General features: G+C 44.1%; 2 protein-coding genes and 1 non-coding gene across 3 annotated transcripts; 2 read left to right on the top strand and 1 right to left on the bottom strand.

Annotated features, from left to right (window-relative positions):
* Positions 1-69,290: 69,290 nt before the first annotated feature.
* TRNAS-UGA (transfer RNA serine (anticodon UGA)) lies at positions 69,291-69,372 on the top strand. Its single transcript has one exon. It is a non-coding gene; the product is annotated as a tRNA-Ser (tRNA).
* Positions 69,373-72,808: 3,436 nt separating this feature from the next.
* Positions 72,809-75,729, bottom strand: MED7 (mediator complex subunit 7). Its single transcript, XM_073567883.1, has 2 exons — positions 75,555-75,729; positions 72,809-73,809 (listed from the first exon to the last, which is right to left on the bottom strand). The coding sequence occupies exon 2, from the start codon at positions 73,795-73,797 to the stop codon at positions 73,114-73,116; it is 684 nt and encodes a 227-aa protein (XP_073423984.1). The 5' UTR covers positions 73,798-73,809; positions 75,555-75,729; the 3' UTR covers positions 72,809-73,113.
* Positions 75,730-81,666: 5,937 nt separating this feature from the next.
* ITK (IL2 inducible T cell kinase) lies at positions 81,667-131,292 on the top strand. Its single transcript, XM_073567882.1, has 17 exons — positions 81,667-81,951; positions 97,041-97,145; positions 97,758-97,839; positions 98,598-98,726; positions 104,436-104,470; positions 106,035-106,180; positions 107,273-107,338; positions 108,725-108,779; positions 111,333-111,412; positions 112,856-112,989; positions 113,101-113,175; positions 114,347-114,518; positions 114,714-114,930; positions 116,849-116,913; positions 121,140-121,258; positions 127,832-127,989; positions 129,513-131,292. Exons 1-17 carry the CDS (start codon positions 81,805-81,807, stop codon positions 129,582-129,584), a joined length of 1,857 nt encoding a protein of 618 aa, XP_073423983.1. The 5' UTR covers positions 81,667-81,804; the 3' UTR covers positions 129,585-131,292.
* Positions 131,293-144,179: the final 12,887 nt, after the last annotated feature.

Genomic DNA, 144,179 nt, shown 5'->3' with positions numbered 1-144,179 from the left:
TCCATAGACAGTGAGCTGCTTATCACAGGAGGGGGTGTTGCAGGACCAGGAGGTATGTGCTCTGAGTCACAGCAATACTAAGCTCCTGGTGATAAAGCAACCATTAAAGGCAAACAACAGGATGGAGTTTGATAAGGGAGGCATCACTCAAATCTGTGTTTTCACCCCTACAGCAGGCTGTCTCCAGCTTACATAGTAAAAACCTTCCGACAGATTCCCATTAATATTGATTATCAAACTCAGAAGCTTTGATTGTAAAAATGTTAATTTCAATGTTACACCTTACAGGAGAAAAATGGGATGACATAATTATTGGACGCAATGTCGAAAACAAAGATGTCCTCGAAAACAACAAGATTTCTATTTCTGGTCCCGGATATGTAATCATCAATAATGAACCAGAAGAGGACGTGACCATCATCTCTGACAGTAAGTTCTCAGGCTTTTCTAACATATGCTTAATAGAAAAACCGCAGCCTAATAAAAAATCTCTAAAAGGAGATAACTGGTTGTTTGATCCTTCTGTTTTCATACTTTACAATTTAGCCGTTATAAAACCTGTAAAATGTTGATATTCTTTAACAAATGTAGAAGCTTTTATTTTAGTAATGTTAATTTGAATGTTACACCTTACAGGAGAACATTTGGATAATATGAATATTGGAAATGACGAAGCTGCTCATGGACCCACTGCCGAAAACACCGACATCTCTACGTCTGGACCCGATCATGTAATCATCAACATGCCAGATTAGACTGTGGTCGCCGCCTCGGTCAGTAAGTTCCTTTTTCTTCATGTTGATACAAATATCTAAAGGGCTGTCACATTGCAGAAGGATCAACTTTATTCTCATATGCACAAGGAAAGTCTAGAAGCAATGGAATGAAACTGAATGGGAGGAGACACAGATTAGATATTAGAAAAAACTTTTTGATAGTTAGAGTGATCAATGAGTGGAACAAGCTGCCACGAGAAGTGGTGAGTTCTCCTTCAATAGAAGTCTTCAAACAGAGGCTGGACAGATATCTGACTGGGATGATTTAGCGAATCCTGCTTTGAGCAGGGGGTTGGACCAGATGGCCCAGGAGGTCCCTTCCAACTCTACGATTCTATGATTCTATGACTCTATGATAAGAAGAATGCTTACTAACATAAATATAATCTGTTCTAATCTCCACAACTTGCATAAATTAAAAATCTGTAATTTTAAGCAATATATTATTGAACTGCAGTTCAAGCAATTTCTTAAAATTTCCTGGCCCTCAATCTCAGACCGACAGAGTAGAATCAATGTTCATTAATGAACAACTAATTATTTATACACTATCATTTACAAAACAAGAGGGCAGAGAACTTATTCCGCCTCCTCCTCTGACTCCTCCTTTGTCTACTCCTCCGCCTCCTCAAAATTTTGAGAAACACCTTGGCCTGGACAAAGACATAGAGAAATATAAAGTCATCATGAAGTTTGTTTTTCAGGAACTTCTGGCCTATGCCAACAAAAAACAAATGTAAAGTTTTAGAGCTTTATAAATATGTTTTATGATCTATGTTATGTATTAGTATTAACAGGCAATAGGCTAAATAGTTAGTAATTGGGCATTAATGGCCTAAATATCGATGCATTATTTTTTTATGCAAGCTATATCATCAGTCTGTGAGCCAAGATTTGCTGGACTACAGGAGAATGGATGTTGTCATTCTCAAATCACAAATACAATAAAGAATAATATAAATAATTTTTAATAAATCACAATACATAACAATATTGGATGAGTATATAACTACAAATAAAAAACACAAACTACAGTGGGTGGTCATGGCAAAAGCAAACAGATGAATATTTAATAATGATCACATTTTATACATAGCAATACTGACTTAAAGTGCAAATGTAAAAAATCAAAAGAGCTGATGGCAGAATAAAAAGTGCTCTATATCCAATGTACTACCAGATGCCATAAGCAAATACTTGTACAAATGCTAAGCCTTAGTAATACAGAAAACCAATAATAAAAACTCAAGTCAGTACTAAGTACATTTAAGCATGCTATAGTACCAAAACTGCCACTGCACCACTTAACCCTGACACTTGTTTCACCATCAATCACAACTTTTTCAAGGGATTGTAGGAATGAGGTGCAGTGCTGTATATACAATGAGGGAGGGATTGCTAGTAAACTGTAATCTAAACATAGAATATCCAAAAATAATAGGCAGGGTGCTATTCATATCACAGCACTGATAGGATGTAGAACATACCTGAACATAGGCATTAAATAATACCCATTATGCATTACATAGTAGAGTATTATAATCTATAGATAAAGGATGACATGTAAACATCTTCTGTTGCTCCTCTCATTATAATCTGTCTGCATGTACATGTATTAATCTTTACTCTTTTGCTAATTTTGTGACATTTATATTGCAGGTGAGGCAGAGCAGGGTCTCGCTGTGAACCCACAATGAACATGGGATCCAGCTGGAGACGACAACTTTACATCAGCAAAAAGAGGCAGATTCCGGTCTCGGTCTCTGTTCTCTACCATTGGATACATTACTGGACTTACCGCAGCTAGAGGCACTCACTGAACAAATGGGTGTCCTACTGCACAATGAGGCAGATTCCAGGCTCGGTCTCTGTTCTCCACCACTGGATACAACATTACTGGACTTTCTGCAGCTAGACACTCTCACTGAACAAGTGGGTGTCCTACTGCACAACGAGGCAGATTCCGGGCTCGGTCTCTGTTCTCCACCATTTGATATGACATTACTGGACTTTCCGCAGCTAGACACACTCACTGAACAAATGGGTGTCCTACTGCACAATGAGGCAGATTCCAGGCTCGGTCTCTGTTCTCCACCACTGGATACAACATTACTGGACTTTCTGCAGCTAGACACTCTCACTGAACAAGTGGGTGTCCTACTGCACAACGAGGCAGATTCCGGGCTCGGTCTCTGTTCTCAACCATTGAGTACGACGTTACTGGACTTTCTGCAGCTAGACACACTCAAAAAACAAGTGAGTTTCCTACTGCAGAATGAGACAGATTCCGGACTCGGTCTCTGTTTTCTACCACTGGATATTTTTACAGGACATTCCGCAGCTAGACGCACTTATGAATAAGGTGAGAAACTTGCTGCGTAATAGACAGATTCCGGGCTCGGTCTCTGTTCTCATCAGTGCATAAAATATTTCATGGGCTTTCTGCAGCTAGAGATAATCATAATCTCATAATTATCTGCTGCACAATGAGGCAGATTCCGGGCTCGGTCTCTGTTCTCATCAATGAACATCTACAGCTTAAGGGACGTGCAGCCTTTCAGCCATGGTTCCCTAGAAGTTTCCTCCACTGGAGGTTTTTCCTCTCCTGAGTGCTGAAGGTCCACTCTTCGTGAGTCAACTAAGCAGATTCCGATCTCGGTCTCTGTTCTCCACCATTGGATATGACATTACTGGACTTTCCGCAGCTAGACACACTCACTGAACAAGTGGGTTTCCTACTGCACAATGAGGCAGATTCCGGGCACGGTCTCTGTTCTCCACCACTGGATACAACATTACTGGACTTTCCACAGCTAGACACACTTACTGAACAAGTGGATGTCCTACTGCAGAATTAGACAGATTCCAGGCTTGGTCTGTGTTCTCTACCACTGGATATATTTACTGGACATTCCACAGCTAGACGCACTTATGGATAAAGTGAGAAACGTGCTGCGTACAAGACAAATTCCGGGCTCGGTCTCTGTTCTCATCAGTGGATAAAATATTTTATGGGCTTTCTGCAGCTCATCATCATTATTATTACACAAAAGCGGGACTAACTCCTAGCCGCGGTCTACGGACCAAACATTGGGCATGGGCAGGGCCTTGGGGGCAGTTCCCAAGTGCGCTCAACCATGTGAAACAGCTGATGCTCAGGAACATTGAGGGATAGCGCTATCGGAGAGCTCTACCCGTTCATTTCCTTTAGGAATAGAGCTATGGGATTGCTCTACCCGTTCACTTTCTTCATGGATAGCGCTATCGGATAGCTCTACCCGAACAGTATTAACGACAGAGCTTTTTCATACACAAGGTAGGAGTGGCAGGAGAGGTACACCAGGTATTTATGTTTGCTATTAGTCTGCACATATGCCAGTCTGGTGCATGGTTACACCCTATTGTGAGGTCAGTCTGATGCGTGGTTACACCCCATTGCGTGGTTCATAATCACAGCGCGCGCCCAGGTTGAATGAAGTTAATAAAGAAGTCAGTTAAAAGTATGTAGCAGTGTATCTGAGCTTCTATGGATCTTTACAATACATCAGAAATTCAGAATATATACAATAATGTGAGGCGGGAATATTTTATGTAGTATAGAATCATAGAATCATAGAATCATAGAATCATAGAATCGTAGAGTTGGAAGGGACCTCCTGGGCCATCTGGTCCAACCCCCTGCTCAAAGCAGGATTCGCTAAATCATCCCAGTCAGATGTCTGTCCAGCCTCTGTTTGAAGACTTCCATTGAAGGAGAACTCACCACTTCTCGTGGCAGCCTGTTCCACTCATTGATCACTCTAACTGTCAAAAAGTTTTTTCTAATATCTAATCTGTGTCTCTTCCCATTCAGTTTCATCCCATTGCTTCTAGTCTTTCCTTGTGCAAATGAGAATAAAGTTGATCCTTCTACAATGTGACAGCCCTTTAGATATTTGTAGACAGCTATCAAGTCTCCTCTCAGTCTTCTCTTTTGCAAACTAAACATTCCCAAATCCTGCAACCTTTCCTCATAAGACAGGGTTTGCAGACCGGTCACCATTCTGGTCGCTCTTTTCTGAACTTGCTCCAGTTTGTTGATGTCTTTTTTAAAATGTGGTGCCCAAAACTGGACACAATATTCCAGATGAGGTCTGACCAAAGAGGAGTAGAGGGAAATAATGACTTCACGTGATCTAGACTGTATGCTTCTGTTAATACATCCTAGAATTGCATTTGCCTTTTTTGCTGCTGCATCACACTGTTGACTCATATTCAGTCTGTGATCTATTAGTATACCCAAGTCTTTTTCACATGTGCTGTCACTTAGCCCTATTCCTCCCATTCTATATATGCTTTTTTCATTTTTATTGCCCAGATGTAGTACTTTGCATTTCTCCCTGTTAAAAACCATTCTGTTAGTTGCTGCCCACTTCTCCAGTTTATTTAAATCTTTTTGAATCCTCTCTCTCTCTTCTCTAGTATTAGCTATCCCTCCTAGCTTTGTGTCATCAGCAAATTTAATCAGTTTACCCTCAATTCCTTCATCTAAATCGTTGATAAAGATGTTGAACAATACAGGGCCCAGGACAGAGCCCTGTGGTACCCCACTTGAGACATTCTTCCAACTGGATGTGCAGCCATTTACGACCACTCTTTGGGTCCGATCACTAAGCCAGTTATGAATCCACCTAACAGTTGCCTTGTCCATTCCATACTTAGTCATTTTTTCAATAAGGATTGTATGAGAGACTTTGTCAAATGCTTTGCTGAAGTCAAGATATACTATATCTACAGCATTTCCTTGATCCACCCAATCAGTGATACCGTCATAGAAGGAAATTAAGTTAGTCTGACATGACTTATTAGTTACAAACCCATGCTGACTCTGTTTAATCACTTCATTCTTATCCAGGTATTGACATACATGTTGTTTAATAATTTGTTCAAAGATCTTTCCTGGTATAGAAGTCAGACTCACCGGCCTATAGTTGCCTGGGTCCACCTTCTTCCCCTTTTTGAAGATAGGAACAACATTTGCTCTTCTCCAGTCTTCTGGCACTTCTCCTGTTCTCCAAGAATTTTCAAAGATTATGGAGAGGGGTTCAAAAATTTCTTCTGCTATCTCCTTCAGTACTCTGGGGTGTAATTCATCTGGACCTGGAGACTTGAATTCATTTAGGTTAGCTAAGTGTTTCCTCACTATCTTTCTGTTTATAGATATCCTGGATTCTTCTATTCCCTTAATAGGACAGTGAATAACAGTTGATGTTGCATTTCCTTTCTGAGAGAAAACAGATGCAAAATAGGAATTTAAAAGTTCAGCCTTCTCAACATCCTGTCTTACCATTTCATCATTTTCATCCTGTAAAAATCCTATAGCATCTTTGACTTTTCTTTTACTTTTGACATATCCCCAAAATCCTTTATTATTGCTTTTGACATCTCTTGCAAGCCTCAGTTCATTTTCAGCTTTAGCTAATCTGATTTGTGCCCTGCAGGTACTGCAGACAGCATTATATTCTTCTTTAGATATGCCTCCCTCTTTCCATTTTATAAACATTTTTTTCTTCCTTTTTAGCATGTGCTTAAGTTCTGTGTTCATCCATCCTGGTTTCCTTAAATGCTTCCTATTCTTCCCTCTTTTCGGAATTGTTAACAACTGTGCTTTGAGAATTTCATTTTTCAAGATTTCCCATCCTTCCTGGACATTTTTGTCTTTAAGGATATCCAGCCATTGGATCCCTCCAATTCTCTTTCTGAATCCCTTAAAATCTGCCTTTCTGAAATCTAACCTTGACGTCTGAGTCTTCACAGGTCTTCCACCTCTAGTAATCCAAAATTCTAAAATAGCATGGTCGCTACCTCCTAGGGTCCCAGCCACTTTTACCTCCTCAACCATTTCCTCCCTGTTTATAAGGATTAGATCCAAGGTAGCAGTTCCCCTTGTTTTCTCCCTTACCTTTTGGAAGATAAAGTTGTCAGCAAGAGAGGATAAGAATTTCCTTGACCTGTTAGTTTTGCCTGAGAGAGCTTCCCAACAAATGTCTGGATAGTTGAAATCTCCCATGACAACTATGTCATATTTTTTGGAGAACTTGGCCATCTGATGCATAAAGAGTTCATCTATATCTTCGGCTTGCACAGGTGGCCTGTAGTAAATGCCTACAATGGTGTCCTTTCCATTGTTCTGTCCTTGTATTCTTACCCAAACAGTTTCCACAGAACTCCCAGTCTCTGAAGCTTCAATCTCTGTGCAGATATACGCGTTTCGAACATACAATGCGACACCCCCTCCTCGTTTATCAAGTCTGTTTCTTGCAAATAAGTTGTATCCTTCTAGTCTTGTATTCCAATCATGTGTATTGTCCCACCAAGTTTCAGTGATTCCAATTACATCATATTTCTGTTCCTGTGTTAGTAGTTCCAATTCTCCTTGTTTGTTGCCCATGCTTTGTGCATTAGTATAGAAACATTTTAGTTTGTGATTGGTTTCTCTTTCTCCAATATTTTTATTAATTAGATTCTTTCGTCTTTGTTCTTCCTTTCCACTTCTAATAGCAGAGTTCTCAATAGCATTTGTCAGGTGTATGGCTTTTTCTGGTCTTTTGCTTCCCTTCCCATGTTGTTCTAGTTTAAAGCTCTCCTTACAAGTGTAGCAAGGCGACTTCCAAATACATGCTTTCCAGTCTTCGTAAGGTGCACCCCATCTCTAGCAAGTAGTCCATCGTATAAGTAGTTCACTCCGTGATCCAGAAATCCAAATCGTTGCTGACGGCACCATCGACGTAGCCAGTTGTTCACCTGCAGAATCTTATTCCACCTCCTTGTTCCATGGCCATCCACTGGGAGGATGGAAGAGAAGACCACCTGCGCTCCCAGTTCTTTCACTTTCTTGCCTAAGTCTTCAAAGTCTCTGCAGATGGTTTCCAGGTCGTTTCTTGCGGTGTCATTTGTCCCCACATGTAGTAGCAGGAATGGGTAGTCATCTGTAGGTCTGAAGAGTCCTGATATCCTGTCAGACACATCTTTAATTTTTGCACCTGGAAGACAGCACATTTCTCTTGTAGTTATATCCGGTCTGCAGATAGCGGCCTCTGTTCCTCTCAGCAGGGAATCCCCCATGACCACCACTCTCCGTTTCTTCTTCACAACATTTTTCTTTCTCCATCCAGGAGGACTCTGAGGGCGTACAAGGTTGCTGTTTGTTGGCAAAGTCTTATCCTGATGTATTTCTTCATCGTTTTCCTGCGTGAGAGCCTGGTACTGGTTCCTGAGCAGTATGGGTGCTGACTGCCTCCTGATCCTCCTGCTTCTCTGGGTCACATGTCTCCATTCCTCTGTTTCTTCAGGTGCACTTCGAATTTCTTCTCTTTCTGTAACATGAAGAGATAATTCTGCTCTGTCCAAGAACTCTTCACCTTCCTTAATGATCTTCAACGTAGCTAACCTCTCTTCGAGATTTTGCAACTTTTCCTCCAACAGGGACACAAGCTTGCATTTGTGGCATGTGAAGTTTGGCTTTTCCACTGGTAAATCTGTGAACATGTAGCAAGAAATGCAGCTCACCAAATGGCTCCTGGCCTCTTCCATCTTGAGATTTCTTAAAAACGATGAAAGATGAGCCAATTTCCTCTTTTCAGCTGCAACGGCCAAAACCCAGTGATCGTTGAGCTCGCGGAGACTCTTCACTTATCCCAGAAGGCACTGGGAATATGCAAATGATCTCCTCAAGACTCTTCCCCTGGTTTTCCGATTTCCTCTTTTCAGCTGCAACGGCCAAAACCCAGTGATCGTTGAGCTCGCGGAGACTCTTCACTTATCCCAGAAGGCACTGGGAATATGCAAATGATCTCCTCAAGACTCTTCCCCTGGTTTTCCGATTTCCTCTTTTCAGCTGCAACGGCCAAAACCCAGTGATCGTTGAGCTCGCGGAGACTCTTCACTTATCCCAGAAGGCACTGGGAATATGCAAATGATCTCCTCAAGACTCTTCCCCTGGTTTTCCGATTTCCTCTTTTCAGCTGCAACGGCCAAAACCCAGTGATCGTTGAGCTCGCGGAGACTCTTCACGTATCCCAGAAGGCACTGGGAATATGCAAATGATCTCCTCAAGACTCTTCCCCTGGTTAGTTAAACATATGGCAGCTTATATTTCTGTTTTCTGACAAACTTATCTAATGCAAATGTAATGTTCATCTTTAATCGTGCCCATCATCTTTAGCCTGTTTTATAATGGAGATGGGATTTCCAGCTTGACCAGGACTTTAATATCACAGTATATGTTACCGTCTTGATGCACATGATGACATAAGAATGTTATGACTTGCGTCACCCAAGGTCTAGTTATTGTCTCTGAGGAGGCATGCCACTGGCAATAGGCACTGTAATGGTATGGCTCACAGAGGCCTGATTGAGCTGAATGTTCCAATCCAGGGTGAAATAGACAGAAGATGGTTGCAACAAGAGATGGCAAAAGAAACTTTTGCCCTCTATGGTTTAACAAAACGGTGGATGTCGCCATATTGCTCAATTTACAAGGAGAAAATTGAAAAAAAAAATCTGCATTCTGGTGAATACGAATTTTTGCAGAATAGGAGTTGAATTGTCTCATCTCTATTAAATAGTCTATAACCTCTCTCTGAAATCTGACATACTATCCCGTCCATGTGCCTTGGGCTTGTCTGACCATGGACGGGATAGTATGTCATCACGATCGGCCGCACACACAGGTGGTGTGCGGCTGATTGCAGCCGGGTTTCAGATGATTCTCACAGCTGACACCCGGCACTAAGTGCCAAGAGGGGTCACAGACCGCTCCCGGCTAGTGATGAGCGAGCACTAAAATGCTCGGGTGCTCGTTACTCAGGTCGAGCAAATTGGAATACTCGGGTACTCAGTCAGAACAACGAGCCCAATGTAAGTCTAAGGGTGACCCAAGAATTTTTACTGCGATCCCCCCGGGGGTACTTTTAAGGTCTAAAAACGTCTGAAAATGATGGAAACACTGCTCAAATGACACGAGGACATCATGGGGATCGCCCCTGGAAGCATTTCTGACTCTAGTTCACAGCTTTAAACAATGTTGTCAGAGTTTCATGCCAGTTTTACCGGCACACCAAAAAACATACCAAAACGAAACCAAAATGGATTTTGCTGGGAGATATGTTAAGGTACATCCTTTCCAGGTTAAAGACTTGTATATAAGGCAAAATAATTAACCCAACCAAAATATTCCTCCCACACTTGGGCTATGTTCAGAAGCAGGGTTTTTGAAGCATTTTTCAACTTTAACATTGCTTTCAACCAATACAAATGCATTTACTTTGAAATGTCATTGTAACATTTAACAACCCTAGCTAACCATGTGGTGTGTGACACATAAGCAGACACATCATGTTTCCTTGCACGCTTGACCCCCTCCCATCCCACCTCATCCCTAACCTCGCCACAGTCTTCATCCCTACTCTAACACACCTCTTCAACCTCTCACTTACAAATGGTGTGTTCCCCCCATCTTTCAAACATGCCTCGATCACACCATCCTCAAAAAGACCTCCCTTGACCCATCCTCTGTGTCTTGCTATCGCCCGATATCTCTTCTCCCTTATGCCTCAAAATTACTGGAACAGCATGTCCATCTTGAACTGTTCTCCCACCTCTCCTCCTGCTCCCTCTTTGACCGTTTACAATCAGGCTTCAGACTGCATCACTCAACTGAAACTGCCCTAACTAAAGTCACCAACGACCTACTAACCACCAAGAGCAAGCAACACTATTCTGTCCTCCTTCTCCAGGACCTGTCTTCTGCCTTCGTCACTGTGAACCATTCCCTCCTGCTCCAGAATCTCTCATCTCTGGGCATCACAGGCTTGGCCCTATCCTGGATCTCATCATATCTAACAGACCACACATTCAGTGTCTCCCTCTCCCACACCATCTCCTCACTTCACTCCCTGTCTCTCGGTTTTCCTGAAGGCTCAGTTCTAGGACCCCTACTCTTTTCCATCTATACCTTTGGCTTGGGACAGCTCATAGAATCCCACGGTTTGCAGTATCATCTCTATGCTGATGACATGCAGATCTACCTAGCTGGACCTGACCTGACTTCCTTACTGCCCAAAATCCCACAATGTCTGTCCGCTATTTCAGCTTACTTCTCTGCTCGCTTTCTAAAACTGAACATGGAAAAAACAGAATTCATAATCTTTCTCCCATCTCACTCTACCCCTCAACCAGACCTATCCATCAATGTCAATGGCTGTTCACTTTCCCCAGTCCCGCATGCTCAGTGCCTCAGGGTGATCCTCGACTCTGCCCTCTCTTTCTAGCCACATATCCAATCCCTAGCCTCCTCCTGCCGTCTCAAACTCAAAAATATTTCCCGGATCCGTGCATTCCTTGACCACGAAACCACAAAAACACTAGTGCATGCCCTTATCTCCCGCCTCGACTACTGCAACCTCCTACTCTCTGGCCTCACCTCCAGCATTTTGGCACCACTCCAATCCATCCTACATTCTGCTTCCATACTAATCCACTTGCCTCCCCATTATTCCCCAGCCTATCCCCTATGCCAAGCCCTTCATTGGCTTCCTATCATCCAGAGGCTCCAGTTCAAAACCCTAACTATGACATACAAAGCAATCCACAACCTGTCTCCTCCATACATCTGTGACATGGTCTCCTGGTACTTACCCACACGCAACCTTCGATCCTCTTAAGATCTCCTTCTCTACTCCCCTCTTATCTCTTCTTCCAACATCCGCATACAAGACTTCTCCCGTGCTTCCCCCATACTCTGGAATTCTCTACCCCAACACATCAGACTCTCGCCTACCATGGAAACCTTCAAAAACAACCTGAAGACCCACCTCTTCCGACAAGCCTATAACCTGCAGTGATCCTCAGTCTACTGAACCGCCGCACGACCAGCTCTACCGTCTCCTATTGTATCCTCACCCATCCCCTGTAGACTGAGAGCCCTTGCAGGCAGGGTCCTCTCTCCTTCTGTACTTACGTGTGTCTTGTATTGCTCATGTGTATTGTACTTGTCTATATTTGCCTCTTTTCACATGTAAAGCGCCATGGAATAAATGTCGCTATAAAAATGTATAGTAATAATAATTTATGAAGGAGGGACTTTTAAAGTCACAGAGCCCATTTTTACCAGGGCATCAGGTGGCATTAATCTTCTTAAAGGGCCATTATTAAACAGTGGGTTTCCTAAACTGTTATTGCCTATAAAGTGAGTGGATGGGCTGCCAAGAATTACGATGTACCACAATACCCCTTTCACGAAAGGTACAGGAGGGCTTCCAGAAAAAATGTTGCATTGAATGCAAGGCCTGCCTTGCCCCAAAGTTACATGCACCCCAATAAGCTTTTCAAGCCACGTACGGCCTGTACGGCAGCGTGCTCCTGGTGTACTGCATCACCAGGGGCGTAACTACCACGGTCGCAGTGGTCGCCATGATATCTACCAACTGTGCCGATTCTTGCGGGATAGTCCCGTTTTTGACCCCCCGCATCCCGCAAAGAGCCGCCATGCCCCCGAATGCACCCCATCCTCGCCCTCCCAGATAGACCCACCGCAGCCCCCCATAGCCTGCAATGAAGTCCTTTTCTGTGTGCACAGGACCTGTGATGAGGTCACAGGAGGGGAGGAGTCAGGGGTCACATGATCAGGAGCCTCGGTGCCTGCAGGACTCTGCTGTGCTGGTTGTCATGGTGCTGAAACAGGTAACGTTTCTGTGTGGGGTCAGGAGGGGTTTACAGGGTGGACGTAGCAGAGTTGTGTGTATGAGGTGTACAGAGCGAAGATGTGTGTGTATGGGGTGTGCAGAGCAGGGCTGTGTGTGTACAGAGCGGAGCCGTGTGTGTATGAGGCGTGCAGAGCGGAGCCATGTGTACGAGGTGCGTGGAGCCGTGTTTGTACAAGGTGTGCAGAGCGGAGTTGCGTGTGTACAAGGTGTACGGAGTGGAGATGTATGTGTATTTTGGCATGGGGGGGCTCCATTTGAAAGTTTGCACCGGGGCCCATAACTTTGTAGTTACGCCACTGCATGTCACACTTGAGGAACCCACAGAAGTGGGTCACCCTCCCAGGGCTGTGGGGTACTCGGTACCGGGCCGGTCTCTCAGAGGGGAATGTCACAGCAGCAGTGACCCGGTCCGTGGCCCTGGGCGCCCATGTAAAAGGGACTTAAGTGATGGAATAAAGTTTATGAGTGAATGATTCGTGATGCCACCTGTGGTGTTCGGCAATGAAGATGTTAAGTCCTCTGGGACAGATGGTGGGGTGCAGCGATGATGGTGTAGCCCTCCACAGGCAGGGCTGTAGTCCCAGGGCAGAGTAGATGAAGAGGGTAGGTGTTGAGGAAGAGGGTGTAGTGTTTGGCACAGAGATGTAGCAGTGCTGGAGAGTTTGCAGGAAGAAGGCAAGGACACAACAGGGTGCAGTTTCTTTACCTTTACTTTGCTTGGCAAATGCAGTCCAGGGTCCAGATTTCAGATGGCACAGGAACTGGCTAGCCTGGAAGCAACTTAGGAATCTCTCTAGGCAGATGGGTTGTGTAGTCTCCTTCCTAGCGCTTATTTTTAGGTACTTGCAGTACTGTGTTACACTGAAGTTCCACTTGCTTATTCTCTTTAGAACTCCCTCATATGGCAGACAGCTGTAGCCTTCCTCTTCTGGCTCACACGTCACTGTTGTGCCTCTGAGTCTTAGGTGGGAATAGAGCATTTACAGCTTCCTATTCCTCCAGTTTCTGTTGCAGGACCATCAGTGTCCGTACAGCCTGGGAGACCGGGCTCCAGATCATGCGCTATAGCTGGGAATGAGCCTGAACTCTCTGCTCAATCTCCCAGCTCTTCTCCTCACATTCACACACGTTGCCCTCCTCACACAAACTCCTAATTTCCCCTTCCTGGCCCCCAGAGAGCAGCTCTTCCTCCAGTTTTGGGTTCAGAGCTCCCTCTGCTGGCCCGGAGTGGGAGCTGTGTTGTGTGCTGTGGTTGACTGCCAGAGAGATCCTTTATTGCTTCCAAGCATGACATCACACTCCCTAGGAGGAAGGCAATGCCACTGTGGCGACCATACTCCTGGGGGTGCCACATTCCCCCCTAGTGCAATTCAGTACTCCCGGACTGAAGGGAAAACATGTAAACATATAAACAATTATAAATATATCAAGATTTCCAAAAAAAATGAAAAAATACAAAAACCAAAGCTCAAAAATAGTCCTGATGATGATTAGTCCATGCGTCAATGTCCATGGTCCAATTCCTGAGCAATTGGTAACTATATACAAGATAGTTTTGACCACACATAGTCCTGTGGCCCAGTTGTCCATTGAAACCAAATAAAATATCCAAAAAGTCTTACAGATTCTCTGTAGGCACAAAACTTGAACGTTGCATATTTACAGATTAACAATTACAAAAAACTTATCTATATGCAGAACCTTAGGGGTGGAATACCTTGGGTACAACGGACAGACCTACATAGCACTGGTGTTGTTGGGGACCTTACTGGATGCCTTGTGTTAACTACTACTAGTGTAGTGTGTGTTGGACTGGCTACACTTCTGGTGGTTCTGCGTAGCACATGGATACTAGATTTCCTAGGACCACTTCTACTCACTGTGGGCATGACAGATTCACTACTGGCAGGGTGAGAATTCTCTTGTTCCACTGCTGGTGTGGCATCCGCTGGTTTTCAGGGTGGTCTTGAGTCACTTCTTCTTGCACTACCAGTTGAGGAAAGATCAAAACTGGCACCACTATGGCTTGATTCTCTCTAGTCCAATTTGCAGGGAATTCTCCGAGTATAGTACTGACCTTTTCTTCTTCTTCTTCCTCTATGGGCTGAAGGTTGTTTTGCTCTTCCATTCTGTCCTTTAGTTGGTCAGGGCACAATTTCAGATGATCACTCGATACTGCTGATGAGGTTTCTCCTCCATCCTTACTGATAAGGCAAACTTTGGTGTTGTCAAAGTTTGATGGTAGGATGGTGTAGGGTTCAGCTTCTCACTTGTCATCCAATTTGTGCATCCTTCTTTTCCTCTTTAGGACTTGCTCTCCTGGTGACAAGGGAACTGCAGGTGCATGCTGATTAAAATTAAAATATACTCAAGGAAAAAGTGCAGTACCAAGATGTTAATTCAGTATGAATAAGCACACATGGAATAAAAGGGACACTCGGCAAAATAAGATAAAAACAACGGAAACACCAAGAAAATGTCCAAATTTTATTTATTAATAATTATCATATATATGAGTTAATAAAATATATAAAATAGAATAAGGGGGTCAATGCCATAAATAAGGCACTACCGGGGACCAAAATTTGTAATAATATAAGGATACATATATGAGGGGCGATCCAAAAGTAATGATAATTGGTTATTTCTATTGCACACAGAAATTAAAATAAAATGTTTTCTTCTCTCTTAGGTACCCACTAGTCCAGGAAAAAAAAAATCACTTAAATAGGCAACGATTCCCGGGAGCTACATTCATTTGAATATGAACTGCCAAGGAGTGAACATCAAAATGGAAAAAAACGAGCTCAGAGCTGTCATCAAATACCTCTGCTTGAAAAAAATGTCCACCAAAGACATACACAGCGACTTGGTGGAAACTTTGGGGGACTCTTCTCCTCCATATTCCACAGTTGCACGCTGGGCCAAGGAATTTAAGCTGGGAAGAACATCGACGGAAGATGAATATCGCGAAGGACGCCCATCCACATCCCTCAATGAAGAAAACGTGAAAAAAGTTGAAGAAGTTGTGTTGGCAGATCGAAGAGTGACTATCAGGCATGTAGCTGAGGTCACAGGGATCTCATATGGCAGTATTCAAAGAATCCTTGCAAAAGAATTGCATATGAGAAAGGTCTCCGTGCGTTGGGTGCCAAAAATGTTAACCGACGAGCAAAAGAAGAAACGAGTTGACATTTCAATAGCAAATCTCGAAAAGTTCCAAGCAGACAAGGAGAATTTTTTGTCACGTTTTTTGACCATGGATGAGACCTGGATCCACCACTTTGATCCCGAAACTAAACAATCAATGACATGGAAACGAACTGACGCCGAAGAAATTCAAAGTGTCAAGCTCAGCAGGGAAGGTTATGGCGTCCGTTTTTTGGGACGCTGAAGGAATTATTATGGTGGACTATTTGGAGAAAGGAGCCACTATTACGGGCTCCTACTACGCAGAACAAATAAGAAGATTGCGGGAGGCTATCAAGGAGAAAAGGCGCGGCAAACTGCGGGCTGGAGTGCTGTTTCACCAAGATAACGCACCGGCTCACAAAGCTGCAGTTGCCATGGCTACCATTCAAGAAGCGGCCTTTGAACTGGTGGATCATCCCCCCTATTCGCCAGATCTAGCCCCCAGTGACTTCTTTCTCTTTCCTCGGCTCAAGGAACACCTCCGGGGCAAGAAATTTGACGACAATAGCGACGTGATAACCGCTGTTGAGGAGTTTTTTGAGGGTCAAGATCAAGAATTTTTTTCGAAGGGAATTCTAAGTTTAGAAAAGAGATGGACTAAATGTATAGACTTGTTAGGAGACTATGTAGAAAAATAAAAAATTTTTTTGACTATATTCATTGTGTTTATTATTGATTATCACTACTTTTGGATCGCCCCTCGTATAGACAGGTACAATATATGAAAAAGTAATTAATAATAAATATAAATATATAAAGTAACCGTGCTACAATGTACTACCAAATTGGTATTAATAAAGTGCATAATATGAAAAATAGTGCAGCAAAGAAGTTGTGCAACATAATATATATAAAATTATATATATACATGAATAAATAGTGCCGCAAAACATATGAAACATATGAGAGCAATCTGTAGTTCGATGCTCACTAATAATAAAGTGACACACAGTGAAAAAAATGCCCCAAATCAAAAAGGTGGAAATAAACAATCAACGCTGTGTGCTGTACCTCTATACTGCAGGGGTCCCCGGGATGTGCCAGCCCTGACTCGCGTTTCGGCGTACCTTCATCAGGGGGTACGCCGAAACGCGCGTCGGGGCTGGCACAGCACATCCCGGGGACCCCTGCAGTATAGAGGTACAGCACACAGCGTTGATTGTTTATTTCCACCTTTTTGATTTTGGTCATTTTTTTTCACTGTGTGTCACTTTATTATTAGTGAGCATCGAACTACAGATTGCTCTTATATGTTTCATATGTTTTGCGGCATTATTTATTCATGTATATATATAATTTTATCACAAAGGTTATGTCACTGTCAGGTGACCCAATAACCAAGAGTGTCACTCATTTCATAAAATACATATTTTATTAAACATTAATTGACAAACAACCATAAAACCATTGCCTCAAACCAACACTTATAGGAAGGAGAAACAGCAAAAGGATACAATTCCAATTATATAATGTGTAAAAATTTAAAGAAAATGACTACAGTATCCTGAATATAATATGCCCAACAATATACTTAGTATTTATTGATTAATTGATTCCCCCAGGAAGAAGCACGGGTGAAACACGCGTTGGGGTGCGGGGAAGCAGCATCCTACGCTATGCCTAACTCCACTGTGCACACCGCTCAGGTAATATGTATTTGGCGATTCATTCATCACATTTATTTTCATGCTTTGGGTCATTTTAACCTGCATACATGAGAGGCTGTGGTAGTGCTGTAGCAGCAATGGCTGCATATATTGCATATTGTGGGTGATTAGAATCCACATATGTGTAAGGCTATGGTGGTGTAGCAGCAGCAATAGCTAATTAATGAATAGTTATTTAATGGTGTGAATTGTGTGTTAGATTCTATTCAAATTAAGGCAGCAAATTTCATTCACATCTATGCAGGTTTTTGCATGCAATTTTCTACAGCTATTTAGCTCTGTTGTATCTAATTAAAGATACTAAGTATATTGTGGGGCATAATATATGTGTAAAGCTCTGGTGGTGTAGCAGCAGCAACAGCTGATTAATGAATAGTCATTCAATGGTGTGAATTATGTGTTAGATTCTAATCAAATTAAGGCAGTAAATTTTGTTCACATCTATGCAGGTTTTTGCATGCAATTTTCTGCAGCCATGTGTGTGGCTATGGCAGTGTAGCAGCAGCAACAGCTGATTAATGAATAGTCATTCAATGGTGTGAATTATGTGTTAGATTCTAATCAAATTAAGGCAGTAAATTTTATTCACATCTATACAGGTTTTTGCATGCAATTTTCTGCAGCCATGTGTGTGGCTATGGCAGTGTAGCAGCAGCAACAGCTGATTAATGAATAGTCATTCAATGGTGTGAATTATGTGTTAGATTCTATTCAAATTAAGCCAGTAAATTTTATTCACATCTATGCAGGTTTTTCGCATGCAATTTTCTATAGTTTGATTAAAAATGTATCTAATCAATAAATACTAAGCATATTGTTGGGCATATTATATTATTCAGGATACTGTAGTCATTTTCTTTAAATTTTGACACATTATATAATTGGAATTGTATCCTTTTGATGTTTCTCCTTCCTATAAGTGTTGGTTTGAGGCTATGGTTTTATGGTTGTATGTCAATTAATGTTTAATAAAATATGTATTTTATGAAATGAGTGACACTCTTGGTTATTGGGTCACCTGACAGTGACATAACCTTTGTGATATATTTGTGCATTGAGAGTGTAGCCCGCTCCTTTGAAGGATAATGGGCTTGGGTATTGTGCTTACCATATATATAATTTTATATATATTTTGTTGCACAACTTCTTTGCTGCACTATTTCTCATATTATGCACTTTATTAATACCAATTTTGTAGTACATTGTAGCACGGTTACTTTATATATTTATATTTATTATTAATTACTTTTTCATATATTGTACCTGTCTATATATGTATCCTTATATTATTACAAATTTTGGTCCCCGGTAGTGCCTTATTTATGGCATTGACCCCCTTATTCTATTTTATATATTTTATTAACTCATATATATGATAATTATTAATAAATAAAATTTGGACATTTTCTTGGTGTTTCCGTTGTTTTTAGGTGCATGCTGATTGTAGTTCTTTTTTTGTTTTTGTCTTACCTGAGCTAGACTCTTTTCTACACACTCTTGTACTCTTTGGTATTGCTGCTGCCGTTCTGTATCCCAGTCAGCATCTGGTGATGTCACCTCAGGGGTAAGGACTCCCATATCCAAATCAATAGGCAACTTGCCAGGTTTCACTCTCATTAGGTAGGCTGGAGTGCAGTTGGTGGAATTCACAGGAATGTGATTGTAGAGGTCAACCAGATATGGCAACTTCTCTGGCCACAGATTCCTCTCTTCCAAAGGCAAGGTCTTCAGTAGATCGATCACCACCTGATTCATCTTTTCACACATGCCATTGGTCTGTGGATGGCACGGTGTTGTCCTGATCTTCTTGCAACTGTACAAGTTACAGAATTCCTGGAACACTTCTGCCTCAAAGGCTGGACCTTGATCTGTAAGCACTCGCTCGGGATATCCGTATGGTCGACAAAAGTGCTGTTGGAATGCTCTGGCTGCTGTCCTGGCTGTTTGATCCTTGACAGGCACGACTACCAGGAATCTCGAGTAGTGGTCATCGATGGTAAGAGCATAAACGTAGCCTGAACTGCTTGGAACCAGCTTCACATGGTCCAGGGCGACCAACTCGAGTGGTTGTTTGGTTATTATTGGCTGCAAAGGAGCTCGTTGGCTGTTACGGTCCTTCCTGCGCAGGTTGCATTGTCCACACTCCCGGCACCAATTTTCAATGGCCTTCCTCATACCAGCCCAGTAGAATCTCTCCCGGGCTTCCAACTTCTTCCATACGAAGTTTCCAGCTCCATTGTGGTACGTTTCCAAGACCATTGATGCCTCCTTCTTTGGGACTACCACCTGCCAGACCAGCTCATGAGTGTGGGCATTGATACTCCTCCGACACAGTTTTCCCTCATAGATGAACAGCCGGCTTCTTTCCTTCCACAACTGCTGGGTTTCTTCAGGAGCATCTGGATCTGGGCGTGAGTCAGCTTGTGACAGTAGCTCCTTTACCAGGCAGACTGCGGGGTCGCTATCCTGGGTTTCTGCCCAGTCATGATGAGGCAAGGGATTTAGGGTGGCCTCTTTCATGACAGACCGTCGGTTTCTCACTCCTTGGGCACGTTGGGCCGCAATTGGCGGTGGAAGGCAGGTAACTCTATATCTTTGAGTGCCTCAGGGTCTTCTCCTGCATCTGGCAGATTGGGCATTCTGGACAGCGCATCAGCATTGGCATTCTTGTGCCCCGCTTGGTACTTGATGGTAAATTCATAGTTAGACAGCCGGGCTATCCATCGCTGCTCCAGTGCGCCTAGTTTTGAGTTTCCAAGTAAGTCAACGGGTTGTTGTCCGTGAAGATGGTAAACTTGGCTGAAGCTAGGTAATGCTTGAATTGTTCAGTCACAGCCCAGACTATGGTGAGGAACTCCAGTTTGAAGGAACTGTAGTTGTCAGGGTTCCTTTCAGTGGGAAGAAGTTTCCTGCTGGCGTAGGAGATCACTCTTTCTTTGCCATTCTGTACCTGTGACAGTACTGCTCCCAGTCCCACGTTGCTGGCATCAGTATAGAGAACAAATGGTCATAATCTGGGTAAGCCAGAACTTCATCTCCTGTGAGAGCCATCTTCAGTCGAGTGAAGGACCTCTCCAGTTCCTCATTCCATTCAAATGTAAGACTATTCTTCCTGGCTTTCTTGGGCTGGCCCATCAGAAGATTTTGCATAGGTGTGGCTATCTCAGTGAAGCCTTTGATGAACCTTCGGTAGTAGCCTACCAACCTGAGGAATTGACGTACCTCATGGAGGTTGCTGGGCTTCTGCCAGTCTCGGATGACAGTGACTTTGTCAGGATCTGGTGCCACACCTTCTGCACTCACTACATGACCGAGTTACTGTACCTTGGGCTTCAGGATGTGGCATTTGGATGGCTTCACTTTCAAGCCAAAGTTGGACAAGGCTTCAAACACCCCAGCCAGGTGCTTCAGATGGAATTCATAAGTCTTGGAGAAAACAACGACATCATCAAGGTACAAAAGGACTGTCTCGACGTTCTTATGTCCAAGACAGCACTCCATTAGCCGTTGAAATGTCCCTGGGGCGGTGCAGAGCCCGAACGGCATGTAGTTGAACTCGCAGAGACCCATTGTGGTGGTAAATGCTGTTTTCTCCTTGTCTGCCTCTGCCACGGGAACCTGCCAACACCCACTAGTGAGATCTAAGGTAGAAAAATAGTTAGCAGTTTTAAGTGCAGCTAATGACTCTTCAATTCTGGGTAATGGGTAGGCATCCTTATGTGTAATGCTGTTAATTTTTCTGTAATCAACACACATTCTCACGGTACCATCTTTCTTTTTCACAAAGACTATTGGGGCTGCCCAGGGGCTACAACTGTTTCTGATCACCCCAGCCTCCTTCATTTCCCGCAACATTCTCTTGGCACAGTGGTATTGTGTTGGGGGTATAGGCAGGTACCTTTCTTTAATGGGTGGATGATCTCCAGTGGGGATATGGTGTTGAACCCCTTTTGCCTTCCCAAAGTCTAGAGGGTGTTTACTGAATACCCGCTCATACTCCTGAGTCACACGGTAAACCCCACTCTTTTGGTAGGAAGGGGTGGAGTCAGTTCCCACCTGCAGCTGCTGACACCACTCCTCCAGCTGCTTTACAGAGCCATTGTCCTTCACCTGGTCGGATGAGACCAAGGGCTCTGCTGCCCGTATTGCATTGTTACTGACAGTAAGCAGCTTAGCAACTGTGGCATACCGAGGTATTGTGGCCTCCTCCTCCCCACAATTCAAGAGGTGTACAGGTACTCTCCCTTTGCGGACATCAACTACCCCTCTGGCTGTCAGGACAGTGGGCCAGCTATCAGAGTACACTGGCTCTACCAATGCTTGGTAAACTTTTCCTCTGAGGCCTATGGCTGCCCGACACCAAATTAACATTTAACATCTGGGGGGCATCGCATTGGGGAAAGAATCCCTCACTCTGACGCTGCCAATTTCTCCGCCAGACAGTTCTACCTGCTGTCTTTGCATCAGGGCCTTGATTTCCTTCTGCAGGACTCGTTGTTCACTGGAACCAGCAGTCTCAGCCACCTGTTGCAACAAAACAATAACCTCGGCAAGACAATTTTCAATCACATTAGTACCTAGGGTCATCATTGGGTTACATTCTCATCGATGAATGTCTACAACTATCAGACCTCGAGATTTTAACTCTACTCACCCCACCTTAATGGTAATCTCTTTACATCCTACTTGTGGCAAAGACTGACCATTGCTGAAAACTACTGTCAGTTCATCACTTGGGCCACGGGTAAGTTCATCAGAGTCAGCCCAATACCGCTTGTAAAGGACATATGGCATAGTTGTCACCTGAGAGCCAGTGTCCAGCAAAGCGTTCATGGGGATGCCATCAATCACCACTGGGAGGACCGGTCGCCCTCCAACATACTGGGCTCGCCAGTTCTTTGGGCCTTGTGGTCCTACTCCTGGGGGTTGGCCCTCTGCCCCAGGGGTTGGTCATTTAAATAACAGAACCTTGCAATGTGGCCTGCCTTGTGGCAGTGATGACAGATGGGACGTCCGTCCAGGTCATAGCGATCGTTGTCTCTCCCTCGGCGTGGCGGGATCCTCTTCTTCCGTAGCCATGGGACATCCTCTGGACTGGAGGCCAGCTGGATCTTCTCCTTGGATGACACCTGCAGGGACTGCACAGATTTAGCAAGTGCAGTCATATTTTTGGTCAGCTCCTGGACCTGAAGAGGCAGTTCGGCAGAAGGGTCTTTGTCCAGAGTCTGTGCATCAGCCTCCACAGGGCTGAGAGGGAAAGATGCTGCTTCTTGATGGTATGTGATCGCTGGGTGCCTAGGGGGCGCTGGACGGCTGACATTTGGTTCATGCAGCACCCGAATAGTCCTGTCCTCGAAGTCTGCAAAGTCTAGGTCAGGGTTTTGTAGGGCTATGATGCGCAGCTGTGCTCTGTGGGTACTAGATAGGAGTCCCTCAATAAACTGCTTCTTTAACAGTCTATCTCCATCTTTCACACTGTCAGGATCAATCTGCTTTATGGCTCGCAGCGCCTCCTGCAGGTTAAGAGCATAGTCCCGTATACTGTCCTGCGCTCTCTGCTTATACCCAAAGAATCTCATCTTTATTTCAGCTGCAGTTCGTGTGTCAAAGGTGCCTTTTAGCTTAGCCAGGATTTTGTAACAGTCTCATTATCAGTGCCCTGCCAGGCTTTTACTTCTCTTTGCACTGCATCAGTTAGCTGCCCAATAGGGATGTTCACCTTCTGGTTTTCAGACAGAGGATAAACCTCAAACAAACTGCACAGTCTCTCTTTAAATTCACTCAGGGTATGTGACTCCCCTGAGTACTGCGGTTGCCAGGCTGCTCCCGGTATATAGGGCATGGACAGCGGCATTATGGGGACTGCTGCAGTGGGTGCTGATTCTTGTGGCGTTGTGGAGGCAGTGCTGGCTGCTGGATGCAGCGGCGCTATGGGAGCCGCAGCTGCGCTGGACCCTACAGCTTGGGGCACTGTGGGGTTTGCAGTGGTGTCCGCCGCTGTGTCTGCTCTTGCTTCAGACATTCTCTCCCCCCTAGTTAATGTTTGCCAGGCCCTGGGTTTCGCTGGCTTACCGCTTACCGCTCCACCAGCTGGACGATTGGGGGGACACCAGGACTGCAGGCCTCAGCTTCTCACTTCTCGCGCGCTCGCCTTTTCCCACGCGGCACTTCAGTTTTCGCTCTCTCCGACTGGCTCCGCCCACAACGGCCCACCCCTTTTGTTTCCCGCGCGCGCCAAGCAGCGGGGTTATGGCGGCTATGGCGCCAACAGTCTGTGGCACACAACACAGTCTCTGGCACACAGGACCCGGGGACACCGGGCTCCGTAAATCCTGTTCGTGACGCCAAAATGGGTCACCCTCCCAGGGCTGTGGGGTACTCGGTACTGGGCCGGTCTCTCAGAGGAGAATGTCACAGCAGCGGTGACCCAGTCCGTGGCCCTGGGCGCCCATGTAAAAGGGAATTAAGTGATGGAATAAAGTTTATGAGTGAATGATTCATGTGGTGTTCGGCAATGAAGATGTTAAGCCGACGACCTCTGGGGCAGATGGTGTGGTGCAGCAATGATGGTGTAGCCCTCCACAGGCAGGGCTGTAGTCCCAGGGCAGAGTAGATGAAGAGGGTAGGTGTTGAGGAAGAGAGTGTAGTGTTTGGCACAGAGATGTAGCAGTGCTGGAGAGTTTGCAAGAAGAAGGCAAGGACACAACAAGGTGCAGTTTCTTTACCTTTACTTTGCTTGGCAAATGCAGTCCTGGGTCCAGATTTCAGATGGCACAGGAACTGGCTAGCCTGGAAGCAACTTAGGAATCTCTCTAGGCAGATGGGTTGTGTAGTCTCCTTCCTAGCGCTTGGTTTTAGGTACTTGCAGTACTGTGTTACACTGAAGTTCCACTTGCTTATTCTCTTTAGAACTCCCTCATATGGCAGACAGCTGTAGCCTTCCTCTTCTGGCTCACACGTCGCTGTTGTGCCTCAGAGTCTTATGTGGGAATAGAGCATTTACAGCTTCCTATTCCTCCAGTTTCTGTTGCAGGACCATCAGTGTCCGTACAGCCTTGGAGACCAGGCTCCAGATCATGCGTTATAGCTGGGAATGAGCCTGAACTCTCTGCTCAATCTCCCAGCTCTTCTCCTCACGTCCACACATGTTGCCCTCCTCACATGAACTCCTAATTTCCCCTTCCTGGCCCCCAGAGAGCAGCTCTTCCCCCAGTTTTGGGTTCAGAGCTCCCTCTGCTGGCCCGGAGTGGGAGCTGTGCTGTGTGCTGTGGTTAACTGCCAGAGAGATCCTTTATTGCTTCCAAGCATGACATCACACTCCCTAGGAGGAAGGCAATGCCACTGTGGCGACCATACTACTGGGGCGCCACAGAAGGAACTGTATTCCCTCTCCAATGGACCCAAGTTCAACAGACCCAAGTTCAATGGACTCAAGACCAACGGATCTGGATACTTTGGCACGGTCAGGAGACAGTGCATCTCGCTTCTACACAGCAGAGCCAGAGACTTTGTTCACGGACTGCGACGCCGTCAGGAACTGTTCCAACCACTCCCCAATAAAAACTAGAAACGATAAGTCATTACTTTCACTTTTTCCCTTCTTGTTGTGTTTATTGTATAGTTCACTATTTGCCTTAACACCTCCCTGCGCGAAGGTTTCCTTGAATTCATATTCAGTGATTGCTTAAGTAAGCTTTTGTTAACCCCTTCTCTGCCTCCTTCTGTTTGCTGCATCTGATGAACCTTAACACCTACACTCCCCATAATTTAGGGCACTACATGATTCTAAGGCCGGGGTCAGACTTGCGAGCAACTCGGACGAGTCTCGAACGTCAATACCCGGCACTGCCGCCGGCACTCGGATCCGAGCGTGCGGCTGCATGAATTTCTATGCAGCTGAGTGCTCTGATCTGAGTGTCGAAGGCAGTGGCGGGTATTGACGTGCGAGACTCGTGCGAGTTTCTCGCAAGTCTGACCCCGGCCTAAGAATGGATACGGATGGACCTGTGGTGTTCTCTCCATCCCGCATCAATGGAAGGACTGGGGACGCATTGTCCAGACATTCGCTGCACTCCCCATGCCTCTGGAGTGGCTATTTTGTAGATAAAGATGTGACACTTATCTCAGTCACATTAAGTATAGTGACTACAGATGAGCACATTTACTTGAATGGAATTGAATTCTACTCAAATATACAAAAAATCCACAAATTGTTTGTAAATTCGCCACTCGTTGTCTGGTCCTCAGAGCCTCCTCTTGTTTCACCATATCTCCTGTTCACTCGAGGTCACGACAAGAAGTCCCAGCCTAGAGTAAACCGGTCACAGATGAGACCGCGGAAAGAAGAGAACTAGACATCCATCGTCTGTTATGTTTTCTCATTGTGCCGCCCATCATTGGAAAAGAAAAACATATTAGCTGCTGAAAAAGAGCATACATGTCAACTGTCCTGAATTTGCCGAGACTGTCCTCATTTTTCTACATTGCTTGAGTCCAAAAAAGAGATGGGATTTACACAACGCCTACCTAAAAATTGGCTTTTGGATTGTGGTGCTCCTTGGTGGGACCAGAAATGGTGGGAATAGAGCGTTTCTTTATGGCCAACACTAATGTTGGTTGCTATGGAAGAGGCTCCTATTTTCTTTATAGGTTCATTTCAGTTAAAGATCATTATGATGAGACAATTAATATCAACCAAATGTCAATATGGAACTGAGCGTCCTGTACTACCAGTTCTTGAAGGAAAAACCCTTAGAATATTTTATTCTGTTATTCTAAGATTTCGGAGCTGCAAAAAATCTCGTTTACTATAACCTGTCACGTTATATGGGCACATTGATTTTTCATTCTCCCGGTAACATCTGTTCTGAGAGAACAATATTCACTCCCTGGATAAAGAGGCCGGTGTAAAGCCTGCAATATTTGTGCTGTGATACTACAAGGCCATTATTCTGCTCCTAGTAATTCTCATGTCTCCGGAGTTCCTCGCCCTGCTTATTGCTGAAGGATTCTGAAGAATGCATCAACAAAAGCAACCTGTCCGAGTCAATTACAACTTCAATGTTGTCATAAACGCATCAACGAAGCAGCCGGAAGCTTTGATCTTGGAAAATCTGAGATATCGAACAATAAGCAAGAGTCGTCTAATATTGTTCTTAAAGAGACAGAACAAACAATTTAACTCAGTGGGGCCATTGTTTCAGAGACAACGTAAGACAGAAGACCTCATTTCATTTCTCCAATAAAGCTGAGACAATGGAAGATGAATAGTGATTTGTTGCCATGGGCCACAAGAGACAAGGAAATTTGTGTTGGGTGCACACAGGAAAAAGGAGTTTCTACATTCTGCTTAGAATGTACTTAATTACTGTATCTCCAGAAATCCCCAAAACAATGGATGGAGCACAAGTGGACACTGTGCCATTCTAGTGGAGCTTTTCATTCTCCAGACCTGTCCCAGTGGTTGGAGCCATTCCTAAGCAATCAATAAGTTATCGCCTATACCATAGAAACATTTTATACAGGAGACAAGTAAGAGTTGACTTTTTGGACTGTCCATGTAAAATGTGTGGCAACCACAGATGCCTCATAAATGTCTTGTCTTCAATGCCCCCAGATTACCTGCCACTAACACTGCCAACGAACTACTGGCCATAGAGAACTATGAACTAATGTCCAAACTTGCTAAGTGTGCCACAATGTCTAAGATGAGACCACCTGAACTCCAAGAGAGATGTCTCCAAAATCAACGCTTCCAGAAGTTTTCTTGTGTGTGATGCCAGATTGCATTTTCAGACGAAGACCTAACGTGCAGGTTTAGGGTTTTTTAGGTGGTCTGGTTTTTAGTTGAAGATGTGTCATAGCTATTCTGTGGCTCAGATACCTCCAGAGTCATATTTTTCAAAGAGTCCTAACCCAAGTACATTGTACTGTCTGACATAGACCTAATGAGTTAAAACTTGGCACATCACAAAGAGTTTTGGTCAATGGTCCAGTGCCATAAGGGAACCTTTTCAATCTCAGTGCCAAAATAATTTCCTTTACAGGAGGGTTTTTTTTAAAAAAAAATAAGCCATTAGAATATTATTCTAGGGGTCTGACCTCTAGGATCACACCAATATTCTGATAAGAAGAACAATATATTTTGGTGCAGCACCCACCTTTTAATTCTTCCAGTAAAGCCCTCCATACATTTTACTCAAAGATAGCTGTTGGCCAAATGAGGGTTCAGACAGAAGCTATCTTGACCAGCACAAACATACACAGTGCTCACCCAACCAAGCTCTCATGGGTTCTCTATAAGAAAGCCACTGCTAGATATTTCAGGTGGTGGCTTATATCAGGCAAAATAAAAGGATCGCCAGTCCAAAAGTGGACATGCCAGGTCTTTAAATGCTCTGACAATCATCTATTGGAGGCCAACATTAACATTACATCGGCAGCCGAATCTTTCTATACCAGTGGGTTTGGCCAATGTTTGTTTGAAGCGTATGGGGTTCTTAAGTCCTGCTTACCATGAGGATCTAGAGAGCAAGACCTTTATTGATAGTACATCAAAGGGAACCTGATAACTTCTCGATCCCCGAGCAGCAGGTATCAGACACTGGCTGTATGATTTTAGCCAGGTATGTTTGACTCTGAAACACTGGCGCGTTTCTAAAAATAGCATACTTTAAAAAGCAGGAGACTAGTCATAAAAACCGGATTCCAGAAAATTTGTCCCCGCCCACTGCTCTTGAGTGACAGGTCTCTCCTTATGTGCACGTATAGGGGGAGACCAGCCTGTCACTGGCAGTGGGTGGGGAAAATTTGCCGGGGACTTGCCTCTCTGACTAGTCTCGGTCCCTGGTGGCTTTTAAAGTCTGTTTTCTCTGCAACGCCGCAGCGTTTCAGAGTCACACATACCTGGCTGAAATCACACGACTAGTGCCTGGATCCATGCTGCACATGGTTTATATATCAGATGTCAGGTTGCCTTTAATGGCCTATCCTAAGGATATTATTGAAAAAAAATTGAGAACCCCTTTGGGGCTCAGATCATGCAGACAGCAAAATATTTTTTTTTTGTGGCTCAAATTATAGAAAATGATACATTTTGGGCAAGTTTTTCAATTTGTCACCCATACAGAAAAACACATTTCCTTTTACAAATTGTATCACTTTAATTTAGCTTAATAATGGAAAATAAAAAAATATATATATATAAAAAAAAAATCTGTGTGATTATTTCCAGAATATTTCTTGGATGTGACAGAATCCATGTATCACAGTAATGAAGTCTTCCCATCCTTCCCAGATGGTTAATAGGGCTTTAAAGCCATTATACTAAACTTACGTCTAGAGATATTGCAAAGCAAATCCTATCTTAATCTTTGATCTTGAAGTGATCGATATAACTCCTAAGATCTAGGGTGGATTAATGGCATTAAATTAAAATAAGCGACCATTTACAGCCCTCGATGGCGGATCATTAGGCCACATAGGAGAAAATGCAAATATACAATATGGCTCCAGAGACCGATTCAAAAAGTTTTGGTTCATTTCAAGCTCATTAATTTAATCGAGATTAGAAATATTGATTTTCTGCATGAGACAACGCTTCATTGTCTTTTCCAGAGGAAAACAATTATCATTTGAGGGTGGTCCGCCAGAAAATGGAATCTTTGGTGGTTCATAGAACACATTTAATGATTCCTAACAAAACAGTTGGTGACTTCTTTTAGTACCGTAGATCATTCGTTGAGGTCAACCCTGTTTTATTGAAGACATTATATAGTAGCTAATTAATTTACAGATATGGAAATGAATAGATATTCAACCAATCAGAAATAAACTTTTAAAGAGTATCCGTCGCTTTAATTCTCATTTCATAAATCAATCATACACATAAAAATAAGTAACGTTGTAATAGTTCTTATCAGAGAAATCTATTTTGTTCTCCTCCTGTGCTAATTATTTATTCTCAATCACTGGTAAAATCTATATGCAGTGTTGACAGATTTTGCCATTATTGAGATAGGAGATGACAGTTAGTGCTTATAATATTCTATGGAGGGGTAGGACCTAGAGACAGACACAGACATTCCAGGGATGAGCTAGAGTCAGACACAGACATTCTAGGGAGGAACTAGAGGCAGACACAGACATTCTAGGGAGAAGCTAGAGGCAGACACAGACATTCTAGGGAGGAACTAGAGGCAGACAGAGATTTTAGGGAGAAGCTAGATGTGACACAGACATTCTAGGGAGGAGCTAGAGTCAGACACAGACATTCCAGGGAGGAGCTAGAGTCAGACACAGACATTCTAGGGAGGAGCTAGAGGCAGACACAGACATTCTAGGGAGAAGCTAGAGGCAGACACAGACATTCTAGCGAGGAACTAGAGGCAGACAGACATTTTAGGGAGAAGCTAGAGGAGACACAGACATTCTAGGGAGGAGCTAGAGGCAGACACAGACATTCTAATGAGGAACTAGAGGCAGACAGACATTTTAGGGAGAAGCTAGAGGAGACACAGACATTCTAGAGAGGAGCTAGAGGCAGACACAGACATTCTAGGGAGAAGTTAGAGGCAGACACAGACATTCTAGGGAGAAGTTAGAGGCAGACACAGACATTCTAGGGAGAAGCTAGAGGCAGACACAGACATTCTAGGGAGAAGCTAGAGACAGACACAGACATTTTAGGGAGGAGATAGAAGCAGACACAGCCATTCTAGGGAGGAGGTTAGAGGCAAACACAGACATTCTAGGGAGGAGCTAGAGGCGGATACAGCCATTCTAGAGAGAAGCTAGAGGTGGACACAGACATTCTAGGGAGGAGCTAGAAGCAGACATAGACATTCCTAAGGAGGAGCTAGAGGCAGATATAGCCATTCTAGGGAGGAGCTAGAGGCAAAGACATTCTAGGGAGAAGCTAGAGGCAGACACAGACATTCTAGGGAGGAGCTAGAGGCAGGCACAGACATTCTAGGGAGGAGCTAGAGGTTGACACAGACATTCTAGGAAGGAGCTAGAGGCAGACAGACAATCTAGGGGAAGCTAGAGGCAACACAGACATTCTAGGGAGAAGCTAGAGGTGGATACAGCCATTCTAGAGAGGAGCTAGAGGCAAATACAGACATTTTAGGGAGGAGCTAGAGGCAGACACAGACATTCTAGGGAGAAGCTAGAGACAGACACAGACATTTTAGGGAGGAGCTAGAGGCAAACACAGACATTCTAGGGAGGAGCTAGAGGCAAAGACATTCTAGGGAGAAGCTAGAGGCAGACAGACATTCTAGGGAGGAGCTAGAGGCAGACACAGACATTCTAGGGAGGAGCTAGAGGTGGACACAGACATTCTAGGAAGGAGCTAGAGGCAGACACAGACAATCTAGGGAAAGCTAGAGGTGGACACAGACATTCTAGGAAGGAGCTAGAGGCAGACACAGACAATCTAGGGAAAGCTAGAGGCAACACAGCCATTCTAGAGAGGAGCTAGATGCAAATACAGACATTTTAGGGAGGAGCTAGAGGCAGACACAGACATTCTAGAGAGGAGCTAGAGGCAGACACAGACATTCTAGGGAGGAGCTAGAGGCAGAAGCAGACATTCTAGGGAGGAGCTAGAGGAAAACAGACATTGTAGGGAGCTAGAGGCAGACACAGACATTGTGCAGCAAGTTCTCCTGTGCATTTTAACCCCTTAATGACCGCCAATATGTATTTTAACTGACGTGAGATATAAGAGAATAGCATCCCCATACAGGTGACCATCCAGCATCTGTCAGCTGTACACTATAGCTGACAACTTGCTGCATCAGCCACGATCACTGTTTGACCCGTCCAAATCATTTTAACCCCTTAGATGCTGCTGTTAATAGTGACAACATCATATAAATGGTTAACAGAGTGTGGGGGCTTCCTCTTTATCCCCATCGGCACCCTGAGATCATGATTGTGTGGTCCTGATGTTTGCCATGGCAATTCACGACCAAATAGTGGCCTTAGAGTCTGACGGCTGTTGTAACCTGTTCAGAAGTTAGCGGCATTTAGGTGGTAAAAATACACTTTTTCATTTGTCATGCCACTTTGCTTTAATTCCTGAAAATGACCTGAAGGGTTAATAAACTACCTGACAGCAGTTTTCAATATCTCAGGGGGTGCAGTTTTTAAAATGGCATAACTTTTGGGGATTTTCCAATATATAGGACCCCCAAAGTCACTTCAAACCTGGATAGGTCCCTAAAAAAAATTTTTTGTAAATTTCCTTGATAAAATGAAAAATTACTGCTACATTTTTAAACCTCCTATAATGCTAACAAAATAAAAGAACATTTTACATATGGTGCTGATGTAAAGCTGACATGTGGGAAATATTATTTATGAATGTTTTTGTGTGGTATGACAATCTGGATTTAAGGGATAAGCATTAAAAGTTTGAAAATTTGCAATTTTTTTTAACATTTTTCTCAAATTTCTGATTTTTTATAAATAAAAACAAAATATATTGACCTAAATTTACCGTTATCATAAAGTACAATGTGTCACAAAAAAACAGTCTCAAAATCATTGGGATTTGTTGAAGCATTCCAGAGTTATTACCACATAAAGTGAGACTGGTCAGATTTCAAAAATTTGGTTCCGTCACTAAGGGGTTAAATCTAGGGGGAAAAATGTAATTTCATGAGAACTTGCATGAGAATGTCGATGTCTGTCTCTAACTCCTCCATCCCCTCTCCATAAAATGTTATGAGCACCAACTGTCATCTCTTATCTCAGTAATAGGAAATTCTTTCTTCTCTGAATACAGATTTTACCCCTGAATTGAAAGTTAAAGATCAATACAGGAGGAGAAAGAAGCATTTTTTATACACAAAGTTGCTAATTTTATGTATTACTGAGTTATCAAATAAAAATTAAAATAACAGCTACTCTTTAAACATTTCAGAAGTAGTATGCAAATTGAAAAAAAACATCTGATTGGTTGTTAAGACTATTGGTTTGATTTAGATCCTTCTTTATCAGGGATTCTGACTGTGTGTGGGCTCTATGTAAATTTTCACAGACCTCTACAGAGTAATATTTTGTAAAGCAGAGGAGGGAGATGAGGGGGATGTGACTGCAGTTTCTTAATCTTTTCAGTCTTAAGAGACAATGAATACTGCACAAGTCAAAATTTTTAATGGTCTGCATAGATGCATCTACAAGAAACAGGAGCAGTGGCTGAACAGGGGGTGGGTGTGTGGTCGACCAATATTTAATGGGGTAGTCCAGGACTTTAACATTGTTGGCCTATGCTTAGGACAGGTCATCAATGTCTGATCAGTGGGGGTACGACACCTGGCACCCTTACCCATCAACTGTTACCGGTCAACCGTATAGTGGCAGCGGTCGGGTACTGCACATCTGCTTCCTATTCAATTGTGCTGTGTAGCTCCACAAATGAGCAGTTCCGGCAGTTGCCGACACTAGGAGCAGCTGATCTGTGGGGTCCCAGGTGTCGCACCCCCACTGATCAGACATTGCTGACTTATCCTAAAGATAGGCCATCGATGTTAAAGTACCAGACCTTTAAAGGTCTATTTAATTGCTATAAACATATATGGCCTAACCTCAACTCAGGCAATCAATATGAGAAAAGTAGGGTCCAACACTCTGCTCCCTCCCTCTGACCAGCTGGCTAAAAAGGCAAACTCAACTACAGCGTCTATTTATTTCTTTACAAAGCACAGCTTTGACTTTTGGTAGTGCCTGTGCCTGATAGAGCTTGTGCCTTATAGTACCTGTGTCTGTTAGTGCCTGTGACTGGTAGTGCCTGTGACTGGTAGTGCCTGTGTCTGGTAGTGCTTGTGCCTGGTAGTGTCTGTGCCTGGTAGTGCCTGTGCCTGGTAGTGCCTGTGCCTGGTAGTGCCTGTGTCTGGTAGTGCCTGTGCCTGGTAGCGCATGTGTCTGGTAGTGCCTGTGCTTGGTAGCGCATGTGTCTGGTAGTGTCTGTGCCTGGTAGTGCCTGTGCCTGGTAGTGCCTGTGTCTGGTAGTGCCTGTGCCTGGTAGTGCCTGTGTCTGGTAGTGCCTGTGCCTGGTAGTGCCTGTGTCTGGTAGTGCCTGTGCCTGGTAGTGCATGTGTCTGGTAGTGCATGTGCCTGGTAGTGCCTGTGCCTGGTAGTGCCTGTGTCTGGTAGTGCCTGTGCCTGGTAGTGCCTGTGTCTGGTAGTGCCTGTGCCTGGTAGTGCATGTGTCTGGTAGTGCCTGTGCCTGGTAGTGCCTGTGTCTGGTAGTGCCTGTGCCTGGTAGTGCATGTGTCTGGTAGTGCATGTGTCTGGTAGTGCCTGTGCCTGGTAGTGCCTGTGCCTGGTAGTGCATGTGTCTGGTAGTGCATGTGTCTGGTAGTGCATGTGTCTGGTAGTGCATGTGTCTGGTAGTGCATGTGTCTGGTAGTGCATGTGTCTGGTAGTGCCTGTGCCTGGTAGTGCATGTGTCTGGTAGTGTCTGTGCCTGATAATGCCTGTGCCTGGTAGTGCATGTGTCTGGTAGTGCCTGCGCCTGGTAGTGCCTGTGCCTGGTAGTGCCTGTGCCTGGTACTGCAGCTCAGTTCAGCTTAGTTTCATTCACATGAATGTTTTTAACTACTTCTTGCCAGTGACATAACTATAAAAGATGAATTTGCAAACCTAATTAAGCCCAAAAACATCAAAGAAGTGGATAGGGGGCTGTTCAGATTTTGAATTTGGAACCAAGAACGTCTACACCTTAATATAATGCGCCATGGTCTCAAATTAATTGAATTTGCAAATATGATCAATGGAAAAGAATTTTTAAGCAATTGATAGATTTTGGAAGTCTCAATATAACGTTTCAATACTAGAAGAAAAGTAGAAAAAACTTTTTACCACTGAAGACAAAAGCAAACAACATAAGGCTTCTTTGTATAGTTCTGCATAATTAGGGGGATTTCTATCTAGTCACGTATGTAAATCTCCGAGTGAAATCATGTAACCTTTTGTATCAGCTCACTTTGTATTCAGAAGTCATTTGTCACCCAAGAAAAAACGTCATTGTAATAAGTCTTCAATACACGTCCTAATCCCGATTCACTGTGTGTTATGCTTCAATAAAGAAGGATTTTTTTCTTTCAAGTTTGGGTGACAGGCTCCCAATGTGAGAGAATATTGGAAGATTTACATTTTGAATAATTTTTCTCTGCAAAACATTTATTTTCTTTCACAGCAGATAATTTCCTGTCGTCAGTCACCGAGGAGATTTATAGCATGAAAGCGGCATATAAACGGCAACACTGGAGAGATAGTACACAATTCGTTTGCATGTAATAGGCTTTGAGAAGTGGCAGAGGCAATGAATTCTAAGTGTTACGCAGTGTGTGTCTATTTGAATATATATCATGATGAAGCAGTGTTATTGGATTGGCGATTTTCCATTTTGGTATCCTTAAGTGGGAATTAGTAGTAGTTAGCTAGTGGCTTTAATGTCATTTGCTTACTATCCTTGGTATAGCAGCAAAAGGCAACTGAAAAGGTGACACCATTTTCTGCTTTGTAATGTCTACCAGGGTATGTTATTATAACCTTTCCAGGCTGTATATATGGGTCGCCCTCACACCCAGTGCAGCGGTGTACTCGGTACCGGGCCGGTGTCAGGGGGAATGTGTCACAGCAGCGGTGACCCGGTCCGTGGCCCTGGGCGCCCAATATCAATGGCGGTGATGTTAATGGTGTTAAAGTTTATTGGAATAGTTCGTGAAGCCACCTGTGGTGTTTGGCAAGCAAGATGTTAAGCCAACGCTGCGTGCAGATCCACTGGGACTGATGGTGTGGTGCAGCAGAGATGGTATAGCTCCCCACAGGTGGAGGTGTAGTCCCAGGGCAGTGTAGGTGCAATGGATGAGGATAGGCACAGAATGATATAGATGCTGGTACCCAGGTGTAGCGGTGCTGGAATAACTGGAGGACACCAGGGTATGCGGTTAATAATTTTTATATGCGGTTCCAAAGCTTTACTTACTGTTTGCAGTTCACACATCTGCCTGCCTCCGCCCTGTGTTCTTCAGGTCAGGGCCCCAGCCAACCTCCAGGCAGGATAGGATTCTCCCCTCCACACTCCGCCAATATGTACCTTACTGAACGACTCCTCCAATGCGCCTTTAGGTGCGAAGCACTCCAGTACTTAGTTATCCTGGAATGCCTCTCTCTAGGTGTTCCTAGTCTCTACTTGTATGACAGACAGCTGTAGCCTGCTTCAGGGACTCCTCTCTGCGTCCCGGCTCACTATCCAAGTGCTGTTGTGTCCCAAGTCTATGATGGGAGTAAGGCGTTAGTGGCTCACTACTCCTCCGGTGTCTGTTGCCGGACATAAAGATCCAATCAACCTCGGGGACGGGCCCCGGCCTTTGCGCTCTGGACTGGAAGGGTTATATCTCTTTCTCAACCTGCTTCCCACCATCCTTTTATTCTCCTTCGTTCCTATCTGTTCTATCTCTCTTATGGAATCTGTCTGTAGTCTCCGGTCTACGTCTCTTTCTCCTTCTCTTCCTTCCCGTGCCAGCTGGCCCAGTTCACTGGGGCAGCTGCAGCACTCCTTCCTCCATCCCTTCTTCCAGGGATCCCCACTCCTCACTGAGTGGCTGTCCTCTCCTACTGCGCCTGCCTTCTTCTGCGGACTGACCTGAAATTCTACACCTTCCCTCTCTTTTATATCTAACTCCACCCGCCTCCCCAGCACCTCTCGTGTTACGAAGCCAGGGACCACAAAAGGCACCCTATGACCTTTCCAGCATGAAGCATGGATGGGTCCCTGTTGAACTATCCTGTGTGTGGGGTGCAGGTGTTCGAATGTGGAAGGAGTACCCAGCCTACCTGGATGGTGGAGTACCACACCTTAGGAGAAGGTGCAGTACCTCTTTGGCGACTGAAGCCTCAGGGGTGCCATATATACAATAAAATAGCTAGGTGCCATTTTGGAGTGAGGGAGCAATCACAGGTACTCAGTGTGCAAGAATAACCATATTCAAAATATATTTCTGTATTCACCTTCTATTGCCAATATCCTACAATACACCATATACTACATCTTCAGAGTCTCCTAACACCCCTGACACTATCCTCATGGTTATTTGGTAGTGACCTCTGCTACTTGTTACCGGGCTTTCATGACATCTGCTACCTGTTTCTGGTCTTCCAGGACCTCTGCTACCTGTTATCACCCTTCAAGGACCTCTGCTATGTGTTCCTGGTCTTCCAGGACTTCTGCTACCTGTTTCTGGTCTTCCAGGACCTGTGGTACCCGTTACCGGTCTTCCAGGACCTGTGCTACCTGTTACCATTCTTCCAGAACCTCTGCTACATGTTCCCCGTCTTCCAGGACTTCTGCTACCTGTTTCTGGTCTTCCAGGACCTCTGCTACCTGTTACCGGTCATCCAGAACCTGTGCCACATGTTCCTGGTCTTCCCGGACTTGTGCTACCTGTTCTAGGTCTTCCAGGACCTCTGCTACCTGTTCTCGGTCTTCCAGGGCCCCTACTACCTGTTTTATGCGTGCCTCATTTGCCTACTGTTCCGACACCCGTGGCCGGTGTTCTCACCTAGAACTTGGGCTTTGAGGATCCACCTCACCTAGTGAGCCTAATACCAAATAATACCCCCATATGGTGCCAACATGTTGGCAGAGAATTAATCTCTGTACTGTCCAGCTGTTCAACAGTGAATATATATTTATTCAGGAAAAAAGATAACCCAGCTTACAACTGGTACTTCTTATATCTTAGGATTTTAGCATCTTGTCTGTCAGCTTACAAAGTGAAAGTAAACCTGTGCTCCAGCTACACACACAGTGAGCAGGAACTTCCTCTTTTTTTTTTTTTAACAGTGCTTTACCGATAATAGAAATGGGTCGCCCTCACACCCAGAGCTGTGGGGTACTCGATACCGGGACGGTATCTCACAGGGAAGTGTCACAGTAGCGGTGACCCAGTCCGTGGCCCTGGGCGCCCATTGTAAATGCTCAGTGTGAATGTGTAAGTCGTGACGCCACCTGTGGTGTTCGGCAATGTAGATGTTAAGCCAACGCTGCAGACAGTTCCTCTGGGACAGATGGTGTGGTGCAGCAGTGATGGTGTAGCCCTCCACAGGCAGGGCTGTAGTCCCAGGGCAGAGTGGATGTAGCGACACTTAGATGGTGTAGTGTCGGGCGCAAGGGATGTAGCAGTGCTGGGCAGGTTGACGCAGGAATAAGTGGAGGACACCAGGGCATGTAGTTCCAAAGCTTTACTCACAGTCTGTGGTGGATCAAGAGCCCGCATCGGTGCCATGTCCTCCGGGTCAGGAGCCCAGCCAACCTCCAGGCAAGATGAAGCACACCTTCCCAACACTCCTCCAACTTATGTGCCTTTTCTGAAGGTCTCCCTCTTAGCGCCTTTAAGTGAAGTACTCCTAATACTGAGTTACACTGCAGTTCCTCCTGTCCGATGTTCCTATGAACGCTACTTGTATGGCAGACAGCTGTAGCCTGCTTCGGGGACTCTCTGCTTCTAAGTCCCAGCTCTCTATCTCGTTGCTGTTGTGCCCCCAAGTCTTGTGTGGGAATAAAGTGATGACAAACTTCTATTCCTCTGGTGTCTGTTGCGGGACCATAAGTGTCCAAACAACCTCGGGGACCAGACCTCGGCCTTGCGCCTAGAACTTGAGAGGGGTTCTCCTCTAACCCTCAATCCTATGTTCTCTTTCTCTCCTCACGTTCCGTACTAATCCTTTCCTTCTTATGGAGAGTCAGGCTTTCTTTCAGTGTTCCTTTCCTGTGCCAGCAGACCCAGATCACTGAGGTCGGCTGCAGCACTTTCCCTCCTTCATCCCTCTCAGGGGATCTCCTTACACAGGTCCGACCTCGTCAGACTCCTGTGACTAACTCCCTATATCCTATCCTCTTCCCGCTCTTTAGTGCAAACTAAACTCCACCCGCCTCCCAGCACGCTTCGTGTTCCAAGCAGGGAGCCACCAAAGGGTGCTTTGCTACATTACTGTGTTGTGTGGGATGCAGGTATTGGAGCATGGTCAGGGGTCTCCACCTTACCTGAATGGTGGGGTACCACATCTCAGGAGAAGGTGCAGTACGTCTTTGGCGACTGAACCATCAGGGGCGCCACATACCCCCCCCATTAAACACAGCACGTCCGCGAGCTGCAAGAAAACAAAAGTTAACAAATACAGGAACATACAACATTTTTGGGATGCTTAATAAACAATACTTATCTAATCTTCTCAATATGAGAGGCAATCATTCTTGAGCGTTGCAAACAATTCTTATTCAACTATCTAGAGTCCTAATTCAAAAGTGCAAGCTGCATTATCAACACATTTCTTTATCATCTTTCCTTTTCACATTTTCTTCTTTCTATCATTAACTTTAAGTGACAACCGCTGATACCTGGTTCATCACTTGCATCTTCTTTTATTCAAATCTCTCATCTCTTTATTAAAGCATTCCTAAATCCTATATAAAAGCTATTTTCTAGTCATCAATACTTTCATAAGACACATTATCAAATACTGCACATTAAAACTTCAATAATTCTTGTAAGTGCTGGACACCGCTCCCAGCCGGTATCTCTTGCAGTGTCCTTTGATTGAAGCTATGCTCCAGGTAAGGTAGTCCTTATCTTCAAAAGGTCTATGTAAAACCAAGAGAGGGCACCTAAAGAGTTGCAACTATTTACAAATACAGTTCTGGATCATTCAGCATCCATGATCTCCACAGTTCAATATCAAAAAGGCTGCCAATAAAACTGGGCAACAGCAATAAACATGATAACCAAAAATAGGAAAACAAAAACTGGAAAAAAAACAAGCACAATGGTGCTAATACCCTCCAGGGTAACAAAAGTTAGTTATTTGCTTTAGTGTTGGTGGGCCCCTCCTGGGCTACTGGAAGCTGTTTCCCTTGGCTGCTGCTTCCACGGAAGAATTTCTTGACCTCCTCTTCCTGCTGTTGGATTCACATAGGACAAGGTGGTGGCGCCTGGGGGTACATATACCTTCCTCCCTTTATAGGTTGCCAGCAATTCTTCAGGTATGCGGCGGATGTTCATGGCATACCACCCTCTCAACCCCTCATGTCGGGTGAAGGTCACATACTCCCCCGGTTGCAGATCTCTAGCAGGGTGTCCCTTCCTCAGGTGTGACTCCACATCCCTCTTGTTGAAGAACAAGTCACTAATCCTTTTGGGGTCTGCAATGAACCCGAATCCTCTTTCCTGGTTCACATTTAGAACCTGTCCCCATTCAGCTGAGTCCCGGGGACCGTAGTGACCAGCACGGACCTTTTCTTTCCGGTCCAGATCAGGGACTAGCACTGCCAGTCTCCGCTGCTCCCTCTCCCTCTGTTCCGTTGCCAGCTTACGGAGGGTTGCCTGATGCCGCGCCTCTAGCTCTTCCTCCTCTTCCCGGGACCTGCTTCTACCCCCTGTGGACAAGGGTGCCACCACCGGGGTTTCAGGTGTATCCCCCCAGGGTTCGGCATCCTGATCCCAGACAAGATCCAACACGACCTGTCCTGACGCTGCCACGGGCGTACACCCCAGGACCTTCCCAGGTGCATGGACAGCAGACGTACCTGGGGCCTCCTGGCAATGTTCCGGTGCAGGCCTGAGACGGTGGGCAGCTGCAGGGATGTCCACAGGAGTGGCTCGTCCAGGTGCCGGCGGTGGTGGAGCAGATGGTGGCTCTAGGTCTGCAGGGGCTTCCGGTGGGACCTGCGCAGCCATGTCAGGTCCAGGCGGGAGCACGGTCTCAGCTCCCGGGCCCTCCAGTGACTCTTCCGGACAGGCCGCAACCAGCCGTATGGACAGCGTGGAGGTATAGAATTGTGCTGCCTGAGGGAAGTCCGGTGCAGCGGGGGCAGGTACTGACAGGGAAGGTACCGGGTCCGGAGGTGCCGGTGGTGTAGGCCCCTCCTGGGCGCGCTGCCCACCCAACCTCTTTAAGGCCTCCCGCCTCAGTTGCAGACAGGCTGTCAGCTGGGCTATTTCCTCCTCCAGCTGCCGGTGGTTCATTGTGGAAGCCAGATCGGAGCCTTCAGTTGCTGCACCTGGGAGATTCAGCTCAACCTCCCTTCGCTCTTCAGGCCTCCTTTCTCCTTCCATGATGGCGTCTTCTCTCTCTCCTTCTTCTTCCTGTCTCTGCTCTTTTCCCGCCACTAGCTTCCGCTCCTCCTTCTGGGGGCGGCGTCTTTTTCCTACTCCTCCATACCAGGCCAGTATACGAACCCCTCGGGTGGTGGGCCATGTTGCTGTCGCATAGAAGTTCAGACAGGGGAGGCCTAGGACCGTTCTCGGTCTTTTCTTAGGCCCACCCATATTATCACGCTCCTTTACTCCGCGCCAGTGGCCATTTTTAGCATTCATTTTACAGGCTATCAAATTGGGTCTTCTGCACACCTCCACAATCCTTCAAGCTCAATAAATCGCAGGCACACAGAACCCGGTGGCACCGGGTTTCGTCATCCTGTTCGTGACGCCAAAAATGGGTCGCCCTCACACCCAGGGCTGTGGGGTACTCGGTACCGGGCCGGTATCTCACAGTGAAGTGTCACAGTAGCGGTGACCCGGTCCGTGGCCCTGGGCGCCCATTGTAAATGTTCAGTGTGAATGTGTAAGTCATGACGCCACCTGTGGTGTTCGGCAATGTAGATGTTAAGCTGACGCTGCAGACAGTTCCTCTGGGACAGATGGTGTGGTGCAGCAGTGATGGTGTAGCTCTCCACAGGCAGGGCTGTAGTCCCAGGGCATAGTGGATGTAGCGACACTTAGCTCTGTGGCGACTGAACCCTCAGGGGCGCCACAGAAACTATTGCAATATTAAACAGTAGTGAACAGTAATTGATGCAATATATACAATTATAAGCATTATTACAGCACTACATTACACCGCCCTATATTTGTAGCACAATTCAATGCCCAAATTAAAATGTCCATTTGTAGGGAAGTGGACTGACCTATGGACCTGCCTGAAGAGGAACAGTAAATGTAAAATGTGCTGTAAACATCTTTGAAGTGAATTTGTATATATGGGTCGCCCTCACACCCAGGGCTCTGGGGTACTCGGTACTGGGCCAGTGTCAGGGGGAAAGTATCACGGCAGCTGTGACCTGGTCCGTGGCCCTGGGCGCCCAATGTCAATGGTGGTGTGCGGTTAATGGAATTGAATAGTTCGTGACGCCACCTGTGGTGTTCGGCAAGGGAGATGTTAAGCCGACTCTGCAGACAGATCCTCTGGGACAGATGGTGGGATGCAGCAATGGTGGTATAGCCCTCCACAGGCAGGCCTGTTGTCCCAGGGCAGTGTAGATGTGAGGACACCTTGATGGTGTAGTGTGCGGCGCAGGGAATGTAGCAGTGCTGGCGGACGCAAGAAGGAATGGAGGACACCAGGGCTTGCAGTTTCAACGCTTTACTCACAGTTCTTGGTAACCACTGGTGCCTGCTTCCATGCCGTGTCCTCCGGGGCAGAGACTCAATCAACCTCCCGGGCAAGTTAGGCTTCTCCTCTCCAACACTCCGCCAACATGTACCTTTCCTGAACGACTCCTCTATTGCGCCTTTAGTGTGAAGAGCTCCAGTACCGTGGTTACTCTGAAGTTCCTCCTGTCAGATGTTCCTAACAACTCTACTTGTATGACAGATAGCTGTAGCCTGATCAGGGACCTCCTGGATCCCGGCTCTCTATCCGTGTTGCTGTTGTGTCCCAAGTCATAGATGGGAGTAGTGCATTTACAGCCAACTACTCCACCGGTGTCTGCTGCAGAACCAAAAGTGGCCATACAAGCTTGGGGACCGGGCCCCGGCCTTGCGCTGAGAACCTATAGGCAAGGTTCCTCTTCCAACCCACAACTCCTCTCTGTTCTCTTACTCCTTCGTTCCGCGCTGTTACTTCTCTCTCTTATGGAAGCTTAGGTTGCAGTTCTACGTCTCTCTCCTGTTCCTTTCCCAGTGCCAGCTGGCTCAGGTCACTGAGGCAGCTGCAGCACTCTCTCTTCTATCTCTCTTCTGGGGAGCTCGTTCCACTAAGACCAGTCCTCAGCCTCTCCTGACTGACTGCCTTCCTCCACCTTGAGCTCCCCTCAGGCTGACCTCCTGTCAGCCTGCTCTCAGACTGAACTCCAGACTGAACTGAACTCCAATTCTAAACCTTCCCACTCTTTTATATCTAACTCCACCCACCTCTCAGCACATCTCGTGTTACGAAGCAAGGACCCACGAAAGGTGCTCTGCTACCCTCTAAGCATGGAACAGCAATCTGGTCCATTGCTGAACTATCCTGTGTGTGGGTGCAGGTGTTGGAGTGTGGAAAGGAGTTCCCAACTTACCTAGGTGGTGGGGCACTACACCTTAGGAGAAGGTGCAGTACCTCTGTGACTGAGCCTCAGGGGCGCCACATATACATGTGGGGAGACAGCTAGAAATAGTGAAAGATGGTGAAGTACTGGGTTTTGGCCACTAGGGGGAGACAAAGAACAGCAGGAAAAGGAGACAGTGCAGTACTGAGGTTTGGCGACTAGAGGGAACAGAAGAAGGCAGGGAAAGGACTTAACAGCACCTAATGCTAAAGAAACTGCAAAGTCATGGTGGGCGGAGTTACGGGGGCTAGAGAGGGGAATTCCCAGGCAGGGCAATAAAAAGAGAGAGAGCCCCAGGGAAGCCAGTCCAGGAGGAGGAGTTCACAGTAGGAAGAGACTGAAGGAGGAAGAGCTCCGGAAGGGACTGGAAGGAGAGACAGTCAGGGGGGGTGGCCCTGACAGGAGAGCTGCAGGACAGAAGACGCCCGGGGTACCAGACGGACGGACTCGGACAGGTGAAGTGCTGTGGTGGTAGGCCTAGGGCACCACAGCGATAGAACCGCGAGGGACGTCACTTTAGGAGAGTGAAGAAGGTGCAAGGTACCCTGGCCTGTGCGTAGAGGCTGCCGCGTTGCTGTCGTGTTGCTGTGGTTGGCGAGAGGACGACCAATAAAGAGGACCTGTTTGGACACATGTCGGTTTCTGTCTCCAGTCTGTTTGCGGCCGAAAGGGACCACCCCCCAGTCGGCACACGTACCTACACATTCTGTACCCATATAATACCACACAATGCCTAAATAGTAAAAGGGTTAATGGTAAAGTTCCTGCTGGTCTATGGCAGCGAAAGTTTTCTTAACCCTGCCTTTTACATAGCAAGCTACTAGGGTGTACAATCATTGCCCGAAGCGAATATACTGCAGATATAATATCTTTTCCAACCTAATATCCCAGTAATGCTGTTTCGTGAATTGTCCCTTTGAGTGGCGACAGCTGCCATTTTGCACACTCCAAAAAGCGCTGAAAATACAAACCCACTATAAAACAAAAAGCAAATAATCACTGTGGGAAGCATAAAGCGTCTGGTTAAAAGGCTGCATCCATAAAACTAAGCGTCATGTGCTGCACCTTTAAACCCCCCCAAGCTCTGCATTGTTAAAAGAGCTGCTCCAAGCAGGACTTGGCTTTCCTATCATTATCCGCAATCAGATCATCCGGGGCCTTAACACCTTGTAGGAGTGATAGCTGTGCTGGGTAATGGATACCCATGGGTGCTGATTGTGTTAGATTGTTGTATTTTTTTTTACTTTAACTCAACCGGCTCATAAAAAGAGGCCACAAGTCAATATTTTTAAGGAGGACCTGCCATGACAAACATAAGACCCAGCACTTCTGCCTTTACATTGTGCTTAGCAGGAGCAAATGAGCAAACTGCAATATCAGGATTTTCCGGCTCGTCAAATCATGGCGTCAATTTGATTAACTACAAGGGGCTCATGAAGCTTTACAGCACACAGAAGAAAGCTGGAACTTTTTTTAAGCAAATCACATGGAATCTGAGCTGGTGAATAAGTGTTTCACAGGGCTCTATATATTTTTGTAACACAGTACATATTGTGCTCACCCCCCCCATTAGATTATATCATGCTACTATAGGAGAAAAGTGTGATGGATAATTATCATGAAAACATATTGTTAAAAGCGGTTAAAGTTACATCTGGCTTTGGGGTACATTCCAATCTAATGTCCAAGAATTGTGTAAATTCCAATGTTCTGTAACTTGCCATTAACTTTTCTTGGGGGGGTAAGAATTATGCAAGTACTATGTGTACTGGAACTTCCTTTCCCTCGTGCTTATGTCTAATAGCTTGCCTACCTTGAAGCTGTTGCTTTGCTATTACTGTAGGACGTTTTGAGAGAGTGAAAGGGCCACACTACTTCCTGTAAAAAAAAAAGCGAGATCCATCTTCACTTCCTGTAAAGAGGCAAAGACCTGCCTCCACTTCCTGTAAAAAAACAGTGACCCGACCCCTCTTCCTGTAAAAAGACAATGACCCGACCCCACTTCCTGTAGAGACAAAGGCCTGCCCCCAACTTCTGAAGAAATAGAAAGACACACCTTAACTTCCTGTAGAAAAATAAAGACCTGGAAACACTTCCTTTAAAAAGACCTGACCCCACTTCCTATAAAGAGACAAAGACCCGCCCCCATGTCCTGTAAAAAGACAATGACCCATTACCACTTCCTGTAAAAAGGCAATGACCCGGCCCCACTTCCTGTAAAACGACATTGACCTGGTCCCTCTTCCTGTAAAAAGACAATGACCTGCCCCCAACTTCTGAAGAAATAGAAAGACACACCTTAACTTCCTGTAGAAGAATAAACACTTCCTTTAAAGATAATAAGACCCAACCCCACTCCCTAAAAAGAGACAAAGACACCCCTCCACTTCCTGTAAAAAGACAATGATCCAGCCCCACTTCCTGTAAAAAGACAATGACTTGGCCCCACTTCCTGTAGAGACAAAGATCTGCCCCCAACTTCTGAAGAAATAGAAAGACACACCTTAACTTCCTCTAGAAAAAAAACCCGGATACACTTCTTTTAAAGGTATTAAGACCCGAGCCACTTCCTATAAAGAGACAATGACCCGCCCCTACTTCCTGTAGAGACACAAAGATCCAGCCTGACCTAATGTAAAGAGGCAAACACCCGCCAACACTTCCTGTAACGAAACAAACACTCACTCCAGCTTCCTATAAAAAGAGAAAAACCCACACGTACTTCCCGTAGAGAGACAAAGCCACCCACCTCAGAAAGACAAAGACATATCTCAACTTCCTGTAGACAAACTTGCCTTTATTCCCTTCATGACTATTCATATGGAGATAGTTTCTGCTAAGTAGGACCACCCACTGGACTCCTAAGTATAGAAAGGGGCCACTAAATAGGACCGCCCACTGGACTCCTAAGTATAGAAAGGGGCCACTAAATAGGACTGCCCACTGGACTCCTAAATATAGAAAGGGATTTATAATAATACAATCTTTTCCCACAACCCTATATATCAATCTGCTCAGCTTTTTCAGCCCCATATCCTGTTGCCTACAGATCGGATCACACGTACAACGTCCCTTTAAATTCTTTTTCCTCCAATCAGCACAGCAACCTATATATATCACACGCGCCGCATTTTATCCAGGGGCGATCTGCTGTAGTTTTTTTTCCGCAATGTGAGGAGTATTTATAAATCAGACATTGTAAGGCTCATTTATAAGCCGCTTTCAACTCTGGGGAAGTGTAAACTTGAAAATTAAACTACAGATCTCCAATCGATTCCTAATAAATTAAGTCTCCGAATGAAACACACAATTATTCAGCATTGGCCTGGTCCTGCTGCAAGATGGTGATGGAAAAAAAATGCCACCAAGTTTCCAAAAGAAAATCATTATTTGTAGTCAGGGATTCGTATATTATAAACTGCGGTGAATAGACTTTATAGCGAGGGATTTGGGGAGGAAATATTGATCTGTACCTTATTTCTTGACCCTCCTTCAGACCGTGCGCTGTGGGCCTCACTTATTTAGAAGTCCTATGTGATGCCCATGGCAACCAATCACAGGGCAGTTTTCATGTCATAAACTGCTTTGGTAAAATGAAAGCTGCGCTGTGATTGATGTTGCTATGAGTGACGAGGCCTGTTCTTCTGTTAGGCCTTATGTGCATTGCATTTTTCTAAGTCAGAGCTTTTGATATCAGTCTGGATCCCCTTAAAGGATTCTGTCATGTTAAAAATGGTACCTGATCTGCAAACAGGATGTTATAGATGAAGTGAATACAGTTTAATGCAAAAAGTACCAGCAGAACTTGTATTTTATCTATGGAAATTGCTGCTGTTTGTAGGCAAAGGAGTCCAGTGGGCGGTCCTATTCAGTGATTGATAGTCCTCCCTGTATGACTGTGCCCTGGGCAGACACAGCTGTCACTGCATGACCTCATAAACAAATAAACAGACCCTTTAAATGAATACAGACCTCCTGTCCAGATACCCTAAAGTTTATGGTATGTAAATAGTATGAAACCCTATATTATGCATAGTATACAGCGTGTGAGATGGCTGTTGTGATGACGTCATTTGGTCGCGTTAACTAGTACCAGTGTACCGGAGTCAGGAGCAGAGCGCCAAGGAAAGCAAGGTATGTGGTGTTTTTTTCATGTATATGGGATGTTTGTATGTACATAGGAGGCTATGTGAGGGCTCAAGCTGTATATAGGAGGCTAACAGAGGGCTCATGCTGTATATAGGGGGCTCAAGCTGTATATAGGAGGCTATATGGGGTTCACATTGTATATAGGGGACTCAAGCTACATATATGAGGCTAAGTGGAGTTCATACTGTATATAGGGGTTCAACCTGTATATAGGAGGCTGTGTGAGGCTCATACTGTATACAGGGGGTTCAAGCTGTATATAGAAGATATGTGAGGCTAATATTGTGTATTGGAGGCTATGTGGGGCTCATGCTGTATATAGCAGGCTATATGGGGCTCATGCTCTTTATGGGAGGCTATCTGGGGCATATGCTGTATATAGGAGGTTATGTGGGGTTCATGCTGTATATAGGAGGATAAGTGGGGCTCATGCTGTATATAGAAGGCTATATGGGGCTCATGTTGTATATGGGGAGGCTGTGTGGGGCTCATGATGTATATATAAAAATGAGTGTATGTATGTGTGTTTATCAGCCACGCCCAGTCCACATAGCAACCAATCACTAAGCATCTTTCATTTCACCAGAGCTGTTTAAAAGAAGCTGAGCTGTGATTGACTGCTATGAGCAACAGTTTTCCTTGTAGACAGTTGAGGTAACTGAGGCCTATGATTCTTATCATTTCTATGGTGTTATCGTCCTTCTGTAAAGCTGGAAATATTACAATTTATTACCGTGCCGACACAGACCACCTTCTGACACAGACTGCAGGAGGAGTCAAGTGGGAGCCCAGTATCACACAGGATAGGTTTAGATACACGGCTCAGCAGACTGTATCACACAGGATAGGATTAGATACACAGCCCAGTATCACACAGGAGAGGATTAGATACTCAGCCCAGTATCACACAGGATAGGATTAGGCACACAGCCCAGGAGACAGTATCCCACAGGATAGGGTTAAATACACAGCTCAGCAGACAGTATCACACAGGACAGAATTAGATACACAGCTCAGCAGACAGTATCACACAGGATAGGATTAGATACACAGCTATACCTTTTGATTTTAAACGCCTCCAGTTTCCACTTCGACTGGCATTTGCAATGTCCATTAACAACGTTCAGGGACAGTCCTTGAAAGAAGTAGAGATCGATTTGCAATCTCCATGCTTTTCTCATGGTCAGCTTTACGTGGCCTATTCAAGAGTTGGAACTGCCAAAAATCTGTTCACCTTTGCACCGAAAGGAAAAGCCAAAAATGTTGTTTATCAAAAGGCTATTGAATGAGTTGAAAACAAAATACTATCAATACTTGGGTAATCGTTTATTTAATTTGTGTTGCAAATATGTAATGTTGAATATATGATGTGAAATGTTTTTATGTGCAATATAATCATTATAATTTGTTATAACAACCCACAGTTAGTTACTATGCCCGGGCAACGCAGGGATCTTCAGCTAATGCTGTATATAGGAGGCTGTGTGGGACTCATTCTGTTTATGGGAGGCTATGTGGGGCTCATACTGTAAAAAGAAGGCTATGTGGGGCTTATGCTGTATATAGAAGGCTATGTGGGGCTAATGTTGTATATAGGGATGCGTGGGATGATGCTGTATATAGGAGGCTATGTGTGGCTCATGCTGTATATAGGGGGCTGTGTGCAGGCTCATACAGTATCTAGGGGGATATCAGCATACTTAATTCTGCTAAATATTAAATGATACAATTAATATATTATTTTAATTAAATTAGTTAAAATTATTTGCCCACCCCTGCTGTAGAAGGATCATCCTTATTCTCATTTGCACATGGAAACACGAGAAGCAATGGAATTAAACTGAAAGGGAGAAGATACAGATTAGATATTAGAAAAAAGTTTTTGACAGTGACGTTGATCAATGAGTGGAACAGGCTGCCACAGGAGGTGGTGAGTTCTCCTCCAATGGAAGTCTTCAAACAGAGGCTGGACAGACATCTCTCTGGGATGATTTAGTGAATCCTGCATTGAGCAGGGGGTTGGCACTCGATGACCCTGGAGGTCCCTTCCAACCCTAACATTCTATGATTCAAACGAATGTCATATTTTTTTCCCCTATGAAGCACTTTCATTCTTGTTTCAAAATGGAGCGCCAAGTGAGATAACTGACCATCGCTTCATTCATTTACTATGGGACCAAAGGCAGGACTCAGCAGCCAATGGATAAATGGAGCGGCCGTCGAGACTGCACACTGACACTCCATTCTAATGGGGATTAAAAGGCTAAATTTTCTTGATCGCTGAAGTTCCCACCCATCAATAAGTTATGATCTATCCCTTGTATAAGAGCATGGAAATAACTTGTTTTCAATGGATGACCACTTTATACCCTCAAATCTAATACAAGCCCCTTACTAAATATTCCAATCCAATAGAGACCCCAAGCTAAACCCCCTAAATAAATACAGTTGTGGTCAACATTATTGGTATTATTTATTGTATCTGCCAATCAGTGGTGGGGGCGTGGTTGGACCAGAAGGCACAAGACACCTAGTCCTGTGGTGATAATCTCCTTCTGTAAAACACTAATTTTACTGAAATACAGCCTAATAAATGACACACTGGTATATACATCCTGGTATTATTTCCTTAATCCTGGTACTGTATATACAGTTGTGCTCAAAAGTTTTCATACCCCGGCAGAAATTGTGATTTCTTGGCCTTTTTTTCACAGAATATGAATGATAACACCAAACCTTTTCCTCCACTCATGGTTAGTGGTTGAGTGAAGCCATTTATTGTCAAACTACTGTGCTTTCTCTTTTTTTAATCATAATGACAACCCAAAACATCCAAATGACCCTGATCAAAAGTTCATACTCTGGTGATTTTGGCCTGATAACATGCACAGAAGTTGACACTAATGGGTTTGAATGGCTACTAAAGGTAACATCCTCACCTGTGACCTGTTTGCTTGTAATCAGTGTGTGTGTGCATAAAAGCTGAGTGAGTTTCTGGGATCCAGACAGACTCTTGCATCTTTCATCCAGCCACTGATGTTTCTGGATTGTGAGTTATGGGGAAAGCAAAAAAATTGTTAACGGATCTACGGGAAAAGGTAGTTGAAACGTATAAAACAGGAAATGGATATAAACAAATATCCAAGTAACTGATAATGCCAGTCAGCAGCGTTCAAACTGTGATTAACAAATGGAAAATTAGGGGCTCTGCAAAAACAAAACCACGGTCAGGTAGACCAAGTAATAGTGCCTCATATGTGCCTCTAAATGGTATTAGGGCACCCTCTCTGCCTCCGCACAGTAAAAGTGCCACCGCATGGTTATAGTCACCCCTCTGTGCATTTACATGGTAATAGTGACCTCTCTGTGCCTTTTCTTGTATTAGTGCACAAACCCATTGTACCTACAGATGGCAGTAGTCACCCTCTGTGCCTCCACATTGTAGGAATGCCTCCACATGATTATAGTGACCCCTCTCTGGCTCTACTTGGTATTTTTGCACCCTATGTAGGCCCACATGTTAGTCATGCACACAAGGTGCTTCAACTGGTTTTAGTGCACCCAATGTGCCTCCAAGTGGTAGTAGTTCATCCTTTGTGCCTCCACATTGTAATAGTTCTCCTTCTGTGCCTCCAGACAGTAATAGTACCTCATATGGTGATAATGCGCTTGCGGTGCCTCTACATGGTGGTAGTGCCCCCTCTGTGCCTTTACCATGGTATTAGTACACACTCTGTAGGCCCAAGTGGTATTAGTGGCTCCTCTGTGCCTCCACTTGAATTAGTGCACCTAATGTGTCTCCATGCGGAGGTAGCGCACCCTTTCTGCCCCTACATGGTAATAATCCCCCTTTAATGCCTCCACACAGTATTAGTGCCCCCATATGGTAATAATCCTCCTACATTGACGCTACAAAGTATTAGTACACCCTCTGTGGCCCCACACTGTAAAAGTGTCCCCTCTGTGCTTCCAAATAGTGAATGCACCCATTTATTGCCCCCACAAAATATAAAAAATGGCCTTTTTGTGTATGTGGGGCTTCCCACTTACTTCAGGCCTACAGGCCTCTTCTGACTGCAGGAATCCCTCTTCTGGAACCAGGGCAGCAATCAATCCAGGAGACACGAGGTTCACAAAAAAAAAACTTTTACTGTGTGATTGGCAGTCTGTACAATATTTACAAGATGATTCAGAGGATAAGGCCCAACAGATTGTCATCTTTCCCACAGGTACTGGATACAACTTAAGCCCTGGTTCTCGGGACACGGGGCACATCCCCCGCTCTGGCTTTCCTAGCCCTTGTGGATCTTCCTCACCTCTAGCAGTATATCCAGATTGCAATACCTTCCGCCCCATGTAGTCTGAGTCCATCTTTCCCTGTAGCTTCACAAGCTAGGTATCCCTCTGGCCCCCGACATCCATCTCAAGGTTGCCCAAGGCCATCACATGGAAGGGCATTTGCGGCAATCCACTGCCCTGAGTATTAGGCTCACGTTGTCCCTAGCAGCCTTAGTACTGCAATGTTACTCAAGGCTGCCCTCACACTGTCACTTCCTGCACCTGCCACTAACTCTCAGTTACCCCTCTCAAACTGGGCCGGCCACTACAGTTAACCCTGTCCCAGCTAACTGCAGCCTCAGTGGGTATAATACCTTTATCACATACATGGGGATCAAATGCATTTAACTCTTGAGTGTCAGGGAGCAATCCATCAGCTCCCACCACTGTTACACATTAATAACAGTGCCCCCAAACAACACTAGTGTACCCCGTCCTGATCTCCCATGAACCTTTTTACTAATAATAATAATAATAATAATCTTTATTTTTATATAGCGCTAACATATTCCGCAGCGCTTTACAGTTTGCACATATTATCATCACTGTCCCCGATGGGGCTCACAATCTAAATTCCCTATCAGTATGTCTTTAGAATGTGGGAGGAAACCGGAGTACCCGGAGGAAACCCACGCAAACACGGGGAGAACATACAAACTCCTTGCAGATGTTGTCCTTGGTGGGATTCGAACCCAGGACCTCAGCGCTGCAAGGCTGCAGCGCTAACCACTGAGCCACCGTGAGAACAAAATAAACTTAATCTAATCTCGCCCCATTACCAGACTCCATCTTGTCACCTCTGTCTGCGGCTCAGCGGAGTAGACAAGATGAAGTGACGTCATGGTGGTCTTCCATGGATTTTGGCGAGTATGATTGATCGCTTGATTGCTATCTCTAGATACGGAGCCTTCTTTATTTGGGATCCTTTAATAAACCCTTGGTTACCTATATAGTGTGCATGATCGGCTTTATGGAAGGAAAGTATTGTAGGTAAATGCTAATGCACACAGCCCTGTTATGGGGTCTTATTGTACTTGGGCTCTAATGAAGCCTATCTAGGGGGCAAATTGCCTCTTCAGAAAGAAAGAGGACTTTTACTCTACAGCGCCACCTATTGGTAGTAGCGATCCTACAAGTCACAATCAACCCTTTAACGAGTCTTGTAATATGACTTAGGATACAAGCCAAATATCTAGGGGGCAGAATTTATGTGCCAACCTATACTGCGCACGGATTGCCATACGGTAGGTAGGGGACATATTTTTCTTACAACTCGGGATCTCATATTCAGAGACACCAGGCACGCTCGCAGGGATTTTAGTGCACAACACAGATTCATTTATTTTTAGCAGGTTTAGGCTTTTCTGAGACCCATCCGTGCTGGGCTGAGACTTCGCCTGTGGCTCATCTTGCCGACAATTACATGACAATATATTGTATGTCAAAAGGCTGCCCTCTAGTGGAGCATTTTTGAAAACTTTTAAAACCAATAAGAAAAGAAATACACCGCGCTATACTGGGAACTGAAAAAATAATATAACTGAGTACTTACTTGCTGGTGTGTGAAAAAATCACGTGGTGGTGGATGTATAGCAGTATTCTGAGACTATTCACCTTGTCATAGATGTATATTGCCTTGCATTTGGATGCCAAAACTGCTGAGTAGATAATATAGGGTTAAATGGGGGTGAGCCCGTTAGTGTGTTTCAGAGGGAAAAATAAATAAATAAATAAATAAAATAAAATAAAATATGAACTAATCTTGATTTACTCACTTAAGGAAATCAGAACCATATAAAATACATGCTGTAAATCTAGCCATTGCCAAGTATTAAGATTGGAATATTGCAGCCTGTTTCTAATGTAAAAAAAATATAATAGTTGAAAAATAAAATGAAACACACACAAAAAAAGAGGGGGATAAATATCTGTTTGAGATGATAACTGAATGCTGACCTTACTGCATGCCAATTTCAACAGGCGAGGTCAGAATGATTAATCCTGTGCAAAACAAATGATGGCACAGTTCCTGCAAAGTGAATGAGCGTTAGTGACAGCTCGTGCCCACTAGTGGAACGAGGTGCTTAATTCTGGTGCACTTACTTGCAGGGCCAGTGCTCAGTGAGGCAGGCTTGGGTGCTCAGCGTGGGGGCTGGGGCTGCTACTCTGGGGCAACCCTGATGAAGAGAGTAGCTATCTCTCGAAACATGTCAGTATTGTGCTGCCTTTGAGCCACCGTCTTACCCCCAGTGTGACGTCACGCTAGCCCTGCCCCATCACACGCCGAGTCCCTCAGCGTTGCTCTCGGCCGGAGCGCGCGAGGCAGCGGCGGTCTCCACGTCCATACGGATTAGCAGCACCAGCCCCCACGCTGAGCACCCAAGCCTGCCTCACTGAGCACTGGCCCTGCAAGTAAGTGCACCAGAATCAAGCACCTCGTTCCACTAGTGGGCACGAGCTGTCACTAACGCTCATTCACTTTGCAGGAACTGTGCCATCATTTGTTTTGCACAGGATTAATCATTCTGACCTCGCCTGTTGAAATTGGCATGCAGTAAGGTCAGCATTCAGTTATCATCTCAAACAGATATTTATCCCCCTCTTTTTTTTTTTTTTTTTTGTGTTTCATTTTATTTTTCAACTATTATATTTTTTTACATCAGAAACAGGCTGCAACATTCCAATCTTAATACTTGGCAATGGCTACATTTACAGCATGTATTTTATATGGTTCTGATTTCCTTAAGTGAGTAAATCAAGATTAGTTCATATTTTATTTTATTTTTTTTTTTTTTTTTTTCCAGAAAAAAACCTCAAAAAATTATTGGATCAAATATTCTGAAAAAACCAAGAGAGCAAAAGGAATTTGACCCTAAAAATTAACTTTTATTCCAATATTTAAAACCTGGATAGTACCAGTATAGGGAGCAGGGTACATAATATTTTGGACATACAAATTGTGCAATATATCAGGGCACTACACTCGCCCTAATAAGCCCTAGTGCGTCCCTTCCTTGCCGCGGAGGTTGGCACCCTAATATATGTGATATGGCGCCCCCGCTCAACGTCGGTGACCCTAATAGCACCCTAAACAACCCTAGTCCACGAAGAGGATACACAAAAAACACAAACACACACAAATCCCGAAAAAAATGACCCCTAGTGGAGAGACCATGTACTGTCTCTAGGAATACACCTAATCTTAACACAGAGTGGAGGGTATATATCCACCCTCATATCTCGTAGTAAAAAATGCTTATGGTTGCAGCTCAATTAGAAACTTATCTCGTAGGAAAAAATGCCAAATGCTGCATAAGTGACAGACTGTAGCTTTCTAAAAAAGCGTTTACACATAGCAACAATGCATAGATTAAATCCAAAAGGAGTTCATCAGGAAAACATATTTGCTGATCTAGCGTGTCCAAGGGACATAATAGTCCTCAAAAATCACAATAGACACAATAGTCTCTTTTATAAACAAGTATGGCAAAAAGCACCATTAAATTCATTCATGGGATGACCCAGTTACCCAATAAACAAATTGCCATCCATCAGTCTGTCAGCATAAAAATTCAAAAAAATACTTATCAGCCATCAGATGATAACGAGCCCAGCCCGACGCGTTTCCCCCTCTTAGATGTTGAGGGTTCATCAGGGGCAAAAGAGCGCAAGGGGTCTCATCACCCCAGCCGAATGATCAATGCAGTGTGCGGCGTGTTTTCTGTCTCCCGCCGGCTCATATTTACCGCGTTCAGACCACGACGTCACTTCCGGTATGACGCCGTGCTTGTGATCATTGTAGTGGGACGCGCCCCCATGTCATGTGGCCACAATCATCACTTCCGGTAGCGCATCCTAATTACGCGCATCACTAGAGATCAATACACTGGAGTATAGTCCCACCGCCACATCATGTGACCCTAAACGTCACTTCCGGTGAAATACCCCGATCACGTGTGTGTCCCTCTCGGCGCATATCACATCATCTCCCCACGTGACTGCCATCCCCACCAGAACCACAGTGAGGGAGAAAACCACAGTAGGTCGCAGCCCGTGTGATTAACCAAGGGCATGTATTATAGCAGAGGAGGGGTAACTAAGCACATAAGCCCGAAGGCAGCATTTATCCAGGGGTAAACAAACTAAAGAAAATTATATATCCGCAAATAATAAGACAGTGTTATTATTAACCCCTACAGGAGACAGCTCTATGTATCCCAGCTAATCAAATGGTCCAAACATAGAATGATAAATATCCAAGAACAATCTCTTTGCTAAAAAAGCATGAAAAAATAGCATGGTGGATCCGTCAGGTACACTAACTACAAGAAACTAGTAAAATTCAAATTTTCATTGAGGCCTTTAGGGCTTTGTGATTCTAGCCAAAAAATCCAACGTGTTTCCCGTTGAAGGATATTCTTATCCCAATCCCCCTGCCTCACTGTGGGTTGGACCCTTTCAATAACACAAAATCCAATCTGTTTCTCATCACCGCCATGAACCAGATTAACATGACGTGCTAATGGGGTTTCTCTTTTGTGTCTAATGTCTCCCAGATGTTCCCCAATCCGTATCCGGAATTCCCGCTTCGTTTTGCCCACATAATCCAACGGACAAGAACATGTGCACAGATAAACAACTCCTGCAGTTTTGCAATTAGCAAATGAGTTCATTTTATACGTTCTTTTCGTGTGGGCACTACTAAACGTTTTTGATGGTACCACATGCTTGCAAAATCTGCAGTGTCCGCATCTAAACGTCCCAACCTGCCTGTTTTGTAGCCAAGTCTCCTCCTTCTTATGTGGTTCCAGATGACTCTTAACCACTAGATCTCTTATAGATTTTCCCTTCCTATAGGTCACTGAGGGTTTGGGAGAAATTATCCCCCTAATATCTTGGTCAGTCCTGAGTATATCCCAGTGTTTCCTCAAAATCCCCATTACTCTCTTTGACTGATCGTCAAAGGTACCTATTAATCTGGTCAGATTTTCCATATCTTTCTTCTCTCTCGGGTTTAATAGTGAAGATCTCCTAGTCTGTCTGGCCAATTTCAAGGCAGGTTGAATGACATTGGTGGGATAGCCCCTATCCTTAAACCTATCACACAGGTCCCTAGACTGGGCCTGAAAGTCACCCCACTCGGAGCAGTTTCTCCTAAGTCTGAGAAACTGCCCCCTGGGGATACCACGTTTCAGGGGGAGAGGATGATGACTCTCCCACCTAAGAAGACTGTTTGTAGAAGTGGGTTTCCGGTACAGAGATGTTGTCAATGACCCATCTTTTGCAATTGATATCGTGGTGTCCAAGAAAGTAATGCTTTCTCCACCAATCTCATACGTGAAAAACAGGCCCATCTCGTTGGTATTCAGATGATCCACAAAGGATTTAAACGATTCTCCATCACCCGTCCACAGGACGAGGATGTCGTCAATATAGCGTCCCCAAAATAAAATATTCGGGGACCAGACGACATCCTCGTCACTGAAGACCACAGTGTCCTCCCACCAGCCCAGGAGCAGATTTGCATACGTGGGGGCACAAGGGCTCCCCATCGCAGTGCCCCTGAGCTGGTGGTAGTACCTGCCATCAAACAAAAAGTAATTATGGCAAAGTACAAACTCCAACAACTGCAACAAAAATTTATTGTGTGCACCCAAATGTACCCCCCTACCTCTCAGGAAATAGTTGACCGCCTTCAGGCCCTCCACATGCCTGATACTGCTGTACAATGCCTCAACATCAATAGATGCAAGAATGGTACCTAGGTCAACTACAATCCCCTCTATTTTGTTAAGAAGATCCATAGTATCCCTGAGATAGGAAGGCAGGGTCACCACAAATGGTCTCAACATTTTGTCAAGATAGACACTGGAGTTCTGACACAGGGCATCAATCCCGGAGACAATTGGTCTCCCTTTAATAGGGTCCATGCCCTTATGGATTTTTGGTAGTGCATAAAATGTTGCGATTACCGGCCATTTTGGTAACAGAAAATCGAGTTCCTTCTTAGGCCTCTTTCACACATCAGGTTTTCGCCGTCAGGCGCGATCCGGCGCTTTTGACAGAAACCGGATCCGGCGAAATGCAATGCCGGATCCGGTTTCCCCCCATTGACTTGCATTTGCGCCGGATCGCGCCGGATGGCCATGCGTTTCATCCGGTTTTCGCCGGATCCGGCAATGTGTCGCGATCCGGCGTCTGGAAAAAACGTCTACTGTAACGTTTTTTGTCTCCGGCGAAAAAGCCGGACCCTCCGGATCCGGCGCGTCCGGCTTTTTCACACAATGAAAGCCTATGAGCGCCGCAATGCGCCGGATCCGGTTTTTTTGGTCTGAGCATGCTCAGTAGCTCTGCCCACAAGACATATATAAAAGCAAGACAGTGGGACCCACAGCCACACCCAACATCCCACCCAAGCCAAGAACCAGGAGAAGGCAGCAGACATCTGCAGCACCATCAGCACCACCACCACCCCAAATGGAGCAGCAAATGGAACATGCTGAGGAGGGGAGTCCAGAAGCAGATGAGAGACGGTAATTATCAAATCCCCCATTCCTCCAAACTAGGGCCATGGAATATCAAGATATTCATTGGCCCTTTGTTTCTCTTTATTCAACAGCCGCCAAAGAGATGCAGCAGCAGCAGCAGAAATGGCATCACTGGCAGCAGCAACAGCAGCAGCAATACCCACAGCCATGGAGTCTGGCCATCAACAGGACAGCACATCTTCTTCTGGGAGCCCTCCCTCGCATCGTCAGCGTTTGACGGTAAGTTTTTATTTCCAAAATCCATCATCTCTGTAATATATGTCTATTCATTGACTTTTATTTCAAAACAGGAATCACAAGATGAAGAGGAGCTCCCAGAAGAAGAAGGAAGGGGTGGACAGACACCTGGAGTGGGCTCACAATTGGTAAGTTTTTTGCATCAAACGCAGAAACACAACATCACACTACACACAACACATAGAAAACAATGTTCTGCAGACCACACACAGCAAACAAATGCCTACATCCAAAGACATAACATTTTTTGTTTTCTTCTCTAGTATTCCCAATCTGGTGCTCGGCCAAGAGGTCCTCGCAGTGCCTCCCAGGGTCGTCGGCGACAGCAACGCGGCGGTCACCAGCGTGTAAGTATAAATATTTTTGCTTTGTTTTTTTGCACTTTTTATTTCATTTCTTTTGTGGAGGCTAATTATGTTATTTTTGTCTTTTTCTTTAACAGCCTTCACAGCGTGCTCCCGACTCTGACGGTGAGGATGGAGGGATTGATGTGGACCGCCTCATCGATCTCGTCAGAGAAAGGGAGCCGCTCTGGAATATGGCTGACCGCCGCCACGCTGACCTGATAGTTACCCGACGACTCTGGGAGGAAATCTGTTCTCTCCTTGTGGGCCGCTGGGAGGACCTCGAAGCTCGGGCCCAGATTAAAGAGCGTAAGTATATACAGTACCGGTTGCTTGATGTAAAAACCAGTGTTTCCCGAACTCCAGTCCTCGTGGTCCCCACGGATCATGTGTTCAGGATTTCTATTTACTATGGAAATCCTGAAAACATGACCCCTGGGGACCATGAGGACTGGAGTTTGTGAAACACTGATGTTGTATACTAACCACTCCTTTCTCGTTTCAGGGAACAGAATTGTGAATCGGTGGCGGTCTGTGAGGGATCGTTTCAAGAAGGAGTTCAATAAAGAGATGCGGGCCCCGAGTGGATCTGGAGGACGCAGGAGCAAGTACAAGTATGCACAAGCCCTGTCGTTCCTCCGGGAAACAATGCTCACCAGAAGGTAAATATTACACACCACATGTGAAAAGAATGTTAGATGTAACTTTTTTTTTTCAGCCAGGGCCATACCATGTCAGTATTTTAATTGTTTTTTTTTCTCTTTATTCCACAGCACGGTGAGCAGCACTCGGGAGCCTGCACGATTGGACCCTTCTGAGGCGATCCCTGAGGAGACCGGCACCGAGGGACACTTCGACCGCCCCGGTACATCTGCACCTTCCCAGCCTTCCCACACATTTGACCCATCTGTCCCATCCACCAGCACAGGAGCATCGTGGCCGCCTACATTACATGAAGCTGCTGGTGAGGAGATCGCTTTCCCTTTACCCCACCCTTCTGCCCCTGCCACCTCTAGTACACCTGCGGGTACTGGGCGGCAGCGGCAGAGGGGTCAGGAAAAGAGTTATGCGCAAGAGTTCTTGCATCTGAATGCATCTTTCCAGAACTGTCTCAAAGTCTTGTCAGAGCAAATCTCCGCAGGCTTTCAGCAGATCAACTCCAGCATTCTGGAGGTGAAGACACTTCTGCAAACCATGCATTCAGAAGCAAGATCTTCGCCAAACCACACCTTTTTCAGGTCTGTTGTGGAGCGCATGGAAACGCTATCTCCTACCCAGCAGATGCATGTAATGCATTCGTGCCACGGTGCTCTACAGCAGGTTACCTCCCAACCTCCACCTCCCACCACTGTAGTTCCTCCACCTGCACCACCTCCAGCCACTTTCCATCCTCCCCCTCCTATTACATCTGCACCCCCTCCAGCCACTTTCCATCCTCCCCCTCCTATTACATACCAGCAACCTCACCAGTACCAGCAACCTCCCCAGTACCAGACATCTCCCCACTTCCAGCAACCTGCCCCGTACCAAACTCCTTCCCCGTACCAAACTCCTTCCCCGTACCAAACTCCTTCCCCATACAACTTTCCATCAACATCATCTGCTCCTACAGTCCCTGCCCAACCCTCCACTCCACCGCCCACCACCTCTTCTGCCTCCCACATGTCCACCCATTCTGTAGCTTTTTCCACACCATCACCTCTAACTGTTCCTTCCCCACCACGATCCCAGTCCTCTCTCCACACACCCAGTGTCGAAGTGTCCCGCAGCCCCTCCAGCAGTATTTCCACCCCACAGTACACAGATTTGTAATGTGTGTTTTTTGTAATAAAAATGCCCATTGGGTTTAAAACCTTTATTAAAAAAGTTTTTTGCACTTTAAAAACATTTTACAAAAAAAAAAAAAAATTTAAATAAAAGTTAAATTATCGTTTCACAATGGTTGTCTGTCATTTCTTTCTGCGGCGAACTATGTTTTAAAAAAAGGTTAAATACAGGGTATTTCAAAGGTAAAAAGGTATTCAAAACCAGGTATATACAGTAACTGTGGGTAAATTTTAGCTTTTTGCCACAGTTGTGTTCCTGGTTGTGTTTGAAGCAAAGTATTTCACCTAAAAAGTTGTGTTTATTGTTGGTGATTTCCTACCAATGTACACAACTTTTGTTAAAAGGTGAAATACTTTGCATAAAACACAACCAGGTACACACCTGTGGCCTAAAGCTAAAAATAGAGACCATGACAAGATAGCCAACTTTGGTTGGCAAAGGTATATACTGTTGGTCCAGAAGGTACACAAGTTTGGTTAGGGCACAAATCTTTCACACTCTGTCATCCTGCCAGTGTACTCTGCCTTGAGGTGACTTAAAGTATAGTGCAAAATTGTCCCTCATTACTGAAACCGTCACAGAACTTCTAGTGGTAATATTTCCAATGACAACATCCATCTTCGCCAGTAACTTGCTCTTCTCTCCAACCTGCACTTTCTTCTCTACAACCTGTCAAAGAAGGGCTGTAGGAACATGCTATATATAGTTTTCCAGTAGCCAATCCCGTTCGGAAGGCCACAAGGGTCAATTTTAAAAACCGGATCCGGCGTAATCCGTCGAAAAACGGATAGAAAAACGGATAGAAAAACGGATGAACCGGATGAGACGGATCCGGTTTTGTCTGTCAAGAACAAGACGGATCCGGCAGAAAACCGGATCCGGCACTTCAGGTTTTACAAAACATTTGCCGGATCCGGCATTCCGGCACGACGCCGGATCGCGCCTGACGCCGAAAACCTGATGTGTGAAAGTAGCCTTAGAAATCAGCTTGGTTTCAAGGGCCATTTTCAAGATTTTTGACAATCCCAAACTAAAATCTTTAGCTGGATCCATTCTCAAGATCTCATAGGTTGATTCATCAGATAGGATGGCTAAACACATCTCAATATATTTGTCCCTATTCAAGATAACCGTGTTGCCACCCTTATCTGAGGGTTTAAGTACAATCTGCTTATTATTCATCAGTCCCTCCAATGCTTTTCTCTCACGATACGTGAGATTGGGTAGGGTCTGTTCTACTTTGGGATTTATATTCCGTATCTCATCAGAGACTAACTGTAGAAAGATATCAATACAGCCAATCTCTCCTATCGGAGGTGTTTTTTTACTTTTTAATTTCAAATCTGAAAATGGTCCAGTTCCCACTCCCCGCTGTCCCTCCTCCGCCATCTCTGTTAAAAGGAGCACATCAGGGAGTTCGTCCAACGTTATACCAAGTTGCTGACATTTAGCCTTATCACTCAAGAGAAAAAATTTTTTCCATTTCAATTTTCATGTAAATAAATTAATATCCTTTATCCATTCAAAGGGATCAAATTTGGTGGTTGGTACAAAAGAGAGTCCTCTCCTCAGTACAACAATCTCCTCATTGGAGAGAGCATATGATGACAGATTGATTATCTGATTCTTATATTCCTCCTCCAACCTCACCTTGTTTGGTTGGTACGTTCCCTCAATCTGTAGGGGACCAAACCTTTGGTCTCTAAAAAAGAGAGGAAGAGGAGGAAGACGACGATACTCCCCCAGCTGTGGTGGAGGGCTGATTTAGATTCCCTACAGTAGTATTCATTGATGCTCTCCCCGATGTTCTTGTATAGTACCTGTCTGTTCCTTGCCATCTCTTATAGCCACTTCTACGGCTATGTCCCCTGTATCTAAAATGAGTTTTCCTACTGTTATACCCTGAATTACCCTCAGTATCAGATGATTCAACCTCCGAGGATGAGCTATCTGTAGGACAATAATTATTATCTGTGAGAGCTGGGTATGCTCTTTTTTCCTTGAATTCAGCTATGTCTCTTAGGAACCTTTTATGTTTCCTCTCTTTCATATACTGTTGATATTTCTCAACCGCAGTTTTGAGATTCTCCTCCTTGGTAGTAAAATCAGTGACTGTCTTAAATTTTAATACAGACTCTGTCAGTTCCTTTACTTTCTGAGACGTTTTTTCCAGGGTAATTTTTTCTTCATCTAACAAAACCTGCATCAGACGTAAGGATGAAGATGTTAGTTCTTCCTCCCACTTAGTTAGCAATGACGGGGTTCTACATCGAGGAGCAGGCATCAAATGTATCCGTAACCCACGTGGGACAATTTTTTGTTTGATATAGTTCTCTAAAGACTGTACCTCCCACCACGATTTGATATTATCCTTAAATGCCTCAAGTAAATCAGAAAACAGTGCCCTAAGGGATAGACCCGTAGTAGACAGGGAATCAGTTTCAATGTCAGAAAATACCTCTTTTGCATCATTCAGTCATTTTCTTGTGTCAAATGAACCCGACAGAAATCCAGCCATGCTAGTCCAGAAAAAAACCTCAAAAAATTATTGGATCAAATATTCTGAAAAAACCAAGAGAGCAAAAGGAATTTGACCCTAAAAATTAACTTTTATTCCAATATTTAAAACCTGGATAGTACCAGTATAGGGAGCAGGGTACATAATATTTTGGACATACAAATTGTGCAATATATCAGGGCACTACACTCGCCCTAATAAGCCCTAGTGCGTCCCTTCCTTGCCGCGAAGGTTGGCACCCTAATATATGTGATATGGCGCCCCCGCTCAACGTCGGTGACCCTAATAGCACCCTAAACAACCCTAGTCCACGAAGAGGATACACAAAAAACACAAACACACACAAATCCCGAAAAAAATGACCCCTAGTGGAGAGACCATGTACTGTCTCTAGGAATACACCTAATCTTAACACAGAGTGGAGGGTATATATCCACCCTCATATCTCGTAGTAAAAAATGCTTATGGTTGCAGCTCAATTAGAAACTTATCTCGTAGGAAAAAATGCCAAATGCTGCATAAGTGACAGACTGTAGCTTTCTAAAAAAGCGTTTACACATAGCAACAATGCATAGATTAAATCCAAAAGGAGTTCATCAGGAAAACATATTTGCTGATCTAGCGTGTCCAAGGGACATAATAGTCCTCAAAAATCACAATAGACACAATAGTCTCTTTTATAAACAAGTATGGCAAAAAGCACCATTAAATTCATTCATGGGATGACCCAGTTACCCAATAAACAAATTGCCATCCATCAGTCTGTCAGCATAAAAATTCAAAAAAATACTTATCAGCCATCAGATGATAACGAGCCCAGCCCGACACGTTTCCCCCTCTTAGATGTTGAGGGTTCATCAGGGGCAAAAGAGCGCAAGGGGTCTCATCACCCCAGCCGAATGATCAATGCAGTGGGGAGATGATGTGATATGCGCCGAGAGGGACACACACGTGATCGGGGTATTTCACCGGAAGTGACGTTTAGGGTCACATGATGTGGCGGTGGGACTATACTCCAGTGTATTGATCTCTAGTGATGCGCGTAATTAGGATGCGCTACCGGAAGTGATGATTGTGGCCACATGACATGGGGGCGCGTCCCACTACAATGATCACAAGCACGGCGTCATACCGGAAGTGACGTCGTGGTCTGAACGCGGTAAATATGAGCCGGCGGGAGACAGAAAACACGCCGCACACTGCATTGATCATTCGGCTGGGGTGATGAGACCCCTTGCGCTCTTTTGCCCCTGATGAACCCTCAACATCTAAGAGGGGGAAACGCGTCGGGCTGGGCTCATTATCATCTGATGGCTGATAAGTATTTTTTTGCTGACAGACTGATGGATGGCAATTTGTTTATTGGGTAACTGGGTCATCCCATGAATGAATTTAATGGTGCTTTTTGCCATACTTGTTTATAAAAGAGACTATTGTGTCTATTGTGATTTTTGAGGACTATTATGTCCCTTGGACACGCTAGATCAGCAAATATGTTTTGCTGATGAACTCCTTTTGGATTTAATCTATGCATTGTTGCTATGTGTAAACGCTTTTTTAGAAAGCTACAGTCTGTCACTTATGCAGCATTTGGCATTTTTTCCTACGAGATAAGTTTCTAATTGAGCTGCAACCATAAGCATTTTTTTACTACGAGATATGAGGGTGGATATATACCCTCCACTCTGTGTTAAGATTACTAGAGAAGAGAGAGAGAGGATTCAGAGAGAGGATTCAAAAAGATTTAAATAAACTGGAGAAGTGGGCAGCAACTAACAGAATGGTTTTTAACAGGGAGAAATGCAAAGTACTACATCTGGGCAATAAAAATGGAAAAAACATATATAGAATGGGAGGAATAGGGCTAAGTGACAGCACATGTGAAAAAGACTTGGGTATACTAATAGATCACAGACTGAATATGAGTCAACAGTGTGATGCAGCAGCAAAAAAGGCAAATGCAATTCTAGGATGTATTAACAGAAGCATACAGTCTAGATCACGTGAAGTCATTATTTCCCTCTACTCCTCTTTGGTCAGACCTCATCTGGAATATTGTGTCCAGTTTTGGGCACCACATTTTAAAAAAGACATCAACAAACTGGAGCAAGTTCAGAAAAGAGCGACCAGAATGGTGACCGGTCTGCAAACCCTGTCTTATGAGGAAAGGTTGCAGGATTTGGGAATGTTTAGTTTGCAAAAGAGAAGACTGAGAGGAGACTTAATAGCTGTCTACAAATATCTAAAGGGCTGTCACATTGTAGAAGGATCAACTTTATTCTCATTTGCACAAGGAAAGACTAGAAGCAATGGGATGAAACTGAATGGGAGGAGACACAGATTAGATATTAGAAAAAACTTTTTGACAGTTAGAGTGATCAATGAGTGGAACAGGCTGCCACGAGAAGTGGTGAGTTCTCCTTCAATGGAAGTCTTCAAACAGAGGCTGGACAGACATCTGACTGGGATGATTTAGCGAATCCTGCTTTGAGCAGGGGGTTGGACCAGATGGCCCAGGAGGTCCCTTCCAACTCTACGATTCTATGATTCTATGATTAGGTGTATTCCTAGAGACAGTACATGGTCTCTCCACTAGGGGTCATTTTTTTCGGGATTTGTGTGTGTTTGTGTTTTTTGTGTATCCTCTTCGTGGACTAGGGTTGTTTAGGGTGCTATTAGGGTCACCGACGTTGAGCGGGGGCGCCATATCGCATATATTAGGGTGCCAACCTCCGCGGCATGGAAGGGACGCACTAGGGCTTATTAGGGCGAGTGTAGTGCCCTGATATATTGCACAATTTGTATGTCCAAAATATTATGTACCCTGCTCCCTATACTGGTACTATCCAGGTTTTAAATATTGGAATAAAAGTTAATTTTTAGGGTCAAATTCCTTTATTTTTTTTCCCTCTGAAACACACTAACGGGCTCACCCCCATTTAACCCTATATTATCTACTCAGCAGTTTTGGCATCCAAATGCAAGGCAATATACATCTATGACAAGGTGAATAGTCTCAGAATACTGCTATACATCCACCACCACGTGATTTTTTTCACACACCAGCATGTAAGTACTCAGTTATATTATTTTTTCAGTTCCCAGTATAGCGCGGTGTATTTCTTTTCTTATCAGCTTTAGCTCTTTTAAACAGGCACCAGCACAGAGCCTGTTATTCACCAGCTGCATCTGGGAATAGTGGACCTTCCTTCTCTGTCCAAGTGGACTGGCGCCAGTGTGTTAATCTTAAACTAAACTTTTAAAACCAGTAAAGCTGGCGACTATAGAAAAAAACAGTTTTCTGCTGTATTTTTGATGCAGTAATATTGTAATTTTGGATTTCCAGCAGAGATATCAGATGGAATTTAGCATAGGGGGGGCAAAAAAACCCACCTAATCTGCACAAATTTCCCACCCTACTCATACCCCTTAGTTATAAGTCTGTTGTTGCCCCCGCATTGCTCTACGGTACCCTAAATAATGTCCATCAGAAATATTAGTGCCAATTCTAATGCCCCCTGTGTGCCTCCTATCTAATATATAAAGCTCAAAGTGTGTATGTGTGTATGTATGTGTGTGTATGTGTGTGTGTATGTCCGGGATAGGCATCCGCACCGTCGCAGCTACAGCCACAAAATTTGGCACAGTCACACATCTGGACCCCGAGAGCGTCCTAAGCTATGTTGTGAGGCGAAATTTTAACCCCGCGCGTTCAAATTCACCAAACAATTTTGCCCCTATCTACATACTGTGGGAAAAAGTGTGTGCGTGTCAAGCCCCGCCCCTCATTGTGATGTCATAATGCTCCTATTTGCATACTGGGGAAACAGTGTGTGCGTATCAAGCCCCGCCCCTCATTATGATGTCACAATGGTTGCCATGGCGACGCTGATGTCATCATAGGTTGCAAGCCCCGCCGCTCATTATGATGTCATAATGGTTGACTATGGGATGGAGGATATGTATGATGGGTATATGGGAACGGGACTATGAGATAGCGGATATGTATGATGGGTATATGGGCACGGGACAGTGGGATGGAGGATATGTATGATGGGTATATGGGCACGGGACTATGAGATAGCGGATATGTATGATGGGTATATGGGCACGGGACAGTGGGATGGAGGATATGTATGATGGGTATATGGGCACGGGACTATGGGATGGAGGATATGTATGATGGGTATATGGGCACTCGACTATGGGATGGAGGATATATATGATGGGTATATTGGCATGGGACTATGGGATGGAGGATATGTATGATGGGTATATGAGCACTCGACTATAGGATGGAGGATATGCATGATGGGTATATGGGCACGGGACTATGGGATGGTGGATATGTATGATGGGTATATGGGCACGGGACTATGGGATGGAGGATAGTTATAATTTTCTATAACTTACCACAGTTAGTTACTATGCCCGGGCAGCGCCGGGCTCTTCAGCTAGTATAGTAATAATGTCCTATGTCTGACCCTGTGAAGGGTACATTTCTCCAAGTGCCTCTTATATGGAAACAGTGCCCACTTATTAAACGGCATCAATCAGTGGGATCCACGCTCTTGAGCCGTCTATATGGTCATGTCGGTCACAGGAAGTGGAATAAAATGATACCTTGATATCAACGATCTGATGTCTTATTCCAGAGAAATCCACGATTTTCTTATATGTAAATGAGCTGTTAAGATCTATGGGTGGGACATAGATCTCCCAGAGAATCTGCCTCCAGTACTTATTTTACATGAGTGTGAGACATGTAATGACTGACAGTCAGCTCTCCTGATCTACATGTCTCACACTGGTAACTCCCCCTATAATCTAAAATAAGCTCTGGAGGCAGATTCTCAGGGAGATCTATGTCCGGCCCATAGATCTTAACAGCTCATTTACATGTTAAGAAAAATGCGGATTTCTCTGGAATAAGACATCGGATCGCAGATATCAAGGTAACATTTTATTCTTCTTCCTATGATCTACATGCCCATATAGATGGCTTAGGAGAGGTTGAAGCTACTGAAAGATCTCTTTAAAAACCCAATTAAAAATACTAGAGAAGAGAGAGAGAGGATTCAAAAAGATTTAAATAAACTGGAGAAGTGGGCAGCAACTAACAGAATGGTTTTTAACAGGGAGAAATGCAAAGTACTACATCTGGGCAATAAAAATGAAAAAAGCATATATAGAATGGGAGGAATAGGGCTAAGTGACAGCACATGTGAAAAAGACTTGGGTATAATAATAGATCACAGACTGAATACGAGTCAACAGTGTGATGCAGCAGCAAAAAAGGCAAATGCAATTCTTGGATGTATTAACAGAAGCATACAGTCTAGATCACGTGAAGTCATTATTTCCCTCTACTCCTCTTTGGTCAGACCTCATCTGGAATATTGTGTCCAATTTTGGGCACCACATTTTAAAAAAGACATCAACAAACTGGAGCAAGTTCAGAAAAGAGCGACCAGAATGGTGACCGGTCTGCAAATCCTGTCTTATGAGGAAAGGTTGCAGGATTTGGGAATGTTTAGTTTGCAAAAGAGAAGACTGAGAGGAGACTTAATAGCTGTCTACAAATATCTAAAGGGCTGTCACATTGTAGAAGGATCAACTTTATTCTCATTTGCACAAGGAAAGACTAGAAGCAATGGGATGAAGCTGAATGGGAGGAGACACAGATTAGATATTAGAAAAAACTTTTTGACAGTTAGAGTGATCAATGAGTGGAACAGGCTGCCACGAGAAGTGGTGAGTTCTCCTTCAATGGAAGTCTTCAAACAGAGGCTGGACAGACATCTAACTGGGATGATTTAGCGAATCCTGCTTTGAGCAGGGGGTTGGACCAGATGGCCCAGGAGGTCCCTTCCAACTCTACGATTCTATGATTCTATGATTGGTAATTAAGTCATAACAAAATGTCCCCAAAAATGGACAATGTCTCCTTAGCAAGTAATAATACACTAATTGTCTACAAATATTGATGGAACTGTCCTATAAAATGGAATAATATCTCCACTTTTTTTCAGACTTTTGATGGTCATAAATGCATTATAGTCATGGATTTATTTAGTTTGTTGCAATCTAATATCATCCAGCAGAGGCCGCCACTGAGATCGTATTGTGCTGAAATCACGGTCAACATCGCCATCTCGTGGCCAGCGCCGGTATCGCAGTTGGATCTAATTTTTACCTTTGACTAAATAAATAAATCAGCGAATAAATGTAAATGCAGGTAAAATATCTGATCCTAAAGTTACCTCTAGCTGGAGATGCCGGACATTTATGTGCACGGACGGTAGAATCGCTCCTGATGTGCGCCGTGCTGCAAAACTGCTGTGCAGTACGCTCTTATGACCAGCAGGGGGTAGTTGGGACGATCCTGGGTATGTAGACATATAAGAAGGCGGTAATGGGAATTACTAATGATGAATCACCAGTAAAATGTCACAGAAATGTTTCCATAGTAAATACCGCAGCGTTTTCAGTGCACACTTGTTGAGAGGCTGGGATGCATCACCTGTATTCGGAGACTTGTATGAAATCTCCGCAGTCTTTAACATGGCGCTGTGATGGCCGAGTGGTTAAGGCGTTGGACTTGAAATCCAATGGGGTCTCCCCGCGCAGGTTCGAACCCTGCTCGCAGCGAAAAATTTTTTTATTTTTTTTCAAAAATTATTTTTAAATTTTAATTTATTTTTACAGTAGAAAAAAATTATCAATCCCATTTTCTTTACACTACCCTTCTTTATTGGGTATTTGCTGTTCATTCTCCCCAAAGTAACACTTTCCACACATTTTCGCATTTTTTTTACATATTATATTTCTCGTTTTATTTTCAACCTTGACGGACTTACTTCCAATTTTTTTATTATAATATTTGCATTTGCTATTTCTTGTTTAATCTTTCCCATTTTAAGATTTTACTTTTCTTGCGCCAATTTTTTCTTTAAATTCCATGTTCTATATTTTGATTACTTTTTATAGGTATATTGTCTGCTGTTTTTTTTCCTGCTTGTCGCCATTGCAGACGTGGCTTTTGTAACCCAGATGTTAGTGCCCTGATTATTTTGCAACTTGTAAAAAGTTGCAATTTATTTTGCGCAAAGATACTTTATACCCTGCCCTCCCCAGAGTGATTTTTGTGCGCCAAAATTTTTTTTTTAAACCAAGGCCCAAATTCATCATTTCCAGGGGTTTTTTTTGGTATGCGTTGTTTTTTTTTTTTAACTCCATAGTCTTCTAAATGGTGCCCGTGAGTCATCAATATCCATGGCCCCTTCCTAGCCTATTAAGATCAGCCCGAAGCTGTCTGTTTAGCCTTTGCTGGTTAATAAATATAAGAGGGACCCCATCTCATTTTTTTTCTGATCCCCTCATTTTAAATAACCAGTAAAGGATACGCAGACAGCTATGAACTGATATTAATTTGCTGGGAAGCTTCATGGATATTGGCCCCTTCCCAGAATGATAACATCAGTCCCTAGCTGTCTGCTTTCTCTAAAGCGCCCGTTACACATAGCGATATCGCTAGCAATATCGCTGTAATGTCACTGGATTTTGTGACGTTATAGCGATATTGCTAGCGATATCGCTACATATGATATTTACCTCCGACCAGCTCCCCCGCTGGTTATCGCTGATCGCGCAAGAAGGTCCTGGACCATTTCTCGTCGGGCGCTTCCTGTGGCACCGACGAGCAACGTGTGGACGCGGGCGGGAGGACGTCAGGATCGCCGCGTCTGACAGGTAAGTAGCGACCCCCAACCCCTGCGATGTCGCTGGTGAGATCTGCCTGTGTGGCAGCTCACTAGCGACCACTTAGCGATGCACCAGCGAACCTGACCGGGTCATATCGCTGGTCGGGATCGCTGGTGCATCGCTAAGTGTAATGGTACCCTAAGCTGGTTAATAAAAAAAAATAAAGGGGGAAGCCACATTTTTTTTTTTTACTATGAGCAAACAGCCAGGCAGATAGTTGCTCACACTAACTAGTTAACAACCACCTGCCTGTTCTATTGGCGACTGCTCATAACGGTCAGTGACTGCCCCAGCCGATGATTCAACTGCTCCACGTCAACAGAGCAGCTCTTCCTCTTCCGGTCTGCTCTGTTGACAGCGCGTGACTGCTGATGTCATGCTGTTTGAAAGCCAGCTCCCCAAAGTTAGGCAGCAGGGAGCCGGCCGTCAATCATCATTATGTCGGCACTCACGCCCCCATCAACAGAGCGGAGTGGAGGAGAAGCCACTGCTCTGTTGATGTGACGTCAGCGGAAGCCGCTGAGTGTTCGACAGGAGGGGCCGGAACGACCATATTTACTAGTACGACTCTTCTTTGCTTCCTCCGTCGCAGCTCAACGTCAGCTCTGCGTATGGAAAGCAGAATAATGACATCTACAGATACATCAGGGATCTTTTCCATATACACCATCGTGATGTCACTTCTGTCTAGGTGACATCACCGACGCATGCGTCACCAGGCAGCCATGGACAGTGGGCATAAGGGCGCTATGGAATGGGATAACAGCCCTATGTAATACACAGCTGCCCTAGTTCACGTATTTCTATTTATTGTGGCACCAGCCCCCATGCCAGGGGTTCACTCCAAAAACCATTTCTGGGAGTCCTACAAATCCTGACAATGAAAGGGGTGCAGCTCTTCACCCCTTCCAGTATTTTTTTTTCTTGCACTGTGCACAATCTCCTACAGCTGGACGGCTGGAATAATCTATGAGAGATTAGAAACCTGTTTTCTTCCAACGCATCAAATACAAAGGGGAGAATCAACTCATGATCGATGGGAGTCCAAACTATGGGGGGGTTCTCACATTGAGACTCCTGCAGTGTTGCCCCATTCAAATGGCTGCACAGGCGAGCGGCTGGGAGCAAACAGTGGATGCTGCTGTTGAGTGCGTGCCACTCGAGTGAGCGTCTGAGTGCTCGGGGGGGTTGCGCCGCGAGTATCGTGGGGGCTCGGGTGGTGCGCCGCGAGTATCGTGGGGGCTCGGGCGCGACTCATTACTCAAGTCCCCGAGGATACGAAAAACATGATTAGTGGGAGGATTTACCTGGGGAAACAAAACCCCACACACAACTTAGTCACAGACTAATTGGAATATCATCACTGGAGTTATAGGACTGATTTTTTGCATATACAGTGTGCAATAAGATAACATAAAAGGCTTGTTAGGACGGGTATAAAGGGATCAATAAATAGTTGGTGGTTAGCACTGGGCCCTTTAACACTTGAGACCGACCAACACTGTTAAAAAGCAGATGTGCAACGCTTACAAGTTCTTTGCTATTGAGCTTGTAAAATCTGTTTTGAAGCCGACTAGGATCGCAGCGGTGGTCGGTTTCCTAAGTAACGTAAACACAATTAAGCGTTGATTTATAAAGAATGCCTTAAAATTTGAATACGTAGTAAATTGCTAAAGCACTTTGCACTGACAATAACCCTTTAAAGGGAATCTGTCAAGAAGGTTATTACTATGTAATCAGAGAGCAGCACAACATAGGGACAGAGACCCTGATTCCGGCAATGTGTCTTATTAGGCTGTGTTTTGCTCTTTCAATAAAATCAATGTTTTATCAGCAGGAGATTATCGCCTACTGGTCCAACCCATCCCCACCACTGATTAGCATCTTTCTGCCTATGTAGTGTATACAATGAATCCAATCAGTGGTGTAAGGCTATGTGCACACACTGCGGAATCACCTGCGGGTTTTTCCGTGCGGAACCGCAGGTAAAGGTTTTCCTGCGGTTTCTCACCTCTACTGTGTTAAAGTTGTGAAACCGCAGCAGAATCCGCAGAAACAATTGACATGCTGCGGTTTATAAACTGCGGGAAAAAACGCAGCGTGAGCACAGCGGTTTTTAAAACCCATAGGGTTACATGGTACTGTACCATGTCTGCAGAACTGCTGCAGTTCCGTAGGGCCAAAAACGCTACGGAACCGCAGCAGAATCCGCAGCGTGTGCACATAGCCTAAGAGGGGTTTACACACAGCTCAGCACTCAGATCTGCAGCAGAAAAAAAACGTGACTGTATGACAACTGCGAAACCCAGCAATCTAATCATGATTAATAAACGGCAAAGTTTACTTATTCACGTGAAAAAAAATATCACCATGAAGACCTCCCACTGGGTGCATAAATAGCCAAATAAACCCGCTGTAAGTGGCAAGATATGGGAGCGTCAGTCTAAGTATTACGTGAAAATTAATTCCTGAGAAGATTCAATTAGTCCAGAACGGGTTCCTACTGCTGCCGATTAGAGCACCCAACAATATGTCCAGGGTGAATGGATGTCGCAGGACCCAAAATTAGGTCACAAAGTACAAAAAAACCCAAATCATCTAAACCTCGTCAGCTGCATCATACAACAATTATGTCATCTCATCAATGATAACACACATGGCTGCATCTTTATCTACGGTCTCTTTAAGAGGAGCCGGTGCCTCGGGAGGCACGTCCTGCTGGTCTATACTGGGTTCCTGCATCTCCACTGGTTCAGTCTTAATGGTGACCCCGTTATCAGGCACAGGCAGGTCATCCGGTAACGAGGCCAAACAGTTCTGGATCATCTCCACCACCCTCTCCAGATGCTTCTGAAACCTCTCCGCCGTCTCCAGACGTTGCCTTTTCTGCACCTCCATCATCACCCGGAGGGTCTCCCGCGCTTGGTGGGGCCGGTACTCGTTAATAAGGTGGTGCATGTGAACAAACAGCAGCTTCAGGTCTTCCAGCTTCTCCTCGCGCTTTATGCTTCCAGGACTGCGGATCAGAACGTCCAGCAGGTCTAGGAAGTTGATCAGGATGGACATGTTGAGCTTCCTTAGCTCCTTTTTGTGGTCAAACTGCTGAGGATGGAGTCGCTCTATACCCTGACTCTCCAGGGGTCGGATGATCAGGTCGTCGCACTGGAACTGGTTCCCAAACATCATGTAGCTGTCCTTAACCGGAGAAGGCGGCTTGGGGACCAATCCTTTCCGGACACTGTCATCTGTGTATTCTTTGATGTACTGAAGAGGAGGGAGAGGCAGAGCACTCACTTGCTGGGGCTCACCCATCGTGCAGGGGATCTGGAGAAGAAGATAAAGCACCATCAGTAAATCAGAGCTGGATTTGGCGGACAATCCCTTTTAATAGCTGGGTTCTACAATCATTGGTACACTATGGCTGAGCCCCCGGCGGTAATCGGATGAGGAGCCCAGTAGGATGTGTTTAATTCCACCGGAGCACCTCCAGTGGTGAAAGGAAGCATTACATGACTTCACAAAGTAATCTAGGACCACACACCTACAAGATGATCTTTGTATTGGTTGCGCATGAAGATAATAATTAGGGGTTGTCTATTAGCCATTTCCTAAATTAAGGTTTCATTTGGAAAAGTGATGACAAAGGGGAGCAGAAACTAAAAAGAAAAATCACCCATTAGTGTTGAAAGTAACACACTGGGGACCAGAGGATTTAAAGAGAATTTGTCAGGTCCAGAAATACTAAATAACAATAAAGGGGGTTATCGAGTCTGGAGTCACTTGATGGAACTGCAGACTTGTGAATCCTTACGTCGTGCGCACTGTAATGATTCTCCGGGTGGGCATGTGGGGTGACAACTAGATCAGTGCAAGGGTACTGAGCGAGGCCGGACATGTCTAGATGGAATGCGGACAGAATTATGGATCCTCACCGGGCGCGCACTGTGACGATTCACAAGTCTGCAGTCACATAACGTGACTGTGGACTTGTAGCCAAAGCATCACCTTTAAAATCATGCCCGCCTTACTATAAGAGCGCCTACATGGAGAAAAAGAGCAGGGGCGCTTGTGCAGGGGCTGCTGCAATCATCGCTCACTATACTGTGAGCGGAGGCACCTTGATTGACAGCCTGCTCTGCACACACATATGCCGCACAGCGAGCTGTCAAAGTGCTGGGGAGTGATCACAGCCTTCGCTCACAGTATACTGAGTGGTGATTACAGTGTCTCCATGTACCGCTCTGATGGCTGCAGGGAGGATACAAGCTTATCCTCCTGGTCGTTGCTCCATTCTTGTGACTGGCGGAGGTCCGGCGGTCAGACCCCCCCTGCTATCTGACGCTTATGCTTTGGATAGAGCTCTGTGTTATATTACTTGGTAATGTTCTCTTTTTTTTTTTTTTTTAATCAAGCGGGAGATATTGCAGCACCGACATCAGCGGGAGAGGCCACAAGACCAAGAGATGGGGAGTGCCGGACAATGGACATCTCCACGTAATGATGATTGCCCACCTTTCCCGACATCTGTATATGTGCAGATGTCAGGAGAATACGTACCCACTGAGTCAGCTCCTTACCCAGTAACCTCGGGCTGCTGGCATGCTCACAGTATAACCCCTTAGGTGCCATAGGGTGCAGTGACCTCCCTATTTAACAGGTTAGATGGGGGGGGGGGGAGCGTGTCATGCGCCCTTGAATCCATGGGAACCAAAAAAAAGTGAAAGAACGATCAATTTGGGTCTTTGCTGCGCGCCCCCCTTCCCCCTGCATTTCCATGGTCGGTGGCACACACTGGGAGTATTCTGGGGGCCCATGCCCTAAAAAATGTGTCCTTGAGGACTAAGAGGGTTGTAAATGGTAATTATAAGACTACCAGCCAAAGAAAGTGAAGCAAAGAAAGCTTCCATGGCTGCAATAGTGACAGCACAGGAACAGCAGGGGTCAGAGCTGGAGAGCACGGCTATCCTAGTATAGGAGGGATAACAATGGCGTCGCTACACAGAGCACTAGCAGCATCCTCCTGGCCTGCACAGCACTGATAATACAGGGAAGCCCCTCACATTCAGTACCTGCCACTTGACTCCACGCGCCCAACCGGACGTCTCTGCTGAGTCCGCTCCTTCACAGTCCTGAGCCGCTGCTTCCGGATGTGACGTCACGCAGCAGCCGCCGCCTCAGCTGTGACTTCCGCCTCTTGAAAAGACGCGTGCTGATTGGCTGAGCTGCGGACAGCAAGTGTGCGGTTATTGCGCATGTCAGAGCAGGTATTGTAGGTGGAGTGGAGTGACGCTGGGGGGCGCCAGACTGTGATATTAGTGTGTGGAGGAGGCGGGAAAAGCTGCAACACAGAGCAGAGCTGATATATAGGCATATATATACGTACATGTGGTTATATACGTGCACAGACGAGGTATAGCACTGGCCTGCTGATGCCTTATGTGTGAAGCCACGTAATAAGGCGCCCTAATATATGGCTGTTGGAAAAAAAATTGAAAAATGTTACGCTCTGCCTACAATTTCCTGTCTGATACTTTTATTGCGCTGCTACGGGGCCCTTTTGTGGGAAACCTCATGTATTTTGTCACCGCAGAGGGGTGTTTGCCACTCCGGGCGTCCACTGTGCAGAGAGCCGCTGCTCCCTGCCCCACTATACCTATACAAGCCATAGGGGCAGCAGACGTCATATGTCCTGTCACAGGTGAATATTAATCCCCCTGTATATTCCCCAGGTATTTACATAGAGCACAAGGGAGTTTCAAACATTTTTTGGGGGGGCTAAGTGGGTGCGGTGGGTGTTGCAGTCCGGTCCCATCTTCTAGCGATGCCGTCCTACTCTTTACTTCTGCCACGGCTCCGGCGCAGCCAGGCGTACGATATCTGCCCTGTTGAGGGCAGAGTACTGCAGTGCGCGGGGGCTGGGAAAGGTCAGAGAGGTCCGGCGCCTGCGCACTGCAGTACTTCACTCTGCCCTCAATAGGGCAGATATAGTACGCCTGCGCAGGAGCCGCAGCAGAAGTAAAAAGGAGGACGGCATCGCTAGAAGATGGGACCGGACTGCTGACACCCATCGGACCGGACCCCGGGGTGAGTATAATCTAAGGCAGGGGTCCCCAACCTGTAGCTCAGGAGCCACACGTGGCTCGCGGTTCCATGAATTGTGGCTTGCGACTGGCAGCTTGGCACATTAGCTCCAGGTCTAGCAAACAGGTATGAAGAGAACATCTCAAAGTGGTGAATATTGTGAGCAGCCCTGAACAGAAGAGCAGATCTAGATGCACATATACTGTCTTGGGGTTTAGAGATGTTTTAGGTATGGTAAGCTGGAGGATGATGCTACCTGTTAGAGGAGGTTCTTGAAGCTGGATGCGACAGTGTGTTGTGAGTCCTCGATGGGAGAATACTGAATGGGGGTATTGTGGGAACAACCCCTGGATCTCTGTGTACTTCTTCGGAGTGATTTATGTGGTTATGGTTTGGTTATGATTATACTTGTAATGCGCGCTTTGGCTGAGAATGGGTGGGAGCTGGATCTAGCTCGCAACCCTCTCTCAGTGCTGAATGTGGCTCGCGACCCTCTCTGAATGTGGCTCTCAAGGTCAGAAAGCTTGGGGACCACTGATCTAAGGGTACCGTTACACTTAGCGAAGCACCAGCGATCCCGACAACGATACGACCTGGTAAGGATCGCTGGTGCGTCGCTCAATGGTCGCTAGTAAGCTGTCAAACAGGCAGATTTACCCAACGACGCAGCAACGATCCAGCGATTCGTATAACGACCTCGGCAGTCGTTAGGACCTTGTCACACAGCAGTGATTCTAACGACTCCCGCCTGCGTCCATGATTTCTGAGTCGCTAACGAGGTCGCTCGTTGGTGTCATCAAAAAATTTTTGGCACTCAACTCGTTGCAAAGATGAAGAATTTTTATTTGCAGTCACAAATATAGACGTTTCGGCTGTATCAACTAGCCTTCATCAGTAAATATTAGATCTGTGACTTTGAAAAGCTCCAAAGGTTGCACCAACCAGAAGTTTCGACCTGCCACACCAGCGGTGGATGCCGTGTTCACACAGGTCCTGCTGCCACCCATCAATGACAGACATTTGAAACTACAGCCAGCTGCTGTTCTTACAGCACGAAATTGGGGTTTTCTATGAGTCACAGGATTTAACAATCCCACAAGTAATCTCCTTTGGGACAATTCCCTTCAGGCATAGCCATATAATGTTTATGCCAACTTCTGGTTGGTGCAACCTTTGGAGCTTTTCAAAGTCACAGATCTAATATTTACTGATGAAGGCTACTTGATACAGCCGAAACGTCTATATTTGTGACTGCAAATAAAAATTCTTCATCTTTGCAACGAGTTGAGTGCCCAAAATTTTTTGATTATTCTATACTCGTGTGGGAACCTTCTTTTGTGCACCGACACAGCTTTGCCACGTTATACTATTTATTGCTCGTTGGTGTCAAACACAGCGATGCATGCTGGCCAGCGGGACACCAGCGATCAAAAAATGGCCCAGGACATTCGAGCACGATCAGCGACATCACAGCGGGGGCCTGGTCTCTGCTAAGTGTCACACGTAACGAGATCTCTAGCGAGGTCGCTGTTGCGTCACAAAATCAGTGACGCTTCAGCGATCTCGCTATGCGAGACGGGGCCTTAACTCGTTTTTCTTTTCTTTCAGGTTACATCGGGGGCTTATCTACAGCATTACAGAATCCTGAGGAAGGAGCTTAGCGCTCCGAAACGCGCGTCAGGGTGAGCCGGCTTCCCTCCACTCCTGCAGCACTTAGGTAACATGCTATTTTGAACTATCTTTGGGCAATTTAACTGCCTTCTGTAATATAAGCACTTGCTTCATGACTGTGGTAATGGCTGTGTGCCTCTATAATGGTTTATGTCAGCCCCATAAGGTTATTTGCTGTAGCATGCTGGGTGGGTTGTGAGTCTGGTTCCGGTGTGCCATTGTGTGCTCGCATCCTATCCCCCTTCATCCCATGTACCTTATTGTTCATTATTTTGTAAACTATTTAATAAAAGTGACGTTTTATGGGACTATTTGACTGCTTGCTTCTTCAGAGTGCTCTTTGTATGTGTTCTGGTGGATTGCAAAGACACACTAATAGGGAATTTAGATTGTGAGCCCCATCGGGGACAGTGATGATAATGTGTGCAAACTGTAAAGCGCTGCGGAATATGTTAGCGCTATATAAAAATAAAGATTATTAATAAAGATTATTATCCTCTAAGTCACAGATCTGGGTGGGCACACGGACCCAGGCGTAGGTGTTGGAAGCAGGAAACCATGTGTGGTGCAAGGACTTGGATTTGGTCATAGAAGTGACATGTACTTCTTTTTTTTTTTTTTCTACTTTACGGTACCTGGAAACGTACCCTTAAAGGAGATTTTGAGAAATGTTCAGGTGTTTCTTTTTTGAGTGCTCTTGCTCCAAAAGACTCCTAAAACAACATCTGTGTGTCCATACCCTAAGGGCATGTGCATAATGTGCCTTATGGGAAATTTAAATTTATTTAGATGTGCCATGTATTCCTTGTCCAGACTGTAATTAAAGGAGACCATAATATATTACCTCCACCTCATATTTATGTCAATCTCCTAAACTGGAGAGAAGTGCAGTCGATCAGCCGCTTCCTTCATCGCTGTCACGATTCTGCAGACACTAGTACAGTATGTATGCACAATCATAGACAAAATCTATAAAATTTTGATATCTGATAAAAGCTTTAGGGGGAGGAAGCGATGTGGAAAATGTGGGCATATTCTGACTCAGTTGTACTAACTATATATTTCCCGTCATATCCTGTTTAGCAGGTCCACATGTATTGCCAGGATCCAATATCTCTGCTCTGTGGGGTCCAGTTAGTATTAAATCTAGCTGGTTGTTGTTGTATTTCTGGTTGTTAAATACTAAGTTGGTTTCCAATCTTTCTGGAGAATTGTTTTTACGTGGGCACCTTATGAGAATGATGATGGAAGGCTAGTGGCTAAACAGTTTAGGATGGAAATCCCCATTGTACATTAGTCTGAGTGTTCCAGAAACCAACCAGTAGTCTTTGAGGATGGAGGCATAAATATACAAATTCTACTAGGAAGGTAGGAAATTCATAGCCTTAGGCCTCTTTCACACATCCGGTTTGTGCCGTCAGGCACAATCCGGCATGTGTGTAAAAAAAGGATCCGTTTTTTGTCATTGAGAAGCACATGCGCCGGATTGCGCCGCATGTGCTTCTGTTTGTTCCGGTTTTTACCGGATCCGGCAGAATTCTCCCGTCCGGCGGCTGGACAGGACGCATGCTGCAGCGTTTTTTTTCTCCGGCGCAAAAAGCCGGACATGGCCGGATGCGGCCCTCCTGGCTCTGCGGGACAATGTTACTCTATGGCACATTCCGGCACTCTATACACCTGATCCAGCCGCTGCATGCACCATTTGACCCTGTGCGCATGCCCGGAGCTCTCTCTCTCTCCTTCCTCTCTCTCCTCTCTCTCTCTCTCTCTCTCTCTTTCTCTCTCTCTCTCCTCACCGGCCTCGCTTTTCTTCCCCGCTCTCCTCACCGGCCTCGCTTTTCATCCCCGCTCTCCTCACCGGCCTCGCTTTTCTTCCCCGACTTCTTTACAGCTAATCCGGCGCCATAAGTTGCACCGCATACCCTGCGTTCCCAGCCGCATCCGGCTCTCCATCTTTTTGCCGCACCACGCCGGATTTCCAACGCCGGATGTGTGAAAGAGGCCTTAGTTGCCATGATATGGCCTAATCGATGCCCCGTGTGGAGGACCACCTCTAGCAGTTCAATATGACAACACTAGGCATTTAGTCCAGGCAGCTTAAAGGGTTGTTCCAAAATCAAACATGTCCAGAAGACCTGACTAGTGTCCATCAGGAAATGGTGGTCCTTTGTAACCCATTTGAATGGAGTACATCCACAAGCATAATCTATGGGACTGATCCAAGTAGAGCGCCTGCGTTCCTATGGCTAAAGAACTCAGTGAATTTGGCATACATACTGAAACGATTATGCTCATCTTCTGTCTTCAAGACCACAGCGCTCCTCTAGTTGATAGACCAGCGGCATGGTCGTGATGGTGGTTTGAACGCTGTGTTCGCCGATCCTGCAAGCAGAGGCAGCTTTGCCTCGTCGCCATGGGAGGGAGTAGCACTCAATGCCTCATCTTCCGACCATTAGAGATGAGAATTGCGACCGATAAGATTCTATATAGGGTGATAGGATGAAGGTGAAGCTCTTCTAGCTCAATTCAAGCAACGAATGGGGGAAAGGAGAGTCAGCCCACCAAATTCAGGTGCACCTTGCAAGGATGAAGATCATCGTAAGGAGCCGCCCTAGTCCGGGTCGAAATAGCAATGCAGAAAGAATAAATCTCTCCATCGATGAGCGATGTGGAGAGTATAAAATTTCACATTTATTTACAAATCCATAAAATCCAATATCATTGGCAAACCCATCCACAGAAACAGCGCGTTTCGGCTATCAAGCCTTAGTCATGGTCATGGTCTTCCGCTAGTTCTTCCCTCTTTCCCTTCTACATAGAAACGTATCAGCGCCCACTGTCATCTGCTATCCTAATAATGTAAAAATCTGTTTCAGTGACTAGTGATTTGAGAGTTTTGACAGTGAAAGATCAGTCCAGGAGGAGAAAGAAGATTTCTTCGATAAAATATATCACAAAGTTCCTTATTTTCATTTTACGTTTGGTGGCATTTTTTATGAGACTAGAGGTAAACTTGAGAATATTCTTTTTTTTGGTCTCTTGACATTAACTGAGGATTGCATGCTACCAGTAAAGCTTCCCCCACTGCTTTGTTCACAGCCTGACGTCTCTTCTAGTTGTCGCCAACATTTCAGACTCAAATATCCTACAGACCCCATACACCTGACATTTTTTCTTGTCTCATTTAGTCAATTTACTGTACAAGTATTCAGTTCATGATGATGAAGAGCACATACATAACATTCATGCGACTGAAAGAAGCAGGAATTCAGTCGAAAGGAGGATGTGGTTATAGTTTGAGGTCACATAATTCAAGTTTAACACCTTTGCTGCACTCTGAGATCTCCAGATAGGACTTCATGAGCTCCACCTCCGCTCACGATGTCTGTTTTATATCCTAGTTCTTCATAATTTTTCTTCTCCCAGAGCTCGTGGTGTCCAACGGTTGTTGTGCCGTCCATTTGTCTGGTATTGGATTTATCTGTTCGTCATCGTTAGTGGAATTAAAGGATTATGTGCACATATTAACATCTCAGGGTCTCCCTGTGACCCTGGGAACAGTGGTTGATGTTCCAGATGAATAGTTCAGTCATATTACAACAGCAACTTATAAAGAGGTCTCAGCAGAAAAGGAGAACATCTCCAGCCAACTTCAAGTCAAGGGTCTTCATCCTGACTCGCACCTCACTCAACTACTACGAGCATCGGCATGGGGTAAGTTGATAGATTGGACTAAAACTACTTGGCTACCAGGCTTAATTACTTTGAAGTATTATGTTGAGAAGAGTTGAGTTGGACTGTCTTTTTTTTATGGCTTAAATAAATTTTTTTCCTTGGAAAAACTAAAAATTTTCCTAAACATCTGGTCCTTCATTCTGTTTTTGGTCATCATTTTTTTCCCATTCATGTTTAATCTGATATTCTGCCCTAAACATTAATTAGATTACTAATGTAGAGAAAGCAAGTACTAATCTTCAAGTCCCACCAGGAATTTTTATGGGATTTTTATTGGAAATTACTGAAAATTTCATAACAATTTGGACTGACCATCCTCATATTTTTTTCTAGTCGAATGAAAGCCTGTCTAATTTAATTTGTTTTTGTCAAATAAGTAGTACCGGTGGTGTTTGGCATCCGCCACTTATCTCTGTTCTGCTACAAAATTGACATGTTTCATTAATCGATATCCATGGGGAGCTTTGGAGCTTGAGCTATTAGCTAACAGTCACCTGAATTCTAAGATCCCCAAATACATTCGATTAATGTTGGCCAAAAATGGAAATAATAACGTGATTGTCCAACAGTCTAATGTGTATAGAGGCCTCCCGACTCCTCCTTGACAGATGATGTTGGGGGAGCGAATGATCCAGCATTTCTGATTTCGGATGTCCAGTCCTTTATTATTGCAGGGAATAAGCCACCACAAAATACCTTTCTCGTAGAGAACAGTGGATCCACACAACCAAGCTGAGCATTCCTGGGAATGAAGAGTTTGGGAGAGACAGTTATCTATTGTGTATGGGGGGCTTTAGGACCCCTATGAATATCAAAATAAAGTTGGCCAAAGCAGCTAAACATCTAATGTATAGGGGGTTGTGACTCTCTCCCTTAACAATTGATGTCAGATGAGAGAAGGATCGGGCATGTTCAATTTTAACTCACAATCCATGTGGTAATTCACCGTCTGAGGTGTTTTATAGCGGTTTAAGGCCCCCATATACATATGAACTTTGATGAACCTTCCCGAGGGACTTTCAAGCCATCTGATGTGTATGGGGGCCTCCTGACCCTACCTTGATAAATGAGAGAAGAATCAGTTGGAATTTCAATTGTCAATTTGGATTATCCTTTAGTTTTTAGGAGAGACAAGCCACTGCCAAATATGTCTGTCAGTGACTTTCTCTGCTATTCTGAAAATTCATGAACTTTAGGCCAAGCGCGCGAGATACATGTCTGCTGGAAAGTAGCTGTCGTGTGCATTACCAGCTTAACTCCACTCTGCCCATAAAATGAGTAGAGATAGCGGTCAGTCAATCGAGTGCTCGGCCGATGTTATTTGCTTCAAGAGACCTACAACGATGTTGCTTTCTGGTCAAAAGACTCATGTGTCTTTTCATAGTTTTAAGCTTGAAATAAGACAGAGGTTCAGCCTATACCCTATGTAACATGTTGATCCAGAGGAAGGCAATTAACCCATAAGAAAAGACTGAAAAACAGCCATAAGGTCCCAATAAAAGGTAAATGCTTTATTAAACACGAAATATAAAAGACAGGTAACAGGTACAATGGTAGGGGAAACAAAATAATGTACACACCAAGTGGTCACACATAAAATATGGGCACAATATTGTTATTCTCGCCTTCCCGCCTTCCTTTGCGACAATTACCGCAATGACGTCTGTTTTCGCGGGATCACGACGTCATTGTGAATGACCGCGAGACTTCGCGATCCCGCGAGAACGGACGTCATCGCTCGCAAAGGAAGGCTTACTGGGACCGGGAGCGTGGAGAGAGGTGGGAAGGCTGCGCGGGACGTCGGCAGGTGAGAATATTTTTTATTTTAAATTCTATTTTTTACAGGGATATGGTACCCAAAGCCCGGAGGACAGTCTCCTCTCCTCCGGACCGTGGGTACCATCCGCAAATGTTCTGCTTACTTTTCGCATGGTGTGCACAGCAGAAGTAAGCAGAACAATGTATTCCTATGGGTGCGGGATCACCGCGATTCCGCAAAATTAATGAGCATGCTGCGTTTTTTACCGCGAAGCGATTTCGCCTTGATAAAAACCGCAGCATTAGCACAGCATTACGGAATCCCATAGGAATGCATGGGATGCTTATTTTTCGTGTTTTCGCGGTAACATCGCGCGGTTAAAACCGCTGCGGAAGCGCGAAAAAAACGCCACTTGTGTACTCAGCCTAAGCCTTTGTTTTTCAAATCACTAGAATGGCGCTTGTCCCGGAGGTGAGCATATGATGTTTTTATTTTACATGGAGCACTGTTACATATAAAAGGGGATTGACCAAGTGGTGGATAAGCCCTTTAATAATCTTGGTCACTCTTGTCTGCAACCGGTTGTAGCCAAATATTGTACACAATATTCCAAGTGTGGCCACACTAGCAACTTGTCACAATAAATTATCCTCCTCTGTGTTGATTACCTTGCAGACTTTAGTATCAGCTAAAAAATATTTAAATAATACTCTGTATGCCCATTATTAGTGATGAGCGGGCGTGCTCGGATATTGGATAAGGTGTTATCCGCCCATGCTCGTGTACTAATAGAGTATCTATGGCGTGTTCGAATACTATGTTCTAGTCCCTGCAGTTGCATGTCTCGTGGCTGTTTGACAGACACAACACATGCAGGAGTTGCCTAACAAATAGACAATCCCTGCATGTGTTGTGGCTGTCGAACAGCCGTGAGACATGCAACCGCGGGGACTAGAACATAGTATTCGAGCATGCCGAAAATACTCTTTTAGCACACGAGCGTGCTCGGATAACACCTTGTCCCAGCACGCTCGCTCATCACTAATCAACCTGTACATTTGATATTCTGCCTGGTTTATTGGTTAAAAGTAGGTCTAGATGTGTCTCCCTCTTGTTGGGTCCTGCCCTAGTTGTGAAAGATAATTGTCATTTATTATTGTGAAAAACCTTTGCAGGACCTGCAGGTTTCTGATTCCACTCTCAAATTATAATGTAGTCTGTCTTGTCTAACATTTGGGGATTTCAGCATGAGGAAGTCGAGTTCTGATGTCATCTTTGCTGTTGATGGAAAATGCTTAACCTGCCACATCTATAAAAGTCATCAGTCATCAAGTCTTGCATTGGTTGTACACATCGCTTACTGTTCAACTGTGGTTGTAGGGTTACAAATACTATAATTTACATAGTTTATACTCTACATAATTCTTTGCTTTTAAGATTGTTACAATCATTAAAACAATATTCTCTCCCCTAGTTTTCTTTGTTTTTTGGGGTTTTTTTTAAAGGGATATTCACATCACTTTTATTACTAGGACATGCCATCACTTTCTGAACTGTGGGGTCTGACTTCTAGGACCCCATCTATCCTAAGGCTGAATGTCCAGGAACATAGATGTACAAAAGAAAAATAATTTCTTCATTCTTAGGATCAGTGGGGGTATTCCAGTCAGACACCTACCAGCCAGAAAGTGATGTCCTATTCCAGCGATGTACCATAACTATATCATATGGTGAAACTCCCATTTTTTTTTAAATGTCTTGGAACTCTTTCTATTAAGATTCTATAAACTGTAGATCTGTTTGAGCCGCACGGAATGAATGCAATGGTGCAGTTTAGTGGGTCTTGATGGACAACACGTGGATCAGGGAGTAGTACCAGGACAGCAGATTATGGCAGACAAACAAGGGGAGCAGGAAGCACTAGACAAAACTCAGCTAAATGTAGTTTCCTATGCATAGTTTCCAAAGCAGTTACTATTCCTATGTGTATTTTCCAACAGGGATACAGTTAATCACAGGAATACAGAGATGTACCATATATGCAATCTAGTATCTTCCAGCAAGGATGCAGTTATTCACATCATTGACCAAGAAGTAAATGCAGTCTGGTTTCTTCCAGCAGGACTATGGTTAATGGCCGCAAGGCCTCTAAACTGGGACTTGTATCAGGGAAATGGTTAACCGCAGAATAGCAGTGAAGTATAACATATTAGCCATGAGTAAAGAGATGCTTTACCTTGATTGCAGAGACCAGGTGTGAACAACATCAAAAATAGTTGCGAGAAGATGGAAACTTGCTAGCTTAGTGGTAGATATGGACAGCATCTAATAAACTGGACTGGGATTGGAAATACCACTGGTGTTAGCATAGAAGTCAGAAGTAGAAGAAGTGATAGACACCTGGCTGGAACTAAGTCAAGTGAAATTGAAGCAATTTCCAGACAAGCTTGAAGCAACTGTGTACTATGCTACTTAATACCCAAGCAAGTAACAATTGCCTCAACAACCTTAAAAGGCCTTGGCTGATGATGTCAGAGGTGCTGGCCAGGTTACTTGAGAAACACATGTTGACTACTGCAAAGGGAGGCGTCAGAAGGAGAAGGGAGCAAAGCATGGCACTGGAGGTGGGACGAATGAGTAAAATTCTAGGAATCCGTTTAGATTTTTGACTTATAGTAATAAATTGGTGTTGCATATGACTTTATATATTAGGAGCCAGGACAGCAAAGCATGGATCATGGCAGACAAGCAAGCAGAGCAGAAAGTACTAGACAAAGCTGAGCCAGATGTGCAAATACACATAAGAAAAGTTACTGTAATGGAAGCTAGTATAATAGTATATGATCTATTATCTTCCAACAAGGATGCAGTTAATCACTGGATCATCACCCTTGAAAGGCCTAGGGTAATGATGTCAGAGGAGATTCCCAGGTTACCTGAGAAACCCAGTGTGGACTACTGCAAAGGAAGGCGGCAGTAGGAGAAGGGAGCAAAGCCTGGCGCTGGAGCCGGGACAGATGAGTAACATTCTAGGAGCCCCTTTAGATCTTTGACTTATAGTAATAAATCGGTTTGTTTTGTTTTGTTTTTTTTATAATTCTTTATTTATGGAATTTTACTTCAGAAAAATCAGAACAATATAACAAATACTACACAGCAATAAAAGTCAGTGACTGGACCATCAATATTCTTGCATATTGAGTGTATAAACAATACCAAATGACTAATCACCTTTACACGGTATTAGAAGAAATAAAGAAAAGAGATGGAAAGAGAAGATAAACTACTCAATAAAGAAATTTAATAAGAAGAGAAGAGAGAAGAAAAAAAGGATAAGAGAGGGTGACAGGGGGAGGGAAGACCACTGCTCAATGCTCGCTGTCTTCTTTCTTTTGATAATCACTGTTCATACAATCTATACGATAAGCTCTATATTCCTCTGTTGATATTCTAGCCAGCTAAACCAAGTATCTCTGAACTGTGCATAGGTATCATGTAAGGACGCAGTTAGATCTTCCATATGCATTAGGTCATTCACCTTTGTGATCCATAAGGCAACCGAGGGACATACTGTTCTCTTCCACGCCAGGGGAATACAGGTGCGAGCCGCCATTATCAGGAATCTTAGAAGAGAGCGCCTGTAAGTGTTAGTGGGGATCCCGCAGTGATGCAGCAAAAACAGCCGGACCCAACTCGCTCTCGTAATCTGTAACTTTACATATGATGCTACTAACCCCAGACCAAAAGGGACTGAGCACTCTGCACTCCCAGAAGATATGACTAAGTGAGCCTTCTGCCTCGCCACACCTCCAGCACACAGGATTTAAGGATGGAAACATTTTATGAAGGCGAGTGGGGACTCTATACCAGCGTGTCAACAATTTATAGCTTGCCTCCTGAAACCTGGAACTGATTGATGTTGTATGTGCAAGAGTGAATATTCTAGCTCTCTGTTCCGTGTTAAGATCTAGCCCCAAGTCGCTCTCCCACTGTGTCATGTAAGGGGGCGGTGTCGGTTCTGGCGATGAGATTAGCATTGGGTATATTCTAGAAAAAGCATGTCTATATGTGCCGGAACCAATGCAGATATTTTCAAATAGGGTTCTAGTTTTACTAAACCTATTTTTAGGAGGGAGCCTACTAAAAAAGTGTTTGAGCTGTAAGCATCTCCAAAACCCAAGAGGGACCGGAGCAGACATAGCTCCAAGAGATTCAATTGATGGCCACTCATCCCCATCACCCCAACTCTCCACTCTGTCAATTCCTGCCTTGATCCATCCCCTTGAAAGAGAGACTTGAATATTGGGTCTGAAACACTTGGTTTAAAGGTCGGGTGACTTAGTATCGGTGTGAGTGCCGAGTCGTTAGGGATTACTGTTGATCGTATCAAGTAACTGTCACAGCTATATAATGTAGGCCCTAAGATAGGATGGTTCCTCAAGCCTTCCAGGTCCTTCATCGCCACCCAAGGGAGAGAATGTAGGGGGCAGGGGGTAAAGCTCTATTCGATCTGTACCCATAATTTATTTTCCCCATTTCTACACCAGCCTACAACCCGTGTGAGGTGACTCGCCAGATGATACAACTTAATGTCAGGGAGACCCACTCCACCCTCCACCCTAGGCCTACATAACACTGAACGTCTAAGTCGTGAACCTCTTCCATTCCATATGAATGTAGTTTGGATCCTATTGATCGACTTAAAAAAGGAAGATGGTATTTAATAGGCAAAGACTGTAGATAGTATAGAATTCTGAGCAGTACATTCATATTAAGCAACTGGCATCTGCCCAACCAAGTAAAGGTTAATTTTGCCCATCTGTCACAATCTGTACGAAAAGAATTAATAAGGTTCGGGAAATTACATTTGTATAATGCTTGAATATCTGCTGTAATGCGTAGGCCCAAATAATCCAAGGCCTGTGAGGACCACCTATAACCAAAAGCAGCCCTTAGTCGGTCATAAATCGTTTTTTGATGTGACTTTATATATTAAGAGCCGTAATGAATGTTGTGTAACATTGTGAAAATATCAATTTTGGAATCAATTTAAAAATCATAATAAACTAATTTACTCTATCCATAAATTATACAATATATTTGTTACTAATTAGAACCACATATGGAAACACGTGTCCACTTTGTAATACTTTTATACTGGTAAGTGACATAATATCATGTCCCCAACATTTTTTGTTAAAATAAAGATAAAGTGGACAACCCCTTTTAAGACACTTAAAAAAATAATAAAAAAAATAATAATTGCATTGTACGGGAACATCAACTGAGAAGTTAAACAGGAAGCCAAAGCAAAGAATGTGACTTTCACCTATAACCTAAAATAATGAAACTGACCACGTAGTCATCCTAATCCCCCTTCTCCATTGCGCTTCCCCTGACAGTCTGTTGGTGAGAGCGGTAACGTGCTGCACTGGCGACAACGTCAATCACTGGTTGTCAGTGCAGTATTAAAATGTTTTGCCCAGTGAATTTTTCACATAGCTATGCTTTTAATTTTATTTTAAAGAGGATCTGTCATGAGATTATGTTGCCCTATTATGTCACATCGCCATTACTATGTCTCCTGGTCAAATGTGGCCAGTTCCTGGTATAGCCGCAATTATAATTATCCCTCGTAGACTGCCGGGCCCCTGCCCCTCTCATCTGACTATGGTGTGTCTGAATGCACAGGAGCCTGTCAATCACTACAAGTAGATGGAGCACTGTCATCATGAATATACCGGACTCACAGCTATGAGTCCACTGTCTTCTTTGATCAATTCTATTGGCAAAATATGGCAATATTTGTTTGTGCTGTTTTAGCTCATAAGAGACTGGACCTGTTCCCAAATTATTCTCATACACAGGGTAAAGCTTCACCCCATACACAATAGATGCTTGTTGGCCGAATGATAGTTTAGCCAATCTCTCCCGAGTCTCCGCGCGTTCTGCCGAGCTGTTGCTGACATATCTTTTGCGGCAGCAAGAACAAAAGGATCGACAATTCAAAATTGGATTTGCCGGATCCTTATCTCCATTGACTTCATCTGTGCATTTGGGCACCTTAACATAGGGTCCGACTCATTAAAGCTTTTACTCCAGTATTTTGGCGTAAAAAGCTTTAAAAAAGTCACACAAATTTGGCACAATTGGAGACTTTGCTAAAATTATGCAACTTCTGGCATTTTAACACCATTTTTGCACAGTTCCGAGAAAGTGAGCGAGGTTGGAAAGATGGGACAAATCTTACTCCGACAGGTACTGGAGTAGGATTTGTGCTGGTGCACACCACCCGTCTAACGCTCCTGATTCATTAAGCGGCGTACGCTTCAAAACTTGAGCTCTTCATCAAAACTGGTATGGACAACACCAGTGTTGATGTATAATCTAAAGACAAATCCATCATAACTTTAAGGAATAATAAAAACTAGTACACAAAAAAAAGAAAAAGGCAGATAAACGTTTCAGACTGGTGGAATCGCAGTTAACTTGCTCTGCATCCAGAAATAATCAGTGCAGCATGGAAGCTATAGAAGGCAGATGGTGCAAAGTTTTTATTAAAGCCCCGTTACAAAAGATTATTTTTAGCTCAAAATACATGGACTTAAATTTAAAAAATTGTTCCCAAAAGGTCAACAACCCCTTTAACTCCTTCACGTCTTCTGGCGTAACTATACGTATGGGTACATCACAGCGATCATGCGACCAAAGTGTCCGAAGGCATGAAGATGTCTGCTGTCTGACAGCAGGGCATCGGGACTCGTCATCACAGGGGGTTTTGTCTCCCCTGCAGCAACTATTGCTGTGATTGGCTGTGAACAGCCAATCACAGCGATTTTCAATGTTTCGGCAAATGAAATTACCTGAAACATTGAAGACCATCTATGATTGGTGCTTTTACAGCACTGATCAAAGACTGGTGCTAGGAGATCGCAGAGACACCAGCCCCAGCACTGAGCAGAGACGCAATCTGTTCTCGCTGTGACCACTCTACAATTCCTCATGGCAGCTTGGAGATGTGTGCAGAGCAGTCACTGTAATTCTGCTGTGTGGGTGCGGGTGTGTCCTGCAGCCTCAGGGCGCTGATCAGTGACACACCACTGATCGGCATCTGTGCTCGCTTTTGGGTTAGGACTGTTTTATCCTACCCATCCCTTCTCTATGCCCAACCTCCATGTTTGCGTCCTCCAGCCGCTGATCAGTGACGCACATAACTGATCGACATCTGTGCTCACTTTGGACTTAGGACTTTTTTTTCTCTGTTTATTTTCTTCCCGTGTGCGCCATCTTCATGCGCGCATTCTGCAGCCGTTGAATGCTGATTACATCCCTGGTCGGCATCCGAGTGTGTGTTTGGGTTTTGTTTTGCAGATTGAGGTCGGGTCGTACCCACTTGTACGTGGTACCGGTGTTCCTTCTGTCCGTACTCACTATCACTGGTGCTTTCCTCTGCCGTTTCGCCCTGGCTCCTAGAGAATGCGCCCAGGCTGTGAGTCGCCACATACTGAAACTATTTTGTGTTATGTACTTCTCTGGTTTAAGGGCATAAAAATTGAAAGTTGAAAAATTGCAAAATTTTCACTCAGTTTCCAATATTTTTACAGATAAACGCAAAAAATATTGTCCTGAATTTACCACTAACATAAAGTACAATGGGTCATGAAAAAAACAATCTCAGAATCACATTCCAGTGTTACTGCCTTATAAAGTGACACTGGTCAGAATTACAAAATTTGGTTTGGTCAGGAAGGTGAAAAGAGGCTGAGACGTGAAGGGTTTACTTATCGACCATGCGCCTATTAATGAATATGGCACATGTTTAGGCTGAAGTATATTTCTGCTATAATTCCTCCACCTGTGTGGCATAAATTTTAGTTGCAAGAAATCAAAAACCACAGATGACCATAAATGAAATTATGTGTAATAATACAGAACAGAAGAGCTAACCGGACCTCATTATCAGTAGGCAAGTATACGGTATATTACTGGGCTGGCTGTGATGTTCTAATAATACACAGGAAATTAGATTATGCCACAGACATTGTAGACCGGTATCCTGCCCGTGGGTTCACACACATATGAGAAACGTGGGAAGCTTTCAGTGTGAAGCCAATGCCACTGTCTGGTTAATGTTATATATAGGAAACAAACTTTTTATCAAAGCAATGGAATCAAAATTATGTGACTAAAACTTGTTACATGCCGATCCTTGCTTGCAGCACTTTTGAAGTTAGGCAATGTTCACATGGCACCTTTTTCAGGCGGATTAAAGTCATATTAATTTCGTAACCCTTTTGGGACCGTCAAATTTTTCATTTTTGCTCATCTGGTTTTTTTTACTCCTTTTCTTCCAAGAGGTGTGTGTGTATATATATATATATATATATATATATATATATATATATATATATATATATTTTTTTTTTTTATTTCTTTCTAGCAATATAATGTATTAAAAAAAATAGTATTCATACCCAGCGAACCTATCCACATTTTTTCATGTTACACCCACAAAATTAAATCTCATTTATTAGGATTTTATGCTATATACCAACAGAAAGTAGAAAGCATTTGTGACGTGCAAAGGAAATGATAGATGGTTTTTAAAATATTTTGAAAATTTAAATTTGAAAATTGTGACTTGCATTTGTATTCAGCCCTCCCCGAGTCAATACTGTGTAGAAACACCTTTCTCTGCAATTACTGCAAACAGGACTTCTTATGGCTTGCTTTCAAAAATGCCATTCTTCCATAAAGGCCAGATTTGTGGTGTACTTGACTAATAGTTGTCCTGAGGACAGATTCTCCTACTTGAGCTGTTGATCTCTGCAGCTAATCCAGCGCGACCATGGACCTCTTGGCTGCTTCTCTAATTAGCACGCTCCTTGCTTGGGATGTCAGTTTAGATGAATGACCTTGTCTTAGTAGGTTTGTAGTGGTGATATACTCCTTTCATTTTTGGATGATGGACTGAAAAGTGCTCCGTGAGATGTTCAGAGCTTGGGCTATTTTTTATAATCTAACTCTGCTTTATTCTTCTCCACAACTTCATCCCTGACCTGTTTGGTGTGCGCCTTGGTTTTTTATGATGTTGTTTGATCCCCAATGTTCTCAAACAAACCTCTGATGCCTTCACGGAACAGCTGTTGATATACTGAGGATAAATTACACACAGGTGGACTCAATTTACTAATCATGTGACTTCTGGCGAAAATTGGTCACTCAGGATTTTATTTAGGGGTAGCAAACTTCATGGGGCGAACAATAATGCACGTCACAATTCTCAGATTTATAATTTTTAAATAATTAGAAAATCGTGTATAATTCAGAGGAGTAACAAGTGGGCAGTAACGGAAGACATTAGCCAGCCCTCGACTGCCATGATAACCCATTGGTCCCCTACAACTTTCATCACGGGAAGCTGGTGGATTCCAGTGATCGTGCTTTTCACTGCCATTGTCAGAGATTATATGGAGCGGTACAGCTCCTGAGCCCGCTCCATACATGTGCACCCTGACTGTGCACACATATACCGCAGGGTGTGCAATGATGTTAAAGTACATATTTAATCTCAAATGATTTTTGCAAAATAAGCTGTCGAGTGTGTACAGGAAGAGTCGCATCACACATTATACGACTTGAATCCTGCATTTTTCAACAATTTCCCCCTCTGCAGGCTCTATCTCTAATTTTGTCTCTGTAGACTAGCTGCTTTCATGTGTTTCATACATAGCACACAGTGATATGAGGAGAGCCTGCTCTCCTATCTCCATGCGGTGTGTGTTCCCAAGTAGTAAGGACATCATGCAGCAGCACTGAGCAGTGTAGCTGGGAATGCAGCACTTACTGGCATGGAGCTGTACTATGTCTGTGTTCATCTCTCTCACTCTGTCACATTCTTAAAAAACTTCAATGGGCAACTGTAATCTGATTCTTCAGTAAGCTAATAGTATGTCTGGTCTTGAGAAATATGTGTTTTACCTATTTCTTGGATTGATTATACAAATTTTCTAATATTTACTATTAATATTACTTTAGTCAATGTTTGCTCAAACAACAGTGACTATTTAAAATTGGGAAACTTTCCTTTTTGCTATTCCTAAAGTTAGAATATCTTTAAGCTACATGCACCAGATATTAAAGTGAATCTGTCATTTCAAGTATTTTTTCAAAATAAGGTGTCTTATGTGTGTATATGAAGAATAACACAATTGCACAACACACAGGGCAAAAGATGCATGTTATGCACTGCAATACTGAGCTATGAGGCTGTGAATCCATCACTGTTTTGATTGATGTAGCTGTGAATCCAGCACTGTACTAATCGATGTGGCTGTGAATCCAGCACTGTAGAAATCTATGTGGCTGTGAATCCAGCTCTGTATTAATCGGTGTGGTTGTGAATCCAGCACTGTAGTGAAGTATAACAGTCGTTTGACATTACAGCATGAGTCTGTGTGTCTCACAGTGTGCTGAGTGCTCCTTAATCCCCCTTCCTTCTATATAAAGTATAATTGGAGGTGTAACCTGACACCTCAGTGCACTCAAACTGCTTCTTCCATCTACACTGCCCTACCCCTAGTGCACTATCATGGCATACATTTACTATTATGCCAATCTAAGTAAAGGAAATAGATGAATTTATTAAAAGGCACATGCTTCTTAATAAATTTGGCATCTAACTGTGAAGTACCTTTGTGCTTGTTTTTGGCTATTGGCGTAAACTGCTTAGTAAATGTGAGCCAGGTGTGTTTTTCCATGCTGTGTGTAAAAAATACTGAATATGAGACATTTATACTTTTGCTCCGAAGCATTAACCAGACTTAGGACTGTGGTCATTTCCTCTGTGTGGGAAGAAGACGATCATTCATAAAGATAGCAAACGTTTGTTGATGTCATGAAATGTTTCTCAGAGCTACCAGATATATAGAAAGATAATGAATGAAAATAAATTATAGATCTGAGATCTGCATTGATCTAAACTTCATCCATGGTTATCATCTCTGATTGACCCAGGTTCTTTCGATATTCCTGGCCTTCCAGTGAGATGGTAAAGTCCTTGTTGGCCCAGTGGTGGGTTTCTTACGAAATTCTGACTATTATTACTTAGGTGTAAAAGGGCTCAGACTGGGGCCACAACTCCAAATTAGGCACTTACACTGGCTTGACCAGTCTCTTGACAATTCGGAAATAGTAGGAAATGCCCACTAAGATATTCTCTAGCTCATACGGGTCTCTGTTGCTTCTACTTATTCGGAAACTTAGGGTACATTCACACTTCAATGGAAAAGCCAATTAGTACCTGTGCATTAGAAATCCAAGGCTGACACATGGATTTCTGCTCTTGATTTATGGCAAATGTTCTCTAGTTGGGCAGCTGCTCTACACAAGGATGATCGGCTTTGTCATACAGTGGAGGTTACCTTGACTTAGTAGCATCAACTTATTAGAGATGGCACAAATCAATTCTCAGAACCCGGTCTAGTGGACACGTCAGTAATCTGTGGCTGACAAATAGGAGCCCGGCGAAACGCCACCTACCTGCCAGCCCTTCTTTTGATTAGTCAGCCTGATGCTGGTAGGGAGCCCTGTGAAACGCCTCTTACTTGACAGCATCTCCGAGTCATCTTTTGATTACCTGGCCTGGCGTGACATCATCATTACATCATGCCGAACATGTGAGGTCGCGCCAGGCCAGCTAATTGAAAGAGGAGTCTAAGATACGGTCAAGTAAGAGGCGTTTCGCAGGGCTCTCTATCAGCGGCCACAGATCACTGATGTATCTGCTGGACCGGGTCCATCAAATTGATTTGCACCAACTCTACATATTTTTTCCGAAAATTCTCATTTACATGCATCAGATTTTCCAAGGATTTCAAATGATTTGGGCCCAGAATCTGCATGGAAATCAGCATCATATCCGACAGGTGTGAATAATGCCAAATAATTCCCCTGCCCCTAATGTTATACATCCCTGGTCTAGGTTTTTCATAACTTGACAATTGGATATTTTTATCAACTTTTCAAAAATGTGACGGACCAAGGACTATTTACTGGTGATTTGTTAATTTGTAGAGACATATTCCTTAAGGTAAAGGCTATGTTTGCCTTCGGACAGATTTTTTTTAATATATATATTTTTCATTTGCTTCCTAAAAGCAAAGCTAAGCAATTTTCGAAATAGTCTTCATTTAAAAAATTCTACTATTTTGCTGCTGAAAATGTCTGTAAGTTCTATTCCTGAGAGTTCTCTCTGCAGGGGCATACATAGCAGTCATGAGGTCCCATAGGAGAAGTCCTAATTGCACCCCCCCCAAAAAAAATTTTTTTTCGATGAGGTCACAGAAGAGCAAATCCCCCAATTTTGAAGCCCTTACAAAGTAAGTTTTCCCCACGCAAAGTATGATACCCCCACAGTGACCCCCAACACAGCAAGATGTCCCCAATAGATGACGCCCCAAATAGTAGGACAGCACCCCCAGTAGCTTTCCAAATTGTATGATGGCCCCCAGAAAGTACTCATTCATTAAAAAAAAATCCCACCTCTCCCCAATCCTCTGCTGCTCCAGTCTCTGCAGAATGTGGTCTGGACTGCCTGGCAATGCAGTCCTGATGTAAGGATCTCATGGCGGCCTACTGCACTGAGATCTCAGATACACATGGAGAATGACGGAAGAGGGAGCGTCAGCTGATGGCTCCCTCTTTTATCAATGCTTTCATTGTATCTGTATCTGGGACTGTAGCTGTCATCGGCCCACTAGACATCTGGGCCCTATAGTGGCCAAGTGGTCTGCCGTTATTAATGGTACGCCACTGTCTCCCTACTCTCCCCCTCCGTTCTCTCAGTGTTAGAGATAGCAGCAGGGAGATTGAAGGGGTTGTACGCAGATCTCCATAGCATGGATAGACGAGGAATCTTTCTCAGGGAGGATAAAGAAAACAAGCTATAGAAAAGGAGGTAAGCACATGAAGATGAAAGAGTACAATAGAATATGTGATGATAAATAGGCTGCTGAAAACCTCAGCACCCTGGATACACACAGATATTACATCCAGCCTATATTACTGAGAGGGACACTCCGACAAGAGAAAACGCTAATACGTAGATTAGGCTGCAAATTGCTTTTCTGTGGTGTCTCAAAAATAATAAAGGTTAAATAAATAACAATAAAGTTTATCACCAACATGTAAAAATGAGTTTTTTCCTTAGCAAATATGTCCATAACCTTTAATGTTTTGTCATTTTAGCTTCTCACCACAAGGTGCTGATCTCTTTAAGATTCATTATTGAATGTTATTTTATTTCTAGAAAGTGCGCAGTCTGCGTGGTTTTGTGGAAGTGCCTCGTATCAAATGTGTAGAAATAGTGACCACAGATGTCACAATTGCCTGCAGGAACAAATACGCTTTCCAGGTGAGACACGAGTGACAGTTACGGTATTGTGGGAATGGTTTATGCCGCCATCGCCTCCTCTTTGCTTTCCACCAATGACTATTCTAGATCTTCCGAAGCAAACAGTCATTGTACTTCCAAACGACACCATTCATTTTATCGTGTGATGTAATGGAAAGCGGGAAAAAAAAATTCCAAGTTTGGCAAAATCTCAAAAAGAGCGCAATTCACCAATAGTTTTTTGGGGTTTTTTATTTACCATGGTCACTATACGGTAAAACTGACCTGGCGATATAATTCTGCAGGTCAGTACGATTACGCAGATACTAAACATACATCAGATTAATCTATTTTAGATTTTGATAGATCGGACTTTTATGAATGCGGTGATACCACATATGTGTATTTTTTTATTTCTTTATTTTGATGGGGTGATTTTAAGTTTTATTTTTTTTATTTTATTTTTTTTTTCAAATTTTACAAACTTTTTTTTTCACTTTCTACCGTATTTGTTAGCCCCCATTGGGGACTTGAACCTACGATCATCTATGGGCGCATAGAATGATGTGCCCCGCTCGTGAATAATATTACAGCTTCAATATTTCACCACATCTGAACTTTCCCACTCCTCAGGTCGTCCATGATAATTATTTTCTATACATCTTTGCCCCGGATAAAGAAAGTCGGCAAGAATGGGTTCGGCATCTTAAAGAAGGTATGGCCAAAATGTGAATAGTCTGTACGAGGAAAATTAAAGGTGTTTTCCCCAATCAAATAACATATTGCTGATGATCAATGGAGGCCTCGGAGACGTCAACTGATCCTGAGGATGGACAGATGACAGCATTAATGTATACTGTGCTTAGATCTGCAGCACGGATGGACCCCCACATACTGTATCCTAAGATATGCCATTGCTTTATTAAATGGGAATGCCCTTTTAAAGGGAATATGTTAACATTTTTTTGCTATGTAATCTGAGAGCACCATGATGTAGGGATAGAGACCCTGATTCCAGTGATGTGTCACTTACTAGGCTGCTTGGTGTAGTTTTATTAGCAGGAGATTATCACTAGAGGACTAGTTGTCTTGTGCCAGGTAGTCCTCCTGCCCTGTGTAACCCCGCCTCCACCACTGATTGGCAGCTTTCTGCTTATGCACAGTGTACACAGAAAGCTGCCAATCAGTGGTGTGGGCGGGGTTACACAGAGCTCAGCATTCAGAGAACTGATAGATCTGCAGCAGATAAAACAGTGATTTTTTTCAACAATGCAACAAGCAGCCCAATAAGTAATGCTTTGTTTGAATCAGGGTCTCAGCACCTACATCATGCTGCTCCCAGATTACATAGCAAAAAACAGATGACAGATTCCCTTTAATGTTGTTTTACAAATTTAAGCAGCTATAACAGAGTAATATGTTTGGGTTTTTTTTGTGGTTGTCAGTGGCTGATATTTTTAACTTTATACCCAGTGACAAAGAACAACCATTGTCTGGTGCCCAAGTATCACCCCAATTTCTGGATGGAAGGACGATGGAGATGCTGCTGCCAGACGGAGAAGTTGGCAGCAGGATGCACTGTATACGACCCAGGCAGCAGCTGTAAGTAGTCGGACATGTTTCAGTTCCTTGTTATAGGCATAAATGTATACCCAGCATTCATCCCAGTACAGTCCCTGCATATTATACACAGGTAGACACGTTATTATACACATTATTACAAGTATAGTTATACATTCCATTACACCCAAATAAACTCTGAATATATTCCGATTAAGAAAAAAAAAGTATTCCTGCACTTATAGCACCATTTATAACTTTTATCAAATATATTAGCCACTACACCCTCTCTATAAAGCCCGGGAACAATGGATTAGAAGTTATAGCTGCCAACTTTGACTGACGGCCTTCCAGGAGAGCGTGAAAATAATTTCCTCGTACCCTCACGGCTTTGTACGGACTCAACCTCCTCCACACCTCTTCTCCCACCCTCTGAATGGGCGAATGACTGCACTCGGAACTTCATTTCACGATGGAGCATCCAAACAGCAAACATTTCTCAGTGCTGCTGCGTTTTTTTGGAGGCTTTTGCTACCTTAGGTTTTTCTACCTTAAACTGGTGTTATTGACTCACTTTATAAGGTGGATCCTCAAAGCCCAAGGTCTGGGTAGGCACATGGGCATCACTGCAGTCCTGGAGACTGCAGTCAGGTAGCAGAGGTCCTGGATACTGCAGTCAGGTAGCAGAGGTCCTGGAGACCTCAGACAGGTAAACAAGGTCCTGGAGACAGCAGTCAGGTAGCAAAGGTTCTGTAGACAGCAGTCAGGGAGCAGAGGTCCTGGAGACCACAGACAGGTAAAAGAGGTCCTAGAAACCACAGACAAGTAAAAGAGTTCCTGGAAGCAACAGTCAGGTAGCAAAGGTCCTGGAGACAGCAGTCAGGTAGCAGAGGTCCTAGAGACAGCAGTCAGGTAGCAGAGGCCCTAGAGACAGCAGTCAGGTAGCAGAGGTCCTAGAGACAGCAGTCAGGTAGCAGAGGTCCTAGAGACAGCAGTCAGGTAGCAGAGGTCCTAGTGACAGCAGTCAGGTAGCAGAGGTCCTAGTGACAGCAGTCAGGTAGCAGAGGTCCTGGAGACAGCGGTCAGGTAGCAGAGGTCCTGGAGACAGCGGTCAGGTAGCAGAGGTCCTAGAGACAGCGGTCAGGTATCAGAGGTCCTAGAGACAGCGGTCAGGTAGCAGAGGTCCTAGTGACAGCAGTCAGGTATCAGAGGTCCTAGAGACAGCAGTCAGGTAGCAGAGGTCCTAGAGACAGCAGTCAGGTAGCAGAGGTCCTAGTGACAGCAGTCAGGTAGCAGAGGTCCTAGTGACAGCAGTCAGGTAGCAGAGGTCCTAGAGACAGCAGTCAGGTAGCAGAGGTCCTGGAGACAGCGGTCAGGTAGCAGAGGTCTACCAGGAAATTTTAGAGCACTTCATGCTTCCCTCTGCCGACAAGCTTTTTAGAGATGGACATTTCATTCTCCAGCAGGACTTGGCCCTGTCCACACTGCCAAAAGTACCAATACCTGGTGTAAAAACAACAGTATCACTGTGCTTGACTGGCCAGCAAACTCGCCTGACTTTAACCCCATAGAGCATCTTTGGGGTATTGTCAAGAGGAAGATGAAAGACACCAGACCCAACAATGCAGACGAGCTGAAGGCTGAAGGGACTACTGTGGGAGGCCTTTATACAGCTTGGGATCTAATGTGGGGGCCATTATTACACAGTGTGGAATCTAATGAGGAGGCCATTATGTAGCATGGGAGCTAATACGGGGTCCATTATACAGTTTGTGACCTACCTTGGGGGCTATCATACAATGTGGGGACTTCTGTGGGTTTATTATATAGTGTGGGAGCTAATGAAGGGGGCCATTATAATTTGAAGGCTACGGTGGGGGACGAACAAATAATGTGGGGGTCTATATACAGTTTGTGAGCTACTGTGAGGACCATCATACACTGCAGGGGCCCTTATACAGTGTGGGGGTTTGTCATAAACTGTGGGGATCATTATACAATATGAGGACTACTGTGGGGACCGTGATACCCTGTGGGGACTACTTTGGGCACCATAATACAGCGTGGGAGCTAATTTCAGGGCCATTATACAGTTTGGAGGTTACGGTGGGGACCATTTACTCCTTCACCCACCAACATGTTTTCACCTTCCAGACCAGGCCAATTTTTTCAATTCTGAGCAGTGTAATTTTATGAGGTAATAGATTTCGAACACTTCAGCGTATCTCAGTGATTTTAAGAATGCTTTTTGGTGACATGTCCTTCATGTTAATGGTAAATTTTGGTCATTATGATTTATGATTATTTATGGTTTATTTCTGAAAAATATTGAAAATTAGAAGAAATTAAAAAGAAAATGTTGCAATTTTCAATCTTTGAATTTGTGTGCCCTTAAACCAGAATTATACCACACAAAATATTTAATAAATAAAATTTGCCACATCTCTACTTCACAACAGCATCATTTTGAAACATAATGTCATGAAGATGTTGGGACTTTGGGTGCTAACCGGGTCCCTAGAACTAGGGTCGCCCTGGTCTATCTCTGTCCCCCAGATTACTCCTGAAGGTGGAGACGCCGGGTTCTTGTGTTTGCTATGCTCCTATATCTACTCTGATCTATCCACTCACTCAAACAGAGGAGTGGAAAGCTGAAGTGCATAGGAACACATTAACCAGACAACAAGGGAAGACGGACAGGGATAAATGAAAATGCGAACCATAGAAAATACACACACCAAACAACAAAGTGGGACACAGGAGTTAAAGGAAGGAGAAACCAAATAGGAGAGGATGAGGATGTGCACACAGTCAAAACTCCAAGCAACAATCTCCTGAACAATCTCCAAACACTAACTCCTACCACGAACTACCCTTCCAACTCCAAAACCAGGCAGTAAGAGCTAACACTGGCATTCCCTACCTGTATATCAGCCAGGCCCACCAGCACCAGCCTACACTTGACAGTGCCTGCCTTTATACCAGCCTGCACCTGCCAGTGCCTGCCTGTATTCCAGCCATACCAGCCTGCACCTGCCAGTGCCTGCCTGTATTCCAGCCATACCAGCCTGCACCTGCTAGTGCCTGTCTGTATATCAGCAAGCACCTGCTGTTCCTGTGTTCCTGCCTTGCCTGTCTGTACCAGATGAACTTTCTTTCTGGGCCATTCTAGCTTCCTGCCCCTTGGGGGTCAGCTACCAGGTGTCTGATTTCTGTCCTGGTGTAGCACATGGTGTACATCTAGAGCCAAGTCTAACCCCACCATCAGGAGCTTTAGCGAAGAGACAGATATTCACGTAGCTACACCCCTCCCGGCTCTCCTCGGACCATGGCACGGTGGTTCCACCACTACCGTTACACATATTTACACATATATAACAGAGGGGAATGGCCAACACTGAACAGCTGAGACAATCCAAGTAGCTCCAGGAGCTTCAACTGAACAGATTAACCCTTGCACTGCTAGCACTAGTGTGAAAACCTTAAAAATGGACCTATGATTGCCTTAACATAAAATACACATACCCATCTACTGAACCATTCTGCTCCTCTGTGATGCTACCAATATCCCCCATTGCACTCTTGACTTCCTCTTCTGGTGGGGAGTGAAAGATGACCAATGCAGCCAAATCTGCACCAATGATTGACTGCAGTGGTCACATGCCATCTGACTGTCTTCTATTTGCAAAAATTGCTTAAGAAAGGCAACCTGTCTGCAACTATAAGACTCTGAAATCTGAGTGAGCACAGATCCATGAAGACGACTTTGGGATTTAGATCCCGTAACTTGAGTTTTAAAATCATCTGTAGAGTTTCGGAGAATGCATTCTTTAGGTTCTTAAGGAAATATAAATGATCAGAACATGATAGGTGGGGTCACGTGTTCTGGAGCACATTGGGAGTATTTCTGTATGGGAATATGATCACAAATCTGCAGGTAATCTGGTTGTAAGTATTAGATTCCCCTACAGCACCTCCGCTGGGGAAATGAGGCATTACATGGTTCAACCTTTTTAGTGTATGTTCTCCATGTTGATGACTCAAAGTTGCTTGTATATAATATGAGTATGTCATTTTGGAAATCACTTATTTTAATCACTGTGAACCTTGAAGGGTCCTTTGCCCTGACCCAGGAGCGCCCTATACCCTAGATCTGATGTAATGAATGTGAAGAAATTAGAAATGATTCACTGCACTCTTGAATCATGGACCAGTATACTTTGGTGCTATATTCTCTTGTTCTTGTGATACATGATACTGCCGTTGTGGAAGAATCTGAAGCGATGGCTTGTTGATATCATAAAGTTAAAAAGAGGTTGCGTTTTTACACATCGCCCCTTCGTGTTTACAGCCAATAGTCCTGACCACAAAGAATTTCCTATTCGTGTACTGAATACTATGTTTCGCAAGCTTCTTCAAAAGATTACATCAGTGAGAAACGGTAAATCACCATAAATGTCACAAGTAGCAGCTAAAATGGTGGCCTGTCTAGGAAGCATTAACAGTCTACAGTCCCTAAAAAATGGAGTATAAATGGTCTTGTATAGTTACTACTAACATACATAAAACCACTGCAGAACGGAGTGTGAAAATAGCCTTACTCATTTTCTGCTGCATTTAAGTCCAGGAGAAATCCACTGTGAAAACTTATTTCTCATACTGTATTTCTCCTTACCTTACCAGTGATGCCTACTTAAAGATTACTTGTCAGTTATTCTTTGTTGAATTTCCATAGCTTTTTTTTTATGAACTACGTTACAGAGGTTTATTAGAACCTTTTAAATTCTTTTATACCATACTTAGTTTCCCATGTACCAGAGGGTGTGCTTTTCCTTTTTTCCATCTCTGGAACTCGAGACCTTAAAGAGGACCTGTTTTTTCCTCATACTTTATTCCGTATGATCTCCTAGGTATACGTTTTGCCTTTTTTTTCCCTTTATATCTGACAATCAGTTCCCAAGATATGGTCTATTTTAACAGCTAATTTTCTGATCTTTATAAAAGTGGGTGATGAAATCTTGTGGCAGATAAAATAAAAATGGAATAAAATAAAAGCAAAAGCTGGCCACTGTTGACCTGGTGACAGGTCCTCTTTTAAGGTTCTTAGATCCAGGGATGGAAAAAAAGAAGCAGTGCACCCTTTGGCACTTGGGAAACTAAATAAGCTTTAAGGAGAGTCTGGAAGATTTGTAGTAACCCTTTGTCAAACTTATTTTTTAAGAATTGATATGGAAATCATTTTCATATGAAATCGGAGCATACAGAAGTACATAGTGCCCCAAGTCACATACTGCACAAAACAATACACCATGCGATAACTGCATGACCAACCGACTCTTGTTCTCAGATCCTCTTTAACATAAGGAAATGGTCTAATAACTACAGCAAACTTTAGTGGAACGTGAATTATTTCAGAATGTAAACAAGGACACAATATTTCCAAATGTTTCACAACACCCCCCTTATGGTGCATCAAGTGATACAAGCATATAGGGTACAATCAACACTTCTGCTGAACGCAACCACATTGTGTTAGACTGGGGATGGGGCTACAAGCTGTTAGGTCATCAAGGTTAATGGGGCCACGTTCAAGGTAAATCACCTCCCCTTTAGCAATAGCAGGATAGCCACCCTATTTGTCCCATAAGTCACACACCCATGAGGTTTGCATTGTCTAAAATGTTATATATGTCCAGGTTAAGGAATCTGTTATCAAATGCACATCTGTATGTATTATTTTTTGTCTTACAGGGAAACCATTGCCTCCCACTCCGGTTGACAACAGTGTAAGTTTAAAAATGTTATTATAGAGCCACAATCTAAGGGTATGTGCACACGTTGCGGATTTGGCTGCAGATCCGCAGCGAATTTGGCCCTGCGGATCCGCAGCAGTTTTCCATGCGGTGTACAGTGCCATGTAAACCTATGGAAAACAATTATAGGAATCCGCAGGTGAAATCCGCAGAAAATCCGCACTAAATCCGCAGGTAAAACGCAGGTCATTTTACCTGCGGATTCAGCCAAATCCACGTGGAAAAATCCGCAACATGTGCACATACCCTTAGTGATTGACGCCGCAAATATGTATAGTGTAAAAAAATGAAAGGGTTGCCAATGTCTTGTAGAAAAATATCACATAGGTCTTAATTGGAAAATCACCATGTCAAACATATATCGGACTGCACAGAGGCATTTTCCAGAATTCCGCACTTCTGAGTAAATAATGGATTGGAATTTGTTTTTTTAATTTTTCTGAGAATTAGTGAATCCAAATACTAAACATGGAAAATAGACAATGTTTTGTTTAATTTTTCTTATATATTATAATGCGTCCTTTTATTTATGGTAATTCTATTGTCTCACTGCACTTAAAGCTGTTAAATAATATATAGATAGAAAAATAAAAAGGTGTGTCCTAGGAAATCAACCATCTTCCTCACAATCCCGTCTTTGCTGTTAGGCAAATAACCAATGCAGGAGCTCTGCCCCACTGCTCTGTCTGAAATAGAAGACAGAATGCTAAGCATGGCACCTTTTTTTGTCAAAGGTTACATGTCATATCCCCAAATGCTATAAACCTGCAGATATGGGGTTAATCTGCAGGTAAGTAGTGTTACAAAAGTGCCCCGCCGCCTTGTGGAAAACAGGAGAAAATTTACGTTATTCCTTGACAGAGCCGCTGGCTTTCAGTCACAGAGACGTGCCCGGAACGGCTTCAGTCACCACTCACTATAATGTGAGCGGCTGCTGTAAATACGCCCTGGTATTTTGATTTACTGCTTGTTCTGTTACACAGCTGTCAGTGAAAGTGCCAGAGTGTGCTTACAGCTGCCACTCACAATATAGTGAGCGGTAACTGAAGCCACTCTGGACACGCCTCTATGACTGAAAGCCGGCGGCTCCTGGGAGGAATAAAGTTCCTTTTTTCCTGGTAGCTGCACTTTCAGTAACAATATTAACCTGTAGATTAACAGCTTTTGGGAACATGACAACTTCCATATAAGGTGGATATTTTAAGTATCTGCCAGCCGAAAATGAATGTCATCAGATTATCTATGTTCTCGGCAAGATTTCTACAAGACTGTATGCTGTACAAGCAAGTGGAAAATCTTACAGGGCTGGCACACAGTGAGGGAAAACGTATCTCTTGTTTACATTAATTAAAGGGGTAATCCCATCTCGTAGGACATATGCTGTAAATGTAGAGTAGAGGCGGATCCCATTTTTGAGAACTGCCTGTTCCATATACTGTATTTTTGGCATATCCTCTGGCTACATCCTTAATGTAAGAAATGTGAATACCCTTTATCAAAGACATTATCTTTTTTTTTTTTTTACAATTTCTTACAGAGAAGCCATTTAGATAAAGGCTGGGCAGTGGCATTATATGATTATACAACAAAGAATTCCCAAGAGCTGGCACTCCGTAGAGGGGAAGAATATCTACAGCTGGATACCTCAGAAATGCATTGGTGGAAAGTACAAGATAAAAACGGGTAGGTAGCAATACCAACCCCTACAAGTGTGATTATAATACATTTGGATTTCAGCAAATTTAGGATTATTTTTTATTGATCTGAAATTTTAGTAGTGACATATTTTTCCTATTAATTTACTCTTCATTGGAAATTAAAAAAATTACACAAATACTCTAATCTCTATTCACTTACATTGAAATGAGACATCGTGAAAATATGCTTAGCTGATAAATTACTGCCCTTAAACGGGACCTGTCACTTGCCTTAAATATGTATTTTTTTACTTGCTGTAAATGCCGCTGTTCTCCTGAATCCGAGATTGTTTCTCTTTTGTTTCTGCGCCTCTCCGATCCTGAGATATGGCCCCTTCTTCCCTTTATATAAATCTAGTCTTGTTAGCCAACTGGGTGTGATCCTCAAGTAGACGCCCACAGAAAAGCGTTGAAGACCACGCCCAGTTTGATAATAAGACTAGACTTATATAGAGGGAAGAAGGGGCCGTATCTCAGGAACGGAGAGGTGCAGGAACAAAAGAAAAACAGCGCCGGATTCAGGAGAACAGCGGCATTTACACCAGGTAAAAATGTACATATTTATGACAAGTGACAGGTTCCCCTTTAAGTTGCATTGTTTGTAATTTTTAATGGAAGTAAATGTTGAGAACTGTTTTACCCTTGTTAATGCCAATATTAAATATTAGACTGTTAATACAGTCTTTCATACAAGATGGTCTGCATCAGCACTTCTGAAATGTCCTTTTTAAAGTAAAAAAAAGTATATTCTTCATATAACAACAATTGCAGGGCATTTTGTCTCTTTGCTCTGCATCTCTAAGAAATGTATGAATAAATTAATGCTGGACAGAACCAAATATAGGTGTGCTCCTCCAGCTCTTACATTACAGGACTGGGAATGGAACACATATTTCCTGGAGGAATAACAGAGAGACAGCTACATAGAATCGCATGGGAAATTATTTACTAATACCAACATGTAAGGATAGTCGACAGATACTCTTGTCCTATTAAGTTACTTACTAAGAGTCAATTTTGTGTCAAGAGGAGAATAAATTACCCATTCCAATACAATATCCTAATATTCGTTTTTCAGACATATTGGTTATGCACCAAGCACCTACCTAGCAAGTCAAAGTGAAGACAGCCTGCTAACCTATGAGTAAGTACATTTCTGTCAGTATAAAAAGTCTGAGATTTCTTATTCAACACCTAAGTAAAAACAAAATAAGCTCATATCAATGTATTATGGTAAACATGAAGGGACTCTGGATAAAACTGGCCATATATGCTGGATAAAAATGTGTAGAAGCTTCAGGATGTTGGTTTTTATTATATATATTTCCACCTCCAGCTGAAGCTGATTGTTATTGTTTGCAGGAGAGAACTTTCAGCAGAACTCTCATGTATAACTAGCTTAAAGAGGACCTGCCTCTTGCCAGAAATATTTAATTTTATTACCTGTTGTAAATGCCGCTGTTCTCCTGAATCCGACCTTGTTTTTCTTTGGTTTCTGCGCCTCTCCGTTCTTGAGATATGGCCTCTTTTCCTGTATAAAGTATTTTTTATCCAACTGGGTGTGGTCCTGAAGATGACACCCATGAGGAGTTGCTGACCACACCCACTAGGTTTTAAAAAAACAACTAGATTTATACACAGGGAAGAAGATACCATATCTCAGGAACAAAAAGGCACAGAAGTAAAAGAAAAACATCGCCGGATTCAGGAGAATAGAAGCATTTACATCAGATAAAAAGATTATTAACTTTTTGGCACGTGACAGGTCTTTTTTAGGGTAGTTATCACTGCAGCAAGGTTTATGACTTATCCGTAGGAAAGGTGATAAATGTTTTATTAGTGGAGTCTAACCGCTGAGACCCCCACAAATGGCAAGAAGTGGGATCCTTTGTGTGAATTTTGCAGTAGTGCGTATGCATGACCACTGCTCTAGCGCCGCTATGGTCGCACATGCGCAGTACTGGTCCTATAGCTCTAGGGAAGTTAATGAAGGGACAAACACGCACGTGCACTTCCTCTTCATTCTTATGGGACTTTGGGAATCCTGATCTTCTGCTCAGTGGGGAATCATACATTTATTACTAATTATTTGAACTATTTTTCTCTGAGATCACCTGTACATAGGATTATAAGCGCTGGAGTCAGTGACCTTTTCATATTTCGATGTTCAGACTCCTAAAAAAAGGAGGAAGTGTTTTGCGGTTACTCTTTTCACTTCCCATGAACTTTCTGTACAAAATGGAAACTTTTTTTTTAACAAATGAGGAACGTACTTTAAAAATAATTCCTGTATTTGTGTTTTTAAAGGGGATGTTGAGTTTAGAGCATCCAATGGGGAATTTTGCAGGTAATAAAGGGAGAACTTTTACATCAGAACCTATCAATCATCTCGAATATAAAAATACCGTAAAGGAAGCATATTTGCAAAAATAGTCTCAATAAAAATTTTTGACCACAGCTCCCATGCAGATCTATGTGTCTTTATTGTAACAAATTTTCTGAAATGCTGACATATTTGCCTTTTTTTAAGATGGTACAACAGGAACATTAGCAGAAACCAGGCTGAGAAGCTTCTCATTGATGAGGTATGTGTCCATATATAACATAATGGAAGTGGCCGCTTTATTACTTTTGACCATGAAACTATAGCAGCAAACCACAAGATCAGTGTATCTAAGCCAAGTACCTACTACTCAAATAAATTACGGTACTTCCAAGTGGATCATAAACTGTCTAGTACAGTCTCAGTACTTAACTTAAAACCTTATGTATGATTAAAGCCGCCCAGGAATTGGACTTATTAGTAGAATGAAGGGGCAGCAGAAATCTTTGTGCAGTACCTGGCACTACAACTTTACCCCAATGAATTAAATGGGTTGAGCTACCATGACAGACACCGACACCCTCATATGGACATCACTGTGCCGGATTACGAATTAAGCACTGCTGCAGTACGTTCATGGCTGTCATCAGTCCCGTACAGATTAAGTCAAGCTGTAGTACGCTCATGGCTGTCATCAGTCCTGTACAGATTCAGTCAAGCTGTAGTACGCTCTTGGCTGTCATCAGTCTCTTACAGATTCAGTCAAGCTGTAGTACACTCATGGCTGTCATCAGTCCTGTACAGATTCAGTCAAGCTGTAGTACGCTTATGGCTGTCATCAGTCCTGTACAGATTCAGTCAAGCTGTAGTACGCTTATGGCTGTCATCAGTCCTGTACAGATTCAGTCAAGCTGTAGTACGCTCATGGCTGTCATCAGTCCTGTACAGATTCAGTCAAGCTGTAGTACGCTTATGGCTGTCATCAGTCCTGTACAGATTCAGTCAAGCTGTAGTGCGCTCATGGCTGTCATCAGTCCCTTACAGATTCAGTCAAGCTGTAGTACGCTCATGGCTATGATCAGTCCTGTACAGATTCAGTCAAACTGTAGTGCGCTTATGGCTGTCATCAGTCCCTTACAGATTCAGTCAAGTTGTAGTATGCTCATGGCTGTGACCAGTCCTGTACAGATTCAGTCAAGCTGTGGTACGCTCATGGCTGTGACCAGTCCTGTACAGATTCAGTCAAGCTGTAGTGCGCTCATGGCTGTCATCAGTCCCTTACAGATTCAGTCAAGTTGTAGTATGCTCATGGATGTGACCAGTCCTGTACAGATTCAGTCAAGTTGTAGTACGCTCATGGCTGTGACCAGTCCTGTACAGATTCAGTCAAGCTGTAGTACGCTCATGGCTGTCATCAGTCCTGTACAGATTCAGTCAAGCTGTAGTACGCTCATGGCTGTGACCAGTCCTGTACAGATTCAGTCAAGCTGTAGGGCGCTCATGGCTGTCATCAGTCCCTTACAGATTCAGTCAAGTTGTAGTATGCTCATGGCTGTGACCAGTCCTGTACAGATTCAGTCAAGCTGTAGTGCACTCATGGCTGTCATCAGTCCCTTACAGATTCAGTCAAGCTGTAGTACGCTCATGGCTGTGACCAGTCCTGTACAGATTCAGTCAAGCTGTAGGGCACTCATGGCTGTCATCAGTCCCTTACAGATTCAGTCAAGTTGTAATATGCTCATGGCTGTGACCAATCCTGTACAGATTCAGTCAAGCTGTAGTACGCTCATGGCTGTCACCAGTCCCTTACAGATTCAGTCAAGCTGTAGTACGCTCATGGCTGTCATCAGTCCTGTACAGATTCAGTCAAGCTGTAGTATGCTCATGGCTGTCACCAGTCCCTTACAGATTCAGTCAAGCTGTAGTACGCTCATGGCTGTCACCAGTCCCTTACAGATTCAGTCAAGCTGTAGTACGCTCATGGATGTCATCAGTCCTGTACAGATTCAGTCAAGCTGTAGTATGCTCATGGCTGTCATCAGTCCTGTACAGATTCAGTCAAGCTGTAGTACGCTCATGGCTGTCACCAGTCCCTTACAGATTCAGTCAAGCTGTAGTATGCTCATGGCTGTCACCAGTCCCTTACAGATTCAGTCAAGCTGTAGTACGCTCATGGCTGTCATCAGTCCTGTACAGATTCAGTCAAGCTGTAGTATGCTCATGGCTGTCATCAGTCCCTTACAGATTCAGTCAAGCTGTAGTATGCTCATGGCTGTCACCAGTCCCTTACAGATTCAGTCAAGCTGTAGTACGCTCATGGCTGTCATCAGTCCTGTACAGATTCAGTCAAGATGTAGTGAGCCTATGTGACCCGAAGGGGAGTAAAGACCCCTAGTCTAGTGGACAGTGGGGGTCACAACATAATAGAAATAATTAGTGGAAATCTTGTTCCAGGATGTATTCCTTATAAGAGCTAACAATGAGTGAAATAATTTATCTTCCTTTGTATTCCTCTTTTTATATGCACATTTCAAATTTTTTTTTTGGGGGGAGGGTGATGATATCTTTTGTGTAAGTATTTGGTACGCTGGGTCCAGATGGTGGCTGGACTATATTGTGTATCTGCGGGATCTGACGGCTCGGATGCAGAATAGCGGTATTTTTAGCAGGGATATAGATGACGTTCCTTTCCTTATTTTAGGAATGATCCGCCCCCTCCATTGTGCTCCACTTTAGTGCTCTAGATATAAATGGGATTTGTTCTCATATTAAGATTTTTTTTTCTCATTGTGTCCTGTTTAACATTTCTACACAGGGAAAGGAAGGGGCATTCATGGTACGAGATTCAAGACAGCCAGGGATGTACACAGTATCCATCTTCACCAAATCATTAGGGTAATTGTTGAACTGTCCACCCGTTATATCTCTATTTCTAACCTATATTTATATCAATCCAGGGCCCCAAAGCAAAGGTATGAATTGGCATCCCCCATCTACAGGCCCACAGCTGCCGTTAAACAACGCACCAGGTTCTGGCACTCACATTGCGATGGCTCAGTGGGGATAAGAGAGCGAAACCCCATATAACCACTTAGATACCGGGGTCGCTATTCACCATAGCATCTAAGGGGTTTACTTGCTGCAATCAAACCTAGCTTTGATCACAGCAAGTGTCTGCTATGTAAAACAGCCAGCACCAGCCAGGTATGAAAAGACCTCAGTTTATACAAACTCGGACTGGCCCACAGGGGAACTGGAGAATCCTCTGGTAGGCCGCTGTGAAGGAATGCTAATCAGCAGTGATTTTACACTGGATTCACAATTTGCAGAAAAAGTCAGTCATTAAACAAGGTAGCCAAATTAATATTACATAGAAGCAAAAGTAAATTTGCGTACTAAGGTCAGGTTATTTTTAAATCTAGCTGAACAGCAGGCCCTAATAATTAATGTCACTGGTGGGCCGCTTTTGCCAACCCAGTCCGACGCTGCATACAAATTCTGGGAGTTAGCCCTTAGGCTATGTTCACATGTTACATTTTTGCCGCGTTTTTTAATGTAAATTTTAAGCTGCGTTTTATAGTACCAGCAAAAGGTTTCAGAAATCTCATGCACGCAGATTGCTTTTTTTTTCCTGACTGAATTGGAAAACTGCTGCGTATTTGCAAACTGCAGCATGTAATTTCTTTCAGCGTTTTTTCAGCTTTTCTTCACTCATAGAAAACATGTCACTTCTTCCAGCATTTTTTTCAGCTTTTTTTTTACCCATAAAAAGCAATGAGTAAGTGCAAAAACGCAGGTATCAGGTTTTGCTGTGTTTTTTTTATGCAAAAACCTAAGGAAGTTGCATCATGTCTTCTTTTGGAGGGCACTAAACTTTATCAGCATGCACAAGAGACAATAAAAACGCAGCAAAAAAAGAAAAATGCTGCAAAAACGCACCATGTGAAGATATCCTAAATCTAAATTTGCTGCAAAAAAATCTGTACCTACTGCCACAATGGGCAAACAGAGAAAAGCAGGGGGTGACCGCTCAAGAACACTATGTCAAACCAACCTGATTGGCCGAGAGACTCTCCCAAATTAACCCCTGTAGCCTACAGTACCAGGTCCTTCTTCCAACTGCAGATCTTACCTTCTACTTTCCTATGGATCCCCCCCAACTCAAGGCTGTGCAATGTCAGACAGGCAGTGACAATAGGTCGTGAGATGGGGCCGATCTGGGATTCTGATACTGAGCGTTCTCCCTCAAAAGCGCCACTCATGTACGTAGGCTGCGTTTGGTATTACCGCTCAGTTGACCGTTCAAGCGAGTCTCATTTTGTAAATCTTCTTCCAAAGGGATGGTATTCACACGGTGAAACATTATCATATCCGGCAAACAAGCGATTCCCCTCCACGTTATTACTTGGCTGAGAAGATTGTGTTTTCCAACATCCCCAAGCTCATTAATTACCACCAACACAATGGCGGTGGTAAGTATTATGTGGGAAGGACTCATTTAGTTATGGTGGTAAAAAGGTTGTAAGCCATCGGCTTATAATGGATCATCGTAAATATTCAGATTGGTAATGCCATTGTTGCAGGTCTGGTGACAAGGTTGCGGCACCCGGTGTGCTGCTGGAAGGAGACCACCCCCATCACGGCAGGACTGAGCTACGGTGAGGCTGACTAATGGGATGTCTGCTTTGGGTGGTATCACAAGTTTCTTAGAAAAATGGCACACAAAAAAATACATTTTTAACAATTTTTGTAATTTTGCTTAGAGAGTTATTCTAGGAGGCCATATTCACATATATGGTGCCAATATAAACTCTGTAATAGTTGCCATCCAGTATTTGTGCGGGAGGACTGTTGTACTCAGACTGGTGCCTTTTTTTTATTTAAAGGAAATCTGTTTCCAGTTTTTTCTATGTAATCTGACAGCAGCATAATGTAGAGGCAGAAACCCTGATTCCTGTGTTGTATCACTTCATTTACTGGGTGTAGTTGTGATAGAATCACAGTTTTCTCTGCTGCAGAGCTCGAAACGCTGAGCTGTGTATAACCCCGCCCACACCACTCATTGGCAGCTTTTTTATGTACACTGACAGGAAGCTGCCAATCAGTGCTGGGGGCGTGAATGGACCAGGAGGCACGCCCCCTAGTCCTTAGAGAAAATATCCTGCTGATAAAACACTGATTTTATTGAAACAGCCTAGTAAGTGATACTTCGCTGGAATCAGGATCTCAGCCCCTACATCACGTGGCTCTCAGATTACATAGCAAAAACCTGCTGACAGATTACTTTTAATGGAAGGAGAAATCTCACTATGACCTCTGGATATCCTAGAGAGAAAGTCCCCTAGTCAACACGCCATAGCAGATGACTCCCTCCTTGGTAATTTCGGCCCGACCATATATGATAGGGATGGCCATTCATTGATTAGATCCTTGTAATATCAGTCACTGTAAAGGGAATGTACGGCCAGTAGTAGCACTTAATGGTAGTACCAGAAGTTCGACAGAGGTTTCAGAAGCGAGACCTGCGTCAATCCACCGATCAACCGGTCTGCGTGAATTTACAAAGCGATTGCCTGAATTAGACCTTTTGATAAAATAATTTCCAAAATGTAAAGTGTCATCACTTTATGATTGGACCCCCATGATCCCAAGGTTTTCTAAAAAAAAAAAGAATGGGGCCACGCTGCACAGGATAAAAACAGTACAGTGGATTATGGGGGTCCCAAAGATGGGGTCCCTAACTACTTTTTTAAGGTCCGACCATCAGGGTTATCTTGTTTCTTGAAATATACTGCAACGCTGAAATCATCTCTTTTTATTCCTCCTTAGGAAAATGGGAAATTGACCCCACACACTTGACTTTTGTTCAGGAGATCGGCAGCGGCCAATTTGGTGTGGTCAAACTGGCATCTTGGCAAGGAACGAGAAAAGTGGCGGTAAAGATGATTCGGGAAGGAATGATGTCCGAGGAAGACTTTGTGGAGGAAGCACAGGTGTTAATGTAAGGACCTTGTGTTGTGAGGGGTACAAGCTACACACATGTTCTGTACCTGCACATGTAAATAGGCAGAACTGCAGTGTAAAGCATGGAGGACATACAGAGCAGTAGCATCTGATGAAGCAGGAGCGTCCTTGTGTCCCATAACATCGCAGTTGCACTCTATACATTATTTTATCGTCTCATTTTGTTCTATAGGAAGATTTCTCATCCTAAACTAGTGCAGCTACTGGGAGTCTCTACCCAGCAAGTCCCCATCGTCCTCGTATTTGAGTTTATGGAACATGGCAGCCTGAATGACTTCCTGCGGAGGAATCGGGGCACCCTGACGCGGAGCACGGCGCTGGGCATGTGCCAGGATGTCTGTGAAGGGATGGAGTATCTGGAGGCCTCGAACTTCATACACAGAGACCTGGTATGTACCACATCTCAGCTGCGAATCAGTTCACCGGACCCGATCCATCGGCCATTTCAGTTATCTGTGGCTGCAGGACGGGAGCCTGAGAACCGCCACCTGATGGCATCCGCGGCTCTTCTTTTGATTACCCGGTCCGGCGCAACGTTGCATGCTCATCACGTCTTAAGGATGAAGTGCGCCAGGTTGGCAAACTATTCAATGGGTTGCCCACAAACAAGTTATATCAGCTATCCATAGGATAGGTGAGAAATGTATGATCGCTGGAGGTCTGACTGCTTAGACCCGCACCGTTCAAGAAAAGGGAAGGCCTAAAAAAATCTGCGTGAATGGAGCGGTAGTGAGCATGTGCGACCGCTGCTGCATAAACTGTCTATAGATGGGGTGGTCGCGCATGCTCTCTATTGTTCAGGTCATACAGGAGACTTTGGGCCCACCTTTCTTGGGATTGGTAGTGGGCCCCTAACAATCATAAATTTTTTTATACCCTGATATATCGGGGATAATGCCTTTAATATTAATTAAAACTTAGAAAAAACTTCTGAAGATATCAAATTCAATTGATTCAAGGTAATCTGTGACCAGGTTTTTGCAACCCCATATGAGAAAAGCATGATGTAGTGGAAAGGTCCTGATTCCATTGATGTGTCACTTACTGGGCTGCTTGCTGTAGTTTTGATAAAATCACAGTTTTCACTGCTGCAGATCTAGCAGTTCTCTGAATTATGAGCTGTAGATAACTCCACCCACACCACTGATTGGCAGCTTTCTGTGTACACTGTGCATAGGCAGAAAGCTGCCTAGCAGTGCTGGGGTGTGGTTGGACTACCTGGTCCTCTAGTGATAAAACTACAGCAAGTAGCCCAGTTTGTGACATATCGCTGGAATTAGGATCTTTTCTGCTACATCATGCCGCTCTCAGATTTGGTAGCAAAAAGCAGGTGACAGATTCCCTTTAAAAAGAGAGCACGTTGACGTTGATGAGTTTTACAAGGAGGAAGGGGGGAAGCTGTAAGAACTTTTAAAATTGACTTTTTTGAAAACACTTAGGAAAGAGGTTGTTTCATCTTGACCAAGGGGTGAGCTCAAAAATAGCAGCACATCCTTGGTGGCAGAACTATTTTTTTTACACAATCGAGTGGTCATAGTAGTTCCTACATGTAATACTGCATTCTTCCTGTAGTGGCCGCTACAGGGAAAATAAGCAGCTGGAAGTCATAAAAAATTATCAAAATCATTCCGATCACCTGTTTGCTAAGAGTCTGGGGAGCTGCTAATTAAAGGCGCTGTCCGTGATAAGACAACTCCTTAAATTTATGAGTTATGTATATATTAAAGGGAATCTGTCACCCTTTTTTTCGACTATAAGCAGCCGGCACCGCCATCAGGGGCTTATTTACAGCATTCTGTAATGCTGTATATAAGCCCCCGATGTAACCTGAAAGATAAGAAAAAAGAGTTATATTATACTCACCGGAGGGGGCGGTCCGGTCCGATGGGTATCGCGATCCGGGTCCGGCTCCTCCCATCTTCATACAGTGACGTCCTCTTCTTTCCTTCCTGTCGTGGCTCCTGCGCAGGCGCACTGCTCTGCCCTGTTGTGAGTGCCTGTTCGAAGCAGGTAAAACTGGTTTGAATCACTGACTGGTAACCAACTTACGATTTTACGTAAAAAAATGCTTTGTCCCAATCAATTTGCACAGCACTGTAATAGTCGAAAAAAAGGATGACAGATTCCCTTTAATGTGCACTTTAAAAATGTAGATTATGGGCCACAACGTGCAGAGAGTCTCTATGCTATATAAATAATGGATAGATAATGCATTAGTAATAAATGATCCACAGTATGCGTAGTAATCTGTCTGATTAACCCATGAATTACCAAATATCTCAGAACTGTCCTATCGGGTCTTTTCAGGCTGCCCGGAATTGCCTGGTTGGAGAATCATTTGTCGTTAAAGTATCAGATTTTGGCATGACAAGGTAATTATTATTACTATAAATATTATTGATCCTTCAGAATTCTATTTTATCAGAAGGATACATTGAAATTAAATGGTTAAATTGGGGTTCTATCCTTAATCCCTGGGACCCTTTTTGTTTGTTTTTGTATGTGAACATTGGGGGTCCCAGCAATTGAACCAAAGCTGATCATACATTGGTGGTATATCCTAACCATATGCAATCAGCGTTTTACCCATTTAACTCATGTTGGACCTCTAACTTTTAATCTATATATATAAAATGAATGTATGTATGTGTGTATCACCAACCAATCACTAAGCATCTTTCATTTCACCAGAGCTGGTTAAAAGAAGCCGAGCTGTGATTGGTTGTTATGAGCAACAGCTTTCCCACTCGACAGCACCTCAGCAGACACTGACATGGTGGGAGAAATCTAGCATCCCCGGGAACATAAGCTCCCAGCCATTGTCTGCCCCCCAGAAAGGAGCAGAGAGCACATGACAGAAATGAATCCCCCCTCCCGTGCCCATATACACATCACACATCCTCCATCCCATATGCACATCTTCCCTTTTAAAGGGATCTTCGGTATGGAAGTTAGGGCAAATCCCTCAGCTCTCTCATTCTGACCCCAGGCTTCTATAAAAGGGATCATTGGTATGGAAGTCAGGGCAAATCCATCTAGAGCTTTGGTTTTGACCCCAGGCCTCTCTTAAAGGGATCCCCAGTAGGGAAGTTAGGACCGTTCCACTCAGCTCTGTGGTTCTGACCCCAGGGTCTCTTAAAGGGATCATTGGTATGGAAGTTAGGGCAAATCCACTCTGCGCTTTGGTTCTGACCCCAGGCCTTTCTTAACCGGATCTCCTGTATGGAAGCTAGGGCAAATCCCTCAGCGCTCTGATTCTGACCCCATGATTCTATTAAAGGGGACATTGGTATGCAAGTCAGGGCAAATCCACCCAGCGCTCTGGTTCTGATCCCAGGCCCTTCTTAAAGGGATCCCCGGTATGGAAGTAAGGGCAAATCCACTCTGCGCTTTGGTTCTGACACCAGGCTGACGGGATGATGTGGGATATTAGGGGTAGTAGTCCGGTGGCTGTGGCTGACGGGATGATGTGGGATATTAGGGGTAGTAGTCCGGTGGCTCTGGCTGACGGGATGATGTGGGATATTAGGGGTAGTAGTCCGGTGGCTCTGGCTGACGGGATGATGTGGGATATTAGGGGTAGTAGTCTGGTGGCTCTGGCTGACGGGATGATGTGGGATATTAGGAGTAGTAGTCTGGTGGCTCTGGCTGACGGAATGATGTGGGATATTAGGGGGAGTAGTCCAGTGGCTCTGGCTGACGGGATGATGTGGGATTTTAGGGGTAGTAGTCCAGTGGCTCTGGCTAACGGGATGATGTGGGATATTAGGGGTAGTAGTCCGGTGGCTCTGGCTGATGGGAAGATGTGGGATATTAGGGGTAGTAGTCCGGTGGCTCTGGCTGATGGGAAGATGTGGGATTTTAGGGGTAGTAGTCCGGTGGCTCTGGCTGAGGAGATGATGTGGGATATTTTGGGGGAGTAGTCCGGTAGCTCTGGCTGATGGCATGATGTGGGATATTAGGGGGAGTAGTTCGGTAGCTCTGGCTGACGGGATGATGAGGGATATTAGGGGTAGTAGTCCGGTGGCTCTGGCTGACGGGATGATGAGGGATATTAGGGGGAGTAGTCCAGTAGCTCTGGCTGATGGGATGATGTGGGATATTAGGGGTAGGAGTCCGATGGCTCTGGCTGATGGGATGATGTGGGATATTAGTAGTCCGGTGGCTCTGGCTGACGGGATGATGTGGGATATTAGGGGGAGTAGTCCGGTAGCTCTGGCTGACGGGATGATGTGGGATATTAGGGGTAGTAGTCCGGTGGCTCTGGCTGACGGGATGATGAGGGATATTAGGGGGAGTAGTCCAGTAGCTCTGGCTGATGGGATGTTGTGGGATATTAGGGGTAGGAGTCCGATGGCTTTGGCTGATGGGATGATGTCGGATATTAGTAGTCCGGTGGCTCTGGCTGAAGGGATGATGTGGGATATTAGGGGTAGTAGTCCGGTGGCTCTGGCTGGCGGGATGATGTGGGATATTAGGGGTAGTAGTCCGGTGGCTCTGGCTGACAGGATGATGTAGGATATTAGGGGTAGGAGTTCGGTGGCTCTGGCTGACAGGATGATGTGGGATATTAGGGGTAGTAGTCCGGTGGCTCTGGCTGACGGGATGATGTGGCATATTAGGGGTAGTAGTCCGGTAGCTCTGGCTGACGGGATGATGTGGGATATTAGGGGTAGTAGTCCGGTGGCTCTGGCTGACAGGATGATGTGGGATATTAGGGGTAGTAGTCCGGTGGCTATGGCTGACAGGACCATGTGGGATATTAGGGGGAGTAGTCCGGTAGCTCTGGCTGACGGGATGATGTGGGATATTAGGGGTAGGAGTCCGGTGGCTCTGGCTGACGGGATGATGTGGGATATTAGGGGTAGTAGTCCGGTAGCTCTGGCTGACGGGATGATGTGGGATATTAGGGGTAGTAGTCCGGTGGCTCTGGCTGACGGGATGATGTGGGATATTAGGGGTAGTAGTCCGGTGGCTCTGGCTGACAGGACCATGTGGGATATTAGGGGTAGTAGTCCGGTGGCTCTGGCTGATGGGATGATGTGGGATATTAGGGGTAGTAGTCCGGTGGCTCTGGCTGACGGGATGATGTGGGATATTATAGTGAATGTGGCTATGTGGAGTGGGCGGGGCTATACACTTAGCTTTATATATATATATATATATAGATATAATCATTATAATTTGTTATAACTAACCGTAGTTAGTTACTATGCCCGGGCAGTGCCGGGCTCTTCAGCTAGGTCTTGTATATACGGGAGATCTACTTTAGACAAACCCTGCACTGGCAATCCCACCATACAGCTGAAATCTGCAGGGGAATCTCAGTTTTCAACAGGGAGAGAGACCAAAGCCGCTACCAAACTCCTGCAGCAGTGGGTTCTCTCCCCTAAAAACTGTGGGGGTTCCGGCTTTCTGGTATCAGTGTGAATACTCAAAGGTTTCTCAAAACAGAATAAAGTTTATTGTCCTTCATAATCTTTACAGTTCAAAGAATGAAAACAGACTTTCTTCAGCACTAATGAATAATAAAACAGTAAAGGAAAAGTAAATTAAATGGTCTCATCAACTTGGTATTACAGGCACTTCTCAGTTTCCAGCATAGACTCTCCAGAATGAACGGTCTTTCTCCAGCTCCAACACAACACACACACTGCTGAGCTATTCCCAGCTGCCTGCTATTAGGCCCAGACTGGAGTATGGGAGCGACCTTTCCCAGCCAGGCTCTTTTGGTCGCTCCTAAATCTGGACCCAAAATCTAGTCAACATAAAAAAATCTCAGTAACACTTACCTGCATCCAGGACCTTACCTCCTGCTTTCTTACAACAAATCAGGCATTAAAAATTCCAACTGTTCCGTCCTTCTTTCCCCTAACGGCTAACGCAGTATGTTGGGGAACAGTCGGGAAATCCCCATGCACTTCATATGGTCAACTGATCCTGGAGAAATTAGGGGTCCAAGCAACTTTCATCTAATCATGTATATGAAGCTACAGTTAATAACAGAGCCATAGCAGCTCTGCTGGATCCATATCCAAATGGAGAATGACAAATTGTGATTCCTTTGACGTATACTGAGTTTATCAGGTTTCCATACTGGTTCTGGTGTTTTTGCTGATAAGGAAGGCCAGATATATAGTCTAGATACCTATATGGAAAAGAAATACCAATGATATACTACAAGAATTTTCTCAAAGAAGACTAAGAATATCTATTATACCATATATATCAAACAAAATACATTCAAAGTACTAATAATAAAATTAGGTTTATTGTATCACAGAAATGGCTTGTTCCATGCCCTCTGCATACCTTTGTGTTTTTATTATTCAATTTTTTTATGAATACATTTCTTTTTTTGTAAAAATCTTGTCTTTTTATTAATTCCGTATTGTATGTCATATTGTCTTTTCTGTGATACAATAAACCTAATTTTATTATTAGCACTTTGAATTACAGATATATAGTCTACCTCTTAAATCTGTTTTTTGTATATCTGTCTTATATATTATACGGTGGTTCTCTTTAATCTGTATAATCCTCTGGAGTTTCCATGCACATATGCACTGACATATTAGCATTTCTGTTACTTTTTTAGGTTTGTTCTTGATGACCAGTACACAAGCTCATCCGGCACTAAATTTCCAGTGAAGTGGTCAGCTCCAGAAGTGTTCAGATATGGCCGCTACAGCAGCAAGTCCGACGTGTGGTCCTATGGTGGGTTTTAGTCTCTTTACATATGTAAATCTATATATAAACATGGGTGGGCCATTTATATGGATACACCTAAATTAAATGGGAATGGTTGGTGATATCAACTTCCTGTTTGTGGCACATTAGTATATGGGAGGGGGAAAACTTTTCAAGATGGGTGGTGACCATGGCGGCCATTTTGAAGCCGGCCCACCCAGGTTTATCCATATAAATGGCCCACCCTGTATATATATATATATATATATATATATATATATATATATATATATATATATATATATATATACAGTAGCATGTAAAAGTTTGGGCACCTCTGGTCAAAATTACTGTTACTGTGAACAGTTTATCAAGTTGAAGATTAAATTATCTCTAAATGCCCTAAAGTTAAAGATGGCACATTTCTTTTGTATTTTAGGCAAAAATATTACATATATATATATACAGTGGGGCAAAAAAGTATTTAGTCAGTCAGCAATAGTGCAGGTTCCACCACTTAAAAAGATGAGAGGCGTCTGTAATTTACATCATAGGTAGACCTCAACTATGGGAGACAAACTGAGAAAAAAAAATCCAGAAAATCACATTGTCTGTTTTTTTTTCATTTTATTTGCATATTATGGTGGAAAATAAGTATTTGTCCAGAAACAAAATTTCATCTCAATACTTTGTGATATATCCTTTGTTGGCAATGACAGAGGTCAAACGTATTCTGAAAGTCTTCACAAGGTTGCCACACACTGTTGTTGGTATGTTGGCCCATTCCTCCATGCAGATCTCCTCTAGAGCAGTGATGTTTTTGGCTTTTCGCTTGGCAACACGGACTTTCAACTCCCTCCAAAGGTTTTCTATAGGGTTGAGATCTGGAGACTGGCTAGGCCACTCCAGGACCTTGAAATGCTTCTTACGAAGCCACTCCTTCGTTGCCCTGGCAGTGTGCTTTGGATCATTGTCATGTTGAAAGACCCAGCCACGTTTCATCTTCAATGCCCTTGCTGATGGAAGGAGGTTTGCACTCAAAATCTCACGATACATGGCCCCATTCATTCTTTCATGTACCCGGATCAGTCGTCCTGGCCCCTTTGCAGAGAAACAGCCCCAAAGCATGATGTTTCCACCACCATGCTTTACAGTAGGTATGGTGTTTGATGGATGCAACTCAGTATTCTTTTTCCTACAAACACGACAAGTTGTGTTTCTACCAAACAGTTCCAGTTTGGTTTCATCAGACCATAGGACATTCTCCCAAAACTCCTCTGGATCATCCAAATGCACTCTAGCAAACTTCAGACGGGCCCGGACATGTACAGGCTTAAGCAGTGGGACACGTCTGGCACTGCAGGATCTGAGTCCATGGTGGCGTAGTGTGTTACTTATGGTAGGCCTTGTTACATTGGTCCCAGCTCTCTGCAGTTCATTCACTAGGTCCCCCCGCGTGGTTCTGGGATTTTTGCTCACCGTTCTTGTGATCATTCTGACCCCACGGGGTGGGATTTTGCGTGGAGCACCAGATCGAGGGAGATTATCAGTGGTCTTGTATGTCTTCCATTTTCTAATTATTGCTCCCACAGTTGATTTCTTCACTCCAAGCTGGTTGGCTATTGCAGATTCAGTCTTCCCAGCCTGGTGTAGGGCTACAATTTTGTTTCTGGTGTCCTTTGACAGCTCTTTGGTCTTCACCATAGTGGAGTTTGGAGTCAGACTGTTTGAGGGTGTGCACAGGTGTCTTTTTATACTGATAACAAGTTTAAACAGGTGCCATTACTACAGGTAATGAGTGGAGGAAAGAGGAGACTCTTAAAGAAGAAGTTACAGGTCTGTGAGAGCCAGAAATCTTGTTTGCTTGTTTCTGACCAAATACTTATTTTCCACCATAATATGCAAATAAAATGAGAAAAAAACAGACAATGTGATTTTCTGGATTTTTTTTTCTCAGTTTGTCTCCCATAGTTCAGGTCTACCTATGATGTAAATTACAGACGCCTCTCATCTTTTTAAGTGGTGGAACTTGCACTATTGCTGACTGACTAAATACTTTTTTGCCCCACTGTATATATATATATATATATATATATATATATATATATATATATGTTCATCCTTTATATTTTAAAAATTACAAGGACCAAAATGGGCCAATTGCAAAAGATTGGAGATTTGTGTGTCGGGATAACTTTGATCCAAGTTCCATACCTTAATACGCCTGTTAGGGTTGTGGATTGTTCGTTATCATCATTAGGAAAGGCCTGGTGATGCAAATTTCCCAGCTTTATAAAAACCTAGCCTCCTCTAACCTTCTGCCAAAACAGCAGCCATGGATTCTTCTAAGCAGCTGCCTAGCACTCTGAAATGAAAATGGCAATTAAGAAATGGCAGTTACCAGGAACAGTGGAGGTCAAGATAAGGTCTGGAAGACCAAGCAAAATTTCAAGAGAGCTGCTCGTAGGCTTGCTAGAGAGGCAAATCAGATCCCCTACTTGACTGCAAAAGACCTTCAGAAAGATTTAGCAGACTCTGGAGTTGTGGTACATTATTCTACTGTTCAGAGACACCTGCACAAATATGGCCTTCATGGAAGAGTCATCAGAAGAAAACCTCTCCTGCATCCTCACCATAAAATTCAGCATCAAAAGTACGCAAAAGAACAGCCTGATGTATTTTGGAAACAAGTCCTGTGGACTGATGAGGTTAGAACTCATGGACCACAATGATCAAACGTGTGTGTGAAAGGGCACAGAACTTCAGGAAAGAAAATCTCGCCAGCCATTAAGCATAGGGAGTGGATCAACCATGCTTTAGGGTTGTGTTACAGCCAATGGCACGGGTAACATTGCATGGGTATAGGGGAGAATGGATTCAATGAAATTTCTACCAATTCTTGATACAAACATAACATCATCTGTAAAAAAGCTGAAGTTGAAAAGAGGATGGCTGCTACACATGGATAATGATCCTAAACACACGTCACAATCCACAATAGACGACCTCAAAAGGCGCAAGCTGAAGGTTTTACAATGGGCCTCACAGTCCCCTGATCTGAACATCTTTGAAAATCTGTGACAAGACAATAGCAGAGGATGCAAGACGACCCAGGAATCTTACAGAACTGGAAGAATTTTCCAACAAAGAATGGATGAAAATCCGTCAAACAAGAATTGAGAGAAAGATTTCCAGTTTGTCAAGGAGCGCTTCCGGCTGATTCATTAATTACTCCAAGTATTTCAAGGAATATCCAGAAAAAGAAGGGGGGTGCAGATCTAAGTGCAGAGTTTTAATTATATCAGATAGAAATAAAAACTTCTTCTCACCTTTTTGGTGTCTTGTTGCACAGCGTATAACCCTGTGTTTGGGTACTGGAGTAATCGTCTGGATCTGCTGGCCTGCAGCTCAAAACAGGTGGAACGAACTACCTTGTAGGAGATTCGTCAGAGAATGCAGAAAAGGATTTCCAGTTTGTCAAGGAGCGCTTCCGGCTGATTCATTAATTACTCCGAATATTTAAAGGAATATCCAGTTTATTATTAGACATAAAAACACAACGCGTTTCGGCTATACATAAAATTAGCCTTCATCAGGTTAAAACCTGATGAAGGCTAATTTTATGTATAGCCGAAACGCGTTGTGTTTTTATGTCTCAAACAAGAATTGAAAGACTCTTGTCTGGCCACAAAAAGCGTTTACAAGCTGTGATACTTTCAAAAGGGGGTGCTACTAGGTACTAACCATGCAGGGTGCCCAAACTCTTGCATTGACCAATTTTCCTTTTTATAATTTTTAAAATGTAAAAGATGAAAATATATTTATTGTTTTGCCTAAAATACAAAGGAAATGTGTCATCTTTAACTTTAGGCCTTTTGGAGATCATTTCATTTTCAGCTTGCTTAACTGTTCACAGTAACAGTAATTCTGACCAGGGGTGCCCAAACTTCTACATGCCACTGTATATATATACAGTGGGGAAAAAAAGTATTTAGTCAGTCAGCAATAGTGCAAGTTCCACCACTTAAAAAGATGAGAGGCGTCTGTAATTTACATCATAGGTAGACCTCAACTATGGGAAACAAACTGAGATAAAAAAATCCAGAAAATCACATTGTCTGGTTTTTTTTTTTCATTTTATTTGCATATTATGGTGGAAAATAAGTATTTGGTCAGAAACAAAATTTCATCTCAGTACTTTGTGATATATCCTTTGTTGGCAATGACAGAGGTCAAACGTTTTCTGTAAGTCTTCACAAGGTTGCCACACACTGTTGTTGGTATGTTGGCCCATTCCTCCATGCAGATCTCCTCTAGAGCAGTGATGTTTTTGGCTTTTCGCTTGGCAACACGGACTTTCAACTCCCTCCAAAGGTTTTCTATAGGGTTGAGATCTGGAGACTGGCTAGGCCACTCCAGGACCTTGAAATGCTTCTTACGAAGCCACTCCTTCGTTGCCCTGGCGGTGTGCTTTGGATCATTGTCATGTTGAAAGACCCAGCCACGTTTCATCTTCAATGCCCTTGCTGATGGAAGGAGGTTTACACTCAAAATCTCACGATACATGGCCCCATTCATTCTTTCATGTACCCGGATCAGTCGTCCTGGCCCCTTTGCAGAGAAACAGCCCCAAATCATGATGTTGCCACCACCATGCTTTACAGTAGGTATGGTGTTTGATGGATGCAACTCAGTATTCTTTTTCCTCCAAACACGACAAGTTGTGTTTCTACCAAACAGTTCCAGTTTGGTTTCATCAGACCATAGGACATTCTCCCAAAACTCCTCTGGATCATCCAAATGCTCTCTAGCAAACTTCAGACGGGCCTGGACATGTACAGGCTTAAGCAGTGGGACACGTCTGGCACTGCAGGATCTGAGTCCATGGTGGCGTAGTGTGTTACTTATGGTAGGCCTTGTTACATTGGTCCCAGCTCTCTGCAGTTCATTCACTAGGTCCCCCCGCGTGGTTCTGGGATTTTTGCTCACCGTTCTTGTGATCAGTCTGACCCCACGGGGTGGGATTTTGCGTGGAGCACCAGATCGAGGGAGATTATCAGTGGTCTTGTATGTCTTCCATTTTCTAATTATTGCTCCCACAGTTGATTTCTTCACTCCAAGCTGGTTGGCTATTGCAGATTCAGTCTTCCCAGCCTGGTGCAGGGCTACAATTTTGTTTCTGGTGTCCTTTGACAGCTCTTTGGTCTTCACCATAGTGGAGTTTGGAGTCAGACTGTTTGAGGGTGTGCACAGGTGTCTTTTTATACTGATAACAAGTTTAAACAGGTGCCATTACTACAAGTAATGAGTGGAGGAAAGAGGAGACTCTTAAAGAAGAAGTTACAGGTCTGTGAGAGCCAGAAATCTTGAGTGCTTGTTTCTGACCAAATACTTATTTTCCACCATAATATGCAAATAAAATGAAAAAAAAACAGACAATGTGATTTTCTGGATTTTTTTTTCTCAGTTTGTCTCCCATAGTTGAGGTCTACCTATGATGTAAATTACAGACGCCTCTCATCTTTTTAAGTGGTGGAACTTGCACTATTGCTGACTAACTAAATACTTTTTTTCCCCACTGTATATATATATATATACATACATATATATATATGTGTGTATATATATATATATATATATATATATATATATATATATATATGTGTGTGTGTGTGTGTGTGTGTGTGTGTATATATATATATATATATAGTGAATTATACGCTGTATATACTTGTCAGATGAACTGTTTGATAGTTCTGCATTGCTTCATGTATATCACATTTCATGGCACACCTTGAAGTGAAGCAAACCTAAAAGGATGCTGCTTTATCCCATTATCGAAACTTGACGTATCAGTGTGTCATAGACTTTAGGTGGTCAGCCCACAGTCCAGTGCATGAGGGTGACCAGAGGGAAATGCTACCATGCCCAAGTGGACACGAAAGGAAGCATGGCTGTAATACGTGCCAACTGCCTTCCCAGTGCCTCAATCAAGCCAAAGGAACTCTATCGAAGATCTGATCACCAACCCCAACGCTGAAGGATAGGTCAACAATAATGGATTAGTGGGGGGGTCCTACACTTCAGGCACCCATACCGATCAGCCGCTCTTGAGGTCCAACAGGAAAATAAGAACTGATTTCCAGGTTCGCCCCTGAACATTGAACAGATCTATGCTTTTTCGGCTCCTTTCTACAACCAGTCGCCGTCAGAGCCGAAAACAGCCGATCAGGAGAAGTGTGCCAGTGATCTGATGCTGATAACCTAAACTTAAAAAAAAAATAAAAAAGACTCAAAACAAAAAACAATACATATTCCATAATGCTGTATTGATGCAATAATAATAATAATAATAATAATAATAATAATAATAATAATAATAATAATAATAATAATAATATAAAATTGTCAGTTCCAGAATGGCAAAATGAAAAATCTCCTAAATTTAGTGTGATGCCAAAGTGATTCATTTTTTAGGACAGTGTTTTTTGCTTTTACTTTGGATTGGAATTTTCACTTTATAATAGTTTTGATAAATCTCCCAAAAACGGTGTGTATCTATGAGAATATGATGTGCCGTATATATATTCTTTTGAACAGGCGTTCTGGTTTGGGAGGTCTTCAGCGAAGGGAAGACCCCATTTGAACACCTTAGTAATGCAGATGCTGTGGAAGAAATATCAAATGGCCTGAGGCTCTTTAAACCCAAGATGGCATCGGAGAAGTTCTACCAGTTCATGAACAGCTGCTGGCAGGAGGTAAGTAGATATTCACACTGGGGAAGTATTTTATCATCACTGCTTCTGCACAGGGGGCAAGATTTGGGTCATATGGTGGCCAAAAAATTGATCCACTGCTAAACCTCAGAAAGGCTCCAAGAGATCTTGATATAAAGTCACATGATTCTCTTTTTGGGCTCAACACAGAAAACCCCATATTAAAAAAGCCTGTCCGCTGCTTATCTGAACATGGTTGCGATACAGACATATATACGCAAACACTATGTAACTGCACTCTGTATAAAGTAGTGCAGAAATTAGCTGTTCTTGATTCCTGCTACTGACAGATCAGTGTTGCTGCATAAAGCAAACGATTATCTTCTGCCATATACATCAAAAGAGCAGCGTTTGCTGAGGCAGAGTGTAACAATACTGGCAAGAAGCCAGCTGAGAGAGACTGTGCTGCGTATGTTTGACCAGGAGCACTGAAACTACAGCAAACCCTGAAAGGGTATATTTTAGGTGGGTGGGGATATGTGCAAAATTGGGGGAGATTTTTGGAATAACTCTTTAAGGAAGAGGACCATTAACAATATTGTTTTTTGCATAATTTGTCCCTAAGAAATCATAAAAGTTCTCTGGGGAACATATTTTTTTTCTTTTTATTGTTCATTGTTTTGCACTGTAACTGGGGAATCAATAGCAGGTCCAGTTACAGAAGAAAACAGCCCCCTGATGTGCCACACGGCACTGAAAGAATTGATCTGGGTCTGCTATGCAGGGCAGACACCCAGCGATCATGTGATCGCTAGGTACTACAAAAGTATCAGCAGGGCAATACCTAGCGCTCACTGAGTCGGCAAAATAGAGGACAGAAGCGGTAATAAACCGCTTCTGTCTTCTCCACAGGGTCCGCGGCTGTGTGTGACAGCAGGAGGTACCTGACTTGCTCATGTTAGATTAATCCTGTCCTGTAAATTTATGGTTCTTAGTCATTATCATGTTAAAGCCTTATTCATTCAGGCCTTGAGCTATGGTGCAAGCTGTGGCCTGTCCATAACTATCACATGTACATTTTACGTAGGGGTTGTCCAGTTTGGAAAACCCATTTTAATATACCATATTAGGTAATTTTGAGGGGGTCCTTATCTCTTGACCATATGGAAAGAGTGACTATATCACTGTCTCTCTCCTGTGCTATATTACAGAGGCAACCCATTGATTTATATAGTGTGGTGTAATACTTCTTTTCTCCTCTGGAGGAGCTGTAGGGAAACGGAACACTTAATTTCTGGTTTAACCACAGGCTGCAGATGAACAAATATCTACTGTACTTTGCCAGTCATAGACATTGATGGGTGTCAGCTGAAAAGTCAATAATCTGACAACTATTAGCCACTATTCTGCCAAAAATGTCTTCTTAATATGGAGATCAGCAGCCGGCAGACATCTTTGGCACTGCTGATCTCTGAAGGAGACATTAGGAATATACCATGTGTGATGCTTCAAGAAATATCTATTTATTTGCAACTTTCTCCATTTTTTCCTTTATTTTTTGACAGAACCCGGAACATCGCCCATCATTCTGCCATCTGATGAAAGAGATCACTGATATTGCAGAGACTGAAATGTGACCAGCACGAACGTATCACAATATTTTGGTTGATAATGTGATTATTTTTTTCTGTGTATTTCCATTACTGCACCGTATAGCGGTACATATACTGTGCGCCATGTGGTGTACGGTCATATTATGGTTATTATAGCCTAATAATAGGAGGCATGTGTAGAGCATGCTGTGTACAGGCAATGGATAGACAGGACGGTTTGTTCGCTGCTGTCAGGTTTTCCAAGAAAAAATGTCTGTTGGTAGTAAATCGGACAGTCATCATGACCACCTTAATCCAAAACGTCCGACCAATGCGGGCGAATACCATGCGATCCTCTCGTCATGCACACATATCACAGTGCCATCTGCTGGTCAGAAGTGGTACTGCAAGAATTGCGGTTCTTCATCTCGATTCTTTGTATATGTAGTACAGTATTTATCTTCCATATTTTGAAGCATTTCATGTAACCAACATTTATTTTGTTGGCAATTGCCACATAAATAGACTACAGTATTATATATAGTACATGTTTGGAGGGGGCACCATGTTACATATTTTGCTTTAGGGTCCCGAATCCTCAATTTTACACCTCTGGCTTTGCGTTTCGGATACATGGATTGCTATGATTTCAGTTTAAGTGATTGTAAACATGGCCGTATTTAGGGATTGGAGGCTGCTGTGGGTCTATATTGTAGCTCTGCAGGCTACACGTAATCCATGAAAACTATAAAAAGAAATTATAGTATCGTCCAATTTACACTGCTTCTTTATCCACTTAAGAGCCACTTCTTCCCTTCGCTGCTGTCTATTGAACTCATCGTTCCCGAAGAAATAGAGTTAAAGTCTGTCTTGGTCAAACACAAATTTGAAACTCACTGAAGGATCAGATTTATAGCTGCCTATTGAGATCTATGGGGAAAGTACAGGGAGAAAAAGAGAGAAGCTTTTTAGTAAGTGTTTATCTCACCCGAGTGCTGGATTCAGAGCTACACTAATCATTACTACTGTATAATGTCCTCCACGTAGCTGCTGCTACTGCTGAGCTAACATGAATAGTACACGTAGGTGAAAAACTGATGTCTGAATGAGCCCTTATAGACATTAAGGTGGCATCTGGCCATAAAGAAAACCAAAAAAAGGTAAAAAAAACACATCAAAAAGTGCAAAAAAAAAGGCCATATGGCAGCACATGGAGTGACTGTAGACCAATAGTGATGAGTGAACGGGCTCGGATAAGGTGTTTTCTGACCATGCTTGGGTGCTTGTTGAGTGTATTAAAAAATATGTTCGAGTCCCCACGACTGTTCGACAGTCTAACAAACAGGCAATCCCTGCATATGTTGCGGATGTCAAACAACCAAGAGACATGCAGCCACGGGGACTCAAACATATTATTCGAGCATGCCTAAGATATTTGGTTAGCAGCCGAGCATGCTTAGATAACACCTTATCCCAGCACGTTCGCTCATCACTATGGACCTACAATATGGAGTAGTAAAGCTATGGACTGTGCCGCTGGACAGGAGCCATGTAGTAATCATCACTGTGTATGCTGTGACCTGAAAACATTGAACAATGGATGGAGAGGTATAACACGCTACGACCATTCTGTCACCCAGCTTTCCTCCAAACAGAAATGGATGAATCCTATCTAGCACCAATGTTTGATTTTTCCTTTTCTCTTGTTACTTTTATTGTTGTTCTTGTGAAAATACATTATTAATAGAGTTTATTTGTTTTTGTTTTGTTTTTTTTTTACTATGATCTAATATACGATTTGAATTAATTTTTCTGGTGTCTCTTTCTGGTTAATCATCATTGGGCCAAGTACACACAAGTGTATTTTTGATCTGAGCACTGTCTGATTTTATTCAGGGCAGATGAGCAATTTTTTTCTTTTTAGGGACCACATCTACACATGAAAAAAAAAAAAAAGATGCTTTACAATTGTCATTTTCTGTGACTATCAAGTACTTATGATTCCTTCAAAAATGAGAGTTAGAATCTGATTTGTTGATATGATCAACTCTTCCTTTGCACCATTTTTGATAAATCTTCACCATTCTGATATTACTCATAAGGTTGCATTCACCTTAATACAGAATTTTCAGATTTTTTTCTTTATTGTTTGCTTTTTGTTTCCTAAAAACTTAGATAATTTTCAAAATTATTTCTTTTTTACTACTGCACAGTGTTTGTAAGTCCTTTTATGTAGCTGAGGGCTCTGCAAAAATGTTACAAATTCATCAGAGCTCCTGCTGCTGATTCCTATAGTTCTCAGTTTTCTTCCTATCACTTAGCGTTTGATATAGCAGCAGAAAGTGGACTGGGAAGAAAGCATGTAGAGTCTCAGAGAGGGCAGAGAACACAAGCTGTAAATAAGGAGAAAAGTACATGAAAGAGGAAATAAGTGCAGAGCAGAAACTGTGCTGACATATGGACTAATAAAAACAACAGTACGGTGGATGTACATGGAGCTCACATCCAACCTAAATTACTGGGAGAGCCACTCCCACAAGAGAAAAACCTAACTTGAAACAGGCTGCAAACGGCACATCAGGGGATCTGCAATTTCATGAAGGAATGAAGATTGCAGACCAAAACTTTTTGCAAATATATTAACTTAGGCTAAGTTCACACTGGCCGCATTTGCTGTGCTTTTTTCTACAGCAAAATCTGATTTCTTGGCAGGAAAGAACCTGCGGTAAAAACACATGTTTTGGTGCGTTTTTTTCATGCCTTTTTTGGGCTAAATTGTGTCTCTTTGTGCATGCTAATAAAGTTTAATGCCCCAGAGGAAAAAAAAACCTACCACTTGTAAAACCATATCTCTAGTTCATGATCGGATTTAAAAAAAAATTGCACAGCACTCGGACCGTGCAAGTGCTGTCCAGTTTTTACACACCAATGTCCTTTGAAAAGCCAGCAATTCAGCAACCACGTACAGTAAAATCACAGCGGGAACCGACAGCATAGAATAGATGGATTACATACAGTATATACACATAGAATAGATATGTAGCTGTCAGTGACATATAAAAATAGTACAGTGTGTGTGCAGCTTACTATACATGTATTTAATTGTTAAAAGATTATTTTTATGAAAAATATGGCTCCTGCGTAATTTTCTTAACCAGCAGAGGGAAAGCCAACGGCTGGAGGCAGATGTTTATAGCAGGGGTAGAGGGTAATACCCCTGGAGCTTCCAAGGTTATTAATATCACAGCTGTATACTTAGCCTTTACTGGCTACTAAAATGGGGAACCCCGCCAAAAAATGACGTAGGGTCCCCCTATAATTGATAACCAGTAAAGGCTAGGCAGACAGCTGTGGGCTGATATTAATAGCCTAGGAAACGGCCATGGATATTGCCCCCCCCAGGCTAAAAACATCAGATTTCAACCACCCCAGAAAAGATGCATCAAAGATGATATCAAGCCCACAATTATGAACCCCACTTGCCACAACTACAGGGCAAGTGGGAAGAGCCGGGCAAAGCACCAGCATTGGTGCATCTAATAGATGTGCCTTTTTTGGGCAGCTACAGGCTGCCATTTTTAGGCTGGGGGGTGTTAGGGCTGGTGGGACGCACCAAATAATAAAATAATAATAAGGTGCATTCGCAGCCCGGGGTCCACCGTGCAGAGGTGGTAAACTGCTGCTTAGCAATGGCGGATGTATATAGTGGTATACAATAGGTCACACGCGGGTTAACGTCAGCCGGTGTGAACAGGAGCGGACTCTGTTGCGTCACAGATCCGCAGTACCGCGGAACGTAAATGCCGGAGCCTGTTAAAACACAGCACTCGGCATGAGAGCGCTCAGTAAATGGTCACAGAACTCAGCCCCAAGGACATGAGGTCTGAGTCCCTCTAGACTTACTGAGCGTGCGGCGTCGCACCTGCGGACGCCTCTAATGGACGCTGACCACCGAGGAGTACAGACTATGTGCACCGAGGCGAACAGACAAAGCCTCACCGGTGGACCTCAGCCTGGGCGCTAGCAGGCTAGGCTGCACAACACATGCGTACCAAGGGTAGGGGTTTCTGATTGAGTCATTCACCAGAGAGATTCATACTTGCATACAACACTCACTCGTCATAGTCTGGTAATGCAGTCTATACTAGAGCATGGCCAAGCGGTCCTGCAAACCTCTTAGAGCAGCGTCCTTCCGGGACCTTCCTGATGGTCCAATCCGAGCTGGAGAAGGACCTGAGCATGTGACCTCCGATCTCCAATGAGAGATCGTCCCACGGGCATACTCAGTGGACTGAAAGGAGGACTTAGTCCCTGGAGTAGCTCGCTGCTGACCAGCATGCGTTGCTATAGCAGGACCAGAGGTGGCAGCAGCAACCCAACCCACGGAGCTGGTCTGAGCAGAGCGCCGGGATCGACAAGTCTGCTGAGCAGCCTCCTCGGCTGGAGAGGAATGGGAGACTGCTGAATGCAAGGCTCGGGATTCCTGCTGTGCAGCGACCGAAACCCGACGCCTAACAGGGGGACCAAAGGCGTAGCTAGGGTTTCGGTTCAGGGGGGGCGAAACTTCTGAGTGGGCCCCTAACCAGGTAACCTTGATTATAACTGGGTGACGCACCTTAATAGTGGAGGAGAACCTCTGCAGATGACCGCGCTGTTACTGAAAATAATTGCTATATAAAGACCAACATTGATATTACCGCCATATGGTCAGTGGTAGATACCCGTCCTACAGAATATACTGTATAAGAGATCACAGCACAGCTACAGATAATGACCTACCACTGACGTTCTTTCTGAAGGAACCGTTCACTTTTCACGTCTTTTCCATCTGGCCCAGGCCGACATGACAACTTCTCCAGCCAGGACTCGGCTACAGAGAATGCAACAAAGCAGTGTTTCACTTCTCACATTTTCAGCACTGTCCAAAAAGGGACTATCCCCAACCTGCACAAACTCCTCATCCTGCTGATGCCCCAATGCTGATCCGCTGCTGTCGTATGTGACCCTATTAATGCACCTGCTGTGTGGCCCTGTGTGACCTCTAAATTTTAAAGCAACCCTCTAGAAAATACTAAGGCCGGGTGCAAGTGCCCTAGAAAACAGTGCCCACATTTTGTCCCCTAGAACGTAACAATGCTTTTTTTTTTAACTCTATATTGTATAATGCACTCCCCATAGGCAGACTCTATAATGTAATGTGTTATGAATGAGGCACCGAAGGAGGAAAAAACAAAAATACAAGCTAAGTGCAGAAAACCGGAGAGGTTGGTAGCTATCGGATTGCAGACCCCTGATCCTATTCACCACAACTAACAGTAGCCATGGGGGGTTCCTACGGTGCCCTAGACCCCTCGTTCACAGCCGGAGAACTAAATAAGCCTAAAGAAAGGGGAAATCTAAACTGCCCCAGAGCAGACCCCAAAGCAATAGACAGCCCCCAACATGTATTGTCGGTGAAAAGCAGATGAAAACACAAACACAGACAGAAAGACAGGTTGAGCAAACGATGGAGCACAACTAAATAGGAAAGGACAGAAAAGATGCTGGCTGCAATCCGCAAAAAACCCTACCAAAAATGTCCCAACCGTCTGATAGGGAAAAAGGCCCTGAAGTCGCTAGACTTCAAAATCACTATATCAGCACTCAGGTATATTCTGAAAACAGAGCAAAGAGATAAACTGATCAGAGACAAAAATGGAGCTCAGCCCGTCCCAACAAAGGCAGGCTGAACACAAAACACGAAGCAAACAGACAAATTCTCATGGAAAAATAAGAGAGCAAAAACTTAGCTTTCAGTAGACAGGACTAACTGGTTGCAAGAGCTCAGAGCAGAAAGGATCACCAGCACCCCTGTAGGGCGTCGGCTGCCTTATATCCACTCAGTAATTCCAGGTGTCCAATCAGGCTCCACCTGTTCAGATGACAGGTTCTTCTCAACCCAATCAATTTCACTACCTCTCTTCACCAGCAGAGGGAGTTCATCAGACATCAACGGTGAAGGGGAAAATGAACTCACAACAGTAATGCACCCCCATAGCCACCCTCTGTAGTATAATACACCCCCATAGCCACCCTCTGCAGTATAATGTACCCCCATAGCCACCCTCTGTATATGCACCCCCATATCCACCCTCTGTATATGCACCCCCATAGCCATCCTCTGTAGTATATGCAACCCCATAGCCACCCTCTGTATATGCAGCCTTATAGCCACCCTCTGTATATGCACCCCCATAGTCACCCTCTGTATATATACACCCCCATAGCCACCCTCTGTATATGCACCCCCATAGCCACCTTCTGTATATGCACCCCCATAGCCACCCTCTGTATATGCACCCCCATAGCCACCCTCTGTATATGCACCCCCATAGCCACCCGCTGTATATGCACCCCCATAGCCACCCTCTGTATATGCACCCCCATAGCCACCCTCTGTATATGCACCCCCATAGCCACCTTCTGTATATGCACCCCCAAAGCCACCCTCTGTATATGCACCCCCATAGCCATCCTCTGTATATGCACCCCCCATAACCATCCTCTGTATATGCACCCCCATAACCACCCTCTGTATTGCACCCCCATAGCCATCCTCTGTATATGTACCCCCATAGCCACCCTCTGTATATGCACCCCCATAGCCACCCTCTGTATATGCACCCCCATAGCCACCCTCTGTATATGCACCCCCATAGCCACCCTCTGTATATATGGGTCGCCCTCCCAGGGCTGTGGGGTACTCGGTACCGGGCCGGTATCAGTGGGATGTGTCACAGTGGCGGCGACCCGGACAGTGGCCCTGGGAGCTCAAGTAATAGGAAGATGCGAATGTTAAATGAATAGTTTGTGACGCCACCTGTGGTGTTCGGCAAGGGAGGTGTTAAGCCGACGCTGCATGCAGATCCTCCGGGACAGATGGTGTGGTGCAGCAATGGTGGTATAGCCCTCCACAGGCAGGGTTGTTGTCCCAGGGCAGTGTAGATGTGGAGACACTAAGGTGATGTAGTGTCTGGCGCAGGGGATGTAGCAGTGTCAGGCGGACGGATGCAGGAAGGAATGGAGGACACCAGGGCATGTAGTTCCAAAGCTTTACTCACAGTCTGTAGTGCCCGCTTCTGTGCCATGTCCTCCGGGTCAGGGACTCAGTCAACCTCCAGGCAAGATGGAAAGCTCCCTTCCACACTCCGCTGTTATGAGTTCATTTTCCCCTTCACTACTGAGGCCCGAGGAACTCCCTCTTCTGGTAAAGAAAGGTAGTGAGCCTGATTATCAAACACCAGAGCCTAATGATGATGACTGGCTGAGTGGAGTTACTGACTGGATATAAGGCTGCCAACGCCCTTCTGCCCTGCGGGTGATTTCTCTGTGGGATCCTTGGAGACCAGTCTGAATTCCTGCTCTTCTAAAGCTAAGTTTTCTGCTTGGCTTTTTGCATTTGTGCTTTCACTTTGTTTTGCTTTGTTTTTCTGGATTTCTGCCATTCCCTGCTGGGGTGAGCTGAATTCCTTTAGCTCTGTCTTCTGAAAATACCTGAGTGCTGATTTAGTTTTTGAAGCCTAGCTGCTTCAGGGTCTTTTTCCATATCAGCTTGTTGGCTTATGTCTTTGATAGGGTTTTGGCAGATTGCAGACAGCAACCTTTCCTGTTCTGTTTAGTTATCTTGGGCCCCATCATTTGCTCAGCCTATCTTTCTATCTGTGTGAGTGTTTTTTCATCTTGCTTCACCGTCATTATATGTTGGGGGCTGCCTTTTACTTTGGGGTCTGCTCTGGGGCAGTTTAGATTTCCTTTTCTGTCTTTAGGCTATTTAGCTCTCCGGCTGTGATCGAGGGGTCTAGGGCACCGTAGGAACCCCCCACGGCTACTGCTAGTTGTGTTGATAGGTTCAGGGGTCTGCAATCTGATAGTTGCCAACTTCTCTGGTTTTCTGTACGTAGCTTCTATTTTTGTGTCTGCCTCCTACGGTGACTCAATCATAACACTCCGCCAACTTATGTGCCTTTCCTAAACGTCTCCTCTATAGCGCCTTTAAGTGTGAAGATCTCCAGTACCGTGTTACACTGGAGATCCTCCTGACAGATGTTCCCAAGAACTCTACTTGCATGGCAGACAGCTGTAGCCTGCTTCGGGGACTCTCTACTCCTAAGTCCCGGCTCTCTATCCGTATTGCTGTTGTGCCCTCAGGTCTAAGATGGGAGTAGTGCATTTACAACCCACTACTCCACCGGTGTCTGCTGCAGAACCATTAGTGTTCGTACAACCTCGGGGACCGGGCCCCGGCCTTGCGCTTAGAACTTCTAGGCAGGGTTCTTCCTCTAACCCACGTCCTCTGTGTTCCCTTATACTCCTACGTTCCGTACTTGTCCTTTCCCTTCTATGGAAGCTCAGGCTTCAGGTCAACGTCCTTTTCCTTCTTTCCTTTCCTTTCCCGTGCCAGCTGGCTCAGGTCACTGAGGCAGCTGCAGCACTTCTTCCTCCATCCCTTCTTCCAGGGATCCCCACTCCTCCCGAGTGGCTTCTGTTATGATTGAGTCACCGTAGGAGGCAGGCACAAAAATAGAAGCTACGTCCAGAAAACCAGAGAAGTTGGCAACTATCAGATTGCAGACCCCTGAACCTATCAACACAACTAGCAGTAGCCGTGGGGGGTTCCTACGATGCCCTAGACCCCTCGATCACAGCCGGAGCGCTAAATAGCCTAAAGACAGAAAAGGAAATCTAAACTGCCCCAGAGCAGACCCCAAAGTAAAAGGCAGCCCCCAACATATAATGACGGTGAAGCAAGATGAAAAAACACTCACACAGATAGAAAGATAGACTGAACAAAGACGGGGCCCAAGCTAACTAAACAGAACAGGAAAGGAAGGTTGCTGTCTGCAATCTGCCAAAACCCTATCAAAGACATAAGCCAACAAGCTGATATGAAAAAGACCCTGAAGCAGCTAGGCTTCAAAAACTACATCAGCACTCAGGTATTTTCAGAAGACAGAGCTAAAGGAATTCAGCACACCCCAGCAGGGAATGGCAGAAATCCAGAAAAACAAAGCAAAACAAAGTCAAAGCAAGAATGCAAAAAGCCAAGCAGAAAACTTAGCTTTAGAAGAGCAGGAATTCAGACTGGTCTCCAAGGATCCCACAGAGAAATCACCCGCAGGGCAGAAGGGCGTCGGCAGCCTTATATCCAGTCAGTAACTCCACTCAGCCAGTCATCATCATCAGACTCAGGTGTTTGATAATCAGGCTCACTACCTTTCTTTACCAAAAGAGGGAGTTCCTCGGGCCTCAGTAGTGAAGGGGAAAATGAACTCACAACAGTACCTCCCCCTTGAGGAGGGGGTCACCGAACCCTCAACCACGCCACCAGGGCGATCAGGGTGAGCCCGATGAAAGGCACGCACCAATCTTTTGGCATGAATATCAGAGGCAGAGACCCAGGAATTATCCTCCTGACCATAACCCTTCCACTTAACCAAATACTGGAGTCTCCGTCAAGCCAGACGGGAATCCAGTACTTTCTCTACCTCACATTCCATGTTACCTTCAACCAATACAGGGTCTGGAGGTGCCACCCCCGGAACAACAGGTTCAAGAAACCTCTTCAACAAAGATTTATGGAACACATTATGGATTTTAAATGTGACAGGAAGAGCCAAACGAAAAGAGACCGGATTAATAATCTCCAAAATCTTGTAAGGTCCAATAAATCTAGGCTTAAACTTAGGAGAAGCCACCTTCATAGCAATATTTTTTGATGATAACCACACCATATCACCAACCTTAAACTGGGGACCAATGGTCCTATGTCGGTTGGAAAACCGCTGGGCCTTTTCCTGGGAGAGAGATAACTTATCCACCACTTGGTCCCAGATCTGGTGCATTCTCTCCACCACAGTGTCAACACCTGGGCAGGCAGAGGGCTCCACCTGCCCTGAAGAAAATCGAGGATGAAACCCAAAGTTACAAAAAAAAGGTGACATCAAAGTGGCAGAACTAGCTCTATTATTTAAAGCAAATTCGGCCAAAGGCAAAAATGAAACCCAATCATCCTGATCAGCAGAAATAAAACATCTCAAATATGACTCCAAGGTCTGGTTTGTTCTCTTTGTCTGCCCATTGGTCTGAGGGTGAAAAGCAGAGGAGAAGAACAACTGAATTCCCAGCTTGGAACAGAAAGTTCTCCAAAATCTAGACACAAACTGGACTCCTCTGTCAGATACAATGTTCTCAGGAATCCCGTGCAAGCGAACCACCTGTTGTAAAAACAGGGGCACTAACTCAGAGGAAGACGGCAACTTAGGGAGTGGTACAAGATGAACCATCTTAGAGAACCTATCACAAATCACCCAAATAACAGTCATCCTTTGAGAGACAGGTATATCAGAGATGAAATCCAATGAAGTATGGGTCCATGGCCTCTTGTGGACAGGCAAAGGCATCAACAACCCACAAGAGCGAGAACACGATTTAGACCGGGAGCACGTCCCACAGGACTGCACAAAATTCCTGACATCACGAGACAAGGAGGGCCACCAAAAAGACCGACTCACCAGATCTCTAGTACCAAAAATACCTGGATGACCAGCCAAAGCAGAGCAATGAACTTCAGACATCACTCTCTTCTTCCACTAGTCAGGAACATACAACTTTCCACTGGGACAACGCTCAGGTTTGTCCTCCTGGAACTCTTCCAGAGCACGTCTCAAATCGGGCGAGATGGCAGAAAGAACTACCCCTTCGCCTAAGATGGTAGCAGGCTTGGTCACCACAGGAGAATCAGCAAAGAAGCTCCTAGAGAGGGCGTCTGCCTTGACATTATTAGTTCCAGGAAGAAAAGAAACCACAAAATCAAAACGTGTAAAAAACAAGGCCCACCTAGCCTGTCTAGGGTTCAAGCGCTTAGCCAACTCTAGGTAAATCAAATTCTTGTGGTCAGTGAGGACCACGACTTGATGCTTAGCTCCCTCCAACCAATGTCTCCACTCCTCAAATGCCCATTTCATGGCCAATAGTTCCCGATTCCCCACATTATAGTTACGTTCAGATGGAGAGAACTTTAGAGAAAAGAAAGCACAGGGATTCATTTTAGATGTTACAGGATCCTTTTGGGACAAAACAGCTCCTGCACCAATCTCAGAAGCATCCACCTCTACCTGGAACGGAAGTGAGACATCAGGTTGCCGCAAAACCGGGGCGGAGGTGAATCTTCGCTTCAGCTCCTGAGAGGAAGAAACAGCCTCCGGAGACCAATTTAACACATCAGCACCCTTCTTAGTCAAATCAGTCAATGGCTTGGCAATACTAGAAAATTTTGCTATAAATTTCCGATAAAAATTAGCAAAACCCAAAAACTTCTGGAGGGCCTTCAAAGAAGTGAGCTGAACCCAATCGTAAATGGCCTGTACCTTGGCCGGGTCCATTTCAATAGTTGACGGGGACAAAATAAATCCCAAAAAAGAAATCCTCTGTACTCCAAAAAGGCATTTAGATCCTTTGACATACAGGGAATTCTCCCTCAAGATCCGGAACACAGTCCGAATATGTTCCACATGAGAATCCCAATCCTTGGAGAAGATCAAAATATCATCCAGATAGATAATCAAAAATTTATCGACAAAATCTCGGAAAATATCGTTCATGAAGCACTGGAAGACAGAAGGGGCATTAGTGAGCCTAAAAGGCATCACCAGGTACTCAAAATGTCCCTCCGGAGTATTAAACGCCGTCTTCCATTCATTCCCATGCTTAATGCGAATAAGATTATACGCCCCCCTGAGGTCAAGCTTGGTAAACCAGCAAGCACCTTTAACTCTGGAGAATAGATCAGAAATCAGGGGTAACGGATACTGATATTTAACAGTAATTTTGTTGAGGGCACGATAATCAATACAAGGTCTTAATGATCCATCCTTTTTGGCTACAAAAAAAAAACCGGCACCTAAGGGTGACGAGGATGGTCTAATATGACCCTTCTCCAACGCCTCCTTAATATAGGATCGCATAGCCTCGTGCTTGGGTACAGATAAATTGAAGAGCCGACCCTTGGGAAATTTACACCCCGGGCTCAGTTCAATTGCACAGTCATAACTCCTATGAGGAGGCAGAGACGCAGACTCATTCTCACTAAATACATCATAAAAGTCCGCCAAATAATCAGGAACATCATGCGACTGAGGAGAGGTGGAAAACACCGGAGCCTCACTAAAGGCACACCGACAACCCCAACTCACCACAGACACAGATTTCCAATCCAAAACTGGATTATGAATTTGTAACCAGGGAAACCCCAGAACAATAGTATCATGCAGATTATGCAACACCAAAAATCTGCAATTTTCTTGATGGTCTGGGGCGACCCGCATTACCACCTGGGTCCAAAACTGAGGTTTATTTTTAGCCAAAGGAGTAGCATCAATCCCCCTCAAAGGGATAGGCGTCTGCAGAGGTGTCATAGGAAATCCACAATGTTTAGCAAAATCCAAGTCCATTAGGTTTAGGGCTGCTCCCGAATCCACAAAAGCCTTGGCGGAAAATGTGGACAGGGAGCAGATCAGAGTAATAGCCAGAAGAAACTTAGGTTGAACACCACCAACAGAAAACGTGTGTGCAAAGCGTTTCTCTCGTTTAAGACAGACAGAAATAATATGCGAGGCATCTCCACAGAAAAAACACAACTTATTACGCCTTCTGAACTCCTGACGCTGCTCTCTGGACAAAACTCTATCACATTGCATAGGTTCAGACATTTGTTCAACAGGTGGCAACACCTCTCGTGCAGCTTTGCGTTCGCGCAAACGCCGATCAACTTGAATGGCTAATGACATAGAATCGTCAAGACCAGAGGGAACAGGAAATCCCACCATAGTATCTTTTACGGCTTCTGACAACCCCTTCCGAAAGAGAGCAGCCAAGGCATTATCATTCCAGGTAGTAAGTACTGCCCACTTTCGGAATTTTTGACAGTACAATTCTGCAGAATCACGACCCTGGTTCAATGCCAGCAGGGTCTTTTCAGCCTGATCAATGGCATTAGGTTCGTCATACAACAACCCCAAGGCCTGAAAAAATGCGTTCACATTAGTCAGAATAGGATCATCTGGTTTCAAAGAAAACGCCCAATCCTGGGGATCGCCACGCAGCAAAGAGATGACAATTTTAACCTGCTGTGCGGAGCTCCCTGACGAGTTAGGCTTCAAGGCAAAAAATAATTTACAATTATTTTTGAAATTCAAAAATTTAGACCGATCCCCAAAAAATACATCAGGTGTAGGAATCTTTGGTTCAGCAGCATGTGAATGAGCAAGGTAGGCGGAAATTCCCTGCACTTCCGCAGCGAGCTGCTCCACACGATCAGACAATTGCTTTATCTCCATTGAGAGAAAAAAAAAATTCCCCCTACGGCCTCAGAGATATAGAGGAAAAAATATACACACTTTTTTTTTTCTTTACAATTCTTTCCTGCTATAGAGTACCCTAGGATCTGCGGTATGGCGGGTGATGCTGTTATGATTGAGTCACCGTAGGAGGCAGGCACAAAAATAGAAGCTACGTCCAGAAAACCAGAGAAGTTGGCAACTATCAGATTGCAGACCCCTGAACCTATCAACACAACTAGCAGTAGCCGTGGGGGGTTCCTACGGTGCCCTAGACCCCTCGATCACAGCAGGAGAGCTAAATAGCCTAAAGACAGAAAAGGAAATCTAAACTGCCCCAGAGAAGACCCCAAAGTAAAAGGCAGCCCCCAACATATAATGACGGTGAAGCAAGATGAAAAAACACTCACACAGATAGAAAGATAGACTGAGCAAAGACGGGGCCCAAGCTAACTAAACAGAACAGGAAAGGAAGGTTGCTGTCTGCAATCTGCCAAAACCCTATCAAAGACATAAGCCAACAAGCTGATATGAAAAAGACCCTGAAGCAGCTAGGCTTCAAAAACTACATCAGCACTCAGGTATTTTCAGAAGACAGAGCTAAAGGAATTCAGCACACCCCAGCAGGGAATGGCAGAAATCCAGAAAAACAAAGCAAAACAAAGTCAAAGCAAGAATGCAAAAAGCCGAGCAGAAAACTTAGCTTTAGAAGAGCAGGAATTCAGACTGGTCCCCAAGGATCCCACAGAGAAATCATCCGCAGGGCAGAAGGGCGTCGGCAGCCTTATATCCAGTCAGTAACTCCACTCAGCCAGTCATCATCATCAGACTCAGGTGTTTGATAATCAGGCTCACTACCTTTCTTTACCAGAAGAGGGAGTTCCTCGGGCCTCAGTAGTGAAGGGGAAAATGAACTCACAACAGGCTTCCTTCCTCACTGACCTCCTGTCAGACTAACCCGTTATCCTAAACCATCCCGCTCATATATATATATTCTGAACTCCACCTCCCAGCATGTCTAGTGTTCCAAGCAGGGAACCACCAAAGGTGCTCTGCTTCTCTCTAAGCAAAGAGCCGCAATGTGGTTATGCTGAACTACTCTATTGTGTGGGGTGCGAGTGTTGGAGCGTGGTCAGGAGCCTCCAACTTACCTGGATGGTGGGGCACCACACCTTTGGAGAAGGTGCAGTACCTCTGTGGCGACCGAGCCTCAGGGGCGCCCCATATACACCCCCATAGCCACCCTCTGTGTATGCACCCCCATAGC

This window comes from Dendrobates tinctorius, unplaced genomic scaffold, assembly GCF_039654945.1.
Source record: "Dendrobates tinctorius isolate UK_male_01 unplaced genomic scaffold, ASM3965494v1 ptg000020l, whole genome shotgun sequence".
Classification (NCBI taxonomy): Eukaryota; Metazoa; Chordata; class Amphibia; order Anura; family Dendrobatidae; genus Dendrobates; species Dendrobates tinctorius.
Note: the sequence above shows the minus strand (reverse complement) of the source record. Positions and strands in the feature narration are given on the sequence as shown.

Bases quoted from the DNA above. Each gene is read 5' to 3' on its own strand.
- ITK (XM_073567882.1), top strand. From the start codon at position 81,805: ATGTTCCAGATGAATAGTTCAGTCATATTACAACAGCAACTTATAAAG. The intron at 104,471-106,034 runs GTAAGTTTAAAA...AATTTCTTACAG, and splicing joins CCACTCCGGTTGACAACAGT to AGAAGCCATTTAGATAAAGG. The intron at 112,990-113,100 runs GTAAGTATTATG...CCATTGTTGCAG, and splicing joins CCACCAACACAATGGCGGTG to GTCTGGTGACAAGGTTGCGG.
- MED7 (XM_073567883.1), bottom strand. From the start codon at position 73,797: ATGGGTGAGCCCCAGCAAGTGAGTGCTCTGCCTCTCCCTCCTCTTCAG.